Source organism: Rhamphochromis sp. 'chilingali' (genome assembly GCF_963969265.1).
Source record: "Rhamphochromis sp. 'chilingali' genome assembly, chromosome: 2".
NCBI lineage: Eukaryota > Metazoa > Chordata > Actinopteri > Cichliformes > Cichlidae > Rhamphochromis > Rhamphochromis sp. 'chilingali'.
The window spans coordinates 48640689-48759651 of NC_137930.1; the positions used below are offsets into that span (position 1 = coordinate 48640689).

At 41.2% G+C, this 118963-nt stretch overlaps 4 protein-coding genes across 4 annotated transcripts; 1 reads left to right on the forward strand and 3 right to left on the reverse strand.

The window, feature by feature from the left end:
- Positions 1-3201: 3201 nt before the first annotated feature.
- On the reverse strand, positions 3202-21501 carry sin3aa (SIN3 transcription regulator family member Aa). The gene is made up of 21 exons (XM_080874401.1): positions 21413-21501; positions 15630-15846; positions 15166-15348; positions 14672-14778; positions 13336-13630; positions 12997-13245; positions 12505-12657; positions 12162-12317; positions 11780-11869; positions 11275-11393; positions 10930-11140; positions 10243-10359; positions 9842-10080; positions 9350-9533; positions 8660-9236; positions 7860-8029; positions 7612-7785; positions 6352-6444; positions 5748-5842; positions 5405-5597; positions 3202-5167 (listed from the first exon to the last, which is right to left on the reverse strand). The coding sequence occupies exons 1-21, from the start codon at positions 21484-21486 to the stop codon at positions 4937-4939; spliced, it is 3927 nt and encodes a 1308-aa protein (XP_080730527.1). The 5' UTR covers positions 21487-21501; the 3' UTR covers positions 3202-4936.
- Positions 21502-24150: 2649 nt separating this feature from the next.
- ptpn9a (protein tyrosine phosphatase non-receptor type 9a) lies at positions 24151-52032 on the reverse strand. The gene is made up of 13 exons (XM_080864686.1): positions 51423-52032; positions 39163-39306; positions 35161-35250; positions 33827-33951; positions 33238-33343; positions 32436-32546; positions 30274-30590; positions 29687-29774; positions 29356-29425; positions 27334-27412; positions 27089-27239; positions 26654-26861; positions 24151-25697 (listed from the first exon to the last, which is right to left on the reverse strand). The coding sequence occupies exons 1-13, from the start codon at positions 51516-51518 to the stop codon at positions 25507-25509; spliced, it is 1776 nt and encodes a 591-aa protein (XP_080720812.1). The 5' UTR covers positions 51519-52032; the 3' UTR covers positions 24151-25506.
- A 6898-nt stretch (positions 52033-58930) lies between these two features.
- On the reverse strand, positions 58931-69502 carry snupn (snurportin 1). The gene is made up of 9 exons (XM_080861889.1): positions 69396-69502; positions 67733-67897; positions 66797-66980; positions 66304-66408; positions 62175-62271; positions 60714-60811; positions 60456-60533; positions 59890-59970; positions 58931-59797 (listed from the first exon to the last, which is right to left on the reverse strand). Exons 2-9 carry the CDS (start codon positions 67888-67890, stop codon positions 59477-59479), a joined length of 1122 nt encoding a protein of 373 aa, XP_080718015.1. The 5' UTR covers positions 67891-67897; positions 69396-69502; the 3' UTR covers positions 58931-59476.
- Positions 69503-70237: 735 nt separating this feature from the next.
- On the forward strand, positions 70238-95161 carry snx33 (sorting nexin 33). The gene is made up of 2 exons (XM_080864248.1): positions 70238-72590; positions 92143-95161. Exons 1-2 carry the CDS (start codon positions 71171-71173, stop codon positions 92394-92396), a joined length of 1674 nt encoding a protein of 557 aa, XP_080720374.1. The 5' UTR covers positions 70238-71170; the 3' UTR covers positions 92397-95161.
- The last annotated feature ends 23802 nt before the right edge of the window (positions 95162-118963 follow it).

Sequence of the window (118963 nt, forward strand, 5' to 3'; positions counted from 1 at the left end):
TAAGTTTGGGGAGAGGCTTTGGGGCATTTTCAGTGATTTCTGTACAGTATGTGAGACCACCCACAGAGGCCTTTTCACCTAGAAGAACTCAGTGACCCGTACCTGAACTCGTCCTGGGTCCTTTTGTTTCTACTGTTCCTTGCCGGCTGCAAAGACAAGTCCTGCCTGCTAAACTTCAGCACCCTTCAGGGGTGAGACCAATACAAGTTCTGGGTACTTTCATTGCTTGCGATTTTCCAAAAGGATGTGTCATCATATTTAAATATTAGCAGCCTCTCTGTGGTTGTGTAAAAATAAGCCAATCACATGGCAGCATGTAGAGATGTTCAAGACAACCTTAGCACCAGAATGGGAAAGAAAGGAGATTTAAGCTAATTGTTGGTGCGAGGCGAGCTACTCTTAAATATTCCAGAAGCTTCTGATCTCCTGGGATTTTCCCACACAACCATCTTTAGAGTTCACAGAGAAGGGTTTGAAAAAGAGCAAATGTCCAGTGAGCAGAAGTTCTCTGGGCAAAAATGCCAGGCTGATGCCAGATGTCAGAGGAAAATGGCCAGACTCAGCCAACTACTCATCACAATCAAGGTATGCATGTGAGCAGGTGCTAGTGAAGCACATCGGGTTGATCAGATAACCCATATGACATAAAGGTAATGCAAGGCCAGGGTTTGAAGATGTGGAACAGCATCTCTGAGCGCCTCTCAAAGCCTGAAGCAGATGGGCTGCAAAGTCACACCAGGCACAAAGGGGGTCAAACTTACTACTAGCAAGGAGTAACTAATGAAGTGACCAGTGTATACTTTTGCTCTAATCTATCATATGAGCTAACACCAAATTGGACGTCCATGCAGGAGCAGCAAATATTTTTATCCAGTCAGTGGATTTGTATTTAAATCCACTGATCTTAACATGTTGCATTTTAGGGTCTAACAGTTTCTTTTTTTTGTATTCTTCAGAGTTCATTGGATACCTGGCAGCATTGTGTAAAATGAATTCTGCCAGGTGACAATAATAAATAAAATAATAAAATAAAAATGGTCATTTGATCTCCGTAACAAAGAAATAAAGTATTCCTGTTGCTATTTTCTGCTTCTTGAATTCCTGCTCCTCTCAATTTAATGGTAACCTGAATGTTTGGCTTTTTAAATTTCAATCACTTAGGATTCTGTGTAATACGAGTTTCCAAACAACTGAGTACACCAGTATGAATCTTGTCAAATACAGACATCAGTCTTGCAAGAGTTTATTGTTTAACCTAAAATGTCTTTTCTCAGTAAAAGTGAGGCTCAAAGTCTAACACCTACTTCCTACTACATCCATCCTGCAAATTAACACAACACAGATAAATCAAAAGACATAAAACTTGACTTCATCTGTGAGGCTGCATAATAATTGTCCTTATAAACTCAACACAAGTGACCCTGGGATGCTGGTGGACAGGGTGAGGTCGCCCTCTGCAGGATTTTAGGAGAACTGACAGTTTCATGATGGAATTCTTAAACTTTCCCCTTGTGCTAATAATCATGCTAATACGTCCTTAGAAAGACATTGTTATCTTGACAGATGCAATTTAAAACAGCTTTCTTGCTCACTGTATAAAAGCACGCTGAAAGTCAGTGGAGACCTTCAGCCCTATTAACATATCATTTTCCCAGCACTTCCCAGAAGAGCATGGCAGTGGATTATAAAGATTCAATTAGCTACACAGTGCGACCTGGACGGGATAATAGAAGGGTAAATTAGCCAGTTTAAAAATAATTTAATTATTTAAGTTAATTTGTTGGCTAAAATCTAAAACAGCCTATTATGAGCTTCTTAGCTGCTGGATCTTTCAAAGAATCAGAGCATGACTCCCACCTGATCCACTCAGAAGTACATTACAAATGAGCTGAACCCATCTTTACTTTAAGGAAGCCATGCAATTTTTCCTTTTTTCTTCATACCATCAAAATTTAAACATTTTAAGCACTCACTGCCACAGCCTGCCACATTTAATATACGTAATTTTTCCAGCATTTTTTAACCCTCAGAACTTTTGTACAGGAGACCGTCACATGGAAGTGGACACAATTTAAAACCAAAGCATTGCTCTCAAAGCAAAACATTTCTTTAGCCAACTTTAAGCTTCAAAAAAAGCAGCAAAATTGCTGCAATTTAAAGTCACTGAGTAACAGCAACGAGCACAGCTACTCTGGGTGTTTGATGTGTTTCCTGATAATTCAGTGGAGAAAACTTGTGTAAATGTTAATACCATGTAGGATAGACGCCCTGTGAGAATAAGTCACAGCATTTGAAAGGTCTAACTTTTCAACCTTACTTCGATATCAGGCTCATCACATGCAGGTCAGGTTTTAATACTTGAATTTAGCTTTTTGCCTAATGGAGAAACAATTATGTTTACATATTCTGGATAATAGTTTGGACATTTCAGTGTGATGGAAAGAACATATATAGAGACTTTTCTGTTTGAGGTGCACTGTGCACTCTGATAGCGTTAAGTTCTTCGTCCACGTATATTCTCTTTCATAACGGGTCAGGAATACGTAACTTAAAAGGTAAAACTTCTCCTGCCTTTTTAAGATGCTGTGCAAAAAAAGGCCAGCTGATCTTACATAGGAAGATTCTGCTTTAGTTAGTGGTGTTTAAAGTGCTTCACTGAAATAGACTGAAAGGTTCCTGCAGCACAGTCAGCAGCTGCAACAATCCTGGTTTACACGGTGTAGGTACAAAACCTGCGACAGCTTCTCCTCCTTCAACACCGAGCTGCCCTGGTTATCCCTCATAGGTCAGTAACATCAGTTCAAATGTGTGTGAACATAAAGATCATATAGGCATGCAAACTAATGCAGATGGGCTGTATTTGATTAAGGCGAGCTTTGATTCCAGGCAGTGTTTATATAGAAATAAACAACTCCAGAGCACTGAGGAGCAACTGGCTGACTTGATTTGTTCAGCCAACTCAAAGGCAAACTGGGGGAGTTTGTAATTTTTGCTGTAGAAATCATTCTTCTTGGTCTTTTTTGTTTTACTTCTTACGGTGCAATACAGGTGATAACGTATTTAGAGCGCGGGCTGTAAAGAAGTACTGCATTTTATGAACTTTCATAATATTTCCCACCAATAAAACTGCAAACCAGAGACTGAAAGATGAGATGAAAGTGTGGAAAAAAATAAATCACTCAACACAATAAAAGATCTCTATAGGCTACAAATGTCATTTTTATTATTACTTTAAATAATGTCTAAATAAAGGGACTAAAGACATGCTCATGTGACTTCTTCCATTATCAAAAATATGGTGTGGGGTGATGTTTACAGCAGAAATCTATCCAGGGAGGAAAGCGTGCATCACAATGCGAGACTGTGGTGGAGTCCACTGAACTTTAAAATGAGTCCCACCATCACCACAGACTGTGTCGGCTGTCAGAAATCGGGGGGCAGTGATTTTATTGAAAACAAATGTGACACTCAGAAAAGAAAAGATGGTTTTGTTTCAAATAAATGGAAAGACCTGGATACATTTCTACTCCCCTCCCCCACCACCCATGTTTAACTACAGAAATTAAAAAGCAAAAGACATAAAGGAACACACAAAGGGGGCAAAAACAGCTATTTTAGAATCGACTCCCTTTGGTAAAAACGGTAATAAATGGTCTTGCATTTATCTTTTTCATATACATACTAACTTTAGCCATTTATCACTAAAGTCCACAGTAAGCTTGGAAAGTATTACTAGCACAACAACACAGATCTGTCATAAAAAAGTCTGAGACTATATACACAGTGTATTTACAACATGAGGGCATGAGCAAGATGTGCATGTGTGTGTTTGTGTGTTCGTATTTGAGTGTGTTAAAGCTGGTGTATTGGCGGAGGGCATCTTAAAAAGGTTGACTTCCAGGGCGGCGAGGATTGTGTGTGTTAATAGAACTATATATAATATATATACACAACACACACACTGGAATACATGTCAGTATCTGACATTCACGAGCTATACAATTTTACAGTCTGAGACCAAACAGTGTTGTGAGGCCCCTTTTTTTTTCTTTTTTTAAAACATTAGATGTAACAGTGCTTTTTTCTAAGTTAACCCGACAACGCGGTTTGGAGCTCAGGCACCGTTTCTAATAGTGCTGCCATGTGTTTTGGAAAAGAAACTGTAACCCTCTTTCAGTCTGCTTGATGAGACATGATTGTGATTTGGCCGTAACACAGGAATGTCTGAACCAGATCTCTCAGACTTTACCGAGCTCCCCCCAAACCTTCAATCTGGGAAACAAAATTTCTGAACAGTTTCCCCCTTTTTTTCTAAATAAGTGCACTTGTCCATCATATTGTTCTCAGTGAATACTACAGAAAATACTACAGAATAACACTTTCATAAATAAATCCCTGTGTATTTGATTTTGATGGAACTCGATTACTTGGATGGCTTCAGACTGTCTAAGGCTGAATTGAAGCTCAGCCGTGATAAAGTTTAAAAAAAAAAAAAAAAAAAAAAAAAAGCACCACACTCTCTTTTCTTATGTCGCTAAGCTCTGTCGTAAAGGCTCGAGGAAGTTTGTGACGTGGCTCTGAGTGCTGGTAAGAGCTCAGGTCTGCGACTGGAACATGACCATTCCTAAGTTTTGGCACCGAAGGCCCTGGGGAAAAATAAATTTAAGAAAAAAATAAAAAATAAAAAAATAATAATAATATGGGCCCAGCTAAAAACGCTGGTTAAAATTTAAAAAAAAAAAAAAAAAAAAAAAGGATTTCAGTAATCCTGCCCACCCCGGTTTCAACACAAACGGCAGCTAGCTTAATTGTGCTCCCATGTCCGCTTTAAAAACACATTGACGACCTTTCGTCTCTACCTCTATTCCTGTTTGATATCAGACCTAAACCCCCCAAAAGTCAGTCTGCTTCCGTTTGCCCTCGTGGGTCTGGCTGGCTACGGTGCCTTGCTAGGTGTGCTGTATTTCACACGATATTTGTTGATGTTCATGAAGTGAAGGACCTCTGGGTTACGGGTGGTGCTGCAGGGCAGTAGGCCTTCACGTCCCTCGCCCATCAGCCACTTGTTGGTCTCGGCGCTCATGTCGCGGGTGACGTGCTCTTTGACCCACGCCTCCACCCAGGCCTGGAAGCGTTTGTGTAGTCGCGTGCTCACCCTCTCGTGTGACTGAGGAAAAACAAGACTGATGTCACGAAACAGATTTTCTACTCACTGAACACAGAAACCTCAAACTAAGCCCAAGCCCTCCGCCCTCACTGACATCTTACAGAGCCAAGAGTTGAAACAGAATGAATGGGAGGTCAAAGGTCACTCACTTTCCTCCCTTATGATAAATACAGGAACGCTGTAACCAAGAAATATTTCTGGCATAACAGCTAAATAACGACACTAGCTGGTAAATACCTGGTGAGCTCGCAGCAGGGCAGTGCGTCGGTACATGTAATCCTCAGACTTAAAGACGTAGACCATCTTGTATGAGTTTAGTTTGAACATGCACTCCATTTTCTCCTTATCCAGCGATTTCTTTCCACCCTCGCAGGCCTCCTTGTCCAGCTGCTCTCGGCCCTTCTGGTACTTCCTGATCCGTCTCAGATTCCTGGTTTAGACAAACGTGATGAGAGTGACTCATGAAATCGAGCAGGAATATGTCAGGACAAGTCAATTAGGGTTGCTGTAATCAAAAGCCTTCTGTTTGAATTTTACAGGGCGTGCCCCATCAGAGAGCAATGAAATGTGGAAAACGCACCTGGGAAGAAAAACTGGCTTCTGAGCGAGGTGCTCCCTCAGCTCAGGAGTTGTGGAATCTGGGTTTAAGTAGCGTCCCACATAATCAGACCAACGCTGCAAACAGAAAACAAGCACAAAACCCAAGTTTAACACACACATTATGAGTGTGAAAACACGAGCACTGCGCCAGTATTACCACAAGTCTGGCAACAGGTTCTTACTAGTATTTCCACACACTGGTTATCTTGATTACAGGCCTTTAAATGACTAGTCTAAGTGAACTGAACTGTGTGTAATAAAATGCCACATTTCAGCAGTGTGGGAATAAAAGAAGAGCTGCTACTGCCATACAAATACTCTTATCAGTGCGAGTATTTAAACAACATTTGTGCAGCATTGTTGCCATTTTACAGTTGATTAGACATCACAGAGCCTGTTTATTTAAAGGGGACCTATTAAACATATACACATCATTTATACAATAGCCATGTTTTGTTTTTTTTAATCCTTAATGTGAACAAAAAAAACCCAAAAACCCAAAAGAGTAGATGGATTATTGGCTTAAAAATAGTTCCTGATGCTAATGGACCTTGACACTCAAGATTTACCGTTGTGTTTCTTACCTCGGCCTCCATGGGCTCATCTGAGTTCTCTTCCTCTGTGTCGAGCAGCTCCACCGTGAGCTGCACTTGTCCTCGGTTTCTCAAAAACATCACCTGAGAAAGCAACAGGACGGACAGTTTAAGACACTTTTCAAACGAAAAATAAGGACTCAACACAGAGGGAACACCAACGATCCCCTTTAAACCAGCACTCTGTGACAGTGGAGAGAAACAAGAAGGCTAAGGAGCGAAGAGAAAGTAAGGACAGAAAAGAACATCGTCAGAAAGAGATGGGCTGATCCGATATTTGGATTTCGGCTAAAAACTGGCAAGTAGTTGGACTCAGTGTAGTGACAACAGACCATAAGTCTATGATATTCTCTATCCAAGAGTAAGAAATAATTTAATGTGTCAGATTAAAAAAATATCCTGAGGGCTCAGATTACAGGAAATACTGCAACATTTTACTCTTTTATTCCAGTTTTTAGATTTACTGAGCTTCAGATTTTTGAACACATTATAAAAAGAGTGGAAATGGATGTGTTCAGTGGAAGTTTCCATCTCTCTTTCGTAACAAGTTAGTTTGCAGTCAAAGTAAACAGGATGAATGGGTTTTAGGTATTCACCTATAAAACCAGTTGGGTAATTTCTGTTTTTAACAAAATGGGATAAATATTTAATGTAAAGTGAAGCTTTAATGAAAGCGAAGCTGAAAGTAGGGCAAAAAGCAAATCTGCTCGCTGGTGACAGGTGGCTTTAGCAGCTTTAGTCAATGGAAGCAATGAGTGAGTGCAAATGGTGATCCTTACTCCCCATTACTGCAACCATTTTAGAGGGTAGGAACTGGTTGGTGATTCACACCCTCTTATGTACTCTCAATGAAAAAACCCTACTACAGAAGTCATGCTGATTGCACGTGTCTGTCACAAACCTGGCTGCTGTGTAAATCTCACAGTCTTTGCCAAGGGAAAGACTGAACGATACTGCTTGTGTTTTAAAATGTGGAGATCATTTATTGACAGTGAACGCACCCAAAACACATAAAAAAAAAAAAAAAAGGGAACTCTCCAGTTAGTAAAAGTAGGACGTTCTTCACAGCAACAAATTAAGTTTGACATCTGGACTGTGCAGGAACCAGTCCTGCAGCCTTGTGGAAAATTACTTTTAAGTACCTCTTCTAAACTTTAAATGAGCCAATTTCCATATTTCCAAAGCTTTAGCAAAAATCTGCCGTCATGCCATGGCTAGGTTTGAGAGCGAGCGAGCGGCAACTTTATTTACCTTAAAGCAGTTCTCGTCAGACATGAGCTGCTCGGCTTTCCGCTGATAGATCGTCTCTGCGGAGCTCCTGGAGGACTGTGTGGACAAGCTTCCTCCAGTGGCTCCGCTGGCGCTCTCTGCCAGGTAGAGGTCTGTTACCTGGACGCAGATCTCATCACTCACAATGTGCTGGAGCTGAAGGAAAGAGAGTTAGTGACTGGCTGGTAAACAACTACAGCAGCTCTTTCCTTGAGAAAACAAGCCAATACCTGCCGGACGATGCTTTGGATGAGCTTGTCCATCGTGAACGCGATGTAAGCGTGAATGGTGAACATTTCCCTCAGAGAGTCCTCGTACTGAGATGCTTCCATGTTGCCATCCAGCAAATTCCGAACCATCTCCAAGAAAGCAGAGTAGTAATCTTCCACCTCAATGTCCACTGGAGAGAAGAAATATTTAATAAAAACAGATCACTAAGTGGAACAGCATGAGGGGAAAAAACATTTCCACTTTTTGTTACAAAAACTACTGGTGAGTTTTTCCTCAATCTACATGTTACTGACATTTTACTGTTCCTACAGTCACAGCACATTCGTTTAACAACTGATTTGAACATTTTACATGTTATATTTAAAGCTCTTCATGGCCTAGAGATATACTGGAAATGCAGTCCCTGCAACCAGAGCACAGCCTGCAGACTGTTTCCACCTCAAGCTAAAAGAAGGTGACCGAGAGATGCAGTCGTGGTCCGACTTGCCTGATAAACGGCAACTTGTTTCATCAGTATCTTCTCTCAAATCACTTTTAAAGACTTCACGTCAAACTCTTGATACGACACTTAGGTCTTGTCATGCGTCTTCCATTTTAAAACATTATGCCAAGTGTTCTAAGATTTTACTTTGTGTTTGAACTATTATGTTTTTGTTGAATCTGGTTTTATCGTGTGCGCTGCGTTTAAGCACTTTACGAGGATAGCATTGATAGGACCTTTACAAACAGACATGGTACAAAAGTCAGAAAAGGAAAAGCAAACAAATGTAACACAAAATCGGGGTATACTGTTACTCACTGGGCTCCTTCAGTCTTAGTTGGATGGCTGGATTGTCATTTTTCTCCTTCTTGAGCCCCAGGACTTCCCTCTCCCAGTCCCGCTCTCTGACCTCCTCTTCGATCTGCCGCTCCGCCTGCTCGTACAGCCGCAGCAGACGTGAGCAGAGTGTCTGGTGAAGCCGCAGGAAGACATACCAGTTGTTGTTGACGAGGAAGAGGTTGTAGGCATCGTCGCAGCCGCGCAGCTTCTGCGCTGCCGTGTTGCTGAACAGCAGCTTGGACTTTGAGGGACTCCCGCTGCCCGGGACACCGTTGTGCTTTTTAGAAGCTCCTTCCTCCAGTTCCATCTCCTCTTCCTCCTCCTCCTCCTCTACATCTGAAAGCTCGCCCCGCTGAGAAAACAGCATGTCAGGGACGAAGTGATAGATGATCTGTTTGATTTTGTATTTGTCCTCCTTCTGAATGCTGGTCTGCCGCTTCACATGGTGGATGATGAGGGCCGCTGCGTCCTCAAGGATTTGGCTGTCCTCGTAGGACAGTGTCAGGTGGGGGCCTGTGACTGGAGTGGTGGTCTCCTCAGAGCCCTGCTCCTGACGCTGCAGAGCAAAAAAAACAAAACTTCAGTAAAAAAAAAAGTTTTCTAGCAGTGTATAGTCAACCTTTATGCTTGCCAAGTGCTGAAAATGATCACAGAAAGAAAGAAAATGACCTCATCATAGATGCTTTCGATTTCATTGAGCAAGGACTTTGATCGAAGCACTTTGGTGTCATTTTGCTTGAAGTTAATGCCTTGATGGTCGAGAGACTTAAGGTAATACTTCTCGTTCTGCTCCCTCCAGATCTTGTTGAAGCCTCGCTGGGCTTCCCGCCACTCTTCCTCTTTTGTCTTTAACCTGTTTGAAAAGAAAAGTAATGTAAGAACTCCAAATCTGAATGACAATTTAAACAACAATCTGCATCTTTCAGCGCGTGACACAGAGGTAGGTGCCAGATCATTCTGTTTCTCTTAATCCATTTTTGGATTAACCATTCCAACATGATATTTGTGCTCCCTTCCTTGTGTGGATTACTGTGTTTATAAATTGTGGGCCAACTCACAGAATGGATTCATGTTATTTTAATCTTCTAACCTCCACAGAGACAAAGCAACTGTGAGTTAAAGACATACAGTAAATGATTTGGCCCTTGATTCAAGCTGTACCTTTTCAAAACGATGGGGACAGAAACAGCAGGGTTTTTCTTCAAGCCGTCAATGATGTCGGGCGCTTTGTCTCCGTATATCCTCTGGATGGCCTTGCGGTGAATGACCTCTGAGGAGCCACCCAGCATGTTGTCCAAGCGGAACTTGGCCTGTTCCTCCGCGGACATGCGGGACAACTTCCGCTGCACCGTCTCCAACACTCTGATGGTAGCCAGATTGGTCTCTAATACAACATCCAGCTGTTTGAGGACAAGAGATTTTTTCAGTCATTATTCCAATTTAACTTCAAAATTGGAAATTTTCTGGAAAGGCAAAATAGCATCTACCACAATGTTTTTCCCCCTTCAAGGATATAGTCTTTTTGTTGTCATCATTAACACAAGTTACACGTATTAGCTCACCTCAAAACGTTCATCTTCACACCTGTAGATGTGCTCCTCATACTGAGTCTTCTTGGAGCTGACAAAAGTGGAGTCTTCAGACCAGGAGGGGAAGGAGACCCAAGTGTCGTTTAAGACCTGGACACAGCAGGAAAAAAAACACAAAAATTAATACAGACGTCAACTCAAACTACATTCATGAGGATGAGGTTGACTGTTAGCGTTAAGCAAAAACGGATCCAACAAACTACAAAAATATGAAATTAATTTTTTTTTGCAAATCCAATTTTTTATATACAATCTTCCAATATCACTCTAAAGTATTAAAAAGATTTTTTTCTTATTTTCTGACAGCATTGCATATTATATTCATATACGTTATATCAACCAAGGAAAGAATTTTCAGCTCATGTACAAGTTATCCCTGTGAGCCTAAAGGCTAAACTCAATGAGAGCAGAGAAGCTAAATAAGGGCTTTAATGCACACAGCTCAGGCTGCGAGTACAGAAGCCCCTCCCCTTCCTACTGTACAAATCCTGTTTGCAAATGCGAACCAATCAACCAGGAAGAAATGACAAGCGAGTTTCAACAGCTACTTTCAGAAATGATAAACAAGATAAATCTAAATCAAAGCAGAAAAAAGGACAACTGCTGTTAAAGAACAACACAGTAGCTTTATGAGCGCCTGGATGTCCACTCCTCTCTCACCTCTTTACAAAGTGGAGTTCTGCCTGTACACTTGGGCTGCTGGTAGCTTTTAGGCAGGGCTCTGTAACTGGAGCCTAGTCTCTTACAGGAAGCATAATCAATCTCCATGGCGATGCCCTCGGTAGCCCGCTCCTTGGGGTATGTTTCAATGTGGGACATTTCACGATACCCCAGGAAGTTTTTGAACCAGTTGAATAGCTCAGGGAATTTTCTGTTTAACAGAAAGATATAAAAAAAACAAACAAAACAAAAAAAAAAAAAAAAAACACACAACCAAAAAATAAAATAAATAAATCTATCAAATTTACTGCAAAAGTTATATTTTACGTGATCCGAGTTACTCACCCTAAAAACGGCAGCACCAGCTGCACCAGTTCAGCTCTGGAAATCACCTCCTGGTTAAAGATGACCAGACATCGCAAGAAGTTGTCGTAGGCCTCTGCACTTCGCAAGGCTTTGCGCACCTAAAATATAAAAATCTGCTGAAGTCTTGTGGCATAAGTCAAGTTTTTGAGAACAACAAGAACCACCAACACAAAGCCTGTGCTCTTCGGATAAACTAGCAAATAAAGTTAAGTTGCTCTGTGATTATGTTAAACATTGTTTGGACAGAGGAGTGCAGAGGGGGGATAGTGTATATATTGGAACAAAGGCTGGAAAATATGGAGCTAACATGCAGGAGGAAAAGAGGAAGAATATAGAGAAGAATCATGGATGTAGTGAAGGAGGACATGCAGTGGGTTCGTGTGACAAAAGAGGAAGCTAGGGACAGGGTGGGATGGAGGAAGACGATCCACTTTTTAATTCCCCTTTCCTCTTATTCAAACTAAAAAACAAAATACAAACTCACCTTCTCAAAGAACAGAGATTCTGTGCCGACTCCATGCTTGCTGGCCTCTGCCACTGAGGAATCCTTCAAGTTCAGTAACTTCGGCTTCTTCTGCAGCATTCCCAAAACGACATTCAAGACACAGGTTCAATAATTTAAAAACCAAAACTTTCAAACACTTCACATAAAGCAGGAACTCCAGCAACACTTGAGGGAAGACGAACAACTTTAATAATCATCTTCCCTCAAGTGTTGCTGGAGTTCCTGCTTTGTGAATTCTTTCATCCTTCCATGCACCTTGGAAGCAGGTGAAGTTGTGCTAGAAAATTTTTGCTGCGAAACACTTCACATAAAACATGGAAATAAAACCAAATTGGACTTAGCAGTATGAGACTGCATGTACCTTGATAGGGGGCGTGGCCCCAGGCGTGGGATGGCGACGGATCTGGCAGCCGTTCTGATTGGGCCTCTGCTTGTTGTTGAGCTGAAGCTTTTTGGCAGTGCCACCGTGGTCGTTTCGTACAGACTCGGCCTTCTCAGCAGTGGTCTTATTTAATAGCTACGACGAATACAAAACACAGATTAAGACACGAGCGCATCAACATGACAGATCACAGACTACGGGGGGAACATTATTCTGAGAGGCTGATTTTAATGAATAAACTTTACCTTTGTGTTTAAGGTGTCTCTAATAAATCTGAACTCATGAGTAGAATACGGTACATTAAATACATGGATTTTCTCACCACTGAACTGTTGGCATCAGGGAGAAACTGCCCAAATTCAGAGAGTAGATCCTCCTGATTCTTGAAGAGCCTGGCCACCTGAGCATAAACCTCCTGTTCAGTCAGAGCTGGTGTGTAGTTTCCTCCAGCCTCCTTGGCATTACGCTGCTCCTTCTGTGGGTGGAGGAACACAAACAAATTGAGTGATTAAAAGTCGCTCTACTGGGCTTTTTAAATATTTTTCCTGTCATATATCTCATTACATGAATTGTGGCCGCTTCTGTGTAGTCCATAGTAGAAGCCAGGCTAAATGACCAAGAGCAGCACTAACAAAAAACAGTAGCTTTTCCATACATTTTGACACTGCATGCAGGAACAGTACAGGGCTACAGCAAAAACAGCTGGAAATCAGCATAAAAGGTCCTCTTTAAAAGCTCCTTTTAATGTAAATTCAAAATTTAAGCTCAGAAACGCTTTAGAACTTCACTCTGGCTTTCATTTTGAGACACTGGCCTGGTAAGTATGGAGGATCTCCAGGAAGGCTTTGTAAATGTCGGGCTGGCCCTGGAAGCGGTTTTTGATCTTGTTGACGTAGTTGATGGCATGGTTGAATTCCACTGGCTGGTTGTTCTGCATGGGTGGGCCTGTGGGGGTCCCGCTGAGTGGTGGGTGGAGCTGCATAGGTGGCGAACGGGGAGAGGTGTAGGCAGGGATGGACGGATTGCTCTGGCTGCTTGGTGTTAACGCCTGGGGCTGAGGAGGCTGAAACAGGAAAGATTTTAAGTGTACTGAAACACATGCTTCACAGTAAAAAAAAAAAAAAGTTTCTACTCCACCACATTTTATTCTCACCTTGCTGGTCTTGGCAGGCGTGGGCTGTGTTAGAAGGGGCGGAGCAGTGGTGGTTGCAGATGAGGGAAGCGGAGGCTGAGGTTGGGGAGCAGCTCCCGATATGGGGATGTTCTGGACTGAAATGCCATGTGGGGTGATGTGGTGGATCTGACCCGGTGTCGTCACATTGACTAGGTCGTTGGTCTGGACCTCGATCTTGTAGCCGGGAGGCAAGAAAGTGTTGAAGCCCATGATGAGGTCAGGGTGACCTTTGAAGAGTTGTGACACTCTGCTGATCACTCCGGGAGTGTCAATACTGGAAACGCAAAAGCAGAAAGAATTTGAAAATTCAGTTATACCTGGGGAGACATCTCGAGTACATTTAAAACCTGGCAACATCTCAGGCATCAAGAGCAGTGTGTACTCTTAGGACTTTAAATTAAACCATATAAATGCATCTCTGTAGGTGCTAACTGTACAAGAGTTGTTGCTTGTGAAAAAAATGCCAGCTCGTTTTATGGAGAAGGGGAAAAAAGTAAAATAAACGACTGGTCAAAAACGTTTAATGTCTAGGTCCACGTTAGTACCACGAATCATTTCGTCTACACATTTCATTGTTGTTGTTTACTTCGCTACGCGGCGGCCGCAGCAGCTAGAGAAAGTGCCAACCTAGCATGAAACAAGCTAACTCGAACAAAACTAAGCTATCCTAAGCTAAGCTAAGCTACGCTAAGCAGCAGACTCGGAGGTGCTTCACCCCTGAAATACCATTACCTTCTGTTTGTATGTTTGCAAAAGTGTTTGTTGCTTTTCTTCTACTTAACTGCAAACCGTGTCCAAACTCAAGTGACATGACTGAAAAGATCCGCTGACGCTTATTCTAGCTCGCTCAGGAACTTTCCCTCTCAATTTGTTCGCTCAGAGACGCAGTTTAGAAGCGAGAATGTCGCTGCTGTGGTTTAACACGTGTCGAGAAGCTTTTTATTGCAATTGTGCTAAATTAAGGCGCCGTCCTCGGCTCGTTAAAACGTATTATCATAACTTCACTCCAGTGCGACCGTCCGTGAGGTTATTGGATTCAGTATGGAGCCGCTACCATTCACGATGAACCGAAAAAAACTCATGTAAATAAATTAGATAAATAACCCCAATACTTTTCCCCCACTGTATTTAACTGCTCACTTTAATTGTACGCTAATACGATTCAAGAAAAAAACCTGCATTATAACTTTCCTGCCATTGAATATTTATTTATTCGTCTACTCCTGTAGGTAACACGATCAAATTTTAAATTTGCTCTAGAAAATCGGTCAACCTTTAAGGGATCAATCTTTAATCAAAACCACCGTGGCCTCACCTTTGGGATTTGAACTCTTTCATTATGTCTAAAAAGTCGTTGTAGACCTGTGGCTGGTTGCCAAACTGCAGCTTCACTTGATCCAAGTAAGACAAAGCGTCTTCCACCTTAGGGAGAGCAAGAGAGAGAGAGGAAAGCCAGCTTTATGTGCCATGATTTTTTTTTCCCAAAACACTGGTACCTGCATCAGCTATAAACTGAACTGAATTTCACAACTGATGTGTGATCTGCCTAAAAAGGGCAGATTTTCTCTACTACCACACATTTTAAATGTTTCAGTCTAAGGCATAATGAACCATCACTATGAATGGATCTTATTTGTTTTTACAATCATGGTGCAAATTTAAATAAAAGCTACCAAAAAACAACAAACTAAAAAGCAAATGACTTAAAAATAAACTCATTTCCAGAGAAGTTCTAATAATGTAGCTTTGTTAATTTCCCCAAACCTCTTTAGCATTTTCAACTGTAAAAGTAAAATTAGATTTACAGACCTTGAGTCTCTGGAACTGCTGCTGGCCCTGTGCAGAGGCCTGAGGAGCAACTGTATGGGTGTGCCCTGACATCACCGAGGGCCCGTGGGACTGCACTGCCGGGCTGTGGTGGTGGGAGCCCCCATGGACAGCTGGGCTTGGAGTGTGCCCATGCCCGCCACTGTTCTGGGCCACTGTGGGAACCTAGGAAATCAGAGAGGTTTTATTAAAAGTACAGCAAATAGTACCATGTGAAAGTGCCACATAGTCCTGAGTTTTATTTAGGTAGTGCCAAATCACAACAACAGTCCCCTCAAGGTGATATAAACTGAGACACATAGACAGAATGTGCACAGCTGACAGGTGGGGAAGCCTGGAGCATGAGTTGTGAGTGCTTAGTAAAGAAAAGTTGCTATGTCCTCACTAAATGATAACTCCTCAAACAAAACGATCAAATAAATCTTGAGCGGGCCAACGCGGTGTACCTGATATCCTTGTGGGACGGAGTACTGGACGCCTGCTGTGGGCTGCATGTTGTCAGACACGGCCTCGTACACAGCCGGAGCTGGAGCAGGGGCCAGGACACGATGCTGGAAAGCCTCCGCGTTGCCACCGAGGCGCCGCTGCGGGGACGCAAAAACCGTTTCCGGATCCTCCCCACGCCGCTTCATTATGTACGCATACTCGGGAGAGCTGCGAGATCTGTAAATACACAGCAACATATGGAGCCCATTTTCTCAGACCTCTGAGAAGTTATCTGAATCGATTACATCACACTAACAATTTCATTCAAGAATTTGTGGGAATATATATTTTTTTGCTTGTACTGTGAATTTATAGACACACAAACACACACACAGTGAACCACTTTTCTTGTTTGGCTGTGGCAGAAAATGATTGCATAACCATCTTCACAGTACGCAGATTTATTGAAACGTCTGATGCTTTCAGCACCAAAAAGAAGCCTCTACGTTTATCAAGGTCAATAAAATGTGACCATATTGATTCATTAACATGTGATTTGACTACTTTGACAGCATTTTTTTCTCATTAGAAACTATATCCAAATTTTATGCATGAATATGGCGCTTCATGAACAGCTGTTCGGCCATGTGCATGTTTGGAGAATTCAAGAAAAGCTGGCAGGCAAAGGTGAACTACACACAGGATACAGCACCTGGGAGTCTTGAGTCCCCACTTCTTCTTTCTTTCTTTCTTTCTTTCTTTCTTTCTTTCTTTTTTCTTTCTTTTTTTTTTTTTTGGGGGGGGGGGGGGTCTTTTTGTTGTTTTGCATTGTGCACTTCTGCACCAGTGTTATCTGTACCCTCCCTCTTGCCCGCCGCAGCAAGAATGCCACAAAGTTACGTTTACTGCAAAAGTTCCCATGTGAGGCCGGGGAACATATTTTGTATTTAGTGAATTTTCTATTTTGATTTTATTATGTGTGGGGGAAGCCTGGTTGCTGTGTATGAATTTCCTTCTGATTAATAAGTTTTTTTTCTTAAGTTAGTTTTACAAATATTCCTGCCCATATTTAAATTAAAAACATAACACATTTTAGCCAGTATTTTTCAAAGGGAAGAAGACAACTGTACAGGAGTATGGTAAAAATGAAAAAATGGTGTTTACCACTCCAGCAGTGCACATAAAAAACTGGCTAAAACAAGGACTTGAATCACAAATAATGTAGCTGATGAAGCTACAAAATGTGTGTACCATAATAATTTAATCATGGGTAATTCACTACTTTCCAATACTGCTCCGTGTACTTGCACTTTATTTAAGTACTTGCATGTTTTGCTGCTTTCAGCTTCTACTTTAGTGTATTTTGGATGGAAATAATAAACTTTAATTTTCGTCAGAGTTCTAGTTTCTTATTATTTTGCAGTTTTCAAATGTATACATAATATACACAGGTAGTATTAGCTATAATAATACGGCAGTATACAGGCAATTAAATCAACTGCTACATTAAAGTAATAGCCACGTTAATGAATCGATGAACATGATTTAATTATACCCCGCCCCCCCTCCCTCAGCAACACGCAGCCAAAGTGTATTGTGTATTTTTCTGTTATTTCTGGCTACGCCGCTGACAAAAATACCGGTTAAAATATTTCTACGACAACTTGTGGCTTGTCGCGGATCCCCTGTGCCTTGTCTTATCTGTCCCGTGTCTCTACGTGATACATGGATGACAACGTTAGCATGAACTGAATGTACGACTCGCGCTCCGAGCAGCCAATGAGACACACAGCCTACGTCACCGACAAACAGGTGCTGTGGGAACGTGGAAGTCGGTCTGCCATTCACAACTTCCTCAAGACGACGGCAACTCGCGGGCACTCGAAGGAATGGCGTACTTAAAAAAAAGATAAAAGCGATAAAGTCAGGCAGCTAATAAAATTCTACACGCGTGTGTCGAGCAAAAGTAACACAATGATAAACTCGAGTGCTCGTGCGCTGCTGCTTCTGACGCTTCCTCTCTGCTCCCACCAGCAGCTGAGTTCCACCGTGCCAGCAAACGAGTCGTTCCGCACGGCCAAAGAAAGCCAGCCTGTGGTATTTACAGACAGAAGCGCAGTGTAGTAACGTTACAGTCCTCCAATATGAAAACGCGGTTGTGTCTATTACACGGTAACAGCCCCACAACCGCGGTTCTCCTGTCCCGTTTACAGGCCTTTACAAGCAGCGACCTCGAGTTACGCTTTCCCCACGCCCGCCATTTAGAGCGTGGCGCAGGAGTTCAGCGCGTTTACACTCCCATTTTCCAGCAGGTAAGAGCCAAGAGCAACTCGTACGCAAGGCAACCTGCTGAACGGTCAGGCTAAAATAAATGTATACTGTTTATTTTAATTAACTTTGCTGGGAACTTGTTCTGTCGACGGGAGTTGTTTGCTGTCTGCTAGCAGCTAGCTAATGTAAACAACATGAGTAGCCTGACACCGATCGCTGTCCGGGGCTAGGAGAGGGAAGCACATGCAGCTAAGCCATTAGCGACCTGGTGGGCTCTCGCTGAAACGGCGAATATTTGCTATTGATTTGCCACACTGATGGATTTAGATCAACTTATGAGTGAACGGCATACAAAGAAGCATCGATCATCTACGTGATCTTGTTAAAACGTCTTCTGACCGGAGGGAGTTAGCTTGCCAACACTAGCTTGCTGAATGAACTCACCCCTCTCTCCCAAATAGCAAGCAGAAGTTCGGTGATGATGGTACGATAATCCGTTCGCTCGTGGTGAAAGGCTACACCACTGACTGGAGAAGACAGAAACTCAGTGTATCTGCAAAAAGCAATTAATCGATGGAGTATTACTTGAAATAAACAATTCAAGCTACAAAGTGAGAATCTCCCCTACAAACGAAAACAATCTCCGTTCGGTTAGCTGGGGTGGGCGGGGTTTTCACCCTGGAGTGAAAAGCGGTCCTCCTTTTAGGAGCTATTGGTCAGTCTGTTCGAAGAACCCGGACAAGGGCGGGGCGACGTATTCGGTTGTGAAATTGAACTGTCAATCAAAGATTTCTCGAGCAGTTACCAAGCACACCCTTTTGACTTGAAGCGCGATAATGCCAGCACAGAGCGGAGAGGCTCAGCTGCAGTATAAATGGGGAAAGCATAATAGCACCATGTTTAGAGACGAACGTAGAAAGCACAGCCTGTCCATTATTAAGGTATAACACGGTCACGGAGGTGTTAGATAAGGCGCCGCATGAGTTTTATCAAGAGGAATAAGCATGTTACTGACCAGGGAAAAGTTTAAAGAGCATTTGAGAGTTTTTTTCTCTTGCTTTGAAGATGAATTTGAACATTAATATACAGACGGCAGTTACTGGGTTTTAAATAGCATCCACTGGTGATGTCAAACATAAGACGTGGAGGCCAGAATTGGCCCAGCCAAGACTCCAATCCTGCCCACTGGCCAGCTTTGAGAAGGAATGCATAGATTTTGAACTTTTAACTGTATTTTCATAAGTTTTACAGGTTTTCCAACTATGCCCCTCAACCCCAGTTCCATTACTACTAAGCTAAAGTAATTAAATAATAGATAAACAGTTATATTACAGAAAAGTTCCAGTTTCTCCACTATGTACTATAACAATTCTGTGTTTTGTTTTGTTTTTTGGATTCTGTTACATTGAGTCCATGGGGGTACAAGTACATTTTCTGTGAATTCATGAAAACATATTTTATAATTACAGGACAGTCTGGTCAATGAATTGGCAGAACCTTTTCTGTAGAATCTTTTCTGTATTTTATGTAAAAAAATGTTTTTACTCATCCCACCCACTTATGATCAAAGTATACAGTATGTTGTCTTCAGTGTAAAATGTGATTGACACCACTGGTTTAAATTGTAAGTCTTGGTCTTTTAACCTCAACAATCAACAATCAACAACAGCAACACATCCACATATATTCCATGTTGTTTACTGCACAACTGATGGATGTTCAATAAATAATAACTACTTAATAAATAAAGGACAAGTGTGATTATTGATATTTCTTTGTTTTTTGACTCAATGGATATAGTAACAGAATGATTGGGGCTCTATGGTATGGCTCTTCTAAGATGAAGTTTAGTTGAAGTTTAGTTCACAGCACACACTGGGCATCAGCATCACATCATACCACATTGCAGCTTTTCTACATGCAAGATAGTCTGCAGAATTTTAATGTAAAATATAATGCTTAGATGCAGGGTTCCTTTGGCGGTATTGTGTAAGAGTAGATTTACAGTTCAACTTCCCACAAAAAATGTTTCAAGGAGTTGTTTTACAAAAAAAAAAGTTAGGACTTTTCTGCTGCAGTGGCTGCTATTGTCCAGGACCTATGCATTTAAAATGCTGTGATGGTTGGAGCTATAATATAAACATAAATAAATAAATATTTGGAATTTTCGGTCTTTCTGGTTTCTATTTTAAATTAGTTTTTGCATCTATGTATTAATTCTTTTTGTCTGCCCTGCTGTTTGCAATACTGCATTTTCCCTATTAACGTTCATTAAGTAATCTATCCATCCACCCAACCAATAGATCTCGAAAAACAATTAACTACTTCCTGGAGTTTTGCAGCACGTGACTTTTGTGGGCGGGCTGTACCGTTAAGGCTTGTGTCCCTCCCACAGTAAGGGGGCGGGGAAGTGGGAGGCACTGCAGCCAATCGCTGCACGGATCCCGCATTACAAATCCCCTAAAAAGGTGGAACTTCCGAAATAAACCCTCGCCCACGACAGGCGGAGCTGCAACAGCAGCCCGGGATTCCTCCCTCCAGCCCAGGCAGAGGATTCAGCTGCGACCGTCGGCTGCAGCACACACATACACACGCACAGCTTCACTATCCCGAGTTGGTTCCCCCCCGTTATAATTACACCCATCTCCACGAACGCTCCAAACCGAACAAAAAGCGTAACATTAAAGTGCTCCCCTTTAAGTTCCCATCTGGATGAAACGCGGAGACAGCCCCAGCACCGAGGCGCACAGCTAGCAGGACCAGCCAGCCCGTCTGCACCGCGCACTCGCTCGGTCGACGCTGGCTGCGGAGTCCACAAACAAAAGGGTTCGCGGCACTAAAACACTCACTCACTCGCGGTTTGTTTTACGTGAGTACCGGTTGACTGGGAGATTCAGTGGGGCCTCGGCGGCCAGCACGGCGGCTTTTGCGGACAGAAAGAGCCGATCCGGTCGTCCTTACTAAACAATGCCAAAGTCAAACGAAACGAGAACTACGGCGGAGCTGTGTGGCAATACCGGAGCCACGCCATTCTCCGCGTCCCCCCCCCTCCCTCTCCCTCTCTCGGGTCCCGCAGACAGAACCACCGCGCGTATTGCAGCTCTCTTTGTTTACTTCACTAGTCGGGAGTAAAAATGTCTAACCTGTCTCACCACAACAACTACACCCCCTCCCCTCCTTCCCCCTGCCGATCCATTACACGCTCACACAACGCTGCAGACAAAAATGCTTCGACTCGCAGACAGAGGGGATGCCTCAGATGGTGTCCACACAGCCCCGGGAGGCTGTTTACTGGCCGACATAATGCCATCCCGCACATTTAAGCAGCCAACACCTTAAGAAGCTGGCTATTCTGCTGCCGTTTACTCGCGAAACAAGAGCCTCGCAATTCATTTACGCGCACAAAATAATAAGAATGTTAAAAAAAAGCCACCACTGACACCAGACCGCCCTCAGATCCTTCGCAACAATCACACGCATCGTAACGCAGCGACACTCTTGATATTATTTAGTTTAAGCAGCCGTTACATACCCAGTAAAAAGACTCCTTACTCCGGATTCGTGTTTGTAACAAAATAGTTGGACACGCCCCCTCTCCACTGGCATTGGCGCAAACTGGAAGACACGTCACTCTGCGTTTGAATATGACCCGCTAAAAACCGAGGCAGCATCGCAGGGAAACAGCCTCCTCTCCACCACGCGCAAAACCTGCAGTTCCGATACTGGTGGAGGATTACCGAGGGCGGCGGTGGGGGTGTCAAGTTCATTTTACACCGCGGGCCACACGAAGCTCTACCAGTGAAAGTCGGCTTTCTGTCAGTGTGAAGAACTGGACTTAATCACGGAGATATTTGAAGGAAGGAGAAAGAAATGCAGTGTCAACAATTCTCCTCTGGATTTCTGTATGATAAAGAAATGCTGCTTAAACTGTAAGAAATCAATGTGTGAAATTACTGAAAAGTTCTGTAATTGAGCTCATTGCGCAGACTGTTCTGTAATTATAAAGGAAAAAAAATTATTTTTTTGTTTTAATACTGTCTACAATCACAATGCCTTAGTAGACAGTGAAAACAGCAACCTTCCTCTTATTTAATAGTCTATAGCTATATAGTTATTTCTGCACTTTGTAAGCCCCGTATCAATGCTATATAAAGGAAGAGATCATATTGTCTCTACGATTGTATTTGTGGCGAGAAGCTACTTTTTTTTTTTAAAGCTATGTTTGCTATTAGTTATTACCAATAAATGCGCAGGGAGAAAATCTGGGTCACTCTGAGGGATCGTTGCTATTTTTGGATTAAAAAAAAAGAAAGTGTTCAATTGGGTAAAGATTTGGTCACTGCTTAATGATTTTTCATATAGACTTAATAGCCATTCTTTTTAGATACACTTGTTCAGAATCTGGTAAATCTCTTTATCAGCGAGTCATAGGGGCAGCTCAATGCGTTTAGACATGGTCAAGTTCAAACTGACATAATGGGGAAGAGAAGTGATCTAGGAGACTTTGGACGTGTCATGGATGGGCTGGTCCCAGTATTTTAGAAACTGTGGATCTTCTGGGATTTTCTCCATACACATACTAGCAAAGTGTAACTTTATGAGCTTCTTCAATAATGTATTCAGATACTTGACTTGCTTTAAAAAAATAAAATAATTAAGAGTGCTTTTTGAAGCTTCTGATAAATTACAACCGAACTTAAATATCAGTTTGCTCAAGCTTGTGCGATTTGTTGCTTACAATGCAGAGGTCTCAAAAACTCGTGTCAAATGATACATTTGGTATCAGAGGATTATACCATTGATTACAGCAAAAATGCAGCTGGTGGTTCGAGGCTCATCACTCTCTACAAATATGAAACCAGAGAAGTTGGGTAGTGATGGAAAAAAAAAAAAAAATCCCCAGCGCTTACAGGTGGATGCAGGCATGGTGAAGAGGTTGAAACAACTTAAGCAGACCAAGAGATTGGAAGGGTTTTGGTGTGAATTGAGGAGAGTGAGGCATGCTGCTGTGCATGATGCAATGCAGGTTGAGTTTTCTGCTTAAACTAGCCTGCAGGTTTTGCTCCAGTTAATGTACAGCAATAACGTTTTTCCTCAAGAAGCTGAGCGCAGTGAACAGGAACCAAGTCAATAAAGTTGCCTTATGGGTTTGACAACAGCAGCATACCATTAAATCTGCTCCGTTGTGCAGCTTTCAAATCGTTATTTAAAATCAGAAAAACTGATTCATGCGCACGATGTGAGAGACATCTTTTATTCCTAGCTTTACTTTTATAATTGTCATGTTTTCATTTATGTCATTGCATTAAGTACAAGACTGAAGCTGCGTTTGTCGACACAATGATACCATATTCAGTGAAGAACAGTAAAAGTGCCGCTTTGAAACCCAAGAAACACACCGCCTGTACAAAGACACAGGTTGGCATAGGTTTTTTTTAAATTTTATTTAATACAGTATAACTTTAATCACTAGTCATACGAATGATAAACAGGTTATAACAGAACAAATATAAAATTAATGTAGATAATTGTATAATCCTAGCTAATCGTATGAAAACAGCTGTTGAATAATAGAAAAATAAAATAGCGCACATTTGTGTTCATCATTTAAAGGAAAAGTCTACAAAAAAAAAAAAAAAAAAAAAAAAGTACACACAAGGATGGTAGACAGAAAAAAACAAAACAAACTTCACTACAAGCAAATTCAATATGAATTCTGTAGCAAAGAACACCCCCCCCCCCCTTCCCTGGCCCCAACGCATAAACACAAGTTTTTGTACATGTACTCAATAATAATAATAATAATAATAATAATAATAATAATAATAATAATAATGGCAAGATACTGGGACCAAATGAAAGCACAGATTACATCCAGTCTGGAGAACTGAAAGCAACAATAATAATGAAAATTATATTTAAGTTTCTGATGCTCACATGGCCCAGAAGGACTTCATAAGGTGTAGGCACAGATTTGTGCTTGGTTCAACTATTCTACCCTCGCTGTCTGGTTTTCCCAGTAAAAATCAGCTCGGTTTGTCCCAGTAAAGCACTATGCAGATTTGTATTCATTTTACAGTAAATTGTTTATATTTAATCATCACTAAATTTACAATAACAATCAAGTTATCCCAGCATCACGTGTAGAGCAAAATAATTACGTTTTTCCTCCTCCAATCCCGTTGCCATAATGACCAATCTCAGAGCATGTTGGGAATAGTTATTTCAAAGTGCTAAGACATGTTTTTGTTTTTTTGTTTTTTAAAAAGAAAAAAGTATTGCACTACTCATGAGGTCTTAACTGATGTACAGATGCATGCTTAAATGGCATAGTAACTGCAGCATGGGCTGCTCTAAGCAAGTGTGTGAGGATGCATGTGGGGGGCTTAGGAATACATTCCCACAATAACGAAAGCTCAATGGCCCATCTCACTATAAGCGAAGCTGCCATGACTCCATATTTAGCAGAAAGGGTCCTTCTGCTAAATATCAAGGGGGGGAAAACAAGAAAAAAAAAAAAAAAAAAAAGGCACGATCATGGACTGAAATGAATGATGCCATTTGGGATTTGAGAGGATTCATTTTGGATCTGCTTTACTTATTTGGGCTGGAGGAGAATACATTGATGGAATGAAACTGCTTCTATCCTGACTGTGGTTTCACTTTGTGTTTGGTATGACACTCCTGAGACTATGCAAAAGTAGTTCGTACCATCCATTGCCGTTTTCACCTACGACGTCTGCAGCCAAATCGGTCATTAGTCGGTCTTCAGCCTGCTGGCTCCCAATTAGAAAGTCAGTGAAAAAGCATAATCAGTTTTCCCGCTGCATCTGCCTAAAGCACGCTCTGCATGCCTAAACCGCAGTTCCAGTGGTATAAGCACCCCCCCCTCAGGTCTACACGTGAGAAAGGACAGTGGTGGAAAAATATCCCAATCTGACTCTCCCAAAGCTCAAACATTTATCACGACACACCGTTACTCAACATAGACACGCTTCCAAAGTGAACAGCCATGGTAATGGTTCAAGCAATTTTACCCCAATTTTTCCCAACCGCACTGAGAACAATTTGTCCAAGAACACATGAAACAAGATGGCAGCCACAGTTCCGTCTCATCCGAGGTGGCATTTATTATGGCAAAGAAACACTTATGAAACACTACAGCAGCAGTTAAGGAAAATGAAAGAGCAGTTTTTTGGACTGTGTGTCCATGTTAAAAGGTTCAATGGGATAAACTACTTTTGGGAAAAAAAAAAAAAAAAAAAGAAAAAAAAAAAAGATCTTGGACCTGATCTCACGCATGTAACACCACTGTGCTGCGCTGAGCAGTTTCTCCACAATGACGTGCATTTTTGGAGACATGTTCAGCAAATAAACAAAAACGTCACATTGCCAGAAACGTCATCATTAAAAACACTATGTCAACAATCAAGCCTTTTATCATCACAGTCTTGGTCTGCCAAAAAGCTATGGCCTAGTTTTTATTTTTATCTTTTGTAAGGACAGCATCTGTGAGGAAGTTACAGTTCCTGGGCTAACTGATCACAAAACATGGCTTGGAGCTAACAGACTTGACTGCAGGAATCACAGGGCTCATGGACTGGTTTGGAAGGTCATGGCTGAAGCTCACTGATTGGCTGGGATGAGGCCCTGTCTTTGGGCGTGTTCCAAAATGGCATTGTAGCAGAAGTAGTACTGGTCTGGGGTTTGAATGCTGAAGGCCCTCTGTGTTCTCATGCGGTGCACTGTCTGGCACACGTTAAGTGAGCCTACGTCCTGTAGCTGGGACAGACAGATGTCCAGGGCACAGAAGGTACCTGCCAACAACAGCGGGTTAGTGGCAACACTTTAAGATTACAGACAATGAAACGCTATCATGTTGGTTAAAAGCCTTATTCTCATACAGTCTGATAAACATACTCATTCAGGAAAACAGAATATTCAGGTTACTCTTTGCAGGATGTTGCTGTACCAAAAAACCTCCTTGCGATTCTTTTGGCTGCTAGCAGATTGCTGCAGCGACTCACAGTCTGCATCATCATGCAAACTTCTCTGAAAATACTTTGCAACTGCTTGCTCAGTGGTAAGAAATTTTGAAGCCATGCAACGCAAACTAGAAACAGAAGGTTTCCCATCAGAGTAAAAGTTGTGGTTTAGCATTGGAGTCAACACCTTTCAAAAGGCATGACTTATTTTGGAGACAAACCCTCTCTGTATGAGGGTCTGCAGACAGGTAGTCAAATCAGGGCCAACCGCAACAATCTGCTAGTTACCAAAGTAAGGAGAATTTTTGGTGCAGTACTCGCTGTGTGGCTAGTTCACATACTAACAGCCAGCAACCAGTCTCCAACCACTCAGGGAATATAGATTTTGTTTGCGCAACCTGTGGTTGGTGATGGGTTGCTAAGACTGTGTGACTGAGGCCTTAAAGCACAAGCACACCCATCGTGTTGGTCACTTTACATGCATCTATTCATGCAAGCCATGAAGATGCAGGTACCTGCTACAGTATTCTCACCACTAAAGCAATCTTGCATCTTTTCAAATGAAAAGATTTGTTGCTCCATCTAGCTCTGTATAATCTGTGAACGTGAGCTTCTGGATGACTAGATCATTAAAATAGTGGTAAAAACTGACAGGAACAACACTTGTGTTCATCCCAGCTGCAGCGACAGCAGACAACTTTGCTGTTGGGTGCAGTTTGTGAGGCACTGCACGGTGGGTATAAAACGGCCCGAAGCCCTAGAAGAAGGTTTTTATCCCTGCATCTCACCTGTTCTCCCAATCCCTGCACTACAGTGGACCACCATTGGCGGTCCCAGCGGGTGGCCTGTCCACTGAGATCCCAGAGCCTTGACCATTTTTCTCTGTTGTCTCTTCACAGCTCCCAGGAAGTCAATCAGAGTCACTGCTGAGGTGGGGACGCCATAGTCGGGCCAGCTGAGGTACTGGAAATGACTCACTTGTCTCTGTTCACATGTCTGAATACACAAATAAAATTTTACAGGTTATACGCTTTATGATAGAAAATATGTACGACAGAAAATGCATTCTGCTTGTTCAACTGAACCAGGGAGTGGAGTACTTTGAACATTTTAGGGAACGCAAAGAATATGATGAGGATATCAATCCCACTCTGTTACTGGTGCTTTTCAGGCAATGCCAGATATTTTTTGGCTGCAACATTAAGCAAAATGTTTTTTCTCACCTCAGTGTTGTGCAGTTCAAGAGTGGTGTGGTTGTAGTGGCTGTGGCGGTCCACCCTCTGGTTCACTACTGCTATGTGGCCATAGACCTCCTGTCCACCTTCCTCCAGAGGCCAGTACTGCCCACACTTTCTCCGACTGCCTTCGTCGGTCCTGCGACAGAGGGTCAGGACGTATTTGACAAAATTAACACAGATTCAACTTCTAAAAATCAAAACAGATACTTTTAGTTCATCAACTCCATTACCTGGTTGTCATGACAATAACAAGGACATTTTGTTCCCAAACCATCCTCCAGAAATCACCGTAGGTCCTGTCTAGTGGTCCTGCACAATACAAACACCAAAGTCGAAGACAATCAAAATTACAGTGAGTAAAAATAAATAAAATTAAAATCTGATCCCAGCGTAATGAGTCATACTCATTTAACTGCATGGAGTAGCTCCTTAATGAGATACATTAACCCACAATAAAGACAAACATTCAGCTCATTGTGTAAGACTGCCAAATAATTTTGATGGTCTTAGCAGTCGTTTCTGAATCATTGAATTACAGCAGTGAAATGTCTTCAGAAATCAGGATGACATGATCATTTCTGAAAATAAACAGATTAACTTTGGGCATTTATACAAGAACTGGTCTTCATACAGTCAGCAACTGTTAGTCCCAGAAGTGAGCAAAGGTTTTCCCAGCATTCTCAGAGGTGACGGCGTATTTATGGACACAAGCTTAAGTAAAATACTACAGAGGTCTTCAGGTGCACGGTCATTAGTGTTACTGTTCTTCCCACTGATCTTACAAATGTTCCTGGAAGCCTAGGGATTCCTGTAGTGAGAGAAGAAATGTTGCACTGCAAGTAAAGTTTTGTGCAAGGTTGGGTGTTGAGCGCGTTTTGGTACATGTTGCAAAACCATCAGAAACTGGTCGTATCAGTGCATGAGTGATTATTCTCACTCCCAGCTGTTCAAATACAATTCTACCTGAACTATAGTGTTAAAAAGAAATTAAGAAAGGAGGAACACACTGAAAACACATGAGATCTTAATGTGGGAAAAAAAACAACAACAACTCTGTACTGTGTTAGGAATGAAAGGGTGCTACATCATTGGCTGGAAATGATAATCTACAGAGGGCTGAATTCTAAGAAACCTTGGAGAGAAAAAAAGAAAACAAAAAACCCCAAACGAAAAAAGTGATACAGTGTTGATACAGCAGCTCAAGAGTACTCAGTAGTTTGTATGGCCTCCATGTGATTCTATGCATGCCTGATGACATCAGGTACTCACCACCAAACCAGTCACGGTGAACGATATTACAGGCAGCACAACATTCTCCCATTCTCCACACCCTTTCATGTTTGTCACATGTGTTCAGGGTGAACATGCCTTGATCTGTAAAAAGCATGGAGTGTGATGGACCTGCCAATTCTGGTATTCTGTAGTAAATGCCAATCGGGTTCAACGGTGCTATGCACCTGTCAGGCTCTTATAGCGCCCTCATGATGTCGGTTTCTGATTGTTTGGTCAGACATGTTCACACCAGTGGCCTACGTGAGGTCATTTTTTAATCACCAAGGGGCAGATACAAGTTCTGATGGGTTAAAGGCCTTCTTCAGCCCTGTCCAGCTCTCCTAGAGTATCTAGCCGTCTCCTGGAATCATCTCCGTGCTATTGAGACTGTGCTGGGGGACACAAACCTTCTGGCAATGGCACACATTGATGTGGAATCCTGGAGGAGCTGGACTACCTGTGCAACCTCTGTAGGGTTCAGGTATCACCTCATGTTACCAGCAGAGACACTGACAATGCTTTGAGCAGTGTACATACCTCCTAGTAACATTTTTCTCCTTGTACTTGTAAGTGTTTATATAAAACCTTACTCCAGAAGAGTTCAATTAATCAGAAATCTGCAGTAACTTACTGTAGAGTAATTAGAAATACACCTTTGAAAGTATTAACTTCTGTTATTATAATATTTATTTTATTGGGCAACAAACTGTCCACCTCAGCTTACTGCCACTGTCCACCTATATGCTTCAGTTACATTTATTGCCATTTATGACACAGCAGTGGTAGTAACAGTGCCCACTTAGACTGATGACCAAATGTCCTCATTTAAAAAGGTTCCTTTGTAGTCACACACTTATTTGGCTGTAGGGTCCACTTAACATTACTGATGATATCAGTTTGGCTCATTAACAGGACTGCAGTGTTATGCCAGTGGCATAACACTGCAAAACAGTCCTTTTAAATAAATTAACTTGTCGTACCTTGAGTACCAATGTAGGCATTCTTCTGTTTGTAGCCGTCCATGAAACTCGCATTGATGTAGTCTGATCTCTGTGAGAGCAACAAAACTCAGTCACAAAAGGTCAACAGAATGCCAAACACATCATGTCAGTTCAATTGTCGGAGCATTAGAGACTTTAGAGGAGAAAATCCAACAGTTTGGTTACACGTTTGCTTTATAAGCTAGTTGGTAGGTGTCCCGCTGAGTACTGGGAGTGCAGTAGCCAGTTAGAAGTTTTAAGCTTGACAGCTAAGAGTGACCACGTATGGAACTGATCAAATGAAATGCACATTTTTTAAAACAGCATTTACCTCATTCTTTCTGGGTTTCAAACGAACTCTCGTCTGATCAAGGCACAACACGTCGCCGTAGCGATTCTTCTCCTGATTGTAGGCTGCTCTGTAGACAAAACAAAAGTTTAATGCTGCCGCCCAATGCGGTTTACAATTACAATAACAGTCGACACACACTGAACTAAAGTTTTGCTTTTCTGGTCATGTGCTACTTAGTTACATGTGACATTGAAGTGAGGTCTATAATTTATAGAAGACTTGAAGAATTTATAGAAAACTAGAGGCTAAGTATGCAAAATGAGGAAAAAGATGCAGTCACCAAGCACAGCTATACATTCCACTTTATAAATGCCAATAAGGAACAAAACAAAACATTCTGAAAATATTAGAAAGGTCATCTATTGAAGTCGGGGTTAAAGGACATGCTGTGGAATAGATTACATTACAATGCTACTAATTTTTGTCCTTCCCAGAATGCACGCTGCACCTACAGCATAAAAAGATTACAGGTATTAATAAACTAATCTTTCTGGCAGCTCTGCTCAGCCAGACAGAATCAGATTTTAAAGTGAGCACTGAATGTGCGCCTGCTGCTCTAAACTCACTGTGCACAGTGGAAGGTTCCGGGTGGTGCTTCTTTGCGTAGCTCCTCGTACTCCTGATGGATGCCCGAGCGCTGTAGCCTGCCGAGGTGCGTCAGCAGCTCCTGCGGGCGCATGGACTCTGGTCCGGGGACGTGAATGGAGGCATCTTCAAAGGGGATGCCCACCAATTCATCCACAGGGTCTATTCTGCCATTCTGGCCCGCCAGTAGCTGCTGGTTCCAGCTGTACGCGTCCAGAGGTAGCAGGCCACCAAGGTGCTGAGGCAGACAGTCTCTGGGGAGGTGCTGGCGCAGCTCGGCCATTTTTACCATCTGAACCTGGAGTTAGGAGAGACATAGACTGAGATGGATTTGTTTTTACCCGCAAAGAAAACGGCATAAAAGGTCAAAGGCACTCTGCCCGTGAGTTTAACCTGTTAGCACTACCATATCTTGAAGGCAGACTACAATAACTGGATCTCTCTTTTGTGCACTTTACATAAATGTGAAAATGCTGCAGTCTTTCTACAGCTGGCATGCAAATACTTGTGTCATCTCACTCAGTTAGGAACCTGCGTATAGGGCTGGGTATCGTCACAGATTTCTAGAATCGATTCGATTCCGATTCACAAGGTCCTGAATCGATTCGATTCAATTCAATTTGAATCTGGGAAATTTTGCCTCAGACAGTCAGAAATATTATAATTCAGATCAGTACATTTACATATTTTTGTATCTATAAAAAGGAAGCTGACACTCGCAAGACTTTATCAAAGGTGTGAGCATCACAGCAGATGCCTTTGTGTCAAAGTAGCTGAAGATAAAACACAGAAAAAACATGAAGGTGATTTTCCTGGCCTGGGATTTTATTAAAATATTCTGCAGTACATCAAAAACGAAAGAAAACCATTAATCAACTTATGAACATTACCTCTGAAGTTACAGCGGTTTTATTAGAGACACAGCTGAGCGTTTTGCATTTTGTATAATTTTAAAAAGTTTTAATTTGTTCAGAAGCCTGTTGAACGGCAGAAATTAGGTTCTCTTTTCGGAAGTAAGTAAAAGGGGAAAAAAAACCCCAAACAAAAACATCGGCCGACAGCGCTGTAAATAACGGTTGTCTTGTGCGTAACAAACAAGTGAATAATGCAGAAAACAGATTTCGGGGATAGACGGGAAACTGTTCTTGAAGTACACTGAGAAAGAGAGAGAGAGCTGTGCATGAAGTGTGATTTTATTGTGGTGGAAGCAAAACAGCAAGAGTCAGAGGGAGTCCATGACGATGTTTATGTGAAGCTTAGTTTGGATCTTCTTTTGCTGCTGGTTCGGTCAATATTGTTTGGACAGAGATCAAACTAACAGCTTTAGAATCAGTGCAAAAAGGGCGTGAACACAAAGCGCGGACTGACGAAACAGAATCAGCGAGCTGTCGGCTTTCAGCCCCGACCGTGTCCGTGCCGTCAGGTGAGAAAGGAGACATCTCACCGATTCTGATCCGCGGGTCCGCGCAGTGTGTTTACGTCTTTGTGCCGAAGCCGTGTACCTGCTCTCATTTACTGTTTTAAATGTTTGGTGGTTGTCAAAATTTTGTGATGTTTCACCAGAGATTCTGGCATTTTGGGCAAAATACATTTATATAAAAAAAACGATTCAGGATTTTAATGAATCTATATCACGTTATCCAAGCCAGAATCGATTTTAATCGATGAATCGATTATTAAAACCCACCCCTACCTGCGTATGTAAAATTGACTTCATGATATGGAACCAATTAAAAAAAGCAACAGGATACCATTTGTTTTAAGCCTGCTTTATCCTAAATATCAGTTTTTCTCCTACTCTTAGCATAAAAATAAATACATCCCGTGCACAGTGGCTCTTAAGAAATCCATGCTAATAAAATAATGACTGGTAATAATGTAGGAGGTATCCTGACTCCAGTGATTCAACATCTAAAGCATGTGTGAGGCAGGAGGATAAGCAGTTAAAGAATCTCATAATCACAGAGCACAGTTGGTACACCGAATCACTCACTGCCTGCCATTTGAGGGGGAAAAAAAGAAACAAAAAAACAACAAAAATAAAAAAACAACCAAAAAATGAAGCTTTTGCCTTCCCTTACTTAATAAATTATCATAAAAATGAAGCTGAAGAGCTACTTTGAGAAGTAGTCAAAACATTTACCCTCTCCCTCAGTTTCTCCTTGAGAAGCAGGCTGAGCAGATTGTAGGGCACTCGAAACCACACCGGGGCACCTACGATCAGCACCTTCTTCAGCCTGGCAGGGAATGCCCCCTGGTGGACAAAGATGGTAAATTACAGTAAACCAAATTCTTTGTTTAGAACTCACATTTTAAACTTCATGATTATATTTATTAATATATTGTAAATTAAGGGGCAACCTCTCCTGTGTTTAGAGTGTAAACACAGGAGATAGATGCACAAGTACCATAAGATAAACTTGGCACTAGGTATTAAGTACACAGTATGTGTACTGTATGTGACTGAGGACAACAGCTGCTCCACAGAGATCAATATGTGGGCACAGAATACATCCCGCTGCTGCTGATGTGACCACATAATAGTCCGTGTTATTGACTCCAGCGGACATACTGCTACATGTTTAAAGTGTAACTCACTTAAATGCAGGCAATTGCAAAAATAAGTACCACTGCCACTGCATATGGATTAAGTAATACTTTAAAGGCTATCAACTCACACAGTGAGCCACTCATTTGCCTTTTTGGACAGTTACTTAAATCCTGGAAGACAAAACATCCATAAATAAATCAGATTACTACTTTCTAAGATGGAAATAAATGTGCAGTTAGCCGTTACTCTAGCCCTGGAAAGGAATGAAGACTTTCAGCTCCTTTAGATCAATGAAAGTACTGTTTACATCTGGTCCTGTGAATAATCCGAGCATGTGCATCTCATTTTTGATGTTTACAGCACCTATTCACTATACTGCACTGAAATCCCAAACCTTGAGCAAGTTGAGAATCTTCTTGCTGAGGTCCAGCTCAAAGTTTGTGTAGTTGGAGCCTGCCATGTCATAGATGAACACTAAGCCATTCCTCTGAGTCTCGAAGCTGTGACACAAAAACAAAAAGGAAAAAAATCCGGTTTTTGATCTCTTCATTAGGTCATTTAACTCATTCACTGCCATTGACGTCTATAGCCGTCAATTGCAGTGCATGAGTCAATGGGTTTAACTCATTCACTGCCAATGGCTGGCAGTGAATGAGTTAACTACTACCCGTGCTGTCAAGTGGAACTTATTCCCCACACGGCAGATAAACGTCATTTTGGGGAAGACTTAAACAAGTTCCAGTAAGACTGTCTTTTCATGTACAAAATTTGAGTCATAGGATTCCTTCAAAGAAAAGAAACTTTCACTGAAATAAAGCGAGTGATGTGTTTAAGTAAGACGTTTAAAGGCTACAATGCCACACTATGCAGTATTTCAAGGAAAAACAAATACCCAGTACTTTACCCGACACTCTCACCAAAAATTAAAAACAAAATGTGACCGTTTTGTTGCAGCTTCATTCACTGAAATCCATGTTCCTCACCTTTCCACAGCCCGATCCAGGAGGTAGAAGAGGGCCTGAAGCACCACATGGTTGCCTGTCTTGTTGGGGTGATGCAGTTTGGCTGTGTACAAGGCGATGGAGGCCCCTGAAGGGTCTCGTACACTCTGAAAATACACAAGCACACAATACTGGCAGGTTATCATTCAGCAGAGCAAAAGCAGTTTGTCACAATTTTCCAGGCAACTGCTGCCCCCCCCACCCCCACCCTGTACTGAATTGGGGATTGTTTATTAGTACTGGGTTCATTCTGTATTGTTTATTGTGGAGTTATGAGCAAGGCGGCAGAAAATAAGCAAGATGGACACACACACATAGAAATACCAGCCTTATTCTGAATATCTTTATATCTAGCATTCAAGTGTCTCAAATGCATGAATTATGATGCCATTCTTAGAAACTGTGTGGTTTCCGAAGGAGTTTACTAGAGCTAAGTGTGACAACAACACCCAAACAGAAGTGCAAAAAGAAAGAATGGAAAAAGAAAAATGACCACAGGGGGGCACTTTGGTTCACATGCTGGCTGGTTGCCAGCTCAGAGAAAGGGCTGTCAACAGTTCAACAGAATGAACAATTGTTGTCATTACTGATGCCGCGGGTCTTGGATCTCTTCATTTTCTTCCTGGGGTAAAGACAGAATGCATTTTCTGAGCCAAAGCTGAACTGTGCTGAGAATGGGGGTGCCCGGGGAACCGAGGCTCTTCACTCGAGTGGAGCTGGTGACCAGAGATCCTCTGGAAAAAGCTCCTTTGTAAGTAAATAAGCCTGTATTCTCTGGCACGAGGGCTAAAAATACACCAGACAGGATGTGAAGCCCGCTGCCGAGGCTGGAGAACTCCGACGTCAGGCGAGAGGATGTGTAGCATCAATGCCGCTGTGGCACGTCAGCGGGGAAGGAAAAAAGGGAAATGCGGGAAAATGGGAATGTGTGTGTGATTGCATGTGTGTGCGGTGGAAGTCGGCATCTTTAACGGTCACAATTTGGCTGACAAAAGGCCAGGAAACACACTTGGAACGTCAACAAATAGCCTGCACCCCAAAAAGCACATCAGGATGAGGGCTTAGTTTTTGAACATTCAATCTAAGGAATGAAGTAAAGTCATTGTTATTGTTGTTAACGCAGCAGCATTAGAAGCCTGATGAAAAGACACACAAACACTAAACGTCACTGGAATCACTGGGATGAGGTACGTTGTAGAAATTGACTAAACATATACACGCACAATATTAATACACAACATTTCCACGTGGGCACGTTACACATTACACCTTGAATGAATCTAAAAATGTGGAGGATATTTCAGGAACGCACTTACCAACACAGTGAACTTTCCACTGAGCAGCTCGGACCGCAGAGGCTCCTCCTGAGGCTGAAGTCTGACAATTCCTTCTTTAAGACGCGTTTCCTGAAGAAAACAGATCACAGCAGGTGAAGGCAAGCTGTGGGGCAGCTCTAACAGGCCGTCACTTTGAGGTGAATTCCTTTCTGAACAATAGTGAATCACCTGCCTGGCTTTCCTGCCGGGAGGATTCCTCTCTGCTAGCCCCCCCTTCCACTTTCTGTGGAAAGTCTTAAACTTCAGCTTAGGCGTGTCTTTTCAATTATAGTTGATCTTACAGACTTTTTGTGAACAATATTAAACTAGAGATACTTTGAGTTCCCGCTGTTGAAATTGGCCAAATTAAAACGCCTCCTTTAGTTTTAAATGAAGCTTTTCTACAGATTGACGGGAACTGCTGCAGCTCACGATTTCTCTGCAACCCTTTTATTCCTTTTAAGACTGTAAGCACTCGGGTCTTAATGGTAACGGATGTACAGATTCAGACTTCACTAGACTGCCATTACTTCATGAAATACGTCAGAAGGAAACTGTAGAGTTACATATTAGAACACTCCCTTTCCACAAAAAGCATTCTTGGTTAAACCGTACAGCTTTCCTGAAGTGCTTACTTGCCACTCTAAAGATGATTGAAGATTTATTTATTTATAATTATTTATATAGCACCAACAACAACAGTTGCTTCATGGTCTTTATACTTTAAGGTAAACACTTTAATTATACAGAGAAAATCCCAACAATCAGACAAACCCCTATGAGCAAGCACTTGGCAACAGTGGGAAGGAAAAACTCCCTTTTAACAGAAGAAACCTCCAACAGAGACAGACTCAGTGAGGGGCGGCCATCTGCCACGACTTGATCCAGCTCCAACTATATAATTTATCAAAAGGGAACGTTTTAAAGCCTAATCTTAAAAGTAGAGAGAGTCTCTTCCCCAAATGGGTCTGAAATCTGCAGGCTCTGCATCCCAGTCTACTTTTAAATATTCCAGGGACCACAAGTAAACCTGCAGGGTGAGAATGAAGTGCTCTATCGGGGTGATATGGCGCTACGATGTCTTTAAGAGAATATCGTACCAATTTTGCACTCCGTCATATAACAATCTGTGGCCTCAGACCGTAAACACAGGGGGTGATCTGCGAGGCGGTTTGTTTTTTAAAACTGGATATTTGCAAGATGCTACATTTTCTATGACCCACAACTATTAAAGTTTATAGATAGTAACCCTGACAGCAAAAAGACTTCAGAAAATTTGTCGTGTCCCCATAATTAAACCCCGACTAATAACCCCCTGCATACTGCAATGCATTTCCTGTTTATTATTTAACATCATCACAGGGAAAAAACATGTTTTTGTGCATTTTAAAACCTCACAGTAGCATCTCATTGTACAATAGGAAATGAACAAGTGGCAAATTGATCCTTGAGGTTTATCATTTGCCACTTTCGCGGCACTAAACCAGGTTCGATTCTTCATTTTATGGCAACACTTAAAGCCGACCTCTCATTTCCCTAACCCTCCAAACAAACAGCGCACTGGAAACTTTCCCTCCAAGCCCCCTCCCTTCCCCCATTCTCCTAACGAATGACTTGTCCCCAGCCTCGTCCTGGTGCTGACGCAGCATTAAGCTGTGTTAAATGAGCTGCAGCGTGGTAGGGGAGACTAATCCTTCTTAAAGTCACACCGAAGGCGGTCATGAGCGAGCCAGCTACTCACTGGTGAATGCTACCTTGATGACTGAAATGACTTTACAAGAAAAGGACGGTGCCACAAGTACAATCATTAAGAAGTTAGAATTTGTGTGAAACTTGCCTGGCAACTTTTTGTTTGTCAATTTGATAAATGCCATTCTGCATGTTCATATTTTGAGCAGTATTGACATTTAGAGGGTAAACCCCCCAAAAAACAAAACCTGCAGTAGGACCTGATGCCCTGAAAGTTTCACCTTTATCAGTTTCTGACTTGATAGTCATTTCACCAGATGTCCTTTCTGTGACACGTAGTGTCAGGTGAGTCCTCAGATTCACCTAATCCTTTTTTCATTTTGACTCTTTGGTGATCTCTCGATATCCCCGCACAAGAAGATTATACAGCCAGCATGCTACAGATATACAGTATGTTTTTAAACTTTTTTCACTGCATTTCTCCCCAGGGAGGTGGCTAAGAGCACAACAAGCAAACAGGAAGCAAAAAAAGAGAAGATCAGCCATGTCTATTTGACATGAATAGCTGTCATTTGCCTGTTATGCTTCAAAAAGGCTCCAAAATACAAAAGACAAGATCACCCCCACCCCACCCCCACAAAGTAAACTGAAAAAAAGTCACGTGCCATCTAGTTCACTTGACCTCTAACACAAAGTAGTTACATCCAGCACTATTTTTGTGTTAACATGGTTTAGCATGCACGCCCAACATGTGAAACTTCATGTTCCTCCTTTAGACAGACTTCATAACCTCAGCTGACCAAACCAGCCCCTATTTTGATTCGCAACAAGCTTTCTGGAAAGCTTGAAAAGCCTGAATACCGCTTCTTGAAATATCCCCCGATGTAAAATTAAAAAATAAAATAAGTGCGCGAGTTGGTGTGTGTGTCAGGCCCCGAGGTTTGTGATGCATCTGCTCAGGCCATCTCTTGCTTGGCAACAGCCTCTGAGGAAATATGCTCAATGAAAAAGGGCCTTGTGCTGCCATTTCTGGGCACAGTGAAGACACCCCACACTCGTCAACCAAGAGGGACGCTTGTTGTCAACTGCAGCAGATTTTATAAAAACTACACAGAAACCCAGAATATAGCACTAAGTGTACATTTTCTTTGGAACAAGTCAGTAAACTGTAGTTATACGTCAGAAGCAACGTGTTACAGATTCATAACAGTCTGCTGCTCTCAGTTAGAAATCTAAATTTAGAGCAGCTATTAACTGGAAACCATCTTTTCACCAAAACAACTGCTATAAGCTTGAGATGAGTCAGGGCTTCAATTTTTTTCCCTCCTTTAAAGGAGCTAAACCTAACCTAACGCAGGGGGCTTGTTTGGGTGCAGTTTGACCCTGGCTGACGGAGGCGCAGCGTCACATATCACATCATTGTCACTAAGGTGTTCTTTCACCTGCTTGTGACCTTAAGCAAAGCAGAGGCCTTATAAAAACAGCACCCATCTGCACAGCCCACAGTGACAACACTAATCCAATCTCTGCCTTTAGCTGATCTCACCATTGTACCATAAGGATGTGTGCCCCCCCTTCAAATGTGGGATAAATTAGTTTCAGGATTTTTCTTTATTTTTTTTTTTTTTTAAATATACCCACACTTTGAGATTTTGGAGTAGTCAAAGTGCGAATTAAAACTTGCCAACCACTTAAATTGTGTTTAGTTTGCCCGGCGTTTTCAGTTTCTCTTAGATTGAAAACTATTTTGTTCTAAACCTGAAAAAAAACTGAATCTGAAATTTATTTATAAAATTTCAGGTGAGATCTGGGGAAGTTTTTTTTGTTTGTTTTGGTTTTTAATATTGCTGGGAGGGAGAGAAAAATGGGAAAAGAAAAAAAAAAACCCCACTTATACTGAATGTTATCTATTGCGTTTAAGTGTTTCGAGCTCTAGCCACTCCCGTGTGTGTGACACAGCAAACCCAGGTGAAATGAAAGATAACATTGTTCGGTTATGTAAATGAAATCAAAACCTTGCCAGGACAAAGCCAAGAACAAGCTTAAACATACATGGCAGGTATGTTTTACACAACCGTAGCACTGTTGATACTGAACTGTATGTAGGACCTGTTTAAATACTATGTACTAAAAAACAAACAAAAAACCCTCCAAAACTTCCAGCTTCATATTCAGTGTATCCTCAGATTTAATGGGGACTTGTAAACTTAGCTGTAGGCTGAAATTACAGTAGACTCCTTCAACTGAAGGGGATGAATCCACAGCAGCAGAGGGAGGACAGAGGAAAGGGCTGATAATGACTGATGCCCTTACCCTGTAACTGTGGAACAGCTCGATGGCTCGGAGGACGTCAAACTTGCGAGCCATGAGGAACTTGACGGCCAATTCCCTGGACAGCGGAGACACTCCATGCTGACTGGTCCACTTGTTGATTTCCTCCAGAAACTGCCTGGTAGCCTGAAACACACACAGATGTTGTCAGAAAACTCTGCTGTCCCAAAATCTGAGGGTCAAGCAGGAAGGAAGTGAAACTGGGGGTTTGAACTTGATACATCCTCAAAGGAAGTGCTATCTACGGCCCCAGAGATTATTTGATGCAATGTTATGGCCTGCTGCAGTGGGGGATATGCTGCTGTATATCCTTGAGAATGAAGTAAAGAATGTAGCAACAAGCAGAAAGAAGATGAAGTAAACATTTACACCAAAATGAACACAAAAGTGGAGTGACACATGCAAATGGACACGTGTACATTACGGGGAGACATTTGTTGCTCGAAATAAAACTCGCAGCCTGAAGCATGAGCTGGGGAAGATAACCGAATCCTGCAAACTGGTGTTTATGACATGAAGCTGCTTTAATGACAAGGCTGCACAGACTTTTAATAGTACTTGGCAGTGAAATTACTTGTCTAGCTGTGGAGCACCAGCTTTTTTTTTTTTTTTATAAAAAAACAAAACAAAACAAAAAAGCCCACACAACACGGGTAAAGTCGTGTGTCCTGAGCTTGCTCGAACTGAAAGGTGTGTGTGCCTTGTTCCAAGAAATGGAACTGCGTGTCAGCATTATTCTTTCAAGAGAAGATGATTAATTGGCCATCAAACTCTGCATCTGAGGTGAAGATGATAATTGGTTTCTTAGGAAATCTGGCTGCAACTACAGGAAAGAATCTCTAATGGACCGAAACAGAATGGCAAGAAGCGTGAAAACAGCAACTGATGTTATGATTACTGGGGGTTATCTGGCATTAATGCCCAATATTTGCTCCCCTTTTGTGGTCTCTGCTAACAGTAAGGGAAACATCTGGCTCTTTAGCTCCCAAACACTCCATATTTTCACTAGCCTTTTGTTAACTTTGTCTATGTGCCACATGGTGCTGAGCAGGTACAGCCAGCTGAAAACTGCTGCAGCCAAAAATGACACCATGAGTGATGAAAATGAGCCAAAACACGAACGCTGCATGCGCCAACTCCATAAAGCTCTGCACAGCTGCAGGGAACTGCAAACTCACGGCACTCCTCTGTGGGATCGTCACATGTGATGCCTATAAATATGTTTTTATAACTTCCTTAAGTAACAAAGTTCTCTCCCTTTTAAAAAGTGTGCTTTCAGCATTGTGATACCTTTAATGTCTTGCTGGCTTCATGCTGCACTTGTAATTTAGAAAAATGTGTTTAACTTCGAGGCCTTCAGCTCATCTTGGAAGTAACTTCTGCATTTAGCCTGCAGTCATTCAGGGGCTTCCTGCCTCTCCCCTCTTATTATATACACTCCCTCAGCCCCCCCCTCCCCTTCCAATCTCTGCGTTAGCGAGTCAGCACCAAGTGAATCCTTCAAAAAGACGACAGGAGGAGGCAATGAAAGCTCACGCTTTCAGAAAACACAGGGTTCCGCTTTTCTGCTCAGGCACGGCAGCAGTGGGGCACGCTCGGGAGACAGGAAGTCAAGTTCAGGGAATCCGCAGCTCTTCAGGAATACAGAACGATCCCTGATGAGCGCCGAGCCTGAAGACAGGATGCCACTGTCTCCCCTCGGCAGAGCTAGTGCTTTCAAAAGCAGGAGGGCCTGCAGCTTTTGCTCTGTTCAAGAGGCCTTAGCATGCAAGGGATGAGGGATGATTGCACCTGACAGGGCTGAGGCCTGTTGACATCCGATTCTCATGGGAAAAAAATGTGGAAGGGAAGCGGGGGAGGGTATAATGAGTTATGAGGTTTTCACTGTAGAGAAGATACAATGTGTCATAAAATGTGGGAATGGCCAACAGAGAAGAGCAAGGAAAATAAAAATCCTGGAATGAGCCATTAAGATACACCTGCTGCGATACTTCTGAATGTATGTACTTCATGGTACTTTCTTCTGAGCAGCTGGGGAAAAGCTGCCGACACAAAATTACTGCAAACTCATTAATGTGTCCTACACAGACATGCAAACAAAAAGGGGCCATTAAGGGTCCATTCCTCTAAATGTTTGCCCCGCCACATGCCTGCCTGGAATTCCTGCCACGGAAAAGTGACAACCGTGTCTGCAGATTTCTCTTGTGAATCCAGTATGCCAGATTCCAAACAACAGGGTTTAGAGAGATGGAAAACAAACAAACAAACAAAAGAAATCTGTCCATTATTGGTCCAACAACCAGAAACAAGCGAAACCAATAAGGTCCTGTTTTGGACCACGGAGCTAGGTCCAGTTTACCCAGTGCCCTTTGCAGATCTGTGCGATACACAAGCAGTGGACTTCGGACTAGTTTGTTTTGTTAGATATACCTCCATTAAAATATATTGGAAATATTTGCAGGGAAAACTGTGATAAATCTACTCAGCGATAACAAGAAAAAAAAAAAAAAATCTAACATACATGCAATCCGCAAGTGGGCTTGACAAGCGAAGTCCTCAGTCAAAGCAAACGCATTTGACGCAACTCGCAACTTTAAAGAAAATGATCCAGATTCATAACATTTATTGGCTTCTTCCTCTGGCCGCCACCTCTCCAGCACATTTCATGACATTCAACGTGGGATGTTTCCTTTGCTTTGGCTCCGAGTACAGCTATCTAATATTACAAAATTCTAGTCTACAAATCTAAAAGCACAACAGGTATTTAATATGGGCCTTGTGCTCTTTGTTGTTGCTGCAACGTTAAGCGTTTGCGCTCTTTTGTTGGCCAAAGACCGCTTCCTGTCAGGTTACCTTCAGGTACACTCAGGTTTCCAAAAACTTCAGCGGTCTGACAGCTGCTCATAGCCTTTTAAGGACAGCCTGCCAACTCCAGGTGGTGACCCTGTGTTCCAGTAGAAGCCAGTCTTGTTTGGCTTTTCTACACTGGGGCCATATCTGCCAAGAGTGGAATGTGAGGATGAACCAGTTTGTTTTCATGATAGCACACCGGATTGCTGTGGAAGACTCACTGCAGAGGAGTGACTTATTCAATTCCTGGAGGATGCATAAATATTTGGCTGACTTGCCCCACTTTTGAAATAACTGGAGATTTTCTTTTTTCCTTGAAGTTCAATTACTTAAAACAAAACAAAACAAAAAAAACAAAAAACAAAAAAAACAACACCACTTGATTCGAGCTTATGTGTCCTGCCATAGCCAGAGGGATTTCTGTGAGCACAGAATGAGTTTGTATCTAGTCACAAGTCATCCTGACTGCAGAGAGAAACATTTTCTGGCCTGACGTTACATAATCCTGTTTTTGTTGTGAGTGTTGTTCGCTGGTTGTGGCGGACGATGACAGACAATAACTAATTGATCAGATTTGCTGTGGTTGCGACCTCCTGTGTTGGGAGTTAACTGATGAAGTTGTGATTGATTATTAGCGCTAAAAGCAAAGATCCAGTTGTACAAACATGTTACAACACCCCACCCTAAAGGGGTCACTGCTACAGGAAGATGTCTGCTATAGGGAGAAAGGGGCTATAATCAGCAGCAGTCAGGAGTTAACAGATTCAAGAAACTAATGAACCATGATATCACTTTCACACCTTTATAATGCTGCACTTTGCATTGTGGAAATCATTACTGATAGCAGCATACTGGCAATGCATTCATTTAGTCAGCATTTCCACTTTGACAACTGAAAGTTGATTAACACACATTATCCTCTACACTCCTATTTTCTGTGTGATCCAAATGTCATGCCACACGACTATTATTATAGTACATTCCCCTACATTCATTGACAACCTTTATTCTATGCTGCTTCAACCCACGTTCTTCTAAGACTAAGGCTCCTGCCACAACTGCCCACCATGCTACGAGCATGCATGTTGAAAAAGTAGTTCATCAATAATGACTAAATAATCTTGCAATTTGTCTCCAAGGAACAACGTCGTGGTAAGCTGCAATTACCATCCAATACTGCTATACTTTTTATGTCAAGGTAACTCCAGGGTGACTATTTTGAGCAACAATGTTGCCAATCAGTTATCGTGATTACTTTCTATTCATTTTTGTGAATAAAACATCCCAGTCACATCTTCCTTGTGTCTGAGTTAAGATCCATGTGCAAAGGTTTTGTTCTGTCCAGTCATCAGTAGAAAAACTGTATTTAGTAAACCAGGATCAAAAACTCTTAACTGGACAGAAAAACAAAGCACTGTTTGCATAAACTTTGCCTGATGAGGGTCTGAGGCCCAACATGTTATAAGTAAAACAAGTCAATTCTTTCTGTGCATGTTTACTTCAAATAAGCTTACAGTAAACAATAATATTTGCTCCATATTGATATAATGGCATCAGAAAGTTGCTGCAGATTTGTCGACTGCACGACCATTATGTGAAGGTGCTCTATTGGATTGAGATCTGGTGATTGTGGAGGTCACCTGAGTTCAGTCTCACATTCAAGATCCAAGTTTTGTGACATGCTCTGTTATCCTGCTGAAAGCAGCCATCAGGAGACGGGGATGGACATGGTCAGCAACAAAATCTAAGTAACTTCAGGTGTCTAAAGGATGCTCAGTTGCCATTAGGAGACCTAAGTGTGTCAGGAAAATATCCCTCACACTATTATACAACCAGCCTGAAACGATAATACAAGGGAGATGGCTCCATTTTTTCATATTCTTTATGCAAAATTTTTCCAATTTTTTTTTATTTTCTGATTTTGGTGAACAAGTATCATCTACTTCAAAGTTTAACATGTTGTGGGTTCAGAGATGCTGTTCTGCACACCATGGATGTAACAAGTGGTTATCAGACAAGCCAACTCACCCTCACTTCAAATTTCTTCTGTTGTCCAATTAGCCTCAATTTCCCCTTTCTTAACTGACAGTTGTGACACCCACGTGGTCCCCTGCCACTGTAGGCCATCTGCTCCAACGTTCAATATGTTGTGGCTTCGGAGATGCTCTTCTGCACACCTCTTGTTGTAACAAGTGGATATTGAGTCACTGTCGCCTTCCCATCAGCTTAATTTTTTCATACCAGTCTCTGTATCCCCCCCAACTTCTCTTCCGCATCCTGATGCTCACTTTGAACTGCAACAGGTTCTTATTGATCAGTTCTTCATGCCTAAAATGCACCGAGTTGCTGCTATATGGCTGATTAGAAACTCTCATTAACCAGCAGTTGAATGGTACATAATGAAGCACCTGATTAATGTGCAAACTGGAATTTTCACATGTACCACAATGCTTGGTTATAAGAACTAGTCCTGAATGTCTCAGTACTGACATCAATAATCAGTCCGCTGTATTTATAATCCGAGAAGGATTCGTGGTGACTGTATCAGTGTGTCAGCTTATATTTTATGGAAGGATTACTGAAAACAGTGCTGCAGGGGTGTCTGCAGTGTCATGCTTACACTTTGATCTTAGGAAGAAGGCTGATGCATTTCTTCATCATTCCCCCCCCCCCCCCCCCCCGCCCGCCCGCCCGGGATTCATGGCTGCCCGTCACATGGTTTTTCCAGCATTTATTTGATTACAGATGCCATGCTAATCTATTTACAAATGTAGGACTGCTGTTGCCAAGCGCCTTCGATTCACTTCACTGAGTCCCATTTGGCACGAGTCAATACCAAAACAGGAAGTCAATAACGTCACTATCTCCCTATTCCCACTTTCCCTCACTCTGCTGCTTCCGGGGAGTAGACTCTACTCAACACACACACTCTGTAACTCATAAAGTCCCCCCACCCAGAGTCTAGTGGAAATACTTTTAACAGCTGCCTTTAGAATGAAGTACCACTACACCAGTGTATACTCCCAAGAGAACACACACACACACACACACACACACACACACACACACACACACACACACACGGCTGCAGATGTAATGAGGGCGTCCGGTACCCTAGCAGGGGCCCTGGCTCACACAGGAAATGGAGCAGGCAGATAAGGAGCTTTCTGCTGGCCAGATGATGAGGACTCGGTGGAAAGAGAAAGCACGAGCATGACTGGCACCGAGAAGTAGTATATATGAGAAATCGAGCTTCTGCAAAGTCATAGTTATTCCACCACAGTAACTGCACTGCTCTGCTGACGCTGGATTTCGAAATAATTGGGTAAGCTTAACAGCGAGATAACTTCAACTGGTTATGTCTAAACCAGAAGCTGATGAAATCTTACATAATCTAATACGACAGCCATACATAAACCCCTACCTTCATGAATGAGTTAGACTGCTGTTGATTCAACTTGAATTTATTTTTAGAGGCAGCAGTCTGTGGTGCTTTTATTATTATTATTATTATTATTTTTTAAACTGAATTATATTGAGAAACGTCCTCTACTATCTCGAGTATCATCAGTGACATCAATGAGGTGGAAAAAATACCAGAAACTGTACGACAACCCATAGAGGATCAAACACTGATTTCTGAGAACAGATGGTTATGCTAACTTTACATTTAACACCCCCCCCCCCAAAAAAAAACCCAAAAGAAGCACAACTAATCTTTAAATGTAAATAAATGTGGAATGCATTTGTTTGCAAATCATATAAACTCTGTATTAGGGCTGGGCTATATCATACCGTTCACGGTAATACCGGTGTAATTTTGGGCAACGATAAGAAAATGAAATATCGCGATAGAATATGGGTAAAACGCGAATGCGCAGCCCTATGTTTACATACGCACATGGCGGCGACACAGAATGAGAAGAGCGAAAGTGGATCGTTGAATGAAACGGATGAACCAGAACTAGTTTGTAAAAATGCTGCAACTTCAGTGGTGTGGAACTGGTCTGGCTTTCATCCGTCAGATACACAACAAAGCACTATTTTTGGTAGAGCATGCTAGCAGGCCATCGTTATTACCGTGTTGTTTGGAAAATACGGCACACTTAAAATCAATCCTTTGATTTTTCTGAAAATCGACAGTGCCCCTTATAATCCCGTGTGCCTTATGTATGAATTCTGGTTGTGTTTACTGACCTCGAAATGAAAATCTGTCAAATGTTTCAGTACGACTTTGCTAAGCTACGAACCCGCACCGCTTGATGGATTGTCGGAGCATTACGGCTATTGTAGCCAGGAGCCTCGCGGAGTGATACGTACTGTGCTTCAACATAATATTACCGTATTGTGTGTATAAGCTATTTTTAAGTTTTGTGGATATTATACATGGTTATGCTGAGGATATGTCGGCCAGTTTCCACTGGAAATGCCTTTTGGTTAAACTGTCAGCAAGGAATTTGCATTTGCACTGTTACGTTTTTATATAACTAATGCACATAAAAAAAAGCTGCTTGTTTAAGTGAAAATACATTGATGGGTTTGTTGCACTAATAAAGTTGTGGAGTTGTAAAGTATTTTGTCTAGTGTCAATTATATCGTCAGTTATATCGTTATCGTAAATTTTCAAATGTATATCGTGATAAATATTTTTGGTCATATCGCCCTGCTCTACTCTGTATGTAATTGAGAAAAAACACAAAGGCAGTTTTGGGTCTTTGCATTTCATGATGCATGACCTATCTGGACTGCAGGCAGGCCACCTTAGCAGCTGGTCTTACTACTCAACCGTACTGCTACAATATGTGCAGAATGTGAATGACATTACAGTTCTTGAGTAAACAAAGCCGTCCCAGAAAGAAGGGAAAACCTGTGTGGCAGTAAATGCTTAAAAACCTGTTTATAACATTCATGTCGCCTTCACTGATCTCCAAGTTACCAATGTCAGTGGTCATTGCAGGCTGTATGTTGACAAATTATCCAGATAGCAGCATTGCAGCATCCATGACTTCCAAATCAAAATTCCAAGTTTTCATTCATCCACCACAGTTTTTCCACTTTGACTTCAGTCCATCTTTTATGAGCTGGGATCCTGAGAAGCTGATAGCATTTCTGGATCTCTCACATTGTGTTTTAACTCACATTTGTAAATGCAGTTTTTGGTACGTCTCCCATAGCCCACGCAGATTTTTTTTTTTTTTTAAACTCAGAAGAGCATTTGATTTTAAATGCAGAGCCGCCCCAGGGCCCAAAAAAGAAAAATCAGGGCCGATAAATATTGGTTTTTGGCCTCGTGTGCAGGGATTTCTCTGGATTCTCTGAATCTGTTAATGATACCATGTACTACAGATAATGAGAAGCCTAAACTTTTACTTTGAGAAACATCCTAGTTAAACTGTTGCCCATGCGGTCTTTTGCAGAGCGCTGAGCCTCTTCCCATCTTCTGACTGAAAAGCCTCACAGGGATGTTCTTTTTATACCCAATCATATTACAAACTAACCTAATTATTTCTGAGATGTTCTGCCAGAAACCTCCCTTCCTCCCCCCACAGTACACAGACTTTACAGTCTTTCGTGGCCCCAGTCTCAGTTTATCTGATCATTCATCTCGGTGCTATTTTCAATTACATTTCTATTTACATTTTTGCACACATGCTATTTTTCCTGAAAACAGCCAATACCGAATAGCACATCACAAACACTTTAGTTATCAAATCTGAGTCAGAGGCTCACTCATGTTGAGCAAACGTTTCAAAATAAGTTAAATAACAGTTTGCGAGGAGAAAGAAGAAACATGCACGACACTGGTTCAGTCTCTTAACCACATAGAGGAAGTCAACCAAATCCTCAAGCACTTAAAGCAACATTTTTCAATACAGAAAGTGGAAAATCCATTCTGCAAGCTAGAGCATATAGTCAGGACTGGATCATGTGACCCTGAATCCTCCCTTTGTTATGCTGCAATAGGTGTAGGCTGCTGGGGGATTCCCATGATGCATTGAGTATTTCTTCTTCAGTCACCTTTCTCCCACACCGTGTGTTAATAAACCTCTCTGCATTGAATCATTACTGTTATTAATCTCTGGCTCCCTTCCACAGCATGTATTTTGTCCCATCTTCCTCCCCTCACCCCAGCTGGTCGCGGCAGATAGCCTCCCTTCTCAGAGCCTGGTTCTGCTCGAGGTTTCTTCCTTCCCACTGTTACCAAAGGGCTTGCTCATAGGGAGTCATGACTGTTGTAGGGGCTACCTTACAATATAAAGTATGCACACAAAGCTTCCATTAAATGCATGTAAAATTATCCATCCATTCTCTTTCACTTATACTTATTAGGGTTGTGGGGAGGCTGGAGTCTATCCCAACTGCCATAGGGCGAGAGGTGGGCTACACTTTGGACAGGTTGCGAGACGGTCACATGACTAACACAGACAGACAACCATTCAGACCTATGAGCAGTTAAGAATCACCACTTAACATAACCCCACTGACTGCATGTGTTTACAGTGTGGGAGGAAGCCAGAGTACCTGGAGAGAACCCACCTAGACACTGAGTGAGAAAAAAAAAAATCATTATCAAAGAATATGGGCAAAACGGAAGCAACACTTCCTTTATAATTTTGTTGACCTTGACTACAGGTTCACTCTTGCCCGTTTGTTTTCCTCTCTCTGCCGTCTTCATTGTGCTCACTTCTGTTCTCTCCGACTTTGTGCTGTTACCCAAAAGTTCAACTGTAACAGCGAAGCAGAACTTACAAACCAATGAAAGGCATAAACTGCTCCTCATTTATAACAATATTCAGACTGACTACAGGCTGCTACTGGACGTAAACTTCCTTTCGACTTGCTCTCACCTGGATCAGGAGCTGTACTGCAGACAAACAATGAAGCGCAGAACCGGAATAGAAATCTTTAACAAACTAAAAAGTGCGCAAATAAAGTACATCAGCTCCTTTGCTGGTATATCACTAGTTGCCAGCAGACTAGTGGCTTGAAAAGCTAAAATTAGCAAATAATCTCTGGTGATTTAGGCTACATTAGCTAAGCTAATCACTGATTTGTGTCATGAACAGTGTTGGTCAAGTTACTTGAAAAAAGTAATCAGTAACTAATTACCGATTACTCCCCCAAAAAAGTAATCCCGTTACTTTACTGATTACTTATTTTCAAAAGTAATTAATTACTTAGTTACTTAGTTACTTTTTTAAAACACGATTTACAACCTGAAGAGGTGATAAAGCGATAGATCTTTCAGCCCAATTCTACTTTTTCTACATAATCCATCATACAAAATGTAATCAAATGGAAACGTCTCTTTTTAAAACTTGTTTTATTAGTTTTAACCTTTTAACTTTATGCATCAAGCAAAAATTAAATTATATGCAACATTCTCTGACTGGAAGAAATTTGTTTAACATTTAAACTTATTTTCTGCACATTCCAGCACATAAAATATATTTTTTTTGTGTGTTTACACTCAGTCTTTCAAATAGATGCAAATAAAACACAGCAGAAAATAAATAACATCAAAGATTAGCGGTCCTGTTGCTCTATTTTCACCTGTAAAGCAGGAGTGGCATAGGCGGAGGTTTACCCTGGTGCAGGTGTGCCGCAGCGGTCAGTGGAAGAATCCGCGAGTTTCTCTGTGAGTTTCCCATTACATCTTAGCGCACTTGGTGCTTGCTTGGAAGTTTAGGGGGTTTTTTTCGCTGTAAAAAGAAGTTTTCTTCCCACGCACAACGGACACTAATGTTTTTGTCACTTTTTATGGAATCAAACTCAAAATAAGGTCAGTACTTCCACGCTTTAAACGCTGCATGCTCATACTCTCTCTGCACTCAATATATGATGCACTGTTGATCTGCACACAGCTGTTGTCACGAACGTTGCACTCGCTTATGTCACTGTCATGAGACATTCTTGCAAAAAAAAATCATGGTTTTAGTAACGCAGCGTTCCTACGGGAAAGTAACGGTAATCTAATTACCGTTTTTGCAATAGTAATCCCTTACTTTACTCGTTACCTGAAAAAAGTAATCAGATTACAGTAACGCGTTACAAGTAACGCGTTACTGCCCATCTCTGGTCATGAAATTACCCCTGCATATTCTTTCTGGTGCAGCAACTCAAGTCTTATCTAGAGTATTAATGACAAACCACACTGCTGAAGAAGCAACTCCTCTGTGAGAGACTGAATCATCATAACACCAAGAACACTGGGCAGTTTTCTTTAGGGGTGGTGTGATGAAATTGAGGGACACTTGAGCACCCCTAAAAAGAGTCTGAACTCGCCTATGTAAGATACCGATACCAGCATCGGCATCGATACCATCGATATTTCGATCTGCCCACCTCTACCATTCATGCATAACTCTACTACTACACTCTGTTTTATAGCTAGGTCTGTAAAAGATTTCCATCCTCATATGATTAAATACTTGAAATCGCAGGAATATTCAACTCAAAAATCACAAGTCAAAAAAGAGCAAACAAGTAAATCTTTACACTTGAGGACCTGTTCAGACATTATCGCAAACAAACAAAAACAAAGGCTGGCTGCTTATCTGTCCATCATCTAAGGGACTTATCAAGAAAATCCTTCTGCTCCAATAATCAAGAGTCTCATCATTCCTAGAATAAACGCTCCGTTCTTCGGGCTCAGAGTTCTTGAAGCCTAGAATGAGCCAATAGGCCAATTCCTGTTCTTGGAATAGTTTTCTCAGAATTCTCCCACTTCTCACTACTTCCAAGCCTCGAAGTAGAAAAACAGGCCAATAATGTCGAAAACGATATGATAACTTAAAGCTGGTGTTTAAAAGTGTGGGGACAGAGTTTGCACGGCTATTTTTACTTAAAGCAAACAACAAAGTACTGAAATATTTGAGAGAAACGCACTTCCTCCATCCTTAACTTGGAAAGTGCGGCGATATGTGCGTTAAAATGTGCTCGGATGGCACGGTATGACTCTTTACGCTGAGCCAAGTTTCTACTGTGTACATTTTGTCAAAGACCGGCCAGCGTTTCCGACTCTCGCGGCCAAGCAGTTTCCCGTCAATACACCGTGTTTAACTACGACACACGAAACAAACATGCCCCCCTTCCCTTCCATTTTCTAGGGGGGCGATAAAGACAAGCTCGGCCTGTGCTGCAGCCCATCAGCTCAGCCGCTGACAGTGATGCAAAGAGAGCAGTAATGCGCCAGAAATCGATACAATATTTCCGCTCGGCATTCAGGACCGTTTCGGAGCACAGCCACCATTTGCGCACTCGCAGTACACAGGGCAAAAAAGCCTCCAGGTAGAGTCTCGAGACTGAAAGATTTTTATTTATTTATTTATTGTTAGCCAACATAACCCAGAAACGAAGAAGTGTAAAAGACACGGACTCTCAGGGCCTACCTGCTCTTCCTCCGCTGATAAAGTAGCTGCCATGATTCCCGTCAAATCTTTGACCACTTCTTTTTTTGTTTCCTTCCCGACACTGATCCGTTTCATACAGCAGAGGATGTCGGTGATGTCGGTGTGTCTGTCCCTCGTGTGAAAAAACGGGGTTTGGAGGAGGAGGTGGAGGAGGTGGAAGAGGAGGGGGAGGGTTGTCCCTCTCGCTCACAAACTTGAAGGCATCTAAAAACGCCACAGTTTTCAGCCGAGTGTGTTTGCTTCTGATACCGCCTGCGATCGCGAAGCACGCGGGCCAATTAGCATAAATCTACCAGTCTACAAACTCGAGCGAGCCGCTGATGTGTCAGATTTCACCGAGAAGGAAATTAGAAATGGAAAAGGGAAGGAGGGGGGAAAAGCACGGCGCTCGGAACAGCCTAGACGAGGACTCGCTTCATTCAGCTCGGGTTCAGACCGTGTTCAGCACACGTCGGACTGCGGCTGCCCGCTGCCTCCTCCAAGCCATGTATCGCAAGTTTTGAAGCTGTGAACCTCGCCTTTATGCTGTGAGACGGTGACACGCGCACGACCCTGAGCACCGCGAGAGACAGCAGGCTTTTCTCTCTGCGTATTGCTGCGCCCCCCCTAGTGGATAAGTCGAGAACATGACGAAAGCACACTGACCTCCGCCTTCATTCATAAAAATAGAAAACTAACAGGGGAAAAAACGTCACTCTTAGCATCGGTTAAACATAAAAGGATGCTTTGCTTGAAAAAGAACACGTGAAAAGTGCGTTCAGTGATATGCATTATTATAATATGTTTCCTGTAAGTACAAAATTTGAACTCTGTTAATCTCAATTTAGCTAATTAAGTGAGTAGTTTTGACTAGGGAGGCTATATTTCAAGTGAAATTTATAGTTTTTCAGCATTTATCCTAAAGCACCTGGAACGTTTTATTTTTATATTACTACTACTAATTCTAGCAAGTTTGAATGAACATTTAATGTTTACTAGAGTTGGGCGGATCAATCCAAATATTTATAGTATCAATAGCAATGCTGGCATTACTTTTTCTATCCTCTAAGTTGGGTATGGAGCCCACTGGTAAATTATTCTTTTGGAAATGGAAAAAAATAAACCTCAAACATACACTATGGTACATTTAAACCACATAAGTTTACCCAAAGTGCATAAGAGAGAGACCTATCTCTGTCACAGTTATGAACATGCATGAACAGGTTGAATGTGTGTTTTGTTGTATTAACTAAATATCGTGGAAAGTAATCACAACCCGTAAATAAGCTGCGTTTTTAGGTTAAATGTGTTTTGGTATCAGCGAGTCTGGCCCTGTATTTACTTACTTTCTAATATTTCTAAGGTAATGTAGGTAAAGAAGCAAAAGGTGTAAACGTACACTTTGTAACGTTTGTAACTTTGTAAACGTACACAGGTGTAAACGTCTAGCAGCAAGGCACTAGCTGACTGAAAATATATCTTTGCATGCTAGCTATATTTTCAGGTGAGGATGTAGGGCTATTTTTAAACATGTTAACTAAAAAATAGAATCTTAGTAACACACCTTGTTGAGTGTGAGGAGTTAGCTAAAACTGATGGCTATTTTATGTAAGAGCTAGTGCAATTAAATTGTTAGCTTAGCATATTTTAGCGTACAAGGTAGAGATTTGTTAGCCCACCTTCTCTCCTATGGTAAGAAAAAACAATAATTTGAAAGTCTGGAGGCACTGCTCATTTCTTTATATTTTGCTTCCAAGGGTGCACATTTTCTTTTTACGGAGCCCCGCAGGGGACATGGGAGAAAAAAAAAATTAGGGAGAAAAAAAAAATTAAGACGGACTTTTGCGAGATCTCGCAAAACAAACTCGGGATCTCGCAAAACAAACTCGGGATCTCGCAATACTTTTGCGAGATATCGCAAAAGTCCGTCTTAATTTTTTCTTCTCCCTAATTTTTTTTTCTCCCATGTCCCCTGCGGGGCTCCGTAGTTACAAGCATCCTGTTGCAAAACCATACCAGTTGTGGTACCAGAGGACATAAAAAGAAATAGTTCACCCCCCCCCCCCAAAAAAAAAACTAAACAAAACCCCAAACAAACAAATAAACAAAAAAACCTATCCACAGCAGCAAAGACCCGAGACAGGATCTGGCTCTGTAGTTGATCCATCCACTGTTCATCGAAACCTTGTCAGAAATGGTCTCAGTGGAGCGGTGGCTGCCAAGAAGCCATTCTTAAAGAGAGAAAATGTGAAGAAAACTCTGAGGTAAATACTGAAAATTAGTGGCATCATGTCTTATGAAGAGATGATTCCAGATTTGAACATTAAAAATGGTCATCAATAAGCACAGAAGAGGTCATGTAGAGGTACAACAGTGACTTTCTATAGACATTTGTGAAACACGGTGGAGGCGCTCTCTTAGTTTGATGCTGCATTTTAGCCAGTGGTGTTGGACATCTTGTCAAAACTGATAGAATTATAAACTCAGAACAGTACTGTCAGATTGCAGTACCATCTGGAAACCATATGATTGGCATCAGCTTCATTTTTCAACATGAAAACGATCCCAAACACACTGTAAAAACATATCTGGATATTAAAAAACAAATGCACAAAAGAATGGAATGCCATCAGTCATGGATTGGCCTCCCCAGAGCCTCGACCACAACATTATTGAAGCAGTGTGTGATCATCTTAACAGAAAACAGAACAACAGACAGCCAATATCCAAAGAAGAGCTTTGAATTTCCGTCAAGGAGCCTGGAGAACTATTCCTGAAGATACTTAAAGAAATGACAAGAAAGCTGCCTCAGAGAGTTTAAGCTGTGTTGAGGATAAAGGTGGCCATACCAAATATTGACCCTCAAGCGTGTTAGAATTGTACTTACTTTATATACCTTATAAATTCCTCATATTCCATGGATGTTCTCACATAATTCAATAAACTGCTCCACCTATTCCCCATTTTTCTTGCAAAATATAAAGAAATAAGGGGTGGCTCAAGACTTTTGCACAGTGCTGCAGCTAATTTGTTTGTTGGACTCCAAGCTTTATTCCTGATTCAAGAACTTTAAATCCTATTAATGAAGGGTTAACATTCCTTTTATTCTTTCCGCCATTGAGCTGGCACTGCGGCCTCAAACAGCTTTTTCTCAGTTAAAAACAAAATTAATCCAATGAACACCAGAATCACCATTAGCCAGTAAGCGCCATAGGTAGGACTAACAGCAATGTCATGGTGTTTGTTGAGGTTGTCAAGCTGTGCATTGCAACTTTCTTAAAGGTACATGCAATCTGAAGCATAATGTTATTGTAATTTTCAGCCACTGTAATCTGCATTCATAGTGTGCAGCTTTGTGCACATTTTTCATCAGCTATGAGTCTACATCACAGCTGCACTCCCCAAACCAGCAGTTCGCATTATTAATGCATTACATAAAGTGGGAAGACACAAATAATAATATGAGCTGGCCCATCCATAATAGTTGGTTGCACTTATAGCAATTTAATTAGTCAAACTCTCAACTCTTGCTTCCTCCTTGCTACATTATAATCTAGTAGAGTTTACAGGAAATGCATGACATCATAAGAATTAGAAAATACCCAAGAGCACGATAAAGTCACTGTAACATGAGCCACAGACACAATACAGGTCTCCCTTGGAATATTATGGGCTGCTCATATAGTTCAGCAGGGAGGTTATTTCGAGCGCAGCCAGGAGATTGCATATACCACAAAGCTATTGAAGGCAATCATTTCACGCCTTTGGGTGTTTTAACGAGACCGCAAAGGTAAAATGATGCAAAACAAAGTGAGAGGCCGGGCTTATCTCAACATAGGTAGATAGAGAAGGAAGGGAAGATGGCAGTGTTTGTCAACGTGCTTCTGTAGGCCATCAAATATAGGAACACTGAAATGCACGATTATTCCCCCCCACAATAAGCAAACCTTAAATATTGAAGCGTGAGAAAGTCTGACTTGAAAACCAAAGGGAAAAGGGAGTGGACAACAATAGACTTCCTGTGAAACCAGCTGACATCATCCTTTGGGAAAATGTGATTGGTAAACCTTTAGCCTTTCCCCCTCATAGTGTCAATCTGACTAAAAGGAAGAAAAAAAAAGGACGCAGTAAACCTGTGACAAATTAAGATTTCTATAGTTGATAAAAATCAACTCAAATCAATAAAAGCTAGAGAGGAAGATGAGGTTCTCTACAGTTGTTGAAAAAAAAAAATCAGTTCGCTACAAGATGGAAGTTGTTTTACATAATGCGGGTTAATGACACTTCAGGCTTTATACATCAAGTCTAAAATGGGTGCTAAATGGATTTCGCAAACACACAAACACACTTAGCCAAACTCTGTGAACTCAGTGCTGCATGAAGCTGTATGATGTTAGTGCTATGCGTGCTAACTGAGGAGATTTAATGACCTGAAGAGCAGTTTACACTCTTTTACTAACGTGGCACACAGATGAAGTTTGCTCTCACTGATATTACTGTCAGACGTGCACAGAGAGAGAGATGTACAGAAGAAACACAAATCTGCTTCACTCCTTAAACGTCTTGTAACAAGGTTTTCGTAAAGATCAGAGCATTTGTGTGTGTGTGTGAGTGTGTGTGTGAGTGGAGGGGGGGGGGGGGGGACTGACAGCACGATGAAAAGTGTATCTGTGAATTGGCAGGTGCTCGGTTCCTGGAAAGTACTGCTGAGTCATATCGGAATTCTTGCAGTAACCACACATCTCGCTTTGCTCTGTTTGACATGTCTCTCAGTACAGAGGTGAAAGAGGAAGTATCTGACTGTACTCGATGAACTGCATTTGTCAATTTGCTCTGGATTACACAAGGCGTATTCTTTAGATTTTTGCAGAAACCTTTAACCGCAGATGCAAGAAAACTGGGGGATTAACTCTGCAAACACTTGCAGAAACGTTGCTTTTTTGCAGTTTTTCCAAATTATGGTTCATTAAAGAAAAAAAAAAATTAACTGATTCATCGTCACAAACCACATCATGCTTTCCAGGACTTATCGTGTGTAAATGTGGTATGCTGAACTTCTTTCAGCTGCATTGTACACTTAGTGATCTACGTTTCCCAGAATCAGTCTACCCCAGAGAAGTGTTGAAACGTGTTGTTTTCACCTGTCAATGTTCCACGTAGGTGGCGAGAACAATAGTGATACTGCTGTAAGAGCAAGACAAGGAGAAAATTATGTTCTTTTTCCAGGTATAGAAAATGTGAGTGTTGATACAAATACATGACAGTTATGCTGGTCTATGGAGGCATCAAAGGGTGGATATAAAAGTGCCATTTTTATAAGATAATTCAAAAAAACAAAACTATAACATGCTGTTTAAAAAAAAAAGGATTAGCATGCCCTGTTTCAAAGTCTATTTTTGTTACCAAAGTTTTATGCCCCAGTATCCTGTCCCCCTCCAGTTTAACGCTCATGCATCATCTCTCCTATTATTTGGGTCAACCCACATCACTATGCCAATACAGAGCTGCAGGACATCTTTTTCAGGTTGTTTTTCAGGCTGGGTAACACAGGATGGTAGAACTTTTAGAACATCTATAGTAACACAGGACCTTGAAAAGTAAGAGCTGGGGCGCAAAGAACTCTGGGTAGAAACATATGGCACAGGACCATTTTTCATGTCTCAGTGTTGCATCAGGAAGGGCATCCAATGAAAAAACTTGGCCAAAATCAAAAACGAAGACATTTTTGGAGGCTTGAGTCCTGTTTACAATTGACATATAATTAATAGCATTTGATAAAAAGAACATCAAACCAAGGGTCAAGTGGTAGTGTGATGATTTGGGTCTGCTTTGCTGCTTCAGGACCTGGATGGCTTGCCAGGTTATCTTTGTCTAATATTAACATTTCCTTGATGTTCTTTGATCCGAAGCATGTAAGTGTGACAAATATGGGAAAAAAGAAAGCGGTAAGTGAGGCAAATAGATTTTTCACAGCACTGAACGTGAGGCTGGACACAAAAGGCCGGGCCGAGAGATCGAGTTGAAAAGGACGTGCAAGAAGGCTAGAGTAGTTTAAGGACAGAAACTGAAATTCACTAACAAGTGAAGTTACTGTGTTGGGAAGATGGAGTACTTTGAGGAACCGATAAGTGTAGAAAATGGGAGTCTGAGAAAGACGGATGGAGGACAGTTAGTAGATCATGAAGTGCAGAGGATTAGTGAATGAAAACGTGAGGGCAGCTACAAAGAGGATGAAGTGGTGAAGTGAAGACATGAGGGAGAGAGTGCAGGCAGGATGTGGTGGGTGTAGACGAGTGTCAGGGGTGATTTTTGACAGGAGGATACAGTGAAAGGAAAGGTTTACAAAGGGGTAACGAAACTTGTTATGATGTGTGGTTTGGACACAAACTGACAAAAAAAAAGAAAAAACAGAAGGCCGAGCTGAGTTGAAGAGTTGACCACAGAGACGATTCATGTAGGTAGTAAAGGAGGACATGCGAAGGGTTGGTATGTCAGAAGAGGAGGCTGGAGATAGGGAGAGATCTGCTGTGGCAACCTCTAAAAGAAGCAGCCAAAAAAAAGATTAGATAATAGTAGAGTTTACATTTTTGTTTAAACATTTGACCCAAAATATGAACATTAATGTAGACCTATAGTAACAGTCAGCAGAACGGCTGTGTGTTTAGAAACCACAACTTGGAGATGGTTACAGTCTATGAAAAATGATCTGCCCATCAAGGAAGTGTAGCAGTATTTCATGGGCTAAGTCTTTTTTTTGCTGGTGGAAACAGAGAAAAGGTCAGGGCATTACTAAAGTATACATGCCCCACCCTCACTGAATCATGACTGTGGATGACTACTAATTAAGCAACCTTAAATTTAATTTATAGAGAAATTATAGACGAATAATTGAAAACAGAATCGAGGTACTTAAAAAAAATACTATGGGAGCAAAGGGTGAAAGGTATTCTTTCTTAGAAAGACACTATCAACATCAGACAGCCTAGATGTGGTAACCTCAGGCAATCGTCTGTGGCGTGCCTGCTCAGAGGATGTGCTGGCACAGGTTGCTGAAACATAACCCCAACAGACACTTTCACGTCTTTTCCTGTTGACAGTTTCCACCCTCCTCTTCACGGTTATGCAAATGGCTCAGTAAGCCAAATGTGGCTCAGCTTACAGGAGATGCTCATGAATGCTGCTATTGAGTGCTCTCTCATTATTACGAGTCATACACTGAAACATCACCTACTCAACACCTATACTGACAGAGCAATCAAGTCTGAACTGTCTACCTAGGGCTTTTAAACACAACACATTTTATGTATCCACATTAACATGTATGTATATTTTTTAAGGTTATCAATGTTGCCAGCTTTTCAGTGAAGGACTTATATTACAATGAAATATGTCATGTTTAACTTGCACTAATATTTTGACAAAATGTCTCAAATCAAACTGATTTAGTCTTTTAACAAAACTGCAAAAATCCAGCAGTCTGTGGTAACAAAGTGAATAGCAAAGCAAAGGCCAATAAAAAAACATTTATTTAGAATACACACAGTTTAAAACATTTCCTAAGCAATTTCAAATTCAACATTACATCGTAAAAACCCATGTCCCTGTTGCTGATAAGCACTAACTAACAGGATGTGACCAGTCAGCATTACCGCGCCTTCCAAATTGCTGAGTGTTCATTCTGCAGACTCTGTAGCGTTTGCTCAGCTAATGAGCGAACTGCTCCAAAAAATTTCTGCAATAAACCTGCATAAACTGACAACAGTAATGATGAGATGCTTCTTTTGCAAGACCCTGCTCAAGTGAAAAAAAGGGTAGATCACAACCTTCACTGTGCTGCACTTTGGCCATTTATGCCAACACGTTTCTCATTCTATTCTAACTGCAGCTGCAGACGTATGATGTTAGGAATATGCATGTGGTGAAATACTGTGTGAGGAAAGTCTTTTCAAGCTTTGCAATTGGTCAGATCTGCAGAACCATTCAGAAGAAATTCTAAAGAACCATATATGGGCTTTCACCACCATTTAGAATTTGCATCTCGTTAAGCCTCCCACTCAGATCTCCATATATGCTTCTCGTATTGGCGTCTGTTTCAAAGAGTTCAGAGTGTCCTCACTGCCCTGGTTTGGAGTGGACAGGTACTCTAACTCATACCCTCCGCTTCTGTTGACCGGGCGGACTTCACTTGATGTTTTCTTATGTTCCAGGATCTGCTGTAGCTGATGGCTGGCATATTCTGGCTTCTTGGTGAGAGGTCCTGCAGGAACTTCTATACCCAGGATGTCAGTGACCATGTAAGGGCGAAGCCAGCCGACCAGAGGGGTGCTGCCAGGGGTGTAGTGGGTCTGCCGATGGTAGAAGAGGAGACCATCCACCTGCAACCGGAAAACCAGAATTAAGGCAAACATGAAACACTGTTTGCATTTAAAGAATAACTGGAGATAAATAATTCACAGTCTGCTCTTACACTGAAGCTGTACTCTGCTGCCAGGGCTGCCTTTATTGATTCTGCTGTGCAGTCTGTGCTCTGGAGCCCCACAAACCGGAACTGTGGGACCAAACAAAAATCAGAGAACCACACTGCTAGCTCAAAACACAATTTGCCCTCTTGTCACATGTGAGAATTTGCCTTCCAGTGACGAATCTACTCAGTAAGCACTGAACCTGATTTAGCAGATTTGGCAGTTCCACACAAACACTTAAGAATGAATAGATGGACCTTGAACTCAAGCTCTCTCAGGCCTCCACAAACATCCATAACCTTAAAGATGTGTCACTTTAGGGCGCATTTAATACAAAAAATTGGGGGACTGATTTTCTTTTTTCTCCTTGGCCTGAGGAGTTCCACATTTAAGTTTGGGATTTTATTAAAACCATATGTGGAAATAATGAGCAAGGCACAACAAACACAATGCAGACAATGTGTGACTGTGTAAACACGTTGCAGTGTCCCAATTAACAAACAATAAACTTGGACTTTAAAAAAATGGAGGCACAAGGAAAAAGGCTTTGATTTGTGTTGCTGGTACACACAGGGTTGCGTTTGGTGATCTCTGATAGGCTGTCGGTCTCCTGGACTTTGGACTGGAGCCAAAAGAAACGGAACTCGGTCTGTTGACGAGAAATCAAGCAGTGAAAACAAAAAACTGCTTTTCACCTTCTGAGCCAATGAACTGGACAACATGGCAACACAACCCCCCCAACATAAGGCACATCTGTGTCCCAGACTCTGCTACTTATGCAATTAGACAAGCATTCCTGGATTGCTGGAAGATTAGAAGACAATCTTACTGGGCAGTCGTAGACCGGGTGGCCTCTCCAGCACATGACGTCCAGAATGTAGTAAGTTCTGTCCACCTCGCTGTAAATGCAGTCCAAGATTGTGTAGTCTGCATGCAGCACATTACAAAAAGAAGCTTTAAACTCTTATTACAACTTCATTCTCAATCAATAAAATCAAATAAGAAGGTATAACTTCATATTACAAAGGATCAGATATTCACTGCTGTGAAAAAGTAGTTACTCTTTTCTTGATTTCTTGTTGATTATTTTGCATATTTGACAGACTTAAATGCTTCAGATCATCAAACTAAATATAATATCAGATAAAGATAACCTGAATAAATACAAAATGCAGCTTTTAAATAATGATTTCATTTATTAAGGGATTTAAGTTATCCAACCTACCTGACCATCTGTGACCCAGTAATTACCTCCTAATCCTATCAGCTTGTGCAACAACTGCAGCCAACTGTTTGCAATAACTCATAATAATAATTTTGTCTCACTCTTCAAAATTGTTTTCATTCAGTCACATTGGGGGTTCATAAGCATGAATGGTCTGTAAAGTCATGCCAAATCCATTCCAGACTTTGTCTAGGCCACTCCAAAACTTTCATTCAGTTTGTTATTCAGCCAGTCAGAGGTGGACTTGCTGGTGTATGGATCATTGTACAGCTGCATAATCCAACGATTTTTTAGACTCCACTAACTACAGCAAGTTGTTCAGGTCCTGAAGCAGCAAAGCAGCCCCAGAAGATCACACTACCACCACCATGTTTGAGTGTTGGTCTGATGTTCTCTTTATGAAATCCAGTGTTAGTTTTACACCAGATGTAACAGGACTCAAACCTTCAACTTTCATTCTGTCAGCCCACTGAATGTTTTCCCAAAGGTCTTGGGGGAATCACAAAGATGTTTTGGTCAGCAGTGGTTTTCTCCTTTGAACTGTTTGCTCTGGCTCTTTGTTACTGCTTTGTCAGATTTTTAAACTTGTCTCTTTTCTGTAAATGCCCACTTGAAATCAGGTTTTCTCAGTAATTTCCGCTTTGGTAGTTTTAATCTGAGTAAAAATCTCTTCACAAGAAATGCAGTGCTGCCTAAACTAACGGAAATATCTGAAACTCACATTCCATAGTTTTCTTTTCTTAAATGATAACATCGTCTAATCAAATGGAAATCATCTGCACTTGTACTTCATACACAAAACTCCAGCCTGTCAACTACTTGCCTAATCCCATGTAGTGAGCTGTACCGATTGTCCCACTAATATAGGTGGAGTTGAAAAGGATGTGAAAAAGCTTTGTGATTATCACATAAAAAAAGCGCCTGGAAGCTGTTTCGATGTGGCTGAAATGAAATAAACTCACAGGTGAATGGGAGAACCTGCTGTTTGCCGATCACTTCCTCGTGTTGTTAAAATGCCTAAGTGGCCCATTATAGAGATCCAAATACACAGTCGGGCCCACCTACCTTTTCCCATAGCAGAGTTGTGTCTGTTCCCACCAGGCAGCAGGGAGGGGAAACGGTTCACACAATAGCCACTTTTGGTGTACGCTGCAGTGGAACCCTTTAGAAGAAAACCAGAAACAATACAGGAGGGAAGAAACCAGTGTTATCATTTCATTTACATGTCTCCACAATTCTGTCAATGTGAGCATTAAAGAGCAGGAGTTAGAAACGGCTTTAACAATGTTTATGTTCAACTGTTAAAAGGGAGAAAAATAACTAGAATGTATTTTCCCCTCATGGTTGTCCTTATTTTCTCCATACATCAAAGGCAGCTATCAGACAAGTGCAGTGCATTTAGAGCTCCGCATGTAAGGTCAGCTCATTGAAATCTAATCATAGGAGATAATTTACATTCACTGGCCACTTTATTAGGTTTACACTGAGCACAGCTACACTGCTTCAATCTGACTGGAAGGGAACAATAGCTCAAATTATGACTCGCTACAACCAAAATATGCAGAAGAGCATCTCTTCCGGTCAGCATGACGCTGAGCCTTGAAGCAGAAGGGCTACAGCAGCAGAAGAAGTGTGATGAATCTCAATTTGTGCTGTCACATTCAGTCGATGGTGTAAGCACGAAAGCACAGATCCATCCTGCCTTGTATCAAGGGCTCAGGCTGCTGATGGTGGTGTAATAGTGTGGGGGATATTTGTGGCATCTGAGCATTGTTTGAGACACCACAGTTGACTCTTTATAACTACAGCGTAAAGGCAGGTCTGGCGGAAGTAGCAAGGTGACGTAAAAAAGCAGCGAGTGTATCATCACTAAATGTGTCACAATATTGCATTTCCTTGCAAAATGCCTATGATCAAATTAACTGCTTGCCTCTGTGCAATAAATGAGGCAAAGCTCTTTACATAAGTGGAGCAAGAACTTTTATGACTCATGTTGTCAGTTTTTAATTGTAATGTAGTTGTAATCAGTCATTTAACCTACAGAGAGGTAATCATATAGAGAAGGAGCTCAGTTTTCACAGCACAGTTTCACCAACAGTATGAGGACCACAGTCTTAATCAAGCGTGAATACTTAGTCTCATTCACTCTTCCTCAGGACATGGAAAACATCTTCATCTTAATCTCGTAACCTTTTTTTTTGTTTGTTTTTGGTGCTGATTCAGGGAATTCATTGACAGCGAGCTCGAGCCGTGATATAATGAACAAGGAACCAGATGACTGTAGATGCACAGTCATTATGATTTCCTCCATGGTTGCATCAGAGGGTGTGTGGTTTCAGTAACACTAGTACAACACCAGCTTCTGGGTGCAGTAAGAGGGAAAATGGGTGCAGTTCAGTTTCCTTGACATGACTACAATTTCAAGGAATCTCATCCAAGCATTTGACAGCCTTGCCATTACTCATGAACATCAACATCATCAGGTAAATTGCATATTTAAGGCTAAATCACATAAACAGCTGAGGAAAAAAAAAAAACCCTCAAGTGCACTTTTTCACAAGAGGCTACGATAGCTGCTTTCACTTCCCTAAATTGATGTCTTGGTGATGATATTGAAATTTCTACAGAGGATATAAGATCTTAAAGGGTTTGTCTGCGGTTGGGTTTTTGACTTTCTCGTTTCTCATGAATCAACAGAAGTCGTCCTGAGGATCACCGCTCCCCCTGCCTCCACGCAACTCGACTCCAATTTTACTCGTCAATTTGGAGTTCTGTCACAGCACGGTTCATTCTCGGAACACCTTCTATTCGACATACTTTTCCTCACTGCTGGTTAATGAACTGCATCTTATTTCAGATGATCTTTGCAAAACAAAATAATAAAGATGAAACACTTAGTGTGCTGTAATCACACTCCTGATTTTTTTCTTTTGTTTTAAAATCCTTTGTTGGTACAGCAGTGCACTCCTGCTCCCTCTTTAAAGCTCAAACTCACTATTTATTTGAGCTCTGACTAAATCATGCTGGTCGTCAACAAGACTTATCTAAAGGAAGAAAGGAGGTGTAAAAAGGCATCCACAGGTGAACCTGCAACCTGCTCTTCTCACTGCTCCTTTTTAGGGTTAAAAAGGCACATTTTAAAGTTCAGTTACCAAGTTTTCTAAACTTATTGAGCAATAGTTTTAATGTATATTGGTGATGCCAATATATACCACACTAATATTGTTTATGACTTCTGCTCTCCTTCTCCAATTTTTTACAGCCTTGGTACAGCCAGGATTATATGCACAGCAGCAAAAGAACACAAGGGAAGAAAGAAGGGACAGAAAGAAAAACTTTGGATATTAATAATGAATATCAGGTATTTTATCTCCTCTGCACCTCTGAAGCTCCCGCTTTCAAACTCGCCCTGCTTTTTTGTTATTGGCAATAAGGATTGGACTTGATAACAACTCAGTGATTCCAATTCTCTTATCGCTTCTCATTGGCTCGGTTCTGGCAGTCCCCACCATCGGTAAGCAGCATAAAAAAATTACATTCATGCAAATTAATTGCATACTGTGGGTCAAATGTTTGTGCATGTTTGTTAAAGATATTTCCCCTCTTTGGTGTGATCAGTGTTGGAGTCATTGCTCAAAAAAGTCATCATTAAACATATAACACAGAACGCCTTTCTTAAAAGTAGTCCAGTACATCATTTAACTACTCCCAGGAAAAACTAATTTATTATACTGCAGGTTGCATTACTTTCATGCTACTCTGTAAAATAGCTGAAACACCGTTTCATGATCATTATTTAACAATATAAACCTGAGGCTACAACCACACACACCAACACAAATCCCTAATGAGGACACATCTCTAAGATCTTTCTCTTAGCACAATACAAAGCTGACCACACAGAGTGAAGATGAAGAAAAAAGACATCGCTACAGTGACTTTGCTTTAGAAATGGGAACAGGTAGCAAGAGAGGCTGCAGCCTGACTGCTCATCTGCTCGTTACCTGTTGAAGTTCAGGGTCTGGCTGCTGGGGTCGGCATTTGCTCAGCTTTCACTCTGGGTTCTTGGCTAGCTTAGCGTTAGCATGCTGTCTGTGCAGATGCTTGCAAAGAACCGAAGTTGTGTAAGCAGCATAATGCAGCTGTTTCTATCCTTGGTGCAGTGTGCACCTTTATCTTGTCCTTTTGTGCAATAAAAATAATATGTCTATATCCATGCCATGGACTGCGTTGCTATTTCCCTCTGACACATGAACTGAAATCAGCTGTGAGTGCAAGAACTGATAAGCAGGATCGATATGCAGACAAACAATTCCAAGGAATTGGACTACTGGGAAAGGGTTCTACAAGAATTGGTTCTCGATTCCCATCCCTAGTTGGCAAGTTAAATGAATGGCAATGCAAACACAACACAGTCAGCTCAACTTGGAAATTTGGTGATGATGGATGGATGACCTGTGCCGATGACCTACTTGAGCTCAAAATCAGCACGCTGCCACAAGTTTAAAGAGGAAAACCACCAAAAAACGCTCAAGAAGATCCCATCTGATTATTTTGTAGGTATTTTTTTTTTAGCTTTTAAACCAAATTCTTCGCTTTATTTTTTCACTTTCTAAATGGAGAAAAGTGGTATAAGCATGACACATATTAAAAACCTCCGTGTTGCTTTTTTTAATCATTTCTGGAGCACACAGTCATCTTTCTAATTTAATCTACTGATTCTAATCTATTGACTGTGACTCTTTATCGCAGCTCGAGGAAAATTCTCTCAAACTGTTTGCCACATTATTAAGATATTGGGCAGCGTACCTCTGACAAGGTGGCTCATTTCAAACACAGACACAATCCACATCGTCCTCTGCAATACCACGAAGGCAGCGTTGAAATAAAAAGCAACAGATGCAAAGTACAACAATCCTCTCCAAACACACTCACTTTAGCACTGCACTCAAACTGCAGGAAATACTGACTGCTGTTTTTCAAAGACTGATACGACTTTTGACCAGGACTGCAAGATGACAATCTGATGATTCAAAAATTCAGAAATCAGTAAGCCTTCTGTTTCAGTCATCGCTGTGAATAGTGACTACAAAAAAGGAATGTTTAAAGAGATGACTTTAAAGTTACTCGCTAGATTCTGAAATTCAGAAACAGGCATCAACGTGGAGGCAAAGAAAAGAGGAACGGCTCCTACCTTAGAGGCAACAATCAGAGATCTTTTGCCCACAGGAGAGACCACCATCAGCCAATCAGTGTCCAGCTCTGATGGTATATCCACTAGCCACTCTGATAGCATGAGCTGAGGAGGAAAAGGGACATGTCACCTTCATCAAAACTTTATTTAAGCCTACAAGAATGACAATGACAATGAACACAACAGTGTGAGTTATTACAGAGTTTCATGTTTGGTGACCAGGAGCCCCACTTTATAACAGACTGTCATGCCACATTTTAGCTAGCTTTAGTATTCAGAAGTTAGTACACCAAAAAAGACACTTTTCTTTCAGACTCAGAAACAAAAACTTTCCCACACAAACAAACTCTTTGTTCCATGCTTTGTTTGTTGGGATCTGCCTGCTCTATTCTCCAGACCGGAGTTGTAACTTTAGGACTCAAGCGCCCTCTGTTGGAAAAGACAGGAATTCAACAAAACTTCACACAGCAATGTCCATGCATCAAACACTGACCTGGTTTGCATAATGTTTTGGCAGCTTCCTCCTCTCGATCTCCATCTCCTCCTCTTCTGTGTTGCCATCTTGTGCTCGTTCTCCCTCCTCCTGTTTCTCCATTTCTTCCTCCCCATCACTGTCTGCCCCCGTCCAATCCCCATCAGCCAGACGCCGTGCATGGTTGACATAGTTTAACCTTTTACTAAAATAAGAAATGGAAAAAGAGTCACTGAGATGCTTTTGCATGGCGCAGTGTAAACATATAGTGTTTTACACCTGTTTAAGCTTATCTCCACTGGTTGCCAGTGAGGATTTGAATGGAGTTCAAGAAAAGCCGTTCATGGTTTGGCTCTTTCCTACATCTCTGACCTCTTACAACCCTATTCAGCTTCCAGGTCCCTCTGGTGAGCTGATCAGATGCTTCGAAGTGTCCCACGCTTCACATTTACCAAAACAAGCTTTATAAATAAATCTGAGTTGAGTTGGGGCTGTGATGGTATGGGGGATATTTGTTGACACGCTCCTTCCCCCTTAGTGCCAACTGATGCATGTAAAATGCCACAGCTTGTCTGAGTGTTCTTGATGAATATGTTCATCCCTTTATGGCCACAGTTTACTCATTTTCTGATGACACAGTGCAAGGTAACACATCATGTCATAAAGAATCATCTCAAACTGGTTTCTTGAGCATGACGAGTTCACTGTACTCAAATGACCTTCACAGTGGTGAAGAGGATTTGTCTCCTGGACAAAGCCGACACATCTGGAGCGACTGTGGGACAAAATCATGTTAGTGTAGAGCAAAATCTCCGAGGACTGTTTGCAGTACCGTGTTGAATCTGTGCCATGAGGAATTAAAGCAGTTCGGAATATCAAAGAGGGTCCAGGAAATATGTACCTAATAAACTGTCAGGTAAGACTATGTAGATGTTAAATAATGAGCTGGATGATTACCTTTTTTGCCAATCAAGAAAACGCTGCCGTCGCTCACTCTGCTCCAGCACACTGTACTTGCTTTTGTACTGGGCCAGCCGAGGGTGGGGGCAGGCTGTACTGTTGGGCTCCTTGGACACAGCAAAGCTGGCCGAGAGGGCTTGGGTCAGGTCATCCATGAGGGCACTGAAAATCAACACCCCAGTACTTATTTTATATTACAAGGAAGAGTGGTTAATAGGTCTGAGAAGTAAGACTACAGGCAACCCAGTGGCTTATCTGTTTTTGTGTGCTAGAGCTCTTGTACAGGTTAGCTTGAAAGATTAACAATATGTACTTCAACGTAGTCATTATATTCTAATGCTCAGTGTTTGTTGAGATGCACCAGTGTTTATGTGCTTTTAATTTACTGCAGATATCTTCTGACAGTTTGGTTGCGCATTTAAATTTAAGCCATATTGAATGATTCAGGCCTATCAGCATGTGTTCAAAGATAGTGTGATAAAGAGCGGAAAGAGTTTCGATGTCTCGATTTCCCTTGAAATAGGGACACATCTACCTATCTCTGAATGTTCATTTAAATTACAATGTTGGATTGTAGCAACTTATTAAAACTATATGAAATAATACGACTAGTGTCCCACTTTCGATTTATGGTCATGGTTGTTTTGCATTTGGCACATTATTTGGCCTCAACATAAAAGTAAAGTTAAAGTAAATTAAAACATTTTTCTACAGCACCTTTCAAGGCAAATATCAAAAAGTGCTTCATAACAAAATGCCAAAAATATAACAACATAAAGTTACCCATAAGCAAGTTTGTAAAGACGAATTTGTAGCTGCTTTTTAAAAATATCACCAGACCACAGATCTCAGTCCAACTCCCCACCACACAGTGGCAGATTTAGTTGACTTCACACATAACACTATATTTTTAACGTATTTATAATTAAAGTTTGAGGATTTCGTTTCTAAATTAAACTCTTATTTTTCCAAAGCCCATGGGTAATCGTTTTACATATTCATGATCTTAATAATGACGTGACTACTTATGAATACTTCTTCATAATCTGTACATCCTTAATAATTCATCAGCTAATTTCTACAAATTAAGTATGTCATGGCCGATTATTTGACCTTCATAAACCAGCGTTAGTAGCAATGTTAACATCTAGTCCAATTTGCCCCCCACGATCACCGAGAGCTTAGGATCATCCTGTATGTACTCTAAATCAAATATAGTCTATAGAAAGTGCGGGTACAAGTGACTTTGCTTGTACAACATTTACACACTTAACTAGGACAAACATGTGCTGATTGACGGGATGTTTTTTTAATTTAAGCTTAATATTGCACAGGTAATACCAATATAATCAAGCACCAAACGCCCTGGTCTAGTGGGGCATCTGTCTAGATTGTACTTCGCGGAAAAAGGCCAGAAAAGCCTCCTATTACGGACTACTACAACTGGCCAGTCACATAGCTTAGCTGCTAGCATTGCATCGCGCTAAACCTGCTAGCACGCTCTGGTTGCTAACTATGCAACCAGTTAGGAACTTTGACCCTAGCGCGTTTTGCAACAAAAACGTGCTTTCGTACAAACTATACACAAATACTGGACTCAAACGCAATGCAGTAAACTTTATGAGATGTTAGTTTTCACAAAGCTAGCGTAAACAGATACCTTGGACATTCAGGGAGGGTGCTGCCGAAACGTCACGCTGTCATCATTTTTGCCGGGTGGCGTTTTTCAGTTGGCCGACAAAAAAGCTCAACCTAACCCGGAGTTTGTTTTTTCACACGATAGAAATGATATCGGTCACTTATGTGGAACTATTACAAAAAACAAAACACTCTCAAAGTTATCCTAGCAAATTTGACGGTGCTAAACGTGTTAAATAAATAAAGTAGGGTAAAAACAACAACGTTTAAATGTAGAGGAGTTAAAAAGTATAAAGGAGGCCACATAAACATGTACTGTATATAAATTCAGTTTAAACGCAGCACTTAAATGAGACTATTACGGCTACATTGTTGCTCGGTTGGATAGTCTAACACCTTATGTCTAAGAATTTATTGAAGCTTTGAAATATATATCATATCAACGTTATTGTGGTAGCCAATAGGAAGTAGGTTTCCTAAATTATAAAGACTATATTTAATAGTAGTAAGCATCACTGCAATAACAATAATACACTAAATCGTAATTATCATTAAGCTTAACTATAGTGTAAAGTATAATTTATTATTCTTTTTTATACTTTTTAAAATTTAAGTTGACTTTCTGAGTTAATAGTTTTTCTTTCATTATTTTCAGAAACCTGGTATTTATTTTCATTATTCAAGACAAAATATACAAGAATAAACAAAACAAACAAACTAAACTCGAAAATACAAAACTATAATATGCCTGGTAACCCACGACATAAATTGTGCTTGGATGTTGTAATCTTCACTGTATGTAATGCTCCTTCCCTCCTGGAGGGGGCGGCATCGAGCCTGTTCCGCCTCTTCCAAACAATATAAAGGAGCTGATGAAAAAAAAAAGGCGAAGTTGCCTTCAATTGTCTGACCGCACGTCATGGAAAGAGTTACTTTGTTGCCGCTCGCAAAGGAATAAACACCAAGAAATAGCAGCGGCTCGTGGCGTGTGCTGATACTTAGTGGGCGCGGATTGTTTTTGGCCGTTTTCTGCTTTTGCTGAAAAAGGATCGACTGAAGATGCGCAGGAACCTGTTTACAAAGGAACACGCAGCAAGTTTCAGTGTGAGGGAATGCGGCGTTTAAAAATGCACAGGGATACCATTACTCATCCATCTGTTTTTCCTTCACACCGGGCCACTTTATCCTGGAAGTAGTCCCATCACGGATGGTTTTAAAGCTCGGTAATGAGACACAATTGTACAATAAGTTAACAGCGAGGCTGAAGCCCACTTTGAGAGGATTTTAAAACGACCGTCGGCGCTTTTGGAGGAGCTCTTCGGTGAAAACACTTTTGGTTTTGAACCTGTTGTGTTTGTGATGAGAAAGGAGACACGGGGTCCTTCTGTATTGAGAGGCCTATTGTGTTACAGATCTTTTGTAGGTTAAAGTTCTTGTTAGACCTGCTAGTATAATGCAATAATAGATCAACAGCCTCAATGGGCTGAGTATACTAATTGTTACCCTAGGCCTGTTTCAGACTTTTTATTTTTGGCAGATAGAAGTAATAGTTTTATGCAACTTTTGACAAGCTCTGTGTTTATCTAGTGTCAGATCATTAAATTTACATAGGTCATATTGTGCTGTGGCACACACGATCGAACAGCTGCGATGCCATTTGATATGAGTTTAAATATTACAGTGAGCTAGTGTCAAATGTTTCCAATGTGGCATGCACCGAGACAGCAGCATCGATATAATCTAAGCACTATGTGCATGTAGAATTCTCTGGTTTCGCAGCCACGGGAGTAATCAAAGATGTCAGTGAAAGCCAAAGCCCTCTATACTTTTTTAAGCGAAAACAATGGGGAGATTAGCATCCAGGAGAATGAGGAACTGATTATCTTTGACGAGAACTCAGTGGACGGCTGGTTTCAGGGGGAGAACAGCCGAGGAGAGAGGGGTATCTTCCCTGCATCTTATGTGGAAATTATACGCAGTCGCTCCAACTCTAATGTTACCGACTGCTCCATAAGCCCAGCGGGCTCTTTAGGAAAGGACTTCTCCACTCCAAACACCTCGCTCCATTATCCACAGAATGATTATGATGATGACGATTATGACGACTGGGATGACTGGGATGACAGGTCCACTGTTGTGGATGATGCTGATCACACCAGGAATCCTGGAGCCAATGGACATGCCCCTGAGAACCCGATGACCAACAATCCCAATGTGCACTATCGACCCAAGCCGGCATCCAGACAAGATAGCATCACCAGTTCTAGGAAGGGCAGTATGGTGGGCAGGAACTTGAACAGATTTTCCAGCTTTGTCCGCTCAGGGGTAGAGGCATTTGTGTTGGGTGATGTCCCAATGATGGCAAAGATAGCTGAGACTTACTCCATTGACATGGGTCCCCTAGGGCCCCGGTGGAAGGAGAATCCAAAGCCTTTCTCCTGCTCCATTGAGGATCCCACCAAACAGACAAAGTTCAAGGGCATCAAGACCTACATTTCGTACCGGGTGACACCAAGTCATACAGGGCGTCCCGTCTACAGACGTTACAAACACTTTGACTGGCTGTACAACCGCCTGCTTCACAAGTTCACTGTGATCTCTGTGCCTCACCTGCCCGAGAAGCAGGCCACGGGGCGATTCGAGGAAGACTTCATTGAGAAGCGCAAGAGGCGACTGATACTGTGGATGAACCACATGACCAGTCACCCAGTCCTTTCCCAATATGAAGGCTTTGAGCACTTTCTCATGTGTGCTGATGACAAGCAGTGGAAATTGGGCAAGAGAAGGGCGGAGAAGGACGAGATGGTGGGCGCGCATTTCATGCTAACCCTTCAAATCCCCAAAGAGCACCAGGACCTTCAGGACGTCGAGGAACGAGTCGACAACTTCAAGGCCTTTGCCAGGAAGATGGACGACAGCGTTATGCAGCTGACACACGTCGCCTCGGAGCTGGTGCGCAAACACCTGGGTGGATTCAGGAAAGAGTTCCAGCGTCTTGGAAATGCCTTCCAGTCTATCAGCCACGCATTCACGTTGGACCCTCCCTATAGGTCAGATGGACTCAACAATGCCATCTCCCATACTGGCCGCACCTATGAGAACATTGGAGAGTTGTTTGCAGAGCAACCTAAGTATGACCTCTTCCACATGCTGGATAAGTTGTCGCTCTATCAAGGCCTGCTCGCCAACTTCCCCGACATCATTCATCTACAGAAAGGTGAGCCTGAGAAATTTAAACGTGTCAGAGAATTTTCTGATGAATCTGTGCACGAAAAAAAAGCAAAACAAATGCCACAGGAGTCAGAAATCGTAACGATAATTGCATCCATATGCTGGATGCAATTATTAATACGGTTGTTCAAAAAAACAAAGCCACACACTGGGCCACATAATCAGCTTTTCTGACATGTCATTTACAATTTGAATTCATCAGAAAGCTGTGCTGAAGGGTAAAGGATTAATTGGTTCAAGATGTCATTTTGTTAACCTAAATTTTGTGACTTATCCATCAGTAATCAGAGAGCCTGCATCAGCTGCAACAAGAAAGCGTTTCATTTTGCTAACTGTTAGGAATAATAAACAAAGTGTCTGCTAATAGGAACATGGTGAGCTGATAGCTCACAATCATGTTTTGTTGCTCAAGCCGTGCAGTTTATTTTGTTATGGATGGCAGACGAGGGCAGGCCTTCCATAGCTCCCCTCCCCTCATGACAGACACAGACACATAGATACACAATACCTGAGCCCAAGATTAAATCATAGTGTTAGCCTGTTATATTTTTCACTTTTTTGACGGATGCAGTAATAAGAATCATTTTAGTAATTTTATGTGGAAAAATGCCAGATATTCTTCAGTTTGAGTTTCTTAATTGAGATGATTTACTGCTTTTTTTTCATCAGTGAAAAAATAAAAACAGATTCGTGTAATACTTTAATGGTACAACAGTCAGCCATGTTTACTTGGTTGTCATTGACATGAAGTGGTCTTTGTAGTCAGTGTAGTCACTATAAGAGGAATGTTTATGGTAGGTTGTCAAGCTAGTATTACAGTATTTTGGTTCGTTCTCCAGGTTTTAACTAACAAATTAGTGCTGACACACACACACTTTTTTTTAATCTCTTAGTTAAGACATTGAATTGATATAACGCTTTCCCTAGCCTACCCTAACCATCAAAAATGAACGCCTAACCCTCAACCGTCGTTGTAATTTACCAGTCTTCAGGAATAGTTCTCCAGACTTCTTGAAGCATATTCAAAACAGTTCTTTGCATGTTGCCTACCTTTTGCTCTCAAACTACTTCAGTATAGCTGAGGTGTGTTTAGTGTGTTTGGGATTGTTGACATGCTGAAAAATGAATTAATTGCTAATTAGATGCTTTTAAATGGCGACTCAAACTCTAATGGTCCTTTGGTGTGTTTGCATTTCCTTTGGTTTTGACAAGATACCTAACACCACTGGCTAAAACACGGCTACAAACCATTACAGAGCCTCTGCCGTGTTTTACAGATGGCTCTCTATTATGTCTCTCTCTTTAATCAGAGATTTCAAATCTGGTTTCATCCCTCCATAAAACCTGTTCCCACGGACTTTCAGTTCAGTTCTAATTTGGCATACCTTTGCTTTTTCTCAATGTGTTCCTTCCTTAAAAATGGTTGGTGCACATACTATTTTTTTCACAGTACTGTATGCACTAGTATATAGTTTTTAGTATATTATTGCTTCTGTTTGAAAATGTGAAATACACATTACCCTTTGCACAAGTTTTCAAAAACGATGCAGTTGGATATTAGCATAGAAATGTGCAACGAGTACATTTATTGACCTGAAATCATGAAACGCACCATTGTTTTGTAACTGTGCTGCTCCTTATTTGCATATGCAATTTTCTGTTTGAGATGCCCAATTTTCTTAATCCTACATGGAGTTCTGGTAAACTTGGAGCTTGTAAAGTTTTACGCTCGAGCAGAGCACAGATAAATCAGCATTCTGTGTCAGCTCTCAAATAAACAACACATCAACCGATTGGAGTTTGTTCAGGAGGAAGGAAGGGGCTGCTGCCAGTGAAGGAGGAACGCTGTTGGTAAATGTTATTATCTCCCTTCAAACAGCTGGTGCGTATTATCGCAGAGGTCATTCGTGTTACAATACAGCTAGTTACACGAAAGCACTCCACCCAGGAACAAAAGAGAAAATGTGAGCCATCTGAATGAAATTAAAGGGCCAGTCCACCAAGACCCCCCCCAAAAAACAAACAAACAAACAAACAAACAAAAAAACCACGGGGAATCTTTCAACCTCAGAGTATCAGGTCATGCAGATGGTTTCAGTGTTATGTATCGAGATTGGTCGGACTCTGATATTGAAATGTATAATCCATTCACCTCCACTATATGACATTATAGTAAACAGAATAAATAGTGTTTACCCCAAAGAATCAAAGTTGTTAGGCCTGGCGTTCATTTGCTCTTTTGATTCTATAAGTTCATGTGTAATACCTGAATGGGGGTGATTGACCATTTCAGGTAAGATGTTTTTGTTTAGCACTCAACATTAAGCCTGGATTATTTAAACCACACTGTTTCCAACAGATTCAGATTTTATTTGTGTTTGTGGCATCCGTGCATACCCATGTGTGTTCATCTACGTATGTACAGCTCCTGCAGGGTGAAGGCTTGCCTAAGTTTTTAAATAATACCTTTTGAAAAGGCAAATAATATCACTAAATGCTACATGACAATAATGAAACAATATAATGCTGCTTCTTTAGTGAGACTCTTGCGGAACAAATGCCAGTGTTACCATCCTGTTCTACAGCTGTAGATGCAGTAGTAAGTAGTACAGTAGTTCCTCTACTCTTTTGCAGGATCATTGAGCTCGTGTAGCAGCACATGTGCCAGTTCCCTAATGGGTAAAGTTCCTCTCCAGCTTTCAGCAGACCTTCGACTACCAGACATCTGAGTATGCACACTCAGGGGATAGGATCCTCTCTGTAGAAGAAGCTAATTTATAACATGACCACTACAACAGAAACCTGGCAACCAGCTTGCCTGTAGGCCGGGGCTAGCTGGTCAGCAGCGACTAACCTTTCAAAATAAAAGCGAGGAGCCTGTCAACTCGCAAATGGATTGTGGGTAGGTGTCGCTGACAAACAAAATTATATGTTAAAATTATTTGCCTTGTATCCTTGGGCTGCTGCTGCTGATATAACTGGGCTGCCCACCCCAGTAAAGTCTGCGTGTGAGGAAACACTGATGTAATAAAAGCATGATGTTGGAATCTACATAAAAAGTTTGATTTGGCAGCAGTGTCTACAAATAGTTCTCACCCCAACCAGGAGGTGATAAATACTGTAGGAAACTGTATTTTGTTCAGGCAGAGACCCTTTCCCCCCCTCTGCTGAGTCTTCCCTGTCGGTCCACATAACTCCCCTTGATATGACTTGTGTTCTGCTGAACCAGATACAGCTGTGGCAACAGTCGGAACACAGAGATCTGAGGTCGACCTTTTCCGGTACACTCCTCCTTCATCCCTTATGGCTTTTTCTTTATTCCCTGCCTGCCTTCGCTGAGGTCTACAGGAGCTGATTTTTAACTGTGATCCATGTCAGGATGTGAACTCCAGGAATTTTAACTGGTGGTGGGCAAGCGAGCCACGCAGGTTGTGTGAGGTTTTGGGCAGTGTCAGGAAAATCTGAGGGTGTGCTCCATTTGTGTTTTCATCCAAATTGAACAGACATTCACTTTTGGTTTCTGCCTTGAAATCAGTCTGCAGCCAAAGCTGCCGCACATGCTTCAACTATGTTTCGCTATTCTCTTTACATCTTTTTCTCCTTGTCCCACATCTGCCCATATCAGAACTCTTTGACTGGGAAGTTTCCTTGGCTTAGATACAAGAGAAGGTAAATCTATCCTGGTTTCAAATGCTTGATCTCCTAACGGTGCATACGCTGTGCTTTGAACATCTGCCAAAACAAATCCCTTAGTTAGACCTTGATCTCATTTGAATACAATTGAAAGTCTTGATGTGAAGAGTAAATAACATTGCATTGTTGGACAATAAAGACCTTCTGAGGGTTTTGTGTGAGGCGGATCTAAGCACTCCCAGCTACAGTTGGGATGCCTTTTACAATCACTTGTCTGTTAGTCATCCTGGCCTCTGAAATTCACTTCACTCCTTCACTTTGAATGATTGGAGTCATTGCGCTCCCTCAGCGTTCATCAGGTCTTAAATATTACATGTGTGATTTATTTATTTATTTTTTTGTCCAGTGTCTGTGAGAATTTGGGTAGAGATCATGTTCTGTAGATTCTGTACCTGGCGACAATCACTGCACTGATCTTACACAAAAGCCAGCTCTTCAGGGGTTGAATACGTATAAAAAGAAAACACAATAGAGTGAAACCAACGCGCTCCACAGCGAGGGTATCGGACCAGATGATCTGGTCACATGTTGTGTAAGATGAGATCAGGGGTGTTGGCTCTGCATGAAATCGGGATCTGCATCATCCGAGAATGACATGTAGAGCAAAGTAAGGCCACGATCACCGTTTAGTTGTAAAACTAAGCTGTTCAGTTTGTATTTTTATTTATTTATTTTTTAAAGGAGTGGACTTTTTGTCTTTTTGCTACTTTAGCAGCTGCTTGTAATTGGATAAAACCTGTGATCCACACCACATCATTATGCAGTTTGAGAATGAACTAGCTACCCTGGGACACCTTTAGCAGGCCAGACTTTTAATATGGACAAGAGGTTAGTTGTCCTCCATATGGCAACGCATAACAAAACCACATGCAGGCTCTTGCATGTGCATTTTTGAATAAAAAGATATTTTGCTTTCCAGCTCCGGGGAAATGTGTGTGCCAAATGCCCTGTTGATTTGAGCAGATAACACACAGCCATCTAACTTTTAGTTCTAGTACTTATAAGACAACCACACAGCTCTTTGGTTAATTTCCAAAGACTTGACCAGGAGCGCGTATGGCGTTAATATGATCTGACAAATCTGTCGAGGATTAACGTTCCATATGTTGGTGAAAGTCCAAAGCCAAAGGCAGCGTTTTCTGCAGGTGCACAAACAGCAGTCTGTGCAATTAGCCTTGCATTTCGTTAGCATAGAGTGGACAAGTTATGGCAGTTGTAATTTGGCCGATTATAGTTCCCTTTTCTGACTGTAGTGACTCTGGAGAGCAAAGGTGTTTTGCTGCTGTTGGCTCACTCATAAATCTTGACAAAGGCTAGCGCCTTGGCTTCACACACAGCTTATCCACATGCTTCTGCATTCCTGTCTGTGCTGGCCCAGTGCAATGTTGTTTCACACTAAAGGAGATCACAGATGTCTCAGAGTCCTCAGTTTTTACCAGTGCCGCCTCCTTTCTTCTCTCAGAGAAGCACAAATTCTGTAGCCTTAGTCTAAAAAAAAAAAGGCACGAGTTACAAGTAAAATGAGCTTATATGGAAAAAATTGGCACAGTGTTTAACAGTACACAGCGTGACCGCTAACCGTGAGCGTAATGGCAATAAAGTTTGAGACCTCTCTGTCAAAAAGTGATAATTATGCTTTAAAGATATTCCATAATTCAGAATACCAAAGAGGGTGTGCTAGCGAGGCTGGCTTCTCAAGTTTAAACTTGGCGTGTTAGTGTGTAGCTACAAAGGCTGAGTCTTCTGCTTCGGCACATTGATCAGCATAAGTTTACTGCAAATGTGCCATAATCAAGTTTCAACTTGGCAGGCAGACACTAGTGTTAGAGTTATAAATTTAGAGTAAATGTTAATTACGACTGATCTAGAAATTGCACCAGTCGAATATCCCAGTAAGACTGGCCAGTGTCCCAGCGTGCACTCTACCAAGACACTGAAAAGCTCACCTAGATGCAACCATTTTATTGGCATCTGTACTTTTCCTGCTGTGGCACATGGAAAACGACACAACTGGTCACACTGTGAAGCATGGGTAAGAGCCGATTGAATTGTAGAGCTATAACATATGTGCAGTGTTTTCTGTTTTAATTTATTTATTTATTTTAAAGTCTGGTAAACTGTTGATGGTGCTGGGCAAGTTGCACAGGAACTGTAACAATACTTCCCCCCCCCTCCTTAGTCGTAAGTTTTAATATTTGCTTATTGCTCTTTTTATGACCAGTTCCACTTCACTGGAGTAATAATTTACCCCACAAGCGGAGTCAACTTTTAGTCAAACTTCCACCCTTTAGACCTGACAGGCAGAAAAACTTCCTCATGTCTACTTCACTTAATTTTAGTTAAGTGAATTTAGTTCCCGTTGCTTAGCCAGAGTGTGCACATTGGTGGTAGCCTCACTATTAGCCTGTGTTGTTTATAACTTACTGCTGCTCTGCCATATCAGAGAGAGATAAATAAATGTTTTATTATTGCAACAGCTTAAACTTGAAAATAGGATGACAGTGTTCTTTATAGGGTTTCAAACTGGAAACAACCCATATGGAAAAGAAATAGTAAAAACTTATATGATTTACTCATGAAAGTGGCCACTTTCTCATTACTTTCATATATTGTTTTAGTAAGTATCCAAAGTTTCATTATATAATTTTTCAAGGGATCTTATATGTGTTTTCACTCTTGTATGCTTTTCATTCAAGTTTCACACAAGACAGATACAAACTTTATAAGATTTATATATATCTTTTCCATATGGGAAGGGGTGGCCCACTGTTATGTTGGCTAGTGTGAAATTGGCTTACTGTTCCCATTTACTATTTTTAATAAACTAAGAACAAGATGAAGGTTTTTATTTAATACTGGGGCTTTTCCATAGCATATTGTCAAGGATAACTGGTATACATTTTACTGTGATGTCACTGTATAGCTTTTTTTTTTTAATTAAAAAAATACAAAAAATTATGCAAGCCCAGAAATGTTTGACATTGAGAGCTGTGTGTCATCCTCCAATAATGATTTAGTAAAACTGGAACTACTTCAACAATCTCCAGCACATCGCAATGCTTTCCAAAATATGCAAGAAAACTGTCCCCGCTAAAGGTGGAAATTCCAAACATGTTTAACCGCTTGAGTCATAAACATATTGTAAAGTACAATGAGGCTTTGATGGAAGAGTTGCTAGCAGTTAAGATGTATGACCCAAAAGCACACAAGTAACTCAACCGACATTGGCTGAAAGACTAGCTAGTACTCTAGCTAGTACTGTTGCTAGCAGCTAATGATATATGACCCAAAAGCACACAACCAAGCTTGGCTGAAAGACTAGCTAGAGCACTAGCTAGTTGCTCTCCAAATAGAAGAGCAAATAGAGTATTGTGTGTAATATTGTTTAATATTTAATGTGTAATATTGGGTGTCAGAAATATCATTATCACACATTTCTGTGATATTTTTTTTAGGCTTCTACCCGGTGCTGTTTTTACCTGTTCATCTGATATCACCTATGTCCATAAATCTAGTTAGGCTGAGTCATTGTTTGCACTGCTGTATCTGAAGCAGGCTAAACATGATTCGGTGCTCCCACTGGCAAATATAACCAATACTTTCTCTTCATGCTGGAAGTGCCCAATGACTCTCTGTGTCTCCTTCCTCTCCCTTTCTTTTTGCAGAGTTACCCATTTATGAATTTATCAAGCACTGCTATTCTGTTTGTACCACTGCCTAACCAGTGGTTACATTACAGAGGAGAGAGCACGCTACAACTCGAGTGGAACATGCAACTGTACAAAAATCTAAATTATACTGTATCTTTTTCCAAATTGTAACTTTTTTCCAAAAACTCCTGAAAATTAGAGCTACTTGGTAGCAACGATCCTTTAATCAAAGCCTTGAGTGCTCACTACTCTAAGCGAGCACTTAAGGCACTTTTTAATAAAAGTCATTCTCCCAGTCACACACACATTCATACGGTGCTTCATTCTTTGACTTTGTGAACTTCCTAACTGTTATGAACACATTCCACTATGATGGATGTCTCAGAGACATTTTAGGGTTCAGTATCTTGCCCAAGGTCACTTTGACATGGAGACCTTAGGAGCTGGGGATTGAAATGCGGATTAGATGGCCAGCTCTGCCTCTGCCTGCCTGTCCTGGCTGCTTGGGTGGCTCACCTTGCCCTCTAAAAGCTCTGGTCTGTCTGTGTCTCTATCTCGGTATGTAAAATTAATCTGAAATAATAAATGTGATGTTTTAGGGTCTCTATGTGTTCGCAACAAACTCTTACTCAGTGTAGGTTGCATTCTGCTTTCTTGCCTTTATTTTGCTTGCATTGTCATGAATAAATGGAAACTAAAAGCCATTGCCATCTGTATTTGTTCATAGTTTGGCTGTTCTTGGAATAAGATACATCAGTTAGCTTGGAGAATGGTGTTTTTGCCCTGTCTATAAAGCTGCATTACAATATCTACATCCAATCCAGCTAAAGTACAGCTGACGTGCCACTAACTAACATGTAATCCTCTTTTTCTTCTTTATCTTTCTGTCTTTTATACAAGTTTTTAGTTCAAAGGTGTCATTCTTCATATAAGTCTCTTAATTTTCTGCTCCACTAATAGAGATCGGAAATTCCGTCAGCCCAAGTTAACTCGTCTAGATCTAGGTATTGGTTTGCCAATGTATTTTATTAGCCTACTGTTACTGTTTCAGTATACTCCACTTGGGAGAAAAACGAAAGGAAAAATGATTGACAAATGTTATAGCTTTATACTGTTTTACCTGATATCCTTCTACTTATGTGCACTAATTATGGATGACAGTAGGCTTCATTCTTTGATGATTTGGTCATTCTCTTACAGGCTGTCAAGTGGGAGATAAACTCCCTTTGTCTGTCTATTTCTCTGTTGTGGCTCGTTGTGTTTGCAGAGACACACCTAGGCCAACGCACATCTATGGCGCTAACACGTCTTGAGTGCACAGTCTTGCTGTTCGTTACATTTCACAACAGACACCTGCTTTGACCTCATTCTCCAAATATCAGCCAAAGTTCATGTGTGAAATCTACTACTGCATGTATGACAACAAAAGTATACAATCTGTGGCTTATTATATTGATTTCTTTTTCACATTCTGCAACTGATTACAACTTCGGGTCCTGGGGTGGCTGCAGCTCAGGAGGTAGAGCAGGTTGGTGGTTCAGCCTACGTCCACACTAATGCGTTTTTGTTTGAAAACGCATCGTTTTCTCTCCGTTTTGGCCTCCCGTCCACACTGAGATGGCGTTTTTCCCAAGGGAAAACGCAGTGTTTTGAAAACACTCTCGAAAATGCATACATTTCAAAACGGAGCTTTCCCGTCGCAGTGTGGACACTCGAAAACGCAGACTTTCGAAAACGCATTTTAGTCATGTGATGCAGTCATGTGACCAATTAAAGATAGCTGGGGGCATTATACAGCAGTTGTTTTGTTTGCTCTCAATTTTGACAGCCATATTACAGATTAATATCAGTTTTGTACATGCTCCAGATAGCTTTTCTTCAAATTATTTAATTCTCACTTGCTTTTGCAACTTTGTACTTTTGTGTTACTCGCAGCAACAACTCCACCTCATTGTTAGTCCATTTAAAAAAACTCGGTGCTTTTCTTCGACCATTTCCCCAGATTTGAAGGATGGGTCGGGTGTATACTTCGTGGCCCAACCCATCCCAGAATTCATGGCGCAGCTCTGCTCTGTTTCCAACAATGGCGGCAGCTAGTTAGTTTTAATATTACTCTTATTATTCTTTCTGGGTCACAAAATAAACGTTTAACATATTTTCAGGCGAGAATGTTGCTGTGTAAACTTGCTCAATAGCGAGCCGGGGTTCAAGGCTCACTAGAACCCGTGAGAGCACCGGACTCCCGACAAATCGTTTTCAAACCCACCGCCGTCTTTCGCTACTCAGGTTAAACATACATAAGTCACTTAGATAACTTAAAAATGTTATTGTTTGGCTTTTTTCAGTATTTTATTTGTTCCTGAGTAAATCGGTTTGGCTGAGATTAAAGTTATAGTTTTTACACAACTGAATAAACATCAAGCAGACAACTGATTATCAGAAGTGTGAGATGCTTGAGAATATACTCCAGTGTCCTGTTATATTTTAGATAGCAAGGAGCAGACGGCTCAGTTTATTAAACTCCACCGAAACAATCTGCAAATTTCATTAAAATTTAATAAACTATCATCTTGTCTTTATTTTTAGTTAGCACATACCTTAAACACTTAAAGCTGTAAGCTAATGATAGTTATATAAGAGCAGATGCTGCTGGTGCAGTAAGCTGTACGTTTTACGTCCAATGGATGCGTGATCTGATTAGTCGACTAATCGCAAAAATAATCGGTGACTAGTCGACTATCAAGATAATCGTTTGTGGCAGCCCTAGCCGGAAACACAGAAAACTTAAGCATAGAAAAAAGTGCTTGTATGACTGGGTGAATGAGGAATGGTGTAAAGCGCAGACAGATTGTCAGCATGTTGCCGTCAGTCTGAATGAGTCTGTATCAATGTCGAGCAAAACCTGAGGGGGTTTGACTCAACTTGAACAGTATGCTGGTTATAGAGCTGGGGGGTTGATGAGCAGTAATGTGATAATTAAGTATGAATTTATGTTTAAGAGCAACAGATATGTGATTTTTGACCATTTATCACAGTTAATTGCTCAATTATCAGAAACAGATGGCAGATTGCAGACTGACTCCATCTTATCTCATTTTGCAGGAGAATAAATAACTGAAGTAAGATAACTTTGTCTTATTGGATAAAAGGACTGAACAGCTGTTGACAGCTTTTAACTTTGAGCACATAATTTGCTTTTGAGGTGATAAAATGCAATATATGATTTATATGATATTACAATACTCAACATGTCACAAAATGTAAAATTAACAAAAAGTATTGCAATATCATTGTATCGTGGGCTGTCTGATGATTCTCACCCAATAACTACCATAATCTGCTAGTTGATATTTTACTTAGTGTGACCTAAAACTATCAACTGAGCCCCTGAAGTCATCAAGAAAGTGTTCACTAAGGTCCCAAAGATGCCAAAGTTTGAGGGCCATTTGAAGCCTGAGGAGCTGACCCCTACTATCCTTTAAAAAGAATTTAGTTTTAAGACATTTCCAAAGTTAACAATGGACTGTGGTGGTTTCCAGGTTTTTGTTTTGTTACTATGTCTAAGCTTTAATTGGTGCTGACTAAGGTAGGCAGTCCACAAAGCAGGGATGAATTTATTTTGACCACGGGAACAACCTTAAAGTCATACTGGCCAGACATTCTTTATCAGAACTGCATGTCTTACTTTTTCTTTCTTTCTTGTAAATTTCAGCCATTGCAACACTTCCAATTAGACAAAAGTAAACACTCCATTTATTCCACAGAAGAAGAGCTGACACTATTATATATGAATTTGATGTCACAACCAGAAACACAACAGAATGCCTTAAAACCCAGAGGGATTTCAAGGCAACCCGACTCTTGTCTCACAAATCTTAGTAATAAATAGTTATACAAAGGAGCCGTGATGTCACAGTTAATGCTAACTGCTCATTAGTTTTGCATGATATGCGATGACAGCACTGATGCTGTTGTTGTCTGAACTTTTGTGAGGTAGTTTGAACAGCTAAGTTGTAACAAGGCCAGACATTTTGCTCCAGTTGGCAACTGGAAATGCCAAATATTTTCATCCTCGTCCAGTCCAACTTTTGATTTCATGTCGACATACAGATGTCGGAAACCCGACTTGAAAAGAATTGAAATAAATCCCTTTGAAGGGGAGCGTTGTGACTTAACACCCCACCCAGCGAGAAGCATAAGTGTACATATCTTTCTTAATAAATGAGTACATCATGCTAGCATAAATGTTTGGCACGAGGGTAAATTTATAACTCTGTCTGTGTAAATATGAAATATATAGTAGTTTAAGATTAGAGTCTCTCTAAACATTAAAAAGAAGAACAGCTGTTGAACACATCAGGGCATGGCTTCAATTAAGAGATTCAGTTTGTGCTTTGGAGCTGTTGGAAGTCTTTTGTTGTAGTTCTGCGAGTGTAAGCGTTGTTGTCATGGTTGAAAACTTATTATCCAGGGTGCAGAGGAATTTTGGACTATTACTCATTCTGTTTTATTTTAAAATTGTTCCTCATCCTCAAAGTACTGAAAAATTCGAGACGTTTGCTTTTTGTGTGTGTGTCCATGCATTGCATTGACTTTAAAGATAACATTTCTGAGATGGATAAAAGTTGGTTGTGAGCGCATTCCAGCTCAGGTCATTAACTCCAGGTCCGTTTTATCTGTGTATCTGATTGGCTGCTGTAAACACTATTACATTTTCTGCTAACTCAGCAGAGGTTTTTTCTTCATGTTTGTCTATCCTCGAGGCTTTTAAGGCCAACTTTAAACGCCGGCAGATATCGCGGAGTCCTTTTGACCCCGTCATACATTCTTGAAGAAATGTCTCTTCTCTTTTTCTTCTCTATTTTCAGCTTTTCTGCACATGATGTTCCCTTCCTTTCCTGTTTTTTTTCCCCCTCCCCCTCTGTTCCTGTACTCTCCTCCATTAAGATTAAATGTCAGTGTTTATCTTTGTCTTCAGATTTCTGTGCTTTATTACCTTGTTTGAATAAAAATCATAAGTGCTTCTACAGGCATGTTCTGGACTGAATCAGCTTAAAGGCTTTTAATAGCAACAGACTTGGAGCTGAATAGATAATAGTTGTTTTTTGTGATGTCATTGAAATATAGAGTTATGGTAAAACACATGAGCATAAGTATTAGTAGTAATTTGAGTCTGTATCCAGTTTTCTGTAATGCATCCATGATGAAACAAAATACAGCCCTGATAACAAAGTATTAGGGGTAGGGGGGGAAAAGAAAATGGCACAGTATACAGGAAGTGGCCCTAGCATATTGAAGACTTGCTAGCGCGCTAGGTTTTAGGCTGCTGAGCAGTTAACCAACTAGACACTTTCAGGTGTAACTATAGATGGTATAAAACATGGACGTAGATTCCTGGTTAGAAAGAAAAGCTAATGTGAAAGTGCCTTTTGACCTCCAGATGGCGATAGCTATGGTGACAAAAAGGCTTCCACATATATAGAAGTCTATGGGGAAATAGCTTTCTGTTTTGAACTTTGTAAACACTTAATGGGTTCAGTTTTATTTTATAAACTTTGGTCATATATTTCAAAATGGAGGATTACCTGTGGTATGCTGATTGGTGAAGGCATTTGTTAGCCAATGAATATGTGATTTCACAGTACAGCATTATATTGCGTTTTTGTTGTTGTTGTTGTTTTTTAAAACAAGATGGCGATGGTAAAAATGCTAATCTCTCAAGGCTAACGACTAACTAACAAACAAAGCTAACAAAGAGCAACTGTATTGATAGAGATGGTGGAGGCTAGTATAGCTCCCAGCAACTAGTAGAACACATAAACATTAAAGAAACTAAAACATAGTACACAGTACTACTGGTATATTTTCTTTTTTTCCAGGCAGTATGAAGACGGACATGTGTAGCTTCCAGTTCTGAAAAGTGAGATCAGTGAGGGAACGTCTTAACATCTGCATTCTAGTTAATGGCCACCAGAGGGCTGATCTTTGCGCTTGTAAAGAGACTTCTGGTGTCCTCGGCTCCTGATGACTTTATTGATTTATTGAGTATATTTTTAAAAAAAGGCCAAGAGTCACTTGTCACATGTGGTTTCAAAACCCATGGGTGGCAACCACAACGCAACTTTACAAATGAAAGGTGGCATGATTATATAAAAGAAAGGCCCCATCCTTCTATTCTAACATCTGTGGCCGTTCCTCGTCACAAGCATGTGATGACACTGTTTGTGTAATTACACAAGTTCCACAGTGCACTTTGTTTTTTCTTTTTTTGCCGTTTACATTCTCAAAGCTGAGAGGCCAACAAAGAACAAATATGTCATGAGTTCACTGCGGTGCTTGACACAGACGTCAGCCCTTTTACACACACACACACACACACACACACACACACACACACACACACACACACACACACACACACACACACACACACACACACACAGAGCCCATTATTAATGGTCAGTGTTTTGTGGCGACAAGCCTCACTTGTCCTCAGTTTAGAAATATTTCTGTTTACCTCTGTCCAGTATGAATAACACAGACTAATCTTATTCAGGCACGTTAGTCCTTCCGGTGTTTGAAATCTTTGAAACAGTATTTCCAGATTTGTTTGTTTTACTGTTCGCCGAAGATTCATTTTGATTATGCAGACTCAGAATGGCTTTCTTGTTGGTATTTAAACTTTTAAGGCTTATAGACGACTACGCTAGTATCACATACAGTATTATACAAGTCCGTCAGTTCAGCGACTGCAGCACATTTTTATGGATTTTAAAATGTCATGTCGTCACCTGCAAGATATTTTTCCTTTTGCTTTTCAGAGAGAGAGAGTAATTTGCCAATTCTGAGTCCTAAAGGGAAAGTGGGGGTATGTGTTTTGTGGTTTTCATTGCAGTAGTGATGTCATTACATACTGGAGACTGCACATTTCACATATTAGCCCAGTACAGTTTAACTAACACACACGCACACATGCACACAGCTCTAGAGAACTGCAAAGAATTTCTTTAAAAAGGCGAGGTCAAATTAAACCTTACTTTTAATAGTTCTTGAGGAAGTGTTGATTTTGTAATAACAGGGTCATTTTTGTTCAGCTCACTGCCGCTCAACTTAGTGCTGGTAGGGTGGGGGAAAAAAAGCTAATTATTGTTTTAGAAAAGTGTTCACAACTCCATCAATTAGCTGCAAAAGCTGGCTATTCCACTGGTTTTCACACCCCACCTCTTATTCCTCTCCAGTGACTGCATAGTTGTGGTACATCTGTGACTGACAGTTTGTTACTTGGTGACTATTCAAGTGTTTGAAAATCATGGTCATCCAACATATATTCGATATAATGATATATATATCGGATGACGATATAAAAACGTCTATCGGTTCAGTTTACGCTATCGCTTGTTTCGTGGTGTCGCAAAATAAACTGTTTACGACAATATTTTTTCATCGTTTTGATGGTCACTGTAGTGGTTATATTGATTTCTTAAAAATTCTCTCTTTCTCTTATATTTTATATAACCACACTACGGACGGACAAGCGCCTGTTTTTATGCGTTGTGGTTAGCAACAACGACGGTAAAACTCTTGCGTGACCGCTTGTTTATGTTCCAAATAAACCTTTCACAATAAAGCTCAAGATCCTGTTGAGACTTTTTCAAAATACACTGAATCACGTGAAAGAGCAGATTATTTACGGATGAGAAGTGCAAAAGAGCCGCCAGGTGCTAATAAATAAACCTTAGACTCAAACGTTAGAACAGGCTTTTCCCCGCAGCACGCCGTGTAATAAATACTCACAAAGAAAACGGCAGCCGTTACATTTTTAGACATACAGTAAGTTGTATCGTTTCATACATCGGTTAAAACACTCGACTCCAGCTATGACGCGCAGCTGAAAACACTTCCTGCAAGTCGAGATTCACAGAATTTACAGAAGATGTTACATTTTTGTGATTTATATCGTTATCGGGACGATAGAATTCTTATATTGGGATGTGAGATTTTGGTCATATCGCACAGCCCTAACATGGGTCACACGTTAGTGCACTGCTTAGTATTGGCGACAGGCCAAGTGTCACCTCTGTGTCACTCTGGATTCCTCTCACAGTCCAAAGACATGCATGTCAGGTTACCCAGCTATAGGTTTGAATATAAATGTGAATGGCTGCTTATCTCTATGTGTTATCCCTGTGATATAGCAACGTGTCCAGGGTGCACCCTGCCTTTTGCTCTGTGACATAGGGATGGGCCCCTTTCATCACTATTGTGCAGTCGAATGTTAATAATATAAAGCTTTCTATACTATTCCAAGAGTCACATACCTTTTATATAAAGCTTTTCTACTCAACTTGAGCACTCAAAGCGCTTTATACAACAAGCCTCATTCACCCATTCATGCACACGTTCACACAAACACTTTTTCCTGGTCAAAGTTCTTTCTGTCTGATATTTACATGCATTGACACTCTGGTGAATGCGTCGGGAGCAACTTGGGATTTAGTATGTAGTTCAAGAATAGTTTGGTATGGAGACTGGAGCAGCTAGTGATCAAAACACCAGCCTTTCAATTGCTACATGACCTGAGGTACTGAGCTACACCCTAAAGATAACGAATTCTCAGGTCTAGTGTCGGTCCTGTGATGTGTGTTTGTGGCAGTAGTGAGAATGACTTCATTCCTAACTAGGGATAAACCAACTCAGCTATTTCCACTTCCAATCCAACACCATTACCCTGGCTGTGGGTAAGTATCTCCCAGTGCTGAGGTTGTTGCTGTGGTGTGGCTAAGTAAACACGGAGCAGCATAGAACTGAACTGAATGAATCAGCTTATTGTCACCGATTGCATCGCTTATTGTGTCTGATCGACCTTTTTGGGTCAGTATTGGAACGATATCTGATCCATTATTAGACTGATGCATCCCTACTTGTATTTTATCCCAAACCAAAATCTCTTCCCAAATCAAAACAAGTTGTTTTGATGCGTAAACCGAACCCTAACCAAAGAGGGTGTAAGTCGCTGGTTTCTCATGCTTTCTTTAAAATGTGTTTAATGCATCTGTTAGAATTTTATAAAAGCCATTCACATAGTATTTAGAGATCACAGTTACGATTCATGTGCAACAATTTACATAGTATAGTTCTACATTTCTCGCTACCCAGACAAGCTGATTCATTCTATATATGACAACACGTAGTGCAGCTGTGCAGCAAACCAATAAACTTTGTCTTTAGATTTATACACACTATCCATATCTGAAGAGGCTCCACTTCAGTTTAAAGATGACTACACTTCAGGATTTAACAGTAGGGCTGATTTAAATCTAATGTGACCGGAATCCAGATGACACAGAGTTAAAATTAGACACACTTGCCTAAAAAGTGCTGCGTTATAATGTCTGGATCATAAAGAAATCTGCAGTCTCTGGAGAAAAATACCAATGACAGTGCTTAATAAGGACACAGTAATAGTGAAGTATACAATCAAAACATGCTGTAAACACGGACTTTCCGCTCTCAGTGAAGACGTGCGTTTCCCGAATTTGCCCTGCAGTGACCCCAGGCTAAGTGAGAGGCTGTGGGAATGAGGAATGTAGCAATGTCTATTATCTCAACTGTCTTCACTCATTTCCTCTTCATTTTAAACCTCAAATGTATAATTGCATTTATCAAAAACTGTGCGACCTGACCGCACAGGCATTCACGCTATAAAATATTTTCCAAGACAATAGAAGTAGCGTGATGCAGCAGTGGATCACAGGAGGTTGCATAATCCTTTTTACTTGTGGCGATTCAGTCAAAGCTGTTGGAAGTGCTGCTACAATATGGACGACAAGCATTTAATCGCTTACATGAACGCAAACAAACCAACCATCTTCAGCTAGTTATTCTATTCACCCAAGTCCTTTTGCTAAGGAAGAATGATTTTTATGCTGCTGAATTTAAGTTTTCTTGTTGTCCGCTGCCTCTCGTTTTTGTTTCCTCCTCCTTTCTTTCACTCACTCTGTGTCCAAAGCCTTCTCCAACCTCTTGTAGAGCTCTAATATCTCTCCAACACACGCCCATTAATCTGTCACATGTGAAACACTGTGGTAGCTGGTCTGGTTAGGCAAGATAAACAAATCTAGCAACTTTCCAGACCACTGATTGTGTATCAGTGAGCATATGTAAAACAGGGAAACGGTACGACACTTGGAAACTAATTCAGTTTTACTTCTAGCCTGATGCACTTCTTCTTCATTTTGTTCGTGGATTTCGTGGCTTTAAATATTCTTGTGTTTAGCTGTAAGCAAGATTCTCTTTGTGGCGAGATTGTGCATCAGCTGTGCCAAGAATTTCAAGAGAGGAATTGTTTTTTGTTGCTTTGGAAAGCTAAGCAGCAGCATTTTACTATATAGTTTTGCATGAAGTCAGAGAGGACGTTTAGCTGCATGGAAGAGCACGTCAAGCTGTTGTGGGATTCTTTATGATTTCAGTCTCACTCACACACACAGAGCTATGAGTGCCTTTCCTTTATGTCCCGCAGACATGCTTTCTTGTGCTGCACATTTTCCTCTCATGTGGAAAACAGAATACATAAATGTAGGTCAGAGCTACAGACTGCAGTCCACATGCCTCTTCTGCTGGAACCGGCTCCAGCTGCTATTCATGCTTTCCCACACTTCTGCCAGGAGTTTCGAATGAAATGCCGTGTAGCATGACCTCAGATTTACAGTTAATGGATGAGTGTCAGGCAAGTACTTACAAAGCAGAACACCTAGCTTGTCCAGACTAGTCCTGCTTCCTGATTTTGAGCTCAGGCTTTTTGAGGCTGACGGTCTGATGGGAAATGCAGCAATGGCGACGTGCCATCCGACTGCCATGTTCGGCAATTGGAAAGTTACTTCATAGCAGTCTGGGTGAATGTGGTCCCGACTAGCAGTAGGCACACTGAAAGTAGACGTTTGGTATGCAGTGAAACAAGAAGTGATTGTGTGGTTTCCTCGGTGTGCTACCCTGTAAAGTGTATAGCTTACAGTAGTTAATGTCTGGGGAGAAGGTTCCAATGTTTATCTTGAGATATTAAAATCAGCATAGCGATATAGCATGTTGTACTATAATGGTGAGTAATAAAAGTCTGTGACTGTTTCTGTGCTGTATTTATCTTTTATTACAGCATATGGGGATTTTTTTGGTTTAAAAAAAAGACCACAGACAATTTAATTGGGAGGTGAAAGGGGTTGGCATTTAAGGATTAGATTTAGCAAATTAGACAAAAACATGGTGTTTAGCATGCAGTAGTGTTCTTTTATTTGCTTGGTTTATCATTTTAGATTTCTGCATCATCCCAAAAACAATAGAGGTACTGGGAAATATGTTTCTTGTTTTAAATAAGTCACTCTGTATAATTCTGCTAGCACTTTCACGTTTCACCCAGAGCTATAAAGTGATTCCTAAGAAACTATTGAGCTGTTTTCTGCAGACTCTCCAGAGCAACCAAAGCTTAATTGTCTTACTATAATGATTTTAGTGTATATGTGTGTATATATGTCTGCATGTTGTGCACCAAAAATGGTAATTCTTCACCCTCAATATACATAAAGCAATCATTTTGAGTAGAACACAACTAAAAAAAAACAAAAAAAACAAAAGCCAAAAGGTTTATTTTATCCAACTCCTCTGCTTATCCAACTCAAGGTAACATTTTACATTGTACTTGTGCAACAAAATTACAAATTTACATGTAACTAATTCAGTTAAAGTCAGTTTTTTTTTTCTTTTTTTCAGACATCGTCACACATACAGCAATTATTAATATCTGTGTGTGTGTTTGTGTGGTGGTTTTTTTTCCATTTAAAATAAGATTTATTATAAATCCCCATTTTGATTGATCAGTCATATTGATCATCGCTCTAAATTGAATGTCAAGTTCAGCGTAATGAAAGCTTGTTATGTGGCGGTCACCAAAATTTCTCTCTTTAATGGAGTTTTGTTGGAGACGCTATTAAATACAGAGTAAAACATTTGAAAAAGTGTTGCAAGCCTGGCAAAAAAAATGCCCACAGGGCATCATCTTTGAGGTTTTTGTGTCATTCGCTATTACGTCTGAATAAAAAATGCAGTTCTCAGAAGCTCGGAGAGTAAAATCAAAACAAACGTGCATTGCCCCACATGCCACCGAGTTAATGAGAACCTATTGGCATTTTTTTTTTCTTGACACAGGTGCCTTTGCCAAGGTGAAGGAGAGCCAGCGGATGAGTGATGAAGGGAAAATGGACCAGGATGAGGCTGACGGCATTAGGAAACGCTGCCGGACTGTGGGCTTTGCCCTCCAAGCGGAAATGAGCCACTTCCATCAGCGACGAGAGGTGGACTTCAAAGACATGATGCAGGCCTACCTCAGGGAGCAGATAGCCTTTTACCAGCGTGTTGTCCAGCAACTGGAGCGCACCCTGCGCATGTACGACTGTCTGTAAAGACACCGGACTGCTTTCTGGGTCAGGATGTCAAGAGAGAAAAGGGAATGCGCACACACAGAGTGGAAAAAGGAAAGGGAGATTCAAGTCTTGACTCTTTCATCAATGGTTCAGTTAAAAAAAACAAAACAAAACATTTGCAGATGAATGAAGCGTGGGTTTACTGGAAAGACATGCAAAGCCAGTCACTCTTTCACTTTGATAGATTCAAAGTTTATGTTTTATTATTATTTTTTGTGTGTTTTCTTTTTAAGACCTACTGTATCTTTTATTTCTGAAATACACAGCACACAGCATATTGTTTATTTGACATAATTTAAGGTGTTGGTTACATTAAAGTAAGAGTATAGGTTTCATATTCATAGTGGATCTATAGTAGAAACGGGTTCTGTTTTTAAAGTCGTCCCTTTTCTCTTGAGTGTTGTGTAGCGTGGCCTCCACCGGTGATTGATTGAAGTCACATCCAGTGTAAAATGTTTAAACTTTTAGCTGAACTTTCAACAACTTTCATTAAACTATCCAGAATGTCCTTTGCTTGGAGGGCAAAGCCCTCATCAGTACTTCCTGGCCAAAGAAGTGCTCAAGAGGAATTAGCCCTGTCGATTGCTCGCGTGGCTCAGGCGTTTCATACTTCACGTTAGTTACTTTAACGAAAAAGACAAATGGCTGTCTAAACTTTGCACCATGTGAAAAATGTACTGATAACGTGTAATTTTGTGAGTCCTTTTTTTGTTTTCTCCGTGACGTTTGTGCCTTTAAGGGGGACCGTTGTCTGTCGTCTGCAGTGTGGCTTGTGTTTTACGGGGCGAATTGTTGGAATGAGCTCAGTTACGAGACGAGTTTGCACATGTTCCTTTTTTTTATTATACTGTTAGGTCATCCTGGGTGTGTATGTGTTGTGTGGGTTAAGGAATGTAACGCTGTGCAGATCAATTCCCTTGTCCTTGATGGACAAAACAATGTTTCTTTATATGTAGCAGCAGGTGTATCTGTAAGTTTCATATGAAAAGTGTTCAGGTAGTTTAAGTGGAGCAACTTGTAATCATATAGTTAAAACGAGACCACATTCCTCCCGTGTATTACCCGAGTTTTGTGTTCATATTAAGCATTTTACAACACTGAATGCTCACAAAATAATACTTAGTCTCTTTCCTAAAGCCATAGCAAAGAAATGCATTAATTCACTTCCTTGGCATTAGTTGGATGAGGAGATTATTAGCACACTGGGCCTTACTGCACTCCCTCAGTTAAGAAATATGCAGTTTTAGCTTCTAAGCAAACTTCCAGCTGATTGGCTGTCCCTAATAAACAAGATTTTACCAGCAAGTGGGCGGGGCTTCTACACTCATAGACGATTAGTAGTGTGATACTTTTTTGGTGTCAATCAAAATACAGGGCCAATATATTTCCGATACCAAATACCTTTAACCCATAAAGGCATGAATTTGCAAATTTTGAATACATTTTAATTACCACTACCACTACTCTGATTACTGTGATTGTAACTACTTTCCACAGTAATTACTTGATACAACAAAACACATCCCTCATCCTTTCATGTATTTTGAAACTTTTTTTTGAGACCTGAAATGTTAATGTTCCTGTCTCTAAAGCGCTTTCGGGTCAACATCTGTTGTTTAAATGTGCTTTAGGCTATAAATAAAATAATCGGGAGCCTGGTAGCCTGGTTCTGTCCCATTGATGATTAAAATGGATGTATACATTCCCATAAATTAAAACTGTTGAAAAACTGATGTGGAAACATTCTAGTTACTGATTTTATTAGTTGTTTTGTTGTTACCTCTTGAACAGGTAGCCCATCAAATTGCCTCCTGTAAAACCAACTTGTCCTTAACCCTTGTTTTTGTACTTATTAAGCAAACCAGATGCAATGTGCTGAATATAGATTATTGCAGTGCTGGCAGATTTTCTTTTCTTTAGTAATAGCTAGGCTAGCTGTTTTCCTTCTTTTCCAGTCTTTGTGCTAAGCTAAACCAGGTGCCAGCTAGAGCTTCTCACGTAACTGACTTGACCAGAGAGTGGAACTGATCCTCTCATTCGACCTACAAATCAAATACGTGTTTCTTATTTTCCCAACATAAAACCGTTACTTCAACAGCAAGTGGCTGTGAGGGCTAGAGGTCCACTTACTCATCTGGTTTAACAAGAGAACATTTTCATGGCAACTTGCGGTTTAGACGAGACTATCTTTAGCATTACCTCGAGGGAATGTTTTCTGACTCTGCTTTGGGATTGAACAGGGGTCGATCTAGCGGTGGTGTGTTTGGGTGACAAGTGGAATGAATTCATTTTTCGTGAAAATCTGCTGCAAATTTCAGTCTTTTAGAATCTTATGAGTGTCCTGTAACAAAAACAAAAAAACATGCTGACTCGGCATGCAGGTTTCCCGGCAAACGAATGCTCTGGTGTGTGTGTGTGTGTCTGTGTGTGTGTGTGTGTGACTCAGATACCGGTACTTTTCAGTCCACAACTGCAGCCTTCGACTGCCTGTTGTTGTCTAATTTTGAACAAATTTTTGCGTTTCATACGTAAATTGTATTTTCTTTTCTTTATTATTATTTTTTTTTAAATTTCTGTCAGAATCTACACTCATGACAGACCAAAGATGTGTTAGATTTTTCTACTGGGGCACTCGGTTTTGTTGTGAAATGATAAATGCTCTCTGGTTTTCTTATTCAGTCTGTTTCAAATATTTGGAAAGACCAAAAAAAAAAAAAAAAAAAAAAAACAAAGCAAAAGAGAAACATTCCACAAAGAAATGATCGTGGACACCAAAAGGTTGGTGCAGGATTTGGGGAATACAAAGACATGTAAGGCAAAAAAAAAAGAAGACCTCTTTATGTTCCAAAGCTGCACGATAAGTTAAGTGAAAGACATTTCGCACAGATGACTGTTTCTTAATACGGATGTTTGACTTTGTGAGTTGTAGGAGCTCTGTGCTTTAGCTTCTTCCTCTGAAATACCAGATGGTGATTTTTCAGTAAGGAATGTGTCACTTGATTAAGGGGAAGAGGACGTATAAATCTTAATAAAAAGTCATGATGGTAATTGCTGTCTTGTTTTTGTCGTCCATTCAGAAGTCACGCCCTGCATTAACATTATTCTGCACGTATTTCATCTCCACTATTTAGCTGTTGTGTTTCTATTTATTCACAATGACCTCCTTTTTAAAGAAGCTGATAACTAAAGCCTGCATTGCTTGTCCTGTCTTCCTCCTCTCAGCCCCCAACCGGATGGCCGCCCCTCCCTGAGCCTGGTTCTGCTGGAGGCTTCTTCCTGTTAAAAGGGTGTTTTTCTTTCCCACTGTTGCCAAGTGCTTGCTCATAGGGTGTGTTTTGATTGTTGGGATTTTTTCCATATTTTTATAGGCTCTTTTTTTATTGTGTCCACTCTGTGCGTCAGGATATTGGTGATAACAGGATATTATAACACATGCAAACAGTTTTCCCCCCTAAAGTAACCAAAACAAGCACTGCCGGGAGCTGTTATCCCAATTTTCCAGTTTGCGTAAACATACATAGACAGTGAGATGATAACAAAATAAATAAGACTCAAAGAAATGTATGAACATCCTGGCTAACCATGTGAAAAACTGGGGTTGGGGAATCTTTTGATTCAACAGCTGCTGAAGGTCTACTTACGGTGGGGATCCCCTTAACCGTTTGCATTTACACACATTCTGATGAACATTTTATGGAAAGTTTTCTTTAAAGAATGAGGCTGTCCCGTGGAGTTGATTCTCTGAGACATAGTAAATGCCAAACTATCGCCTAAAGAAGTATTACAATATGTTCAAGTGAACCCAGGCTTTTCTCTTTAATGTGTTCCAGATGTTTCGGAAGCGAGCATTTCATTTGGACAGCTCAAATCAACATGTTGGGTTGTTAAAGTGAAGGAGTTGTTGGCATTAATCTTAACAATCGTAAGCGCCCTCTTCTGTTTTAACCCCAACGGCAGGTGTCTTAATAGTGTCTTAATGACACTACTTTGTTAACCTTTAAGTTCCTCCGTGATGACATCCTGCAGAGTGATGCTAACAGATTGCAGATACACCTCTGGCTGTCAAAAGCAGAAAAAAAACATCCAGATGTTAAACCCAGCGCATGGCTTGGAGGCTAGTGTTTCAGGCTTGTGGGATGATGTCACCGTCATGATACGTACCAGGAATACACATCATCCAGGTTCACTGAGAAACCTAAGACTGACAGAAGGATGAAAACCTAAGCGCGAGGCATTAATCACTGCTCTATAATTCAAGTCGTGAAAGTAAAAGCATCTTCAGAACAGTTGAGTGCATCTTCCACACTCCTGATGGTTACCGCAACGCATTAGCGAAGCAAAAAGGCCTCAATGGCAGTAAAATGACACCGTGGAAAAAGTTCCAAACCCTATTGCCAGAGCAGTGCTAACAGTGCACTTCTCCAACGTGACTCAGTTTATGTGAGTTAGGAAGTGGGGTGAAGGAGAGAGGAGGGGGTGAAAACAAATTCAACTTTGCTCTCTTTGAGGTTTTTTCCGTCAGATGCAGCTGAAGCCTGGATGAAGCCTGGATGAGCTAACCACCTCTTTCCAAGGAGAAGGAAACATTCGAAGTAGATCCAGCTTTTTTTTTTTTTATCATAAAAATCTTAAAATGGTTGCAAACATAGCAGTGTTTCATTTTTCACATACCTGTTTCTACAGGTACATGCTTTTGGAATCATCAAGTCACCTTTACATTGCGGCTCATACGTTGTTGTTTTTTTTTTTTCTTTCTCTTAAAAATCCCAAAGCAGCTCGCTTGGCTCATCATTGGGAAAAGATTGGACCTCTTTAAGGTCCAGAGTGGTGCTGCAGGGGCACATGGTAAAAACGTTATGGCTTAAAGTGCCAGCAGATGTCTATTAAAAAAAGGGAAAAAAAAAAGGGGGGGGGGGGGATGCTGAGTGAAGGAAAGGTTTCAGCGTGCAGAGTCTGGGGAAGAAAACTTCTCCTCCAGCCCCACAGACAGCATACCTCAGAGGACACTGCATGCCCAGAGTTCTCATTTGTTTCCCTTAATGAAAAAATCAGTCAGAGCTGCAGAGCACAGAAGCTAATGTGTTTTATGTCCCAGCAACAGCACAACCAAACGTATATCACACGTTTAATAAAAAATAATACAAAATCCGAGGTCTCACAGTCAGCCGGGAGTGAGTTTCCCTGGAGCTTGCAATCGTGTGCACAGCGCATTTCAAAGGGATACACTGAGGATGCTGCTGCTTTTGTGAATGAGCTGTTTGGCTTCTGCAGCTACTGCGATGACATGGACTTGACCTCTACGGTGCACAAGGATTACAGCGTTCTCCTCCTCCTCGAGCATCTGAAGGAAACAAAGGCAACAGATGGTCGAATCAAAATACATGGTGGGTCTAGTAATCCCTCTTCCGGCTCCTCCCGCTTGCTGCTGGGGCCAACGTCACAACTGGGCCAAGAAAAAAAACAGAAGAAGCCAACTTTAAAGGCAGATTTGTGGCTCCATGTATTTTCGTTTTGGGAGGCAAATCCTGGATTACAGATTTAACTTTATAGCCAGATAAGTTTGCTCACATTCAGTTCTGGAATTCAAATATAGAGACTTTTTTTCTGTTCAGACTGATTGATTTTAATGCAAAAATCTTTTTTTAAAAATTAAATATTGACAGTTAAATTGATACCTTGGGATCTCTTTAGGGTTGTCCCAAACCCCTACAGTAGGACCCAGCAGCTTAGCACTGCTGAGGATTTCAGTGTGTTTAACACGGCCACCTTAAATGTGGAATCACATCTTTAACAAGTTGGTTCGAAACGGCTCCAGAAACTATATTTGTAAACTGACACATGTGTGTGGGAGCCACGCTTCTCAGCAAATGATGACTTATGTATCGCGAGACTAAACAGTGTACAGATGTAGTCAGCAAAACTCGCCGTTTAAAGTCCTCCACTGTTTGACGCGTCAGCTAATAGTTTCATTAAGAGATGACGGTGAGATGTGTGCAGAGGCAGGTGTGGGTTGAGGCTGATGAAAATATGGTCACTGTAGTGTTTCTGAAACATATGGGAATTATTTTTGAAGTACTCGTCTTCTGGGAAATTCTCAGGATGCGTCAAAACAAAAGAGGACCTTAAAGGGTCACTCACTGATTTTACACAATCATTTCTGCTACTGTGGAACATAAGAGGGAACTTTATTTGTTCATTAGTGAGCATAAAAGTATCAATTAATGTAACAAAATGTTAATTACCTGCACTGACATATACTCACCGGACACTTTATTAGGTATACCTGTTCAACTGCACATTAACGCTAATATCTAATCAGCCAATCATATGGCAGCAACTGCATTTAAGCATGTAGACAGGGTGGAGATGACCTGCTGAACTGTTCAAAGACAGCATCAAATTGGGGCAGAAAAGTGATCTAACTAATGTGGTTATTGCTGGTGCCAGACTGGCTGGTCTGACTGTTTCAGAAATTGCTGAGATGGAATTTCGAGACGGGATCTGCTGGGAGTTTCTCACACAATCCCATCTCTAGGGTCTGAAAAAGAAAAAAAAAATCCAGCGAGTGACAGTTTTCTGGTTGAAAATGCCTTGTTGATGTCAGAGGTCAGAGGAGAATGCAGAGACTGCTTTAAACTAATAGGAAGGCGACAGTAACTCAAATAGCGACTCGTTTCAACCAAGATGTGCAGCAGAGCGTCTCTGGTCACACACTGTGTCAAACCTGTTAAAACTCTGGCTGGTCTGACGAGCCATGATTTCTGCTATGACCATCTACATGGTGGGTCAGAGTTTGGCATATAATACATGAAAAAAACTACTTTGTATCAAACATTCAGGCCGCTGGTGGTGGTGGATGGTTAACCACCACAGCCTACCTGAGAAGTGTTGCTGACCATGTCCGCCCCTCTATGACCACAGGGTACTTATCATCTGATGCCTGCTTCCAGCAGGACAACACACTGTGTCACAATATTAAAATCATCTCAAACTGGTTTCTTGAGCACCACAATGGACCTCCACTGGGCTCCACAGTCTCCAGATCTCAAAGATTTGCATCATGGCAATCGGCAGCAACTGTGCAACACTATCAGGTTAATATGCACCAAAATCTCTGTGGAATTTCAGCATTTTGTTGAATCTATGCAATGAAAGCCTAAATAAAGGGTGTCCAACTTGGTACTGGCAAAGCGTACATAGTAAAGTGTCTGCTGTGTTTAGTTCATAGCATGGCTCTTTCTCAGGCTTAATCTTTACCTCTTTGTGCTAAATCTCTGTTTGCCTTTGGCTGCTGTTCTGTCTAGACCTTTGTCTTGTTATGTCTCTCTGTCTGCCCTCCTTCATCCCTCTGTCTTCTTGCCCTCCACTCAAATACTGATAAGGGGGTGGGGTGACCTAGACTTCAGCCTGACTGGTTCCAGATGCATCACTCAAACTCAAACTCAAAGGCCTACAGGCTGCCTCAATAATGTGTAATTGTTTTGTGTAATTTTAACTTTGTTTGTTCGTATGTATTTGTCTTGAAATGTGCTGCCTCTTGGCCAGGACTCCCTTGAAAAAGAGGTCTTTGATCTCAACGGGACATTCCTGGTTAAATAAAGGTTAAATAAAAAAAAATCACTGTGAGAAATCAAAGTGTTTCTCAGATGGTGAACGCGCTTTCTTCTACCTGGTAAGCCCTGCAGATTAGACGTGTAGCTTTGCCACCTATAACAGATGTCAAGTCTCCTCAAGCCAGTAGAAATCGAAGTCTTTGTCTCTGTTGCTGCACAGAACGTTAGCCTTGAAAACTCCAGTTTGCTCCCCCCCACCCCCGCCTCTCTCTCACACACACATTATAGATACCAACACTGAGATTAGAGGTCACGTCTCCGTTGGCTTCCACATTTACTCTTCTGGTCCTTTTTTAATACTTCTTACTAAAACAGCATAGACTAAAGGCTGGTTGAGAAAGGACATTCCAGTGGGCTGGACTCAAAAAGCTTCTACATTCTTCTGGAAAGTCCCATTAAAATCTTTTGCCTTGGTTTATTTTTTTCTTCTTTTTTTCTATGTGTGTTTTTGGTAAGCCATCTGACCAGTCAACACAGCCTTACCCTCGGTGTGACAGCGGTAATGTCCCAAAAGACGGGGTTTATCATCCAAACCCAGTATCTTTTCTTACTGACAGACATTTTAATATTTGACTTACTTGTTAGTCCACTCAGCAGTGATACACATGAACAGTACGCTGGCAAAAAAATGGAAAACCAGAAATCCAACGAGTCAGACTGACGTACAGCCTGGAGCAACTACACAAAGAAGAAGTGATTCTGCGAGCCAGCATCATATTTCATCTGTACTAATGGTCTGTAAATGTGTGCTAATGTGACATCAGAATGCAGTTTGTGACTGGGTTTTGGCTTCTGAAAGACACGTGTAGTAAATACTCATTGCCATGTACATCTCAGTACTGTCACATTAAGCTTTATACACTGTGTAACATCTATTTGCTTTCATTTGTAGATGGCAGAAAAAATGTCATTGACTAATCTTGTTAATCGAAATGTTTAATTGAGCTGTTTGTGTGTGCTGCAGCTTTAAAATGATAAGAACCTTGTTCCTTTCCACAAGCCCAAATAAGTAACACTTGCTTTAATGGCGTCACATGGGAAAGACCTGTTTCTCAAGACATGACAAAAGATCCAAAGATCATTAGATAGCAAGCGAGTCGGGCATGAGGTAGTTCAGGAAACCAGAGGGACTGCTTGGGAAACGACAACTCAGGCTTAGGTCAGACAAATACAGGGCACATAAAATGTTCTGAGATCGGGCAAAAACACGCTGTTGCATCCAGACTGCTCTCTCTCTAATTCAAACAAAATGTAGACACAGGACTGCTGTGTCATCACATGGAAACTGCAGTGATGGTAGTTCTAATTTGGGTACTTCTGTATCTGTTTAAACCTTAACTCGTTATTTTAAATCCAGCACCAGATATTTCCCTGAGCTCTAATTTAAAATTTGGCCTGTTATTCAAGTTCATGTGAAATGTGCAGCAGTTTCTTACTGCCAGAGAGCTAAACTGCTAAACTTCAAGCAACAGTAGTTTGTAATAGTGAAATAAAAACAACAGCAGTTTTTTAGGTATCTTTGACTTGTGACTGTTTTGTCTTGTTGACTCAATCTTGGCCGTGTGGTTTCCTAATGCACTCTTTGGTTTTAATGAGTGCTTTAAGTTGAGGTAGGTAGACTATTTTTTTTGGTCAGACTCAACTCCAGGGGCAGGCCTAAAGGGAGGGCCAGGGGTGGCCCTGTCCCACATGAAATTTGATTGGCTCATGTTGCCCCTCCTTTTAGTGATGTTGTCATGACAATGAGGAGATTAGACATGGGTTCTTGTTCATGCCCCCCTTGATGTAGTGTTTAAGATAAGATAAGATAAGATAACCTTTATTAGTCCCACACGTGGGAAATTTGTTTTGTCACAGCAGGAAGTGGACAGTGCAAAAGTTGAGGCAAAAATTAGAATACAATAAGAATAAATACAGTACACAACTGTACAGAATAGAATAAAATAAAATACTATATACAGTAGAATAAAATAAAATAAATATACAATAAGATAAAAATAGAATACAAATACAAATACTATATACAACTGAGTAAAAATACAACGATGACAGAAAGGATTATTGCACTTAGTATTATTGCATATGTATGGATGTGTGTGCTTGATCAGTTAAAGTCTTTATTATGGAGTCTGACAGCAGTGGGGAGGAAAGACCTGCGAAATCTCTCCGTCCCACACCGTGGGTGCCGCAGTCTCCCACTGAAGAAGCTGCTCAGTGCTGTTTAGTAATGTTACACGTGGTAAAAGCCTTTGTTTAACTGTAGTTGGAAATGAAAGCATTTGTGTGAGACACCCTTTCCTTTTTTGTTTTTACTTTATTTGTTATCTACTCCATCCATCCATTTTTTTCTCATGCTTATCCGACTCAACATTGGCAGAGCTTATACCAGCTGTCACATATAGCTAGGTTGCCAGCCTGTTGCAGGTTTAACACTCAAACACGCTCAAAAGCAAAAGACGTTCCATCAGAGAAAACTGAACAAAGCAACACAATATTGGTGCTCTTTATTTGGTGACTTTGTTGACTTGATTGCTCTCTTGAAACTGCCTGGAGTTCTTTAACTTGAACAATGTGTTTGGACCTTTCCCACACTTTTCGATATCTAGAGTGGGATGCATTTACTGGAGCTATATGGAAGCACATTTGTGTTTGGAGAATTTCATCTTGTGGAAAATTATCCTCATCACCTTCAACAGCTGCAAGAGATTGCCCATCTAACAAGCTGTCAAAGCGATAAAAAGTTTCAGGATCCTGCAGGAGTGCCAGACTGATTTTTAAAATAATATTCAATTCAAAAAGTATGTTTAAAAAATGACTTCTTGTCAGCTTGAAAGTCATAGTTGCCTGATGAGGCCCCAGTGTAGGTGTTTGATCACATGCAACAGGGCAGTGTTTCTTATAGCAGTAATAGCATAGTGGTTTGGTGGTTAGCACTGTCACCTCACAGCAAGAAGGTCCTGGGTTGGAATCCAGGGTGTCATTCGGGTTCTCTTTAAATGATAATAATCCCATATAGAGCTATTCAAAACTATGTTTCTCACTGCCATTGTTTGTATTGACAACACATATCAATAAGGGGAGTGGCATATGGGGATTCCCAAATATCATAATATTTTATGACTTTGTTATGTACATTACACCAGCAGCTGATAACCATTTAAATACATACAGTAACAATAACATATACTGTAGCCAGATAAATACAAAAACAACAAATGTGCAAAGAATTAAAACATTAAAATTGATCCCACTGACAGGCAACAAGCTATAAAGGATTTGGATATTTTAGGCACCATAGTTTGCACCTAATGAGCCTCAGAAAAACTGAAATCAGTGCTGCTCATTAAGAATAATTTTCTATCCACTTATTCTTCTCTGCACTCTATAAGAATGATCTAAAGGGAAAATTGAGTTAACCAGCCGCCGCTTTCTTCTATCCGCAAACCCCCTCTGACTCAACGTCAGGTTAATGAGAATTATGTGTTTCCATCAAACAGGATGAAACACCCAGCCTACAGTTTAGCAATCTATAACTCTGTGTGGGCAGAAAAGCAAATAATCAACTCTTGTTTTCTGTACTTACACAAAACCAAACCTCTCTCTCGTCATACTGAAAAATGGCACAACTCACTGGGCTGTTACCACTCTTTGTTTTCAATTTCAAGGAGAGAAATTAAACAAAATGCCAAGTCACCTAATAATGGGGATGCCATTAAATCTGAGATTGTATTCCTTTTCCTAGGAAACCTTTGAATGTGCCATTAAAGTCTCTCCCTGTCAACCTTTCTCCCTCTGGATTTCCAGTCAGCCGGTAGAAGTTCCCTCTGGAGACAACAGTCATTTCCTCAGAACAGCCTGCATTCCTGAAACACTGCCCAATCCATGTAAACAACATTCCTGTTATGGGAAACAAAAACCACAAAAAAACATTATCTCATTGTCTGAACTAAGACTTCAACCATCCTCTTTTATTCTACAGATTATCTTATACACTAATCAGTTGCACGTGCTTTTGCCAACATTCTCCTGAAGTTGTCAGACAAGTTAGAGTGCAAAGACTGAAGTGATGTGCACACCACGTATAGCACAGATTCTCATAGAACTTCATTTTAAACATTAGATGACTAAACTGACAAAACTCCCACCATGGCAACAGAAATAAGTAGGCTAAAGGACACACTTAGTCTTTCCTGAAACTGTTGCAAGTTATCCTCAGTCTGAGCATTGGTGTTGCCGTTGATGAAAACTGAGTGCATTTTAGCGTAAAATGTTTTGAAATTCAAAAATTTCCTAATGATCTTGTTGCCTGTGATGCTTATCTAGCATTTCTATAAACTAATTTGAAAGTTAGCCGCAGCTTTCCAGAGAATTTGTGATTACACAGTGGACAGATGTGGGCAGACATTAATGTCTGCACCCACTGTATTTACAGGCGAGGGGAAACAAAGAGAGCGGCCTGGAAGAAAATGGAACGATTAGCTGGAATTCATGGCGAGACTGAGCCGACACACACAAATAAGCAAACAGACTTCACACAGGAGACATGTTGAGTGTGTATGAATTGCCGAGTCTGTATTACTGCATGCCTGATGTTTCTGGCATATAAAAGTAATTGCACTAACCTGACAGTGTCAAATTCACCAAAAAGCTTCTTTTTGCATATGAACACATTTGAAACCTGCAGAAACTACTGAAGGTAGGTCCTGAGAGGAATGTCTGTCTCTTCAGCTGCTGAGGGCTCCCAGAATAACTAGTCCCTACAGTTTCACACTAGAAATGAAATATATTTAGAATGGTTGTGATACTTTTGGACCATATGGAGTTAATACACATCATAAATCCTGGTTTAAATGCTTTGACTGTTTGTCCCTGTCCACCTGTGGCTGAGCAGGTACTGTGCAGCAGTTCTTATTTTCCAAAAATGACACAAAGTGAGAGGGAGTGAGAGCGCACACATTTTGATGGAACATGGTGGAAATTATTAAACATAATTTTCTGACTCATTTTGGGCCATTTTATTGCCAGGACAAACAGTTTTATATTACAGACATCCCCTCTCCAAGATATTTGTGCAACAATGGTGTAAAACAAAAGAGAAAATTATTAACTCGTAGATCATTACACAACTGTTAGAAAGCAATACAAATATCAGAAAGTCTTCCAAACATTTTGAAACAAAGAATTGAAAAACACTTGAAACGTATTTCCTTATATGACTTGATACGGACTTAGGTTTGAATTGTCTGATGTCATGTTTTATTTATTCTCATGTTGTAAGACGCTGCTGTCATTCTGTGTAAAACTTTCCAAAACAGTTCTTCTGTGCTGTAAAACAGAGGTACACATGCCCACAGGAACCCTGCATCTTGCCGTGTTCAATTCAATCCAGTTCTACTTATACTGTGCCAAATCAAAACAACAGTTTGCCTTAAGGTGGTCTATATTGTAATGTAATGAACCTAGAACACTACAGAGAATGCCCTTCCTGCTACAGCCAACTGCTGTAGCACTTGGCTACAGCAGGAAGGAAAAAAATCCCCTTTTAACAGGAAGAAAGCTCCGGCAGAACCAGAATCAGGGAGGGGTGGCCATCTGCCACGACTAGCTGAGGTGATGTTGGCCAGAGTGATATATTATATTGTATTGTCCAAGATAAGATTTTGATCTGGAATGCGAGCTGTGGATCTCTGCTTTTTTCTCTTCTTTTCATACTTTTAAGATATCCCACCACTGGCTTGCCCTATCTTCTTGTTTTGTTTTTTGGGATTGCACAGACTTTGTGCAATTTTATATTTAGGACCACATTTCAACTTGCCCCTACACCTGGAAGTGGTGGTTGGACAGAAATGTGATACTTTCCCAAACACTCTGATTGGATGGCATCATTTAAGTTCACATGTACTGTCTTAAAAAAACTTTCTGTTGCCCTGGGGCAGTGCTGTGCTGTACAGGGTTAAAGTTTAAGGCTATGGCGTAACAATAGCCCTATTTCACAGTATTGAGATTTCCTGCAGTAGGACAAGCCAAGGTGGGGCAAATGTATTAATGATTACTCAAGTCGTCAAAGGAGCTTGCAAAGAAAAGCGTCTGGACTTCTTTAAGTTGCTTGAAGACGTTTCACCTCTCATCCGAGAAGCTTCTTCAGTTCTAAGGTCAAATGGTGGAGAGTCCCAGATATAAACCTAGTGGGAGTATCCCCCCAAAGAGGGACAAAAGGACCCCCTGATGATCCTCTAATCGCCTGAGCCAAGGTGTGAAACTGGGTGTGGGACCCAATCAGCCAGAGTTTCGGGTGTGTTCATTGTGAAACCTGGCCCCACCTTATCATGCGAATTCCTGAGATCAGGTGGCCCAGGATGTGAGTGGGCGTTAAGGCGTCTGGGAAGGGATCTCAAAACTGGGTTATAGATGGCAGAGAGTTGGTGTCGTAAACCCCCGCCTCTGTTCAAAGATGGTCGCTCACAGTGGACATAGATGGCTTCTTTCACTCCTCTTTCAAACCATCTGTCCTCTCTGTCCAAAATGTGAACATTGGCATCCTCGAAAGAGCGTCCTTTATCCTTACGATGCAGATGGACTGCTGAGTCTTGTCCTGTGGAGGTGGCTCTTCTGTGTTGTGCCATGCGCTTGTGAAGTGGCTGTTTGGTCTCTCCAATGTAGAGGTCTGGGCATTCCTCGCTGCACTGTACAGCATACACCACATTGTTAAGTTTGTGTTTTGGCGTTTTGTCTTTCGGGTGAACCAGTTTTTGTCTGAGCGTGTTGCTGGGTCTGAAATGCACCGGGATGTCGTGCTTGGAGAAAACTCTCCTGAGTTTTTCTGATACACCGGCTACATAGGGGATGACAATGTTGTTGCGTCTGTCTTTCTTATCCTCCCTCGCTGGTGTCTGGTCTTCTTTTCTGTGCCTCTTTGCTGACTTTAAGAACGCCCATTTAGGATAGCTGCACGTTTTGAGTGCTTCCTTTACATGTGTGTGTTCCTTCTTTTTTCCTTCAGGCTTAGAGGGAACATGTTCTGCCCGGTGGTGTAGGGTCCTAATTACTCCAAGTTTGTGTTCCAGAGGGTGATGGGAGTCGAACAGGAGGTACTCTCCACCATTTGACCTTAGAACTGAAGAAGCTTCTCGGATGAGAGGTGAAACGTCTTCAAATAACTTAAAGAAGTCCAGACGCTTTTCTTTGCAAGCTCCTTTGACTACGATGACCTGGATGACTGAGAACCTTCACAGACAGATTACTCAAGTCCACTCAGCAGCTTTCTCAGTGAATCATAATAATCTAACAGACTCTGCATTACAAAATGGGATAGTCATTTTAATGTTAGCGATTGATCCACAGCTACACTTTTTCTTCTAAGCTAGACATGACTGCAGAAAAATATCAGACCAAGGAAGCTGCAGTTTTTGAATGCAGCTGATGAATTACACATTACTGTATTCAGTTTCATAGATATTGAAACTTCAAAGGCACAGCGTGTAAAATCTCACCGCTACATGTCACAAGATTGTTGATTGCAGTAAACTGAATTCAGTTTTCTTACCTCTCTCAGTTCAAGTGCATAACCCTAGCTACGTTAGCTGCTGTAGGACAAACAAGTCTGGCCACTGTTCTTCTTTGAGTATATTTTTGTTATATGAGTATATTTGATTATTTTTTTGAGTATATCTTGAACGTGTCTGCAGGTAAGTGCTGTGGTTTTCGCCCCTGTTAGCTGCTGTTAGCCTCAATTTGGTGCTTTTAGCTAACATTAAAAAACTTTCTTGGAAGTGGATTTAACATTGTTGTAATCAGAAACTATTTAGAAAGTGTGATTTTTAGGACACTTGAGCCTAACATTAGCTGGTGTAATTTTAACTTATAACCACATGTTGTTGTTGTTTAACTGGCTCACTGTCAGCTGTCCAGAGACAGGTTTGCATGTGTAATCTAGTGACAATAAGTAATTACAATAATATCTGGAATAAATGAGCATGTTTATGCATGTTTTCTCCTGGAGAGACCTATTTGTGGAATACGGTGAGCAGTGCTTTGTGTTTGAGTATCACTAACATTATTCTTGTGTTTTCGACTGTGCATCATTCACTGTAAATAAACTCACCAAACTGAACCTTCAGTGAGTCCACGTACAGTATCTGGTGGTTTCCATGACAGTGAATATTCTACCTTTGCTGTTTTTTGATTTTATCTTATAAATAAAAAAAAATAAAGGCATAGACCTCCATGAAAGTAAATGTCACTGCATGTAAATAAATATGAAAATACAATCCCCTCCCAAAAGACAAGCAAACAAGAAGACAGAAGACAGTTGTGTGGCTGTGCAAACACAACTGACTGCTGATAACTACTTCAAGGGAATGAGAGGCAGGTGTGTTTGCAGGTGAGGTTCAAGTGACTGCAGACGAGACCTTCATCGCATAGCAGGGATGGAGGCATGGACTCGTTTTTTTAATGATCTCATATAAGCCTAATGACAACAGGCATTTTTAATGTAGCAACTTTATCTCTGTACAACTAATGGGCTAGTACCAACATATCTGACTGCACTGAATCACAATGGTATGTGCTTGATCGTAACACTGAGTTCTGTAACTTTGAGTATTGTATGTATTTCAAATAGAGTGCAGGAAAGAAAAAATTGTTGACATCTAGAGGTTTAAGAACGGGCCAAAAGAAGAATTCAGTTCAATTCAGTTTTATTTATAAAGCACCAAATCTCAACAACAGTCACCTCAAGGTGCTTTATAGAGTAAGGTAGACCTTACAATAATACAACCCCCCCCCCCCCAAAAAAAAAAAATCATCAAAAATCAAGCACTTTGGCAACAATGGGAAGGAAAAACTCCCTTTTAAAAGGAAGAAATCTCCAGCGGATTCAGTCTCGGGGATGGGTGTCCATCTGCCGAGAATGATAATAACAATAAAAAAAATCTATCCAGTTAATGAATCAGATCCTGCAGATATATTTTTGAGGCCCAAACCACTTAAGAATCTTGCCTTCACTTTCATTTTGAGTGTAAGATGAAAAACAAAACAAAACAAAGAACCACAGGCTTCTTTTAGACAGGCACTGGAATGATGATTTTAACAGTGACAGCCATCTATACACACACTTTAGCAAAGCTATCTCATACCAAACTTGCTCCTCGCTGGTCTCCCTCGGGACAGATAATCTGTTTGAGAAACAGAGCCAACGTCAACACTGAAAAACTAACACTAGGCTGTAGAAATGATACAGCCAAGCGTAACTAAAAGGTTTTATTCCAACAACACAGACGTCCACGCTTTGTGATTCACTGCTCTCTGATGTACAGTACTCATTGCTTGATGTTTCCACTTTAGTGTTATTGACCACACTGTTTTGGGAAGAGTGTTACTCAGTTGCTTGTTTTTAATGGTGAATATGTATTGTTGGAATGAAACACTGGAATGTTTTCATAGTCAACCCCTCCATCATTGAACACAAACTCTGAGAATGAAATACATCCAACTGGGACTGGTTAACTGGTATGAAAAAGTTTTGGGCATGAGTTTTTTCCCCCTGTTTTCTTAAATATTGCCGAGGGACAAGAAACACAATAGAGTGTTAGTATCTGAGATTTAATCTCCACCAAGGAGGTTATTTGTCTGGTTGCCTGTTTGCTAGAAGCAACCCTCAAAAACATTATGGATGAACTGGCATGAACGTTGTTAATGAAGGCGGGACTTTATTTTTAAATGAGCTTTTGATCTGGATCCCAGAATCTTTTAAGGACTCATTCACGCTGTGAGATTTGACATTTTGCAACATAGCTTCACAAATATCCTCTAGATGATATTGAACAGTGTGTGAGGACTTCATCCTTTGGGGTGTGGTGTGTGGTGGTCCCTGTACAAGTGTAGGAAGAGCCTGGCTCACATTCTCAGAAGTAATCCAGACTTATTCTTCTCAGACAGAGGCTACGTCCACACTAGCCCAGATAGATTTGAAAACTGCGTTTTCATCTGAAAATTCTCTGCGTCCACACTAACGTTTTTTTTAGTCGTTTTCACAGAGTTGCGCGTCCACATTGAAATGGCTGAAAACGCTTATGTTCCAGTACTGCGCATGCGTGAAACACAAGAAGATTCGACCTGCCTCATTTAGTCTGCCGCTTATTTACTCCGCTATCTTAGTTTAATTGGTCACATGACTGCATCATATGACTAACATATGTCATCGTTTTAGTCCACACTGCGACGTGACAGCACCATTTTCAAATGTATGCGTTTTCGAGAGCGTTTTGAAAACGCTGCGTTTTCCATGAGCGATTAGTGTGGACGGGAGGCCAAAACGGAGATAAAATGCATTAGTGTGGACGTAGCCAGAGTTTGTAGGGGCTGCCAAGTGCAGAGGGTCTGCTTTTTGCAAATGCTGTGTTTTTGCTGACTTCACCAAGTGATGACCTCCCGCTTGCACACTCTGCAAGTGTGAAACAGCTGGGATGAAAACTTAACACCACCTGAAGTTTTCTCTGCTGGAAAACCCCACTATGGGTTAGGAGTAGTAATGAGTTGTGCCCCAAGTGGAGGAGTTTACATAATTTTAAATCCTTGAAATCCTCACCTTAGGACACAGCTCATTTTTACGTATGAGGAAAGAAGGGAGTGCGAGATTAACAGACAGATTGATGCATAGTTTTAAGTAATGTGGACAGTGTACTATTCTGCTGTTGTGAAGCAAGAGCAAAGCTGTCTGTCTACCCACCTCACCCCTACGGCCATGAGGTCTTAGTAGTGACTGAAAGAAAAATACAGCATGAAAAGCACAGACAGTGACTGCCTGGACAGTGACTGTTATAACTTCGTTCCTCTCCAGGGTGACGAACCAACAAGAACACAACCAAAAGTGCCCCAGAGACCAGTTGTATGACATACTTTGCACTGCTTCCACCTGAAAACAGAGCTTACTGCAGGTAGATGGGCCATCCCCGGACAGCCAGCAGACTGCAAACACACTCTGCATGAATTCTGCTTTAGATTTAGGTTAAGTTAAGGAGCTCTGTCAGTTGGGAGGGGCTCAGAGTAGAGCTGTTCCTTCTTCACATCAAAACAAGTAAATTGAAGTGGCTTGGGCATCTGACTGCCTCCTGGATGTCTCCTAGGTGACATGTTTCGAGCATGTCTGACTGAGGAAGAGACCCTAGAACAGGTTGAGCATACGGTGGACAGATAATGTCTCCTGGTTGGTTTGGGACACCTTGGTGTCCCCCTAGAAGAGCAGGAAGAGGTGCCTCAGGGAAAGGAAGGTCTAGAGGTCTATGTTTAGAGTGCTGACCACATAACCCAGAGCAGGAATAGCGACAGAAAATGGAATAAAATGTTCACAAATAAATATCACATTCCCAAAACATGATCACAGACTTATCCTGATCCTTCTGGATTCACAGACTTAATACTCAATGGTAAACGGGGAAATTTCAGCTTCGGAGAAGACATGTTGCCTTGAACGGTTTATACTAGTGATCCCACTTTGAGTTCTTAAAAAGAATAAAAGTAAGAAAACGAACAAAAAGACCTCAGTAACTGCGACACTATCTAAGGACTTAACAGGACACTTAATAGTAGTTCGTCGTAGACCTCTAGTCCCTCAGTATCCGTTCAGTGTAACAGGCAGACTTTATAAAGTTTCTCAGTTACTCTTAGAGGTGAAATTCAAAGTGGGAAAATACAAATCCCAGAAAGAGTCTACATTAAGAGTGTGACCTACAACACAGGAGTGAATGAGCTGAGCCTGGTTATCTGGTAACCTCACGCTCTGTGCAAATGCTGGAGTTTAAGAATGGACCAAAGGGAAGACGATAAGAGGGGGAAAAAAGAGACAAAAACGCTAAATCTACCCTGGTTGCTCAGCCATGGAGGCATGCCAAGTTTGTTTTCCTGTAATGTTTGCAGCCCGTGATTTTTGTTGTCTTTGTCCTCCTCTGACTCAAGCATTCCTCAATGGTTTGAGACTAAACTGTGAACAGATAGTGCCAGAAATTAGCCACATCCCAGCAAATCTTCCTCACCAGCAATGAAAACACCCACTCACTTTGTAAACAAGTCACATTCCTGGTGTCTAAACTGTCAAGTGAACTCACAGGAGATGTGTTAGTATGATTCAGGCCTGTGCAAAGTGCACATTGTTTTCCTGTGCCAAAACAAAAACAACGCCATGGTAGAAGCGAGGACAGTACTGTTATGTATGCATTCATATTAGAGTGTAGGACACTGCATAGCTGTCATTGACTTTTTCTTGACATAGTCAAACAAGAAAAATGTTTGATCTTCTTTAAATCAAGTAAAGCTGCTGCACATGTACAACACCGCAAAGAAAATGCACTTTTTAAAGCATTTATTCTTCAGTGGATGATGTAAGTGCACCCTTGGTCTCAGAAACCAGGATTGCCCCCTGCAATTGAAATCATTTCACCTTTTCTGTTGCAAGTCAAGGTGACCATGGAATTTCACAAGCTTTCATTTCTTCTTTTTGAGCCATTACTTTGAGGATTTTGCTACTGCTCACAATATGGCTTGAAGGTCGATGTTTGCTTCAACTGGTTTCACATCACCTTCACATCATCTGACAGAATGGCATTAAAAAAAATTATCCGTAAACGTTTCTCACATTCAAATGGGAAAAAACATGAACTACTAGTAGGGATGGGTATTGATAAGATTTTCATGATTCCAATTCCATTTTCGATTCTGTTTAACGATTCGATTCTTTATCGATTCTCTTATCGATTCTTTTTAAAAAAGGAGAACACTAAAGTCGATTAGCTTAGAACTTTGTTTTATATCTTCTCTTTGAACAAGATAGAAATTTAGGAGTAACATGGCCTTACAAACCCAACAGTGAGATCTTAAGAGATCCAGCCTACGGCTCTTCAATGGGGTGTCACAGGGTCCCCAGGAAAAAAAATTGTAAATGTAAAATAATAAAATAAACATTCTTCTGTAGCAATAACAAAGTATAACATAAATTATTCTGTAGCAATTGCACAAGAATATCCAGTAATGTCCCTGCCTACAATTAAACACATTCACTTACTGAAAATCGGGGCATCTGCTGTGGCAAGCCTTTGACCACAAACTTAGTCACTGCTCGGTGACATTTATCTATCCTGGCCTGAAAGGAGACGCTACCGGTAGACTGCAGCGAGAACTGCCAGCATCTGAGCCAGCCAGACTCTGTCTGTCTCTCTCATCATGGTCACCTAAATGCACAGTAATGGCAGGTTTGTAATAAGCCAGATCGCGCTAACATAATATGCACTGTTAGTTGATTATTTACCTGCCGCATTAACGGGAGAGGACGTGCAAACGTTACCGCTGCTGCTGGGTTGAGATTCACGAGCTGAATTAAAAACACGACATTCATTTAAGGTCATCGTGTGTTTTGTGAGCAAATGCTTTTGCATATTCGTAGTGTTTCCTCCCTTAAATGAAATATCTACTTTGCAAGTATTGAAAGTTGCCCTGTTGTCATCCGCTCTCGTAAAGTATAACCAAACTTTTGAGCGTTTGAGCCGCCGTGTTTCCTGCCAGGTAAATGACGCTCCGCAACGTGGCCTGCGGAGCGACGCCGGTGATGAACAGCAGTGGAAGCAGACATTGCTGTTGAATTTCCAGAAGGGTTCTTGCTTAAAATAACTTCTCACTTGGGTCCTGCATACCACGTCTGGGCCTCCACCATGCTCCTGCACCTTCAGGTCCACCTCAGGACCGCACTTCCTCGGGTTGAGTTACAGATTGGTGCGTTTCATTTCCAAAATCGACACAGAGTTTGCACAGTATTTCTCTTCTACAAACCCACCTTTGACTCAGAAGCAAACCGTAAAAATTTGTAGAACAACATCAGGTAAAAAAAATTTTTTTTGTTCTCTGGTGAGGTAAACCCCCCCCCCAAATTGTTTTCCATTTTATTTTAATGAGTGTGTCTTAAAACTGATGCAATTTGTTTTTCTTGCTCCATGCAGTGACACAATAAACCCTGGAGGGAGAGCTCCACCCCACCCCAACAATCACACAACCCAAATCAGATAACCTGAGTGACTGGGAGCCACCCCGATGACTCCCTGTTGGGGTTTTGGCCTCTGTTCGTGATTTCTGGGGTGGGACGAGGAGGTGAGGTGGACTGAAGATAAAAGGAGGCTTGGTTGGAGCTCTCTAGTCTATCCCACTCCACTGTGGGGTATTACACACACATGTGCACACTCTCACACACAAAACAAAACAGAGATTTCCATGACAATAGTGTTCCAGCCAAAGGGAGTAACAAAGCAGGATGACCACAGTGCCTTTCTCACAGGCCAGGGTACTTGCTCAGTCCTGGCTTGGAGGAATCATCTGTTTTTCTGGTCAGGCCATAAGCCAGAGAAGCCATTTGAGTGACTTCAGAGGGAAGCTGCCCTGCTGGTGGGGCTGTGTAGTCAGCTGAGGAATGAACTGTATGGGATTAGAAAAGACTGGAGGTCAGTTGCTAAAAACATGTTTGCAATATAGAGTAGGTTGTCCTTCCTGTTATTAACTTATTAACTACATTATATCCAATAAGCTAACTGCTAACGTCTTGGAGCTAAAAAGATACTGAGCAACAAAAGGTAGAATTATTCTGTTTACATGGACAGTCAGGGATCATGAATTACAGCGGCTTTGCCAACACAACTGGACAATTCCAATGTGCTGTTCCCAGTTATTCCCAAATTTTGACAGTGAGTCCAAGGATTAATCCTTGGATGAAATTTCTTATAGCGGTCAGGGTGCTGTTGCCTAGCCTGTGGAGGTCTGTGTGGCCCTGCATGGAAAAGCCTCCCCAAACCACCTACTGGTCTTTATGAACAATGTTCCAGGCAACATAATGTTCTCCAGCTTCTCCTGACACATGCAAATATGTCTCATGTGCTCAGCATGAACCTGCTCTCATCTATGAAAAGCACAGGGCACCAGTGGTGAACTTGCCAGTTATGGTATTCTTTGGGAAATGCCAATGCCAGTGTTCATCCTTGCAAAAAGGAAGAGATCCTGGTCCTGCTGATGGGTTAAAGACCTTCTACAGCCCTGTCCAGCTCTATTGGCATAATTTCCTGTCTCCTGGAATCTCCTGTGCTGTGCTACTGTGCTGGGAGATACAGCAAACCTTCTGGCAATGGCATGTATTGATGTGTCATGCTGGAGGATTTGGACTACCCGTGTAACCTCAGTAGGGTTCAGGTGTTACCTCACGCTACCAGTCGTGACACCGATCCTTGGTAAATGCAAAACCAGTGAAAAAGAGACAGAAAAGATGAGCAGGGAAAAATGTCATTCCTGTTTTGCTGCCCCTCTAGTTCACCCATTCTGAATTTTAACTAACCAGATCGATATCCCAGAAGTTAAAGTGATTTGATGCTTTAATGTGATTAAAAGTGTCCCTTTACTATTTTTGAACACAATATTAAATCTGTTACTATCTCCAAAATCTAACCTTTGCATGTTTTCTTGGGCAGGTCTCTCTTGAAATAGAGATTCTAACCTCAGTGATTTTTATTAAACCTGGATAAATAAACCACAATTAATAAAATAAATAATAAGTATATAATTAACAGACCAGGCTGTAACTAAAACTTTAGGGAATTATCATCATAGCAGAATGAGTGCCAATTTCTAATTGATATCATCCGCACTGTTTATTGTCACACGCTGGGCAGCACTAAGCAACATAAAACTATCATCTGTTATCTACCAGCTGTTTGTGTGTGAATGAAAGGCCTTTCTACTCTCAGGACCAACTGCTACAACAGGGTTGTGTTTCACTCCTCTGGCCCCGGCCCAGCATGTATCGGCCATACACGTGGCCCACGGGGACCACCTCAAAACCTCCTCTGACATCTGTGGGCAAGTGCAGAGTTGCTGTTTGTGTGTTCAGACTGAATCTTAGGCGATACTTTTACAATACGGACACATGTATTAAGTATCATTTATTTTAGTGCCGCATGCATGCAGTTCATTCCTTCCATTTATCATTATCATTCCAGGAGAGATAAATAAGCAATAAATCAAAATATGACACGTTTGGTGTTTACAACTGCATCAGTACTGCAGGAACTCCCAAAGGAATTTGAATCTTTGCAATAACTCAGTGACTTTCAGTTCCATGTGCCAGGGTCTAAATTAGGTTCTAATGACCTTAAACAGTCCCTGCTTGGGGCCAGTATAAGTACAGAACTTGGAGTTTGGCGGGCAGTGCTGAACACTTCTGATTGGTCAGGTACACATCTTTGTGTTTTTTCACCACTTACTGGATTCAAGGGGAGCAGCTGCCTGTGAAAATGGCGGGTAAAACCAGCACGGACTAATTTTGACTAATCTTTGCAGGTCTTTGGACTTTTGGAAGGGAGGAGGATATGCAGACAATCATAGTTCTGCAGAACCCCTGCTTACAATTTCAGAGCACTGTGGATGGAAACACAGTGCATTTGTTTAATTTCTGTATCTGCAACCCTGAAGGGAACAAAAATGCTAATCTGACTGTTTAATCATGGCAACAGGGTATGAGCTGCAGAGTATTCATTCAGAAGAGGTCAAAACTCCAGCAGCACACCTGCCAACAGGGTTATAGCTAATCACATCCACATTTATACCATATCCTAGTTTAAATCCTGTCTGGGTTTTATGCTGACGCTGATCAAAGCCACAAAGCTAAATGTGTTGGTGGATGGAGCTGTTCTTTGTACTGTACTGGAAGTTTGGCCTCTTCAAAGGCCGACGTGTGTCACAACTTTCAGCACTGGAGTGGGAGATGTCATGGGAAGGTGGGAACAGCACGCCCTGAAAGGCATTCAGTATCAATACTGAATGCTGGTATTGGTATCGGATCTATACTGGTGCAAGAGGGTCGATACCTTACAGTACCTACCGATTAAGTTCAGTACTTAGCCCACTGAACCGTGTTAATTATTGTTATTCTTTTGGAAATAAAAAAAATATCCCTCAAACATGAACTATGAAAAATGTCCGGCCCTTTTTGTGTTGACTGACCCCAAATCAGCTTCTGCACATTTACATTTCAGGCCTCCAAAAAATTAATTAAAAACTGAAAGGTGTGTTTTGTTGTATTAACTAATTATTGTGGAAATTACAATGATTTATTAGTCAGTGAAATGTGTTCAGAATTTTCAAATGAATGAGGATTCATCTCATAAATCATGACACGCTGCTCGCTCCTATATAAGCTGCCTTTATTTGTTAGAAGTATCGGCAACACTGGCTCTGTATTCCTTGGTATCAGATTGATACCAGAATGAGCATTACCACACAGCACTAGCATCCAGTTTAGGTAAGTTCCTTTGTTGTGTGCTCTTTGCTGTGTGTCGACAACTGCTGGAGTCTGTAGATATTGTAACCTGAATAAAATCCAAAGCAAACAAAGTGACTCAGAGCCTGCGTATAAGAACTAAAGCCAATGTCAACACAGTCCAACTCAGTCCCTTATTGAAGGTTAACACACAACGTTATGCTGTTAAACTCAAAGAGGCTGGAAATAATGCTGACTTAACTAGTTGAAGCTTTCATTATGAATTCACTTTATCTACAAGTTTTTAATAAAAGACTGGTCAAGTTTTGGACAGAAAAGGAGAAGATCATTTCTCCTCAAACAAGCAATTTTGCCAAAAATTCAAGTCCATGTCTTTGCGTGTTTTTCAGATTTGGCAACTTTGACTGGAGGAAAAAGGGTGCGTGTGCGTGTGTTTGTTCTCCAACTCTGCATGCACAACAAAAATCTGATGTGCCCCGTGAAATCGCAGTTGAACTTCAAGCATTTCTTTTCTTTTTTTAATGGTATCTCAAGAATGGTAACGCCTTCCTCCCTCCTTCATGTGTTTTCATTCTTGTAGGGCTTTTGGGAGGGAGGAGGAGCCAGCTTGTTCCAAACCAAGCAATTCTTGGCTTACTTTCTTCAACCTGGTCAAAACTTAAAAAGAGGAGTCCTGCTTTAAGAAACATCTTTAGGTTAAGATTGTGAAGCAGGAAGAGGGGATCTTGTGGTTACAGAGAAACAGCCTCTGCTGGGATACAATCAGATCTGTGGGTGGTGTCCACTTAGCATCAGAAGAAGGAAATGATTTCTCCCACAAAGAGGGTTTGCATGTTTTGGCAGCAGTGCTGAGATCTACAACACCGCAACCTTTTTGGTGCCAGAACTAAAATTCCTTCTCCAACAAGTTTGTTATCAACACTACAGGGCAGCACATACCCCAGTTTGAACTTAGGGGTTGGCTCGACACACACACACCAATCCAGATTCCTTTTCATCATTTCCTTTTCAGTTTCTTCAAGTTTGTTTTCTAAACTTCTTTCGGTTTTGGGGAAGTTATTTAGCAGTCCTCATTTTTTTCTGTATTCCTTTAAAAAATACATTTATCTTGCCAGAGCGCGCGACTTGTCATGCGCGGCGCTCCTCTGAGTTATGACCTAAGCACACACATGTGGACAGCTGTGCCAGGTAGCTTATGAAACCTGCGTGACGTGAGCTCGAATCCGAGCTGCAGCGGACCAATGAGAAGCCGGGAGAAGACAGCAGAGCACATGAAACGTAAGGAGCTCGGAGAAAGCATGAATGCAAAGGCCATTCACTGGAAAGAGTGACGGATGGAGACAGAGCGGGATTTTGAATGTGAGCTCACAAATTCAGGAACACTTCAGCCCTCCACACTGGCCACCTGCACCCTAACGCCACCTGGTGGCCAAAAAGGGAAACATTTCAATTCAATTTTATTTATATGGGCCAAATCACAACAACATAAGGGATCAGTCAAGGAACTTCTCTCTGCGGTAATCTCGTTAAAAAGAAAGTCTCTTTGTAGAAATCACTTTGTTTATGCCTGTAAATATCAAAACAAGCACATGAGCAGCAATGCAGGATGATTTGATTTCACATTTGTAACTGGC

What these genes read in the sequence shown, in the direction of transcription:
- sin3aa (XM_080874401.1), bottom strand. Translation starts at nt 21,486, where the DNA reads ATGCCAGTGGAGAGGGGGCGTGTCCAACTATTTTGTTACAAACACGAA. An exon ending in CGCCTGCCAAGACCAGCAAG is followed by an intron (nt 13,246 to 13,335) that starts GTGAGAATAAAA and finishes TTCCTGTTTCAG; the next exon opens with CCTCCTCAGCCCCAGGCGTT. An exon ending in TCCAAAGCATCGTCCGGCAG is followed by an intron (nt 7,786 to 7,859) that starts GTATTGGCTTGT and finishes TCTTTCCTTCAG; the next exon opens with CTCCAGCACATTGTGAGTGA.
- ptpn9a (XM_080864686.1), bottom strand. Translation starts at nt 51,518, where the DNA reads ATGAAACGGATCAGTGTCGGGAAGGAAACAAAAAAAGAAGTGGTCAAA. An exon ending in TGAAACCCAGAAAGAATGAG is followed by an intron (nt 29,426 to 29,686) that starts GTAAATGCTGTT and finishes TTGCTCTCACAG; the next exon opens with AGATCAGACTACATCAATGC. An exon ending in TGCCTACATTGGTACTCAAG is followed by an intron (nt 27,413 to 29,355) that starts GTACGACAAGTT and finishes TGTATTGTGCAG; the next exon opens with GACCACTAGACAGGACCTAC.
- snupn (XM_080861889.1), bottom strand. Translation starts at nt 67,890, where the DNA reads ATGGATGACCTGACCCAAGCCCTCTCGGCCAGCTTTGCTGTGTCCAAG. An exon ending in ACCCGGTCTACGACTGCCCA is followed by an intron (nt 60,534 to 60,713) that starts GTAAGATTGTCT and finishes TCTCGTCAACAG; the next exon opens with ACCGAGTTCCGTTTCTTTTG. An exon ending in CAGCAGAGTACAGCTTCAGT is followed by an intron (nt 59,798 to 59,889) that starts GTAAGAGCAGAC and finishes TTCCGGTTGCAG; the next exon opens with GTGGATGGTCTCCTCTTCTA.
- snx33 (XM_080864248.1), top strand. Translation starts at nt 71,171, where the DNA reads ATGTCAGTGAAAGCCAAAGCCCTCTATACTTTTTTAAGCGAAAACAAT. An exon ending in CATCATTCATCTACAGAAAG is followed by an intron (nt 72,591 to 92,142) that starts GTGAGCCTGAGA and finishes TTCTTGACACAG; the next exon opens with GTGCCTTTGCCAAGGTGAAG.